This window comes from Perca flavescens, chromosome 23 (assembly GCF_004354835.1).
Source record: "Perca flavescens isolate YP-PL-M2 chromosome 23, PFLA_1.0, whole genome shotgun sequence".
NCBI classification, from domain to species: domain Eukaryota; kingdom Metazoa; phylum Chordata; class Actinopteri; order Perciformes; family Percidae; genus Perca; species Perca flavescens.
In genome coordinates this window covers 4,288,037-4,432,215 of record NC_041353.1, presented here as the reverse complement: position 1 = coordinate 4,432,215, position 144,179 = coordinate 4,288,037, and the positions used below count along the sequence as shown (strand labels likewise).

Genomic DNA, 144,179 nt, shown 5'->3' with positions numbered 1-144,179 from the left:
GTTAATGTACGTAGCTCTATATGCCATTAATCACTAAAGTGGACTGTGTGGGTGGGCCTCTGGATGACTGACAGCTCGCTGAGACAAACTGTGTGTGTGCGTGCGTGAGTGAGTGCGTGCGTGTGTGTCATGAACTCTCTCATGTTGAACTTAATGTGAATTGACATGTGAAAATACCCACAATCCTCTTGGAAGGGTCTCTGAGCTCAGTGCAGAGCCAATTATGTGCTGCTGCGCTGACACACACACACACACACACACACACACACACACACACACACACACACACACACACACCCTGTACCTGAACTCCTCTTGTTTAAAAAAGAAAGTGGATTTCTAGTTTGTCTATCGTTCCATCTAACTTCACCTTATTTTCATTAATTGTTGTACTAATGTGCATTTACAGACCATCTTTAATGAAGAAAAACATTATAAAGAGGTACTTTCTGCGTGTCTATAAAAAGAATTTGGTGACATTTATTTTACCAAAGGTTCTTCATATTTACCAAAAGTTATTTGGTTTCCAGAGATCAAATCTCACTCTCCGGTAAAACCGTTTGAGTGATGAAGTTTTGTTAATAAACTGTAGCGATGGCTTTTATCATGTTCCGCTACACCACATGTGGGCACAAGAGGGTACTTCTGTAGTTGCTTTAAAAAGAAAAAAGATTGTGATATGAATATATAGCTCCCCATACTGTATTTGTGTTTGGGTCAAACAACTGCAGGACCTTCACCCAGGAGATCGCTGTTCGTGTCTCTTGTAAAACCAAAAGTCAAAGTTTTATATTAATTAAATATTTAATTATTTGAACTTGTGATACGTAACTTACATACTTAAAGGTGCTGTAGGTAGGATTGCAAAGATCCAGGACAACTTCACAGTCCCTTCACAGTATTAGGGGACCACTAAGGTCTATATAAAAGAGACTTCAGATACAGTATTAGGGGACCACTAAGGTCTATATAAAAGAGACTTCAGATACAGTATTAGGGGACCACTGAAAAAGCATCCAAAGAGCACCATGTCATGGAACCTTTAACACAAAGAAAACACCTCATCCTTCGGTTTATCTCAAACATTCAACACCAACACATCTGGAGATACAGGGTTTTTACTTGACAAAAAGGGGAAGAAATAGGTTAGGTATGTAGTATGGTATTGGGACACAGCAGACTTTTAGCCATATCCGATCCTGAATCAGACCCTGAAAGTTTCTGAATATCATCAGTTTTTCCAACTGTGACTTCCCACTGAGGAGTTCAGCTTCTTTGAATAATGCATTTTCATCATGTCAAGAAGTTGGTGAAGCAGTGAGGAGCGCAAGGATTCATGCTTCAACAGCACTAAAATTCCTCCCAGTTGAGACAATTCCTGTTTTCCATAATTTTTAATTACAAGAAAGTATTTAAGAAAACCCATAGCAGAGCTTCAGCGTTCTTTACCATGTCTCCATCCTTCTTCTCCTCCTCCTCCTCCTCTTACAGGTTCTGTTTCACAAAGACTAATGGATGCATGATGGGTTATTGATAGAGGGACGGAGGGATCGATAGGAGGAGGAGAGAGGCTGAAACTAGGCCACCCATCTGTTCAGACCCATCCATTCATCAGCTGGAAGTCAGATTTTTAATCTGGACAGAAAGTGAGGAGCAAAGAAGGAGAGTCTGAGAAATGATCTCAGATCTGGTCCTGTGTCATAAAGAAGAGGAAGAGGGAGGGATGGAAAGAAAGGAAGGGAGAAAAGGTTGAAGTAATGAAGGAAACGAGAAGGTTAAAAAGGAAGTGAGAAAGTAGAAGTGAAGGAAATGGAGAAGTAGGTATGGAAAGGAGGAAAAGTATAGAGGAATATTGAGCCAAGAGAAGGTGGAGAAGTAAATGATGAGATATGGATGGAAATGAGAAGGTAGGAAATGAAAAAAAAGTGAGGAGAAGATACATGTTGAAATGAGAAAGTATGGAAGGGCATACAGAAATGGAAATAACAAGGAGTTAGGGGGTAAGGAAAGGAAGACATACGTAAGGAGATGAGGACATGGCGAAAAAAGGAGGAAAAGGGGAATCAAGAGAGATTATGAGGATAAGTGGCAATGCAAAGGGAAATGAGGAAGTAGAAAATAGAACGTAGAAAGAGGTAGATAGGGAAAGGAGGAAAAGACAAGGTAAGGAAATCATAAGCCAGGAGGAGATGCAAAAGGAAATAAAGTAGGGGAGGAAACAAGGAAAGGAGGAGGGGATAATGAAGAAAACCCAAAGGGGTATAAGGAAAGCAGGAAAGGAAAAGAGGAAGCAAAAAAGGACATAGTGACATAGATAATCAAGAAAGGAAGTAGATAAGGAAACAAGAGAAAGAAAGGAGGAGGAAAGAAGGAAATAGGATGTAGAGTATTGGTGGGGGAAAGAAATCAGGCAGAGAAGAGAAAGAAAGAAGACAAGGAGGGAGGCCAGGAAGTAGGAAACACTTTTGTCTAAGCTGATGGATAAGAATCTGAACAGGAAGCCGTTTGTGTTGATGGACAGGCGCACAGCGTCCCCCAGTGGCTGCTGGGAGATTTCCATACGTGTTACTCAGACAGACTTTGCTGTCACACTCACGCACACACTCAAACACACACACACAGCCTTTTTATTATAAACTTTCTATAAAAGCTCCACATCATTACACCGATGGAGTTAATACACAATATCCTGTTTCTCTCTCGCTCTCTTGATGAGAATAAATGAGTCTCTCGCCTCAAATGAGAAGGTAATGAAATATTGAATAAATGTTTCCTCTCCACAGCCTCTAACATGTGTGTGTGTGTGTGGGCGTGTGTGTGGGCGTGGGCGTGTGCGTGCATTGTCCTGATAGTTTTATGTGTGACATATGAACTGAAGCTGCAGTGGAAGCTCAAAAGAAAAGCGACCAATCACATCCGTGAAATGACACACACCCACTTTCACAAACACACAACCAGTAGTGTTCATTACAGTGATGGATCTGCTCTGTGATTGGTGGCAACGTTCTAATGTGAGAAGGGACTGAGTCAGCCGGAGAATCCGATTGGCTGAGAGAACTAAAAACTTTGATGGATCTTCTCGTTACATTCTGACCTCCCTTAATTGGACTGATGTTAACGACTTCTTGCTGAACCAATCACACGACCCAGATGACAAGAGGGGCGTGGCTAATTGATTTTTAATTACTGGACAAATAGGACGACCTGCTAATGAAGCAGAAAACTTTATTCTCTCGCCCACACGATTAGACATTAATCAGAGGAAGAGTCTGTCTGTCTGTCTTCGTAACGATCCGCGTTAGTGGGAAATAAAACGTGCTGATTGGTCGGTTATTCAGAGATTCCTGCCAAGTTGTGAATTTTGCAGAAAATCGACCCAAGTGTTGAATTCCTGCAGGAGCCAATTATGTTCAATCACGCGCGCACGCACACACACACACACACACACACACACACACACTCACACATTTGTTTATAGGAAAGACAAGTTGAGAGAGAGAGTGAATTTACTTTAACAGTCTTGTAAGTAAATTTAGTGAATATATGCTGCCATGTGAGGGACTGAACACAAACAATATATTTTAAAAGGGGCACATTATGCACCTTTAAAACCTATAGAAATATGCAAAATTCTCATAAGTTTTGACACATTTTAATAGATATTACCATGAAACTTCCCCAGTTAATTAAATTGTATTGCAATATACAGTATATTGTATTATTTTATGAATAAATATATAAATAAAGCATTATCTTATTAAATATGCGCTAATGTGCATACATTCTCAGAACAGATATGTGAACATTGGAAAGCCTTCTTTCATTTTGTTGAAATATTAGAGTCAAAGGTTTTTACAGAAGGGATTTTGGATATGTTTTTTTTATCAATCCATAAATCAGAAAACACTGTCAACAGCCATGAAAAAAACAATTTTCTCCATGTTTTTTAGGTTTAAAACGTTACAGTACATAAACCAGGCAATGAAGGATAGCTGAACAAAGCCCTGTGTAGAAAACTTCAGAATATAGATAGGATTGAAAGTGGAAAGTTTGGTGTGTGTGTGTGTGTGTGTGTGTGTGTGTGTGTGTGTGTGTGTGTGTGCTGCTACTAAAAGATAGATTTCTGACTCAGAGTCTGAGAACAAAATCTTTAAAGATATGGATTGTAAAATGTATACATTTTTAAGAGACTACAGGTGAATAGATTAAAACATAACTCACAGATATCACCGTGAAACTTCCCCAGTTGATTACTTACATACACTTAAAGAGAATTTTTTTTTTCACTACATTACTGATATTTTATGTTTCAATATGTAAATGAAGCATTATTTAATGCTAACTTTTGGTGAATTCAGAAGAAATTTACAGACACAAATAGACAAAGTGTAGTCAAAATAACATTTTCTTATGTGTATTTTGGATGTGTTCTTTCCCCTCAAAGAAGACATGTCATGGAAGTAAAATACACCAAAATCTCAAAATTGACCAGTGCATGAAAAAAAAGATCTTTTTTGTTTTCGGCATCTCAGTTGAATATGTATTTGAAGCGTTAATAGTTAACTTAACACATATTTTACCTGAATATTCACTTCTGAAACATTGACCAACCCGTTCTCACTCTGAACTCGTAAAATACGGACGTTTGGACAGTTGCTGTCAGCGTCTGAAGCGACGAAAAAAAGTGCCCTTCAGCGTGTTTTGTAGAACGTACCGTGGGAGAGCAGCAGCTACACGGGGTTTGAAGATGACGTAACACTAATAGCCGGGACACACCAACCAGAAAAGCCAGTCGAGATGATCAGTTGGGTCCCTGAGGTCCAAAAAACCGCCCCGGGACACACTGAGGCGACACCGACTTGAGAAACGTAATACGTCTCCATAGCAGCAGGCGGCGCTACTCTGTATTGTTGCCCAAGAAATGAAAACCGGCAGCTTATTGGACGAACGCGCCACGTGGGTTTGTTTTCTCCGGAAATTCAAAGCCAGACTCTTATGGCGGCTCGTTCAAAAATCTCATATTGGATTAAAATAGTTCACTGAAACATGTTTCTGAAAACATTTTAAGCGAGAAATAGGCCGTGATGCAGTTGCTGAATCTGTCTTCATTTCAGCTCAACAAAGATTTTCGTCAGATTTTGAGAGACTCTAGTCACGCTCATTCCGCTCGCCATTTCCGGGTGAGTCCTGACTGCCCTGCCTCCGACTGAACGTGTCAGGTCGGCCAAAATGAACGCCGACAGCCCCCCAGACTGACGACGGCACGGGACACACCGAACAGACTCGAGTCACCGACCTCGCCACACTGTCCAACGGCCGATTATCAGCTTGGTGTGTCTCAGGCTTAAGAGCGACTACGGTAGCGAGTAGTATGTAAGGCCGAAATTCCGCGTAGGGAGGTTGGTTGGGGGGGTTGGATGGGTCAAACACAGGACTTTCACCCAGGAGACCGGGGATCATGTCCAGGGATGTAGAAGGGTCGGCTGGTCTTCCTGGCTACCAACCGCCTCGCTGGTGCTCGGTTGGGACATTTTTGAGAATTTTTAATAAAACCTTGTCTGTTGCTACTCGACAGAATTCATCATCGATTTAATTGCTGTTTTCCACAAAAGCAAATATGAATATTAATGATCTGTCGCAAACTGATGAACACACTCAGCGTAATGGGACAACAGTCAGTTTACAGCGTGTTCATGTTTCAGCCGTAGTGTACAACAACAGATCGTGTTGAAGAATAAACTCGTAAAAAAATATTTTTGTTTTTTTTGTTTCCTCCAGTGGTGGAATGTAATATATATTTGTAATATATTTTACATTTTAACTCTGCTACATTTATCTGACAGCTTTACTCACTTTACAAATTAAGATTTTTTGCACAATGTATGAAAATGTAAAAGTACAGCTGAAAAGTTTAGTCGATCCATCAATTGAAAATAAATAAATAAATATATATATATATATATATATATATATATATATATATATATATAAAATAAATGTGCAACTATTTTATTCAAAAAAAAATTTAAGCAAAAATGTCAAATATTTTCTGGTTCCAGCTTCACAGATATGAAGAAATTGCTGCTTTTCCTTTTTAATAATCTTAATAATGTTAATGTGTTAGTAATAACGTTGAGGTCTGGACGTTGTTGGTTGGACAAAACAAACATTGTGAAGGTGTCACTTTGGATTCTGGATAATTGTGATTATCACTATTTTAACTATTTTTACAAACCAAACAGTCAATCAATCGATTAACAGAGAAAATAATCAGCGGATGAATCTATGATGAAAACAATCACACGTTAACTGAACCAACTCCAACAGTAAAATCCTGCTTTGACAGGAATGCATGAGAAATAATAATCTAATAATAGTAGAATAAAATAGAATACGTTACAATACATTTTATTGTCATTGGATAGCAACTGCCCAACAAAATTTTTCCGCATCTCACCCTCAGTGGTACACAAATAAAATGACAGTACCCTTATAAAGGCAAAAGACACTGATAATATGAAAATATTGCACATTTGTATTTGCAGAAAGACTGCTATTGCACCATTATTTGTTAGTGTTCAGTTCTTTTATGGCACATGGGTAAAAACTGTGCATAAGTCTGGATGTGCGGGCCTTCGTGGCCCTGTATCGCGTCCCAGAGGGCAGCAGGGAAGCGATACAGGTCCATGAAGGCCAGTCTCAGGGGACATTTTACTGATTCTTCCTCCACCACTGGTATCCTCACCTCCACCCTTTTTTGTATCTTTTTCAGCAACATTTGGCAGTTTAATTTAATCTCGAAAGTGCTGCTGGAGATGGAGAGAGGCTGTCACCGCTTCCTGCCTCACCATCATCAGAGCTGACACTCTCCACAGACAAGTAAAGGACACAATAGAATATGGTTTTGCATCCTGTCTCTGCCTGTCTATCTGTCTCTCTCTCTCTCTCTCTCTCTCTCTCTCTCTCTCTCTCTCTCTCTCTCTCTCTCTCTCACACCATTTTGTACCTTTTTCAGTTTTCTCTGTTCGGTGAAGCGATTTATTTTATTCTCTCCTCGACAGACGAGTGTCTGCTGCTTCAACATTTCCCTGCTCTGATTCACATCCTCCCGTGTGTGTGTGTGTGTGTGTGTGTGTGTGTGTGTGTGTGTGTGTGTGTGTGAGTGTGGATAACAGTGCGCCTATGATAATCAGCCACAATTACGTCCCAACAGAAAGGGAAAGAGAAGACGTGGAAGGAAGCTATCAGCAGGAAGCCATTGATATGGTAATATCTGTCACACGCGTATACACACACAGATATACACACACACATATGCGGAGGCTGACTGCAGCGTGACAGCAGGAGAATAGCACGTTTGCATAGTGTGTCTCACAAACCTTTTTGACAAGACTGAAACTACTCATTAGAGACAGAGAGAGCATCTGTGATTACATTTCCTTTCTCTTGGTCTCTTCATTTTTTTTTTTTCATTTTGTACTTTTGGGGCTTTTATGGTGTTATGGTTTAAGTTTGATGTTTCTGTCAGTTTTAGTCTTTAATTTGATATTTATGTCAGTGTTAGGGTCTGCTTTTACATACTTGGTCGGTTTTACTTTTTCTTTTGATATTTTAGCAGTTTTATTATGCAGCATTCATGCTTTGTCATTTCTAAAGCTGTGTACTCTTTCTTAGACTCTTTTGCTCATAGGCACAGAGGCAGCCAGTTTCCAACCTGCAGCCGTGGTGGCAGAGAAATGCCTGTTACCATGGCACCCCAGAGAGAGAGAGAGTCTGCCATTCATTCCTCTCACTCTTGTTCGTGTCAGTTCAGGTTTTCTGAGCCTGACAGGATTATAAGCTGACATGAAACCCTGAACACACACTGCATGCACGCACGCACACACACACACACACACACACACACACACACACACACACACACACACACACACAGTGTGTGACATTGAGAGAAAATAGAATTGAAGGCAGCAGTGTCACAGTACAAATTAGATGCTATTTACCCTAGAGCTCACACACACACACACACACACCCTAACACACAGACACACACTGATAGACACAGGTAATAAGACAGACACACACCAGTAGCTCTCTGTAGTTTGGATTACTAGCGCTGTGTGTGTGTGTGTGTGTGTGTGTGTGTGTGTGTGTGTGTGTGTGTGTGTGTGTGTGTGTGTGTGTGTGTGTGTGTGTGTGTGTGTGTGTGTGTGTGGCAGCTGTGGCTTCAGCAGCAAAGTAAATGTGCATGAGGCTTTCACACATTTAATAAAGCCTTTTTAAACCCGGTAAAGGTTTACACGCACAAATAATCAGGTCTCCCAGCTGAAATCGAGCTGTATTACCCAGGCCTCCAGAACTAGAATTATGGAAGCCCCCCTTCATCCCCCCTTTTAGGGCTTAACCCAACCACAAAGAGCGGCTGAGTTTCAAAATCGTCATCACTTTGGTCCATAAGATACATCCGTATTGAACAAGAAGCAAAATTTCACCACATAAATCAACACATTTTATCTCAAAAGTCACAAGTTGAGCTGCAAACGTCAGTTTATTATAATTGTATTTGTTTAAAAAAATATATTAATAAAAACAGCAAGCATATTGGTCGATGCAGAGCGGAGTGGACATACTATTCTTCATCAGCAGATGGATTTCTCTCAGTTGCAAGCTCTGTAGCTGTTAGGATTTCATCCATGACATATTTAAGAACTTTTCATCCTTGTTGGCTTAACCGCTAACACTTGTTAAGTTCATTGTTGACATCGGAAACAGTAATTCATTTAAAAGTCAACTCAATGTCCACTGATAAGCTTTATCTGGAGCTTTTAAACGTATCACGCGGCCTTCATCGCTGTAAGTGGATTTGTTGACATCAGTATTTTTATAGATTTTTTTAACAAATACATTGTTGATGTGCAAATATCATTAATTTCTTTCATTTATTTATTTTGAGTAATGTTTAACTAATGCATTGCATGATACCATGTTGGGTTTTAGACACCATCAGGATCATAGTACGGTCTGTTGTATGGTATTGTACAGTATCTGCTGTTTGTACATGCTGTCTGTGTTTGTTTGTTGGCTGTAGCAAAGGTTAAGTACCTAAGACAAATTTCCCACGATGTGGGACAATAAAGTTAATCTTGAATCTTAATCTTGACTATTGTATGACACATAAGAGGGCTTGCCCATAAGAACCAGGCTACAATTTATTTTCTGGTTTGGACAGGTTTTCCATCATACCTGAAACCAAGTCTACCGAAATAGTTTCTGTAGTGCATTGAAAATCGTTGTTTTTCAATGTTTGTGATCCTGTACACAGTGAGTGAGTGACTGTCTTCACTCAACAGCAGGAGGCGCTGTCTTCCACCTCGCATAAGGACACTGAGGAGCCAAAGCTTCCAAATCCATTCCCAAAGCCAAAACCAAACGCAGGGTAAAGAGGTTCAGTGAATGTGGAGTGGAAGGTGTGGAGGGGGATCAGTGTGTCAGAGGTCACTTTGGAGAAGGTCAGAGTGCCAGCACGATAGTCCAGAAACACTGCAACTCTGTTTGACGCCAAAGACGGCGGGGGACGAATAGGTGTAGATCTGTCTTCATGCCGGACAGAGTAACTTCCATCATCGTCACAGAGCAGCATCCATGATTGATCATTGGCTCCAAGACAGCCATCAGCTCCCTCACCTTTCCGCCTGATTCCTTCATATGTCACTGCTATATAAACCTTGCCTTCCCACTCGACCTCCCAGTAACAGCGACCAGTCAGACCAGTGCCACACATCACCTGGAGCCAGCAGTCAAATCTATGTGGGTGGTGACACCGCCGCTGCTCCTCTTCAATGGTCGTCGCCTTTGTGGAGTTGTCGGACAGTTGGAGGTTTCTGTGTGCTGTGTTTTGATCCAGTGTGAGTTCACAGAAGTCTGATGGACAAAACAAAACATCAACAACTTATTATTTAACACAGAGTAAGTTGCCATTTGAATGGAATTGTTGTTGAGCTTTCTGGCTTTTAGTATTTTAAGTTATGAAATGTAAAATTACAAATGAATGTGTGGTGTTATGTTCTAATACTCGAAATCGATTGCAAACTTACATTTCTTCAGACCAGGTTTCAGTCTTTGCTCTCCACCATGGTCGAGGCTAGAGGAAGGAACATAGTCAGAATTAACCATCATTACCTTTTTTAATGAGGTAGTTTCCATACACTTCACTTACATTCTTATTTAACATGATCCAATGCTCCATATAAGGCCTAGTCCACATGTACACGGATATTTATAAAAAACATAGGTTTTCCCTCCTTCGCGTTTAAAAAATATCTTATCTCCAAAATCTCCTTCAAAATGAAAATGCAAAACCACATTGAAGCGCAGAGCATTTCAAACCAATAGGCAGTGATATTACCCTAAAGCCATGTTGGCCAATCAGAAGCCTGAAAAAAAGCAATTACCGGATGCTACCCTGCTGCAATGGTCGATCGCTCCTTAGCTGGCTGCAATGGTGCATCGATCACTCCTTAGCGCATACAGACGTCTGTTCCTAAATATAGTGTGTGTAACTGACATTTATGTGTAAATATGTAAAAAGGCCTTATTTGTGACAACTCACAAAAGAGATAACTCCTGCAACATTTCAAGACAAAAAGTCAGTTTTCACATATTCACCCTGGAAGGAGTTTTGGAGGCATGAGTATGACAGAGAATATTTTTTGTCCTTGTTAGTTCATACTTGAGAGTTTCCAGTCTCCAATCTGGATTCTTTAGTCCAGCAGTCAGCAGCTTCCCTCCCGATTTTCCTGGATGATTGTAGCTCAGGTCCAGCTCTCTCAGGTGGGAGGGGTTGGACTTCAGAGCTGAGGCAAGAGAAGCACAGCCTTCCTTTGTGATCATACAGCCTGACAGTCTAGAAACACACACACACATATATATATATATAGTTATCAGAGTGTACTGTATGTTCCGTCGGAGGAGAAAGGTCCTGCAAGCACCCACATTGTGTGACCAAGTTGCATAAGATTGGTATCACAAATTCTTTGTATAGGCAATTTAATTCCCACAGACTTAGTTTATGTTAAAAATCATGCAAAGCAGCATTGTAAGGGTCATAAGATAAACAAATGATTGCATCCTTACTTGAGAGTTTGCAGGACACAACGTGGACTCTCCAGTCCGGCAGAGAGAAGCTTCACTCCTGAATCATGCAGGTCATTGTCACTCAGGTCCAACTCTGTCAGTTTAGATGATTGAGAGCTAAGGACGGAGGCCAGAGCTTCACAGCTGTTCTCTGACAATTTACAGCCACTTAGCCTGAGAAATAATTAGTCAGACAAAAACATTAATTAACAGATGAACCAATATTTGATACAGTAACGGCATGTGGTTTTCTGTGCACATACAGCGACTTCTTGGAGGCCTTGACCACTGGCAGCAGCCGCAGTAGACCCTCCTCTGATGCAGAGTATTTCTTCAGGTCAAACACCTCCAGCGCTTCTTCAGAGGAAAGCAAGATAAAGACCAGAGCTGACCAGAGAGCAGGAGAGAGATTCTTTGTTGAAAGCCTTCCTGAACTCAGGTACTGTTGGATCTCCTCCTCTAGAGAGTCATCTCTCAGCTCATTCAGACAGTAGAACAGATTGATGCTCCTCTCTGGAGATTTATTCTGCCTGATCCTTTCCTTGATGGACTGGATTGTTTTGTGGCTGGTCTGAGAGAACCCTTTTGTCATCTTTAACAGGCGCTTGAGGAGATCCTGATTGGTCTGCAGGGAGAGGCCCAGGAGGAAGCGTAGGAACAAGTCCAGGTGCCCATTTGAACTCTTCAAGGCTTTGTCAATTGCAATCTCGTGGACTTCTGTGATGCATTTCCTCTTGCAAATCATCCAAAGACTGTCCAGTGTTAGATCTGGCTCAGACAGTACATTCTTGTTGTTGTTAATGAGCGACATGACCACATAAAGAGCAGCCAGATACTCCTGAATGCTCAGATGGACAAAGCTGAACATCCTACCCTTGTCGTTGTCCCTCCACTTATGCTCTTCTTTGAAGACTTCTGTGAAAACTCCAGAGTACTGTGCGGCTTTACGGATATTAATGCCACTGTCTTTCAGGTCTTTCTCATAGAAGATGAGGTTGCCTTTCTCCAGCTGGCGAAAAGCTAGTTTTGCCAATGAATGGATGTACTGAATGCTCTTTTTTGTGCCACATCTGTCTCCTGTCTGTTTGATCTGATACACCAGGAATTCTGTGTACATCTCAGTCAGGGTTTTAGGCAGCTCTGCCTGTGTTCTGGTCTTCAAAACACCCTTGAGAACTGTAGCAGTGATCCAGCAGAAGACTGGGATGTGGCACATAATGAAGATGCTTCGTGATGCCTTAATGTGGGAGATGATTCTGCTGGCTTGCTCTTCATCTGGGAATCTCTTCCTGAAGTACTCCACCTTCTGTGGATCAGTGAATCCTCTCACCACTGTCATGCAGTCAACAAAGTCTCGAGGGATCTGATTGGCTGCTGCAGGCCGTGTAGTTATCCAGACGCGAGCTGAGGGAAGCAGTCTCCCCTCAATGAGGGCAGTCAGCAGCCCATCCACTGAGGTTGACTGTGTCACATCAAAGTCAGTTGGCAGCTGTTCACTGCAGGTAAAATCCAGCTGAAGGCGGCTTTCATCCAGTCCATCAAACACAAACAGAAGTTTGAATTCACTCTCATTAAAATCACAGTTTCCTGATGCCTGTAGTTTTGTAAAGATGACATCAAGTTCCTGCTTCGGGATGTCTTTGGTTTCCCTGATATATTGGTGGATTAACTCTGCCAAACGAAACTTTTCTCCCTTCAGCAAATTCAGTTTACGGAAGGTGAAGTGGAATATAAGGTGCACATCTTGATTCGTCCTTCCCTTGGCCCAGTCCAACACAAACTTTCGCACAAGGAATGTTTTGCCAATTCCTGCAACTCCAGTCGTCAGCACCATTCTTATGGGCTTGTGGTTTCCGGTAGCACTTATGAATATCTTACTTGGTTCAATTGGTGTCTCTGTCCCTGCTACCCTCCCTTTTATTTCGATCTGCATGACCTCATGCTGTTCATTGATGTGTAGTTCCCCCCCAGCTGTGATAAACATCTCTGTGAAGATGTCATCCAGACACTGCTGATCCATCTTGTCGGTCATGCCCTCTTGAGCACATGTAAACTCGTTCTGGAGGTAAGATTGGATTTTCCGTTGGTATTGTATGATCTGTTGATGAGGCTTCAGCACTGGAATATCCACAACTGTGAGAAAAAAAATGACAGCCATTGTAAAGTGGAAAATCCCATAAACATGGACACATGGGAGATTCGAAGGTCATTTGTATGTAAAAATAGATGTTTCATATTCCAAAACAAGATTTCCGCTGCCTTGTTCATGAAATGAATGGATTTACCTGGTAAAATGAACTTTTATCTGATACATGTTTTGAGATTGTATAACATGCACTATCATACTTTAGTGTTTCAAACATTATTCTACTTCTAAATTGGGTTGATGAATGTATAAAACTGTCCTGTTTTCCTATTATTATTTTAGATTTCTAGAAGACTGGATGCCTTGCAGCACATTACTGCCTTTCACAGTTCAGTGTTGCCTTTTAAAGAACATCTAGTTAATCTGTGTAAATAGTTTGCATAAATTAACTTAATTACTTATATATATTAATAACTTCCATCCATCCATCCATCCATCCATCCATCCATCCATCTTCGTCCGCTTATCCGGTGTCGGGTCGCGGGGGGGAGCAGCTCCAGCAGGGGACCCCAAACTTCCCTTTCCCGAGCAACATTAACCAGCTCCGACTGGGGGATCCCGAGGCGTTCCCAGGCCAGGTTGGAGATATAATCCCTCCACCTAGTCCTGGGTCTTCCCCGAGGCCTCCTCCCAGCTGGACGTGCCTGGAACACCTCCCTAGGGAGGCGCCCAAGGGGCATCCTTACCAGATGCCCGAACCACCTCAACTGGCTCCTTTCGACGCAAAGGAGCAGCGGCTCTACTCCGAGCTCCTCACGGATGACTGAGCTTCTCACCCTATCTCTAAGGGAGACGCCAGCCACCCTCCTGAGGAAACCCATTTCAGCCGCTTGTACCCTGGATCTCGTTCTTTCGGTCATGACCCAGCCTTCATGACCATAGGTGAGGGTAGGAACGAAAACTGACCGGTAGATCGAGAGCTTTGCCTTCTGGCTAAGCTCTCTTTTCGTCACAACGGTGCGATAGATTGAATGCAATACCGCACCCGCTGCGCCGATTCTCCGACCAATCTCCCGCTCCATTGTCCCCTCACTCGCGAACACAACCCCAAGGTACTTGAACTCCTTCACTTGGGGTAAGGACTCATTCCCTACCTGGAGAAGGCATTCCATCGGTTTCCTGCTGAGAACCATGGCCTCAGATTTAGAGGTGCTGATCCTCATCCCAACCGCTTCAATATTAATAACTTAACAAAATTAAATGTAGAACGTGTACTATATTTTTTCACATTGTCTTTCCATAGCTTACCTTTTACTTCTAAGCTTCTCCTTGACAAATGCTGTGCCAGATCATTCCTGCCAATCTTCCCTAAAATCTTCTTGGCCACCTCCACAGCCTGTTGGTTGTATTTATGCACCATCACATTCACTGTGTCATGCCTGTCTTTGTCCTCTAGGAGGGACCTTTTGATAGGGGAGAAACCCTCCTCGACAACAATCAGGTGCCACTTGAAAGATTTGAAGTCTTCATTGGTCAAATCTTCCAGTGTTTCCAAAAGTAGTTGAATGGGGGACGATCTTTTGTTTTCTGTAGTCTCCACAACATCCCCAAAAACATGGACACATGGGAGATTTGAAGGTCATTTGTATGTAAAAATAGACGTTTCATATTCCAAAACAAGATATCCGCTGCCTTATTCATGAAATGAATGGATTTACCTGGTAAATTGAACTTTTATCTGATACATGTTTTGAGATTGTATAACATGCACGATCATACTTTAGTGTTTCAAACATTATTCTACTTCTAAATTGGGTTGATGAATGTATAAAACTGTCCTGTTTTCCTATTATTATTTTAGATTTCTAGAAGACTGGATGCCTTGCAGCACATTACTGCCTTTCACAGTTCAGTGTTGCATTTTAAAGAACCTCTAGTTAATCTGTGTAAATAGTTTGCATAAATTAACCAAATTACTTACTATATTAATAACAACAAAATTAAATGTAAAACGTGTACTGTATTTTTTCACATTGTCTTTCCATAGCTTACCTTTTACTTCTAAGCTTCTCCTTGACAAATGCTGTACCAGATCATTCCTGCCAATCTTCCCTAAAATCTTCTCGGCCACCTCCACAGCCTGTTGGTTGTATTTATGCACCATCACATTCACTGTGTCATGCCTGTCTTTGTCCTCTAGGAGGGACCTTTTGATAGGGGAGAAACCATCCTTGACAACAGTCAGGTGCCACTTGAAAGATTTGAAGTCTTCATTGGTCAAATCTTCCAGTGTTTCCAAAAGCAGCTCTTTAAGCCTCGCCATCTCTGTTCCCTGATTGGATCAGACGAAATTGCAGATTAATCTTAATGTGTTCAAATACATGAATTAATTAGTTTTGGTTATACATTGCACCCAACCAGTCCTCCAAACCATATGTCGTTTCGTTTGTTCCTACAATCTAATACGACCCACAGGAGCGCTCCATAAATTATCGCCCCTAGCCGTAGTGGAAATACAACCTCATGTCTAAATCACAGAACGTTGGTCGAGGGTTTGAACATAAAGGTAGCGATTTTAAACATGTCTTTAACGTGGTCGCAGTTTGGTTATGTTTAGGCATCAAAACTACTTAGTTAAGTTTTGAAAAAGATCGTAGTTTGGGTTAAAACCAGACGTTACTTTACCCAAACCATGATCTTTTCCTAAACCTAACCCAGGAGTTTTGTTTCAACTCAAAACAGTATCCTCGCCGCTGGTATTTAGGAAGTTTCCCTCGAAATGTAATTGAGAAAGATGATGATATACCAGGAACCTTTGTTGTGTGATGCTAAGCAATTGCAATGCAGGATAAATAAAGAAATAATAAGTCATGATGTATATAGAGTACAATAAAAGCATGTGGGTTTTTTGTTGCGTAGTCTAGATGTAATTTCCCTGCAGTGTCATAAAGCCAACAGAGTAGTGGACTTTTTTGCAGGAGGTTAAAGGTACAAGGTTCACCTGTGGTGCTGATAATGTTTGGTTAATATTTTATGCTGTCAATTTCCCTGACATTACACTGATTACCTGTGGGATGTGGGCTGTGTGGGAGGTGGTGCATCACCAGGTGTGTTAAGGTGTGATGGTCTGACTCAAATGTCCATGGACGACGGCCTTTTTTTTTTGTTCATCCTAGCAGAAACTTTAGCTTGGAAAAATGTCACACAGAAAAAAATTAAAAGTTGTCCTTGAGGGAAAATGTAGTCTTGCTGCCAGATTAAACACACACATACCTGAACATAAAATAAACAAAGAAAAGTTTGTAGTAACAAATATTCTAAAAACCTACCACATAATGTAGAATACAATGTGTGTGAAGTACAGCATATCATAAAACCAGTAACCGGGGGTTACAACAAGATAACCGTCTACACCCATCGGTTGTTAGATATAAAAGACACATCAGTATTTCACGGTTTCATGACATGACTCAGCATTTACAGTAATTACAGTAATTGAAGAATAATTACATTGTGAAACAGAAAAGCTCCTGCGAAGAAGTTAATTACTGCTCACTACTGGCAGTGATGTCACACTTAGTGACAGAATTGTTGCTATGGTTACTTACATTTGAGTTCCACATCTCCACATTTTGAGTAGAGACGAATACAATATAATACAGTACATAATAGACAATATACATGCATATTTGTATGTAGCGAATGGTACAGTTTTTAACAGTGGGCTATATTTACGCCAGAAGTTTTGGGGTCACTGTTATAAAAAATATTGGATAATATTGGCTTATTGGGGCCATTGTGGGTAAATAAAAAGAAATACTGAGCCAAAAAGGGGGTAATATTGTAAGACTTATTAAATTTACGAGAAAAATGGGAGGAAAATGATATAGAATTTTTATGTGAAGGAGAAACTTCGCTTCACTTGCAAAGTTGGATCAACCTCATCACGAAAAAGAAATTCTCGTAAATTTGTGATTTTATATTCTCAGAGAATGCTCAGATTTGTTTCTCGTAAATTTAACTTTAACCTCGGAAATTCAGAGTTTTTTTCTAAGAATGTTACCCCCTTCCCCTGGCTCTGTATTTTTTCTTTTTTTAACCTTCAATGGCCCTAATACCCCATCGTAGTTAAAAGACTCAAACACAGAAAAAAACCATTCACTTACTCAAGTTATTCCCAAGAATGTCTTTCATCGTATGTCCTGGCAATAGAATATTCAAAAGAAGGAATTGCTCTGTTTAAAATTAAGCTAAGATTCTTGATCCAGTAAGCGAGACAAACATTCTCTCTCCTTCTTCTTCCTCTTACTTCAAATAACTAAGAGAGTCTCAGCAGAATTTTACTGTACGTCCATAAAGTTGTAAAACAAGTCAAAGTCCTCATCACTCTAACAACACTGACAGTAATTCGTCAGAGGAAAGTCCTCAGAGCTGAACCGAAAAAAAACATGACGTCAACGTCCTGATGGGAAATTACAGAAGGCCAGAGAGACCAAGGACAAGGGTCAACTATCAATATGCATTTCAATCAGGAGAGACGTCGTTTGCAGATATGCAAAGATATTTATTGTACAACTGTATGATATTGAATGTAAAAAGTCTTTTGGAGATTGGACTCCATCAAAATAATCTTCTTAAAGGGGTAGGGAATAGGAAAATAACCCCCGATGGAGCCCAGACACTGGTGGCGGTGGTGAAGAAACCAGAGACCGGACCGAAGAGGTAACGGAGCGGTCAGCCGAAGAAACACAACTACCGGAGGAGGAGGGTTGAGCGCTTTGCCCGAAACGACAGCTGACAGCACAAGAAGAGAACAGATTTAAAGCAGAGTTGTAAGGCTGTGATTGGTCCTTGAATCTTGTGGCCAAGTCTGATTGGTTTAACTGACACGTCACTTCTTGAACAGCTGATTTGATTTAAGAATGAGTAGTGATTGGGGTAATGACGTCTTCCTGACAGAATTTGCGCCGAGCTTCATTAGATATAAGAATAGAATAGAATAGTATTTATTGTCATTGTACATGTACAACGAAATTGAATGCAGTCCTTTCAGTGCAAAACATCACTAAAAGTGCAAAGCAGGTAAATCAATAAATATATGTATATACATAAAAGAGTCTAGAATCACTATAAAAAATATTTAAAGAGGTAGGTTATCTGTTTCAGCAGAGGGTGGTAAAAACTGCCCAACGCATCATCAGTTCCTCACTCCCCTCCATCGAGGCCATCCAGGGCAAGCGGTGCTTGCATAAGGCGCGCAACATCATCAAAGACTGTTCTCACCCCAACCACAGTCTGTTCACGCCACTCCCCCACGGGAGCCATCTCAGGTCTCTCAGCAAACCGTACCAGCAGGTTCAGAGGAAGCTTCTATCCTGCGGCTGTCGCCCTACTTAACTCTTGCTCTGCATCCCGGTGACAATTAACCTACTAGCACTTTTCTGCTTCTTTTGCACTTCTGGTTAGACTCAAACTGCATTCGGTGACAATAAACAGACAATAAAGTTGAATCTAATCTTTAAAAATGAAAGTTAAAAGACAAAACACAGGCATACCACACAACTGAGACGTTCCCTGCACGATTCCTCCTTAAATTCAAGTGGCATTAAGTTCAATTATGGCTCTTGGATAGAAACTGTTTATAGACTGTTTAAGACATAGGTTGTAAAGAACACTCATTATCCCCCCTTTCTCACATGTAACTAAAATGTACTCAAATACTGTACTTGTACTTTGAGTCTTTTCTTTTCTTACTTTACGACCTTTCAGAGGGAAATATTGTACTTTTTACTCATTTATCTGACAATTTAACTTTTCAGATCAGTATTTTTGTACACAAAAGATATGAGGAGTTTATAAAATAGGATGTTTTGTTATAAACTAAGCAAGTACAGCTGAAACAATTACAGTCGATTCATCAACTAGCCAACTGACAGAAAATGAATTGGAAACTATTTTAATGGCTTAAGTTATGTTTCATGTAAAAAAAAAACATTTCAAGGATCCAGAATTGCACATTTTTTTAAACCGATTTGAAAAAACAGAAGCCTGGACACAGCAGAAAAAGATCCGAGCAGCAAAGACAGCCTGAAGCTGCTGGCAGCTGCAAAAACGCCACTCGCCATCAGAGGAGGGAAGATTGTGTAAATCTGCTGTTTAAACAGACTTTGGCTTCATGCAACATTAATGTGGAGAGCTGCTGACAATACAGAGAGCCGTCGAGCTGTCTGTCTGACTGACAGGCTGCTTGTGTGGTGGACTCACTCATGTGGCTAACTTACTGCTGTCATATCTGCAGAGGTGGGCATTAAATTCATAAGCATTATGTTGGTATTAAAGGGTAATTTCAGTTTTTCTTTTTTAATCTGCTATTTCCCCATGCATTGGTAGCCAAGTGACTAACGTGAACAAAAATCTTTGAAATTGGTGTGACCGGTAACCACTAAACCGGGCTGCAATGTAATCCTACAGGCCAAACACGTATTTTCAATATTCATCCATTAAGGCTATGTTCAAACTTAGTGTCTTTTTGTAAGCTGCCAGCATCTGTTTTACATTATAATCCTGCGGAGTAAACCGTGATTTCAAAAAAGTCCTGAGCGCTTTTTTAAACGCCACCGACAACGTTTTTTCTGCAGCTCAGGGCGTCTTTTTGAAGTTCAAAAAAAGTTCAACTTTTCTGTAAGCAAACGCCCTATGTCAAGCGCTTTCTTGACAGCCAACCAATGACAAGCGGAGTTGCGAGACCTGTCATTTTCATAACAAGAAAAAATGGAGTCCGGGCACAGCGAGTTAAACAGTATGAGCGGGTGCTCCCTGTTCAGGGAATGACAGTTGGGGGAACTCTCTTTTGTTTTATCTAACGTTAGTAGCACCGCTCCCTCTCTCTGTTCTTTCTCTAGCTCGCTCCACCACTTTGTTTTATCTAACGTTAGTAGCACCGCTCCCTCTCTCTGTTCTTTTTCTAGCTCGCTCCACCACTTTGTTTTATCTAACGTTAGTAGCACAGCTCCCTCTTTCTGTTCTTTCTCTAGCTCGCTCCACCACTTTTTTTAATCTAATGTTAGCTGCACCGCTCCCTCTCTCTGTTCTTTCTCTAGCTCGCTCCACCACTTTGTTTAATCTAATGTTAGTAGCACAGCTCCCTCTCTCTGTTCTTTCTCTAGCTCGCTCCACCACTTTGTTTTATCTAATGTTAGTAGCACAGCTCCCTCTCTCTGTTCTTTCTCTAGCTCGCTCCACCACTTTGTTTTATCTAATGTTAGTAGCACAGCTCCCTCTCTCTGTTCTTTCTCTAGCTCGCTCCACCACTTTGTTTTATCTAATGTTAGTAGCACAGCTCCCTCTCTCTGTTCTTTACCTAGCTCGCTCCACCGCTTTGTTTTATCTAACATTAGCATTAGCACCACTCCACATAGCGCTCTTGTTTACCGTAGCAGTAGCTGTTGTTATAGCAACAAAAAACGCTCTCAGCTGCTTTTTGGAACCATAACACTGCCAGCATTTTATTTATTACAAATACAGTCAACTTTTTCTTGTCAAAAAGACACCAAGTGTGAACATAGTCCTGCAGTGGCGCGGGTTCGAATCCCCAATCTCTTTCCCCCTTTTATGCCTATCCACTGTCTCTATGTAATAAAGGGAAAAACGCCAAAAAATAATCTTGAAGAAAGAGTAAGATCCTTTTTGTTTAACCAAAAAACAGCCCCTAAATTGCAATCGCCTAACCCACCAGGCTCCATTTAAATAAACAATACTTTAGCATGTATAAAGCCAGCATATTTCCCCATTCAAATGGGTAATTTAGGGTTTTATTTTAAAATCAAGTTTATTAATTTTTGGAATGAAGAAAAAAAATCTTCAAATTCTTTTTTTTAAATGGAGTCTGGATTTTTTATTTTTATTTTTGCATTCTACCCACTGCAGCTTTAAGTGATGCATTATTATAGATTAAACCAGCCAGCAATAATTAAAAACTAGCTCCACCTTTACCAGCTGCAACATTAACACATCAATGCATCAATAATTATAATGAAATTAGCCTTTCTTTTTGGTGACTACTTTTCCTTTTGGTACTTTAAGTATATTTTGATGCAAATACTTTGATTATTACACTGTGGTATTACTACTTTTACCCTAACTACAGTTTTTTACAATAACTCTGCTACTAATTTCAGAACCTTGATGTGATTTTTCAAAACTCTAGACACAAAACTCACAACAGTCATCACTTGTAACACAGGCTATCCAATTTTCAAAACATTGGATTGTGCATTCATATCTCTAAAGAAGTCTTGCACTTGCACAATCACTGTTTCAAAAAACAAATATATTGTGAAATACCATTGAAGCATTACTTTAGATCACCCATACACAAGCTACCCATAGTTTCACTGGGTCATCGTTCGTACAATCATTAAATATTGTAGTACAAAATAGGTGATACATGTTTCATTATGGTACTACAAGTAAATACATCCCTGTAAAAGTACTGCAGTAGTAGAGAGAATACTATATATATATATATATATATATATATATATATCTCATATTGGCATGGTTTGATTTCAGTTAGTCTAATAGATGGTTTCATTTGCATATAGAGATGATTTTATGGAAAGTACCCCATGCCAATCTCTAGGTATGGTGAAGGGTATGTGATGATGTGGGGGTATGGTGAAGGGTATGTGATGATGTGGGGGTATGGTGAAGGGTATGTGATGATGTGGGGGTATTTTAATGCCAAAGGTCAAGGGAACTTCATCAGGATGCATAGTATCCTGGATCCATGAAATAACTGGCCTTTAAAAATAAAAATCTGCCGGCCTTTATGGGAATTTAGCATAGGGGTGTACTTATTTATGCCCCCTGTATTTTAAGGAAGAACATTTATTTATTTACGATACATTATTCATTCACAAAGAAAATTGGTGTCCTTAAAGATTGGATTTTTCCTCATTTTTTTAATTAAGGCATTAAGATCAATTTGCAAAAGATGATTTTTTTATTCCTCTTTTTAGTCAACTTTAGCATGGGTGTCCTAATTTTTTCACGACTGTAAATTATATATGTGAATCATCAGTAGCGAGTTGGAAGAATTGGACAATAAATTCCAAGGGCCTTAATCCATACAGTGCAATACTGTCAATACTGTAAATAGTCTGAAAAGTTGGTACATGGGACCATAGAAACAGTCTGGTAAACAGTAGTACATTACAGTGAAGGTAGTACATGGGACCATAGAAACAGTGTCTGGTAATCAGTAGTACAGTACAGTAAAGGTAGTACATGGGACCATAGAAACAGTGTCTGATAAACAGTAGTACAGTACAGTGAAGGTAGTACATGGGACCATAGAAACAGTGTCTGGTAAACAGTAGTACAGTAAAGGTAGTACATGGGACCATAGAAACAGTGTCTGATAAACAGTAGTACAGTGAAGGTAGTACATGGGACCATAGAAACATTGTCTGGTAAACAGTAGTACATTACAGTAAAGAATGATGATGTATCCTGTATTCTAATTGGTTCATGCTCCACGCTAACTGGTGACAATGAATCTCGTTATCTTGAAACTTTCATGATCTTAACATGGAATATTGTTTGTCTGTTTCCATACAACTATGCATTAAGAATAATGCAACAGTTACTTATCATTTTGAGCAGTTGTATGGATTGATAGTTAGATGATTGTAATGAAATTAATAGACAATTATCTGAAATGTAATGTGTGAATTGCTTTTTGAAATAGTAGTACTTTGATGTTAAGTTGTGTCATATTGAACAAGTGATCTTTGTTAAATGAACAAATTATCTTTTGTTTGTGTATTGTATCCAAGCAATTGAAAAAGTGTTAGAGTTTTGAAAAATGTGTATTTTGATCATTGGTTGTGAGTTTTGTGTCTAGAGTTTTGAAAAATGACGTCAAGGTTCTGAAATTAGTAGCAAAGTGATGGTAAAAAAACTGTAATGCCTTAATTAAAAAAATGAGGGAAATCCAATATTTAAGGACACCAATTTTCTTTGTGAATGAATAATGTATCGTAAATAAATAAATGTTCTTCCTTAAAATACATGGGGCATAAGTAAGTACACCCCTATGTTAAATCATAGAGGCAGGCAGATTTTTATTTTTACTGTAAAGGCCAGTTATTTCATGGATCAGGATACAATGGATCCTGATCCCTTGGCGTTTGGAATTAAAATAGCCCCCCCCATCATCACACCCTGAGCAGTATTCGCTCTACTACTACAGTACTTTAACAGGGATGTATTTACTTGTAGTACCATAATGAAACATGTATCACCTATTTTGTACTACAATATTTAATGATTGTACAAACGATGACCAAGTGAAACTATGGGTAGCTTATATGTAGGTGATCTAAAGTAACGTTTCAATGGTATTCACAATATATTTGTTTTTTGAACCAGTGATTGTGCAAGTGCAAGATTTCTTTAAAGATATGAATGCCCAATGCAATGTTTTGAACATTGGACAGCCTGTGTTACAAGTGATAACTGTTTTGAGTTCTGTGTCTAGAGTTTTGAAAAATGACATCAAGGTTCTGAAATTAGTAGCAAAGTGATTGTAAAAAACTGTATTATCAATACCCTGTAAAGCGACTTTGAGTTCATGAAAAGCGCTATATAAATTCCATTTATTTTTATTATTATTATTATTATTAGTTCTTCATCCATGAAGATAATACTTCTCCAAAGTGCCAGATGCCATTGGAGGTAAGCATTTACCCCAGTCAAGTCAGTTACAACGAAGGACTGCAGTCATGTCAAGACACTGCTGAGAGCAATGTGCACACAGACGAGCTTCCCAGAGACAGCTTCTGACAGTTTGTACAAGAATTCTTATATTGCGCAAACTGTTGCAAAAGCTGTCGGGTGGCTGTTCTTTTGAGACCGGTTGGATGTGGCCTAGTGCAGGATTCTCGTAAATCCAAATTGCGGACAGCTTACGGTTCAATTCCTGGGCAACCGCTCTGGTAGACATCCGTGCCCTCAGCATTGCAATGGCACACTCCCTCAGAACAACATCTGTGGGGTTGTGTTGTCTGATTAAACTGTTCATTTTAGAGGGGACTTTTATTCTAACCAGCCCAATGCGTAAGCATACATGTGTAATAATCATTTTGTTACATTAGAATCTTAATGTGCCATATGTGGTGGATTATCTTGACAATGAGGAAGTGCTCACCAGGTAAAAGCCTTTCGTGTGAATAGAAAAAAAGTCTTTTAAAAGTCTTTTATTTCAACGTGAAAAATGGGAGCGGAAAGTATATATGAAAGCATATGAAATGTTACTCATCCCATGGGCCCACCACCTGTGGGAGGAACCGTTGGGGTCGGGTGCGATGCCACATGGGTGGCAGTGAAGGTCAGGGGCCTCGACGGACCAGACCTGGGCGGCAGACGCTGGCTCTGGGGACGTGGAACGTCACCTCTCTGTGGGGGAAGGAGCCGGAACTGGTGCGGGAGGTGGAGCGCTACCGGTTAGATCTGGTGGGGCTTACCTCTACGCACAGTCTTGGCTCTGGAACCATACTCCTGGATAGGGGTTGGACTCTTTTCTTCTCGGAGTTGCCCAGGGTGTGAGGCGCCGGGCGGGTGTGGGGATACTCACAAGCCCCGGCTGAGCGCCGCTGTGTTGGAGTTTACCCGGTGGACGAGAGGGTCGCCTCCCCACGCCTGCGGGTTGTGGGGGAAAACTCTGACTGTTGTTTGTGCATATGCACCAAACAGGGAGTTCGAGTATTCGGCCTTCTTGGAGACCTTGACTGGAGTCCTGCATGGGGCTCCAGTGGGGACTCCATTGTTCTGCTGGGGACTTCAACGCACACGTGGGCAATGATGGAGACACCTGGAGGCGTGATAGGGAGGAACGGCCTCCCTGATCTAAACCAGAGTGGTTGTTTGTTGTTGGACTTCTGTGCTAGTCATGGATTGTCTATAACGAACACCATGTTCGAACATAGGGATGCTCATAAGTGTAACTGGTACCAGAGCACCCTAGGCCGAAGGTCAATGATCGATTTTATAATTGTTTCATCTGATCTGAGGCCGTATGTTTTGGACACTCGGGTGAAGAGAGGGGCAGAGCTGTCAACCGATCACCATCTGGTGATGAGTTGGGTCAGAGGGTGGGGAAGACTCTGGACAGACCTGGTAGGCCCAAACGTGTAGTGCGGGTTAAATTGGGAACGTCTGGAGGAGGCCCCTGTTCAACAGACTTTCAACTCACACCTCCGGCGGAGCTTTTCGTGCATCCCTGTGGAGGCTGGGGGCATTGAACCCGAGTGGACAATGTTCAAAGTTTCCATTGCTGAAGCTGCGGCGAGGAGCTGTGGTCTTAGGGTCTTAGGTGCCTCAAGGGGCGGTAACCCACGAACACCGTGGTGGACACCGGTGGTCAGGGAAGCCGTCCGACTGAAGAAGGAGTCTTTCCGGGATATGTTATCCCGGAGGACTCCGGAGGCAGTTGCAGGGTACCGAAGGGCCCGAAGGGCCCGAAGGGCTGCAGCCTCTGCCGTGAAAGAGGCAAAGCAGCGGGTGTGGGAGAAGTTTGGAGAAGACATGGTGAAGGACTTTCGGTCGGCACCAAAGTGCTTCTGGAAAACTGTTCGCCACCTCAGGAGGGGGAAGCGGGGAACCATCCAAGCTGTGTACAGTAAGGAGGGGACACTGTTGACCTCAACTGAGGAGGTAATAGGGCGGTGGAAGGAGTACTTTGAGGAACTCCTGAATCCGACTAAAACGCCCTCTATGTTAGAGGCAGAGCTGGAGGATGATGGGGGATTGTCGTCGATTTCCCAGGCGGAAGTCACTGATGTAGTCAAACAACTACACAGTGGCAAAGCCCCGGGGATTGATGAGATCCGTCCAGAAATGCTCAAGGCTCTGGGTGTGGAGGGGCTGTCCTGGTTGACACGCCTCTTCAACATTGCGTGGAAGTCTGGGACGGTGCCAAAGGAGTGGCAGACTGGGGTGGTGGTTCCCCTTTTTAAAAAGGGGGACCAGAGGGTGTGTGCCAATTATAGGGGTATCACACTTCTCAGCCTCCCTGGTAAAGTCTACTCCAAGGTGCTGGAAAGGAGGGTTCGAACCTCGGGTTGAGGAGGAACAATGCGGATTCCGTCCTGGTCGTGGAACAACGGACCAGCTCTTCACTCTCGCAAGGATCCTGGAGGGAGCCTGGGAGTATGCACAACCGGTCTACATGTGTTTTGTGGATTTGGAGAAGGCGTATGACCGGGTCCCCCGGGAGATACTGTGGGAGGTGCTGCGGGAGTATGGGGTGAGGGGGTCTCTACTCAGAGCCATCCAATCTCTGTATGACCAAAGTGAGAGCTCCGGGGTTCTCGGTAGTAAGTCGGACTCGTTTCAGGTGAGGGTTGGCCTCCGCCAGGGCTGCGCTTTGTCACCAATCCTGTTTGTAATATTTATGGACAGGATATCGAGGCGTAGTCGGGGTGGGGAGGGGTTGCAGTTTGGTGGGCTGGGGATCACATCGCTGCTCTTTGCAGATGATGTGGTCCTGATGGCCTCATCGGCCTGCGACCTTCAGCACTCACTGGATCGGTTCGCAACCGAGTGTGAAGCGGTTGGGATGAGGATCAGCACCTCTAAATCTGAGGCCATGGTTCTCAGCAGGAAACCGATGGAATGCCTTCTCCGGGTAGGGAATGAGTCCTTACCCCAAGTGAAGGAGTTCAAGTACCTTGGGGTTGTTTTCGCGAGTGAGGGGACAACGGAGCGGGAGATTGGTCGGAGAATTGGCGCAGCGGGTGCGGTATTGCATTCAATCTATCGCACCGTTGTGACGAAAAGAGAGCTTAGCCAGAAGGCAAAGCTCTCGATCTACCGGTCAGTTTTTGTTCCTACCCTCACCTATGGTCATGAAGGCTGGGTCATGACCGAAAGAACGAGATCCAGGGTACAAGCGGCCAAAATGGGTTTCCTCAGGAGGGTGGCTGGCGTCTCCCTTAGAGATAGGGTGAGAAGCTCAGTCATCCTGAGGAGCTCGGGAGAGAGCCGCTGCTCCTTTGCGTCGAAAGGAGCCAGTTGAGGTGGTTCGGGCATCTGGTAAGGATGCCCCCTGGGCGCCTCCCTAGGGAGGTGTTCCAGGCACGTCCAGCTGGGAGGAGGCCTCGGGGAAGACCCAGGACTAGGTGGAGGGATTATATCTCCAACCTGGCCTGGGAACGCCTCGGGATCCCCCAGTCGGAGCTGGTTAATGTTGCTCGGGAAAGGGAAGTTTGGGGTCCTCTGCTGGAGCTGCTCCCCCCGCGACCCGACACCGGATAAGCGGACGAAGATGGATGGATGGATGGATGAAATGTTACTAGCTTAAAATAAATAAACTTTTTTTTTTTCTTCTTTTCTCAACAGAAACATAGAAGGTAATGCTGCCTCTCTCTCATTGAGGACACAATCGTCTTGTCTTTTCCTCTCATGTAGGGTCATACAGTATATTCAGAGAAAGGGAGAATACCTGCTTTAAGTTAAGAGAAGAAGTTTCTAAATGTTCAGACTGATCTCATGAAATGGCATATGTATGACAGGCTTGGCTTAAGAAAGTGGACGTGTATGTTTACGCGAAGCCATCGTGTCATGTTGAAATGATTTTGTAAATCTTTTTTACAAAAATTGTATTTGTTTGATATAGTGTAACGTAACAAATGTTCCTTCTCCTTTTTGAGTTATCTGCTATACCATGAGTTTGCTAGTTTGACTGATGTAACTAATGATTTATGTGTGTGTGTATTTAAACAGTCAATTTGACATATAAAATGATAGATGCCAACATAATCGGAGGGTTCATTTATTGCATTTGCATCTATAAATTCTACTATGTTGTCATTCAAGCCGCCCACTTAGTGCCAACAGAAAGAATTCCAGTTGTTGACTAAGCATTACAATTGTGTGTTTACGCCTCTAGAAAATAACTGGCAGAGACCTGTTCCTCAGTTGGAGTTTCACTTTCCTCTCCGGAGAGCAGTGCGGCAGTCAGACTGACGGCAGAGCTGCAGGCCGGATCACTCTCTGGCTTTAGCATACACAGGTAAGTACAGTTATTTATGTGTTGATGTGTGTTAAGTGATACTAAAATGTATACATAGTTGTTGCTTTAGCTTTCTAAAACTGTTTTACTTGTCCCGCGATCTTGTTTTAGTTTTAGTCTTTTGCTGAAAATGTATAATTTGTACATTTTAGTCATTTGAATTTTGTCCGTTAAACATATTTCAATCCTAAGAGACATTTTTGTCTAATTTCTGTCATCAGGGTGGCTGGTGGCATAGGCAGTATAGGCAAATGCTAGGGGCGCTCCAAGGCCCACACAACATTTGTTCACAGAGGACCATCCTTGTGCGAACTCAGTACAGCTACATTGTGCATATTGCATTGCAACATAGGAGTGTACTTACTTATGCCCCCTGTATTTTAAGGAAGAACATTTATTTATTTACGATACATTATTCATTCACAAACAAAATTGGTGTCCATAAAGGTTGGAATGTTCCTGTTTTTTTTAATTAAGGCATTAAGATCAATTTCCAAAGATGATTTTTTTATTTTTTCATCTTTTTAGTCAACTTTAGCATGGGTGTCCTAATGTTTTCTCATGACTGTATATATACTTTATTTATAGAGTACTGTATGTCTGTTGTCGTTGCAAATGAGAATTTGTTCTCAATCGACTTACCTGGATAAATAAAGGTTAATTATATTAATATATATATATATATATATATATATATATATATATATATATATATATATATATATATATATATATATATATATATATATATATATATATAAACCTTTAATTATCCAGGTAAGTTCAAAACATTGCATTGGGCATTCATATCTTTAAAGAAATCTTGCACTTGCACAATCACTGGTTCAAAAAACAAACATATTGTGAAATATCATTGAAACGTTACTTTAGATCACCCACACATAAGCTACCCATAGTTTCACTGGGTCATCGTTCGTACAATCATTAAATATTGTAGTACAAAATAGGTGATACATGTTTCATTATGGTACTACAAGTAAATACATCCCTGTTAAAGTACTGCAGTAGTAGAGCGAATACTGCATACCAATGTGGTAGAAGTAAATATATATATATATATATATATATATATACACATATGTATATATATATATATATATATATATATATATGTGTGTATATATATGTATATATGTATATATATATATATATATATATATATGTATATGTATATATATATGTATGTATATATATGTATATATGTATATATATATATATATATGTATATGTATATATATATGTATATGTGTATATATATATATATATCTATGTATTTATGTATGTATACAGTATTCGCTCTACTACTGCAGTACTTTAACAGGGATGTATTTACTTGTAGTACCATAATGAAACATGTATCACCTATTTTGTACTACAATATTTAATGATTGTACAAACGATGACCCAGTGAAACTATGGGTAGCTTATATGTAGGTGATCTAAAGTAACGTTTCAATGGTATTCACAATATATTTGTTTTTTGAACCAGTGATTGTGCAAGTGCAAGATTTCTTTAAAGATATGAATGCCCAATGCAATGTTTTGAACATTGGACAGCCTGTGTTACAAGTGATAACTGTTTTGAGTTCTGTGTCTAGAGTTTTGAAAAATGACATCAAGGTTCTGAAATTAGTAGCAAAGTGATTGTAAAAAACTGTATTATCAATACCCTGTAAAGCGACTTTGAGTTCATGAAAAGCGCTATATAAATTCCATTTATTTTTATTATTATTATTATTATTAGTTCTTCATCCATGAAGATAATACTTCTCCAAAGTGCCAGATGCCATTGGAGGTAAGCATTTACCCCAGTCAAGTCAGTTACAACGAAGGACTGCAGTCATGTCAAGACACTGCTGAGAGCAATGAGCACACAGACGAGCTTCCCAGAGACAGCTTCTGACAGTTTGTACAAGAATTCTTATATTGCGCAAACTGTTGCAAAAGCTGTCGGGTGGCTGTTCTTTTGAGACCGGTTGGATGTGGCCTAGTGCAGGATTCTCGTAAATCCACATTGCAGACAGCTTACGGTTCAATTCCTGGGCAACTGCTCTGGTAGACATCCGAGCCCTCAGCATTGCAATGGCACACTCCCTCAGAACAACATCTGTGGGGTTGTGTTGTCTGATTAAACTGTTCATTTTAGAGGGGACTTTTATTCTAACCAGCCCAATGCGTAAGCATATATGTGTAATAATCATTTTGTTACATTAGAATCTTAATGTGCCATATGTGGTGGATTATCTTGACAATGAGGAAGTGCTCACCAGGTAAAAGCCTTTCGTGTGAATAGAAAAAAAGTCTTTTAAAAGTCTTTTATTTCAACGTGAAAAATGGGAGCGGAAAGTATATATGAAAGCATATGAAATGTTATTAGCTTAAAATAAATAAACTTTTTTTTTTTTCTTCTTTTCTCAACAGAAACATAGAAGGTAATGCTGCCTCTCTCTCATTGAGGACACAATCGTCTTGTCTGAATTCAACTGATTACTTAACTTTTTATGGCCAAACAGTGACCTGGTTGCATCTCTCGGCTGATGTTTTATTTTCATGTAGATGTAACAATCCTCAAAGTAAAGCTTAAGCACTTGGATTTGAAATTAAACAATCATTACAAAACCTCATAATGATTGCTTAGTGTTAAATCCAATGTGCTGGATTACAGTACAATATTTACACTTGTTTTATGGCAGTTCATTTGATGCATTTCCGCTTTAAAGTTATCTAAAATACTGGTTACTCTTTCTTTTCCTCTCATGTAGGGTCATACAGTATATTCAGAGAAAGGGAGAATACCTGCTTTAAGTTAAGAGAAGAATTTTCTAAATGTTCAGACTGATCTCATGAAATGGCATATGTATGACAGGCTTGGCTTAAGAAAGTGGACGTGTATGTTTACGCGAAGCCATCGTGTCATGTTGAAATGTTTTTGTAAATCTTTTTTACAAAAATTGTATTTGTTTGATATAGTGTAACGTAACAAATGTTCCTTCTCCTTTTTGAGTTATCTGATATACCATGAGTTTGCTAGTTTGACTGATGTAACTAATGATTTATGTGTGTGTGTATTTAAACCGTCAATTTGACATATAACATGATAGATGCCAACATAACCGGAGGGTTCATTTATTGCATTTGCATTTATAAATTCTACTATGTTGTCATTCGCCCACTTAGTGCCAACAGAAAGCGTTATAGTTGTTGACTAAGCATTACAATTGTGTGTTTACGCCTCTAGAAAATAACTGGCTGAGACCTGTTCCTCAGTTGGAGTTTCACTTTCCTCTCCGGAGAGCAGTGCGGCAGTCAGACTGACGGCAGAGCTGCAGGCCGGATCACTCTCTGGCTTTAGCATACACAGGTAAGTACAGTTATTTATGTGTTGATGTGTGTTAAGTGGTACTAAAATGTATATATAGTAGGGATGCACCGAACCCAGATTTTTGGGGTTCTGCCTAATACCGAACCCACTGATTAAGATTCTGCCGAACCCCGAACCGAACTCTAATCCCATTCTTAACACAGTAAACACATTAATGAAGTAAACAATGTCCACAGTAGTGCATTTTTCATTGTATTTTAACTGTAAAAAAGAATAGGCAACATTATGCCTGGCACACAAGTGGGAAAACCAGTTAAACCGGTTTAACTGGTTTTGTTTTGACTACATTTGAGGTGCAGTAGGCCAACACATTATGTGTGGGATAAATAAAAGTCAAACTGAGAAAATAAGCTTCATATGTTCTTCACTTCAAATCACTTGACTTTTGCTGCAACTCACTTCATAACTTAACCGAGAAATAACAATAAGTCGCCCGAGAGAAAACGAGGATCAGCACTTTGCTACAAAACATTCAATGGCCATATGGTCATAACAATAGTGTATAGGCTACCATTAGACAAAAAGCGCGATTCTGGGTCGACACAGACATAAATTAAACACAACTATAATCAGTTGACGCATGACTGACGTTTCATTTTTACCCCCAAAACGGAATAAAGCGTTAAGTGGGGTCATGCCAGTTTGTTGTACATCAGTTAGTTTTCGGTATGTGAGGCAAAGATGAACCTACTTTACAGTTTCTAGGTTTGCATTTGCCCATGTGAAATTGTAATATCACCAGTTGACATGGGCGTATATTTCTGTCATATGTAATTTAGACTAAATATCCAATATATAGATAGAAATCACAAACACATACAGTGGTGTGTAGTGTAGTGGTATAGATGGTGTATGTTAGTCCGTCAATTTTTTCATATTATTTATTTTTTCCCTTCATACAGTATGTGTCGTATTTGTGTGGATAATGCTTAACGGACACATGTAAGTGCTACTGCAGTTGAGTTTTCTGACTCTACTAGTATGAGAAAACAGCCTTTAAAGATTACAAATTTCCACACATTTTGCATGACATTATGTGATAGGGTCAAAATAAATAACAGATTAACATGAAACTTCCCCAGCTAATTACTTACATTAAGACATATATTTTTCCTACAATCATATGGGATATATCATATCCCAGTTTGCTAACATTTTAGATACAGTGTTGTTTTAATGAAGTGTTTACTAATGTAAATTCACAAGACGATGGATGATATTTCGCAACGACAACGGCTAGTGTTTGCATGAATGTCTGTCGGGACCAGAATTAATGCTTAGCAACTCGTTTCTATCGTCAAGTTTCACAAGACACTGACAAATGAATGTAAAATAGAGGCGAAGCTATACGAATGTTTATTTCCTGGTTAGTCGGGAATGGGTCCTGAAAGGCCACGCCTACACCAAATCTGACTCTATCACCAGTTAATTCAAAAACCAGTTAAACCGAAACACCGTTCGGTCGCTCCGCTCCCGCTGTAGGAAGACTTATTTCCAGAAAGAACGCTGACAGCCTGGGAGAGGCTCGGTCTGGTTAACACAAGTTTTTAGCTGTTACTGTCCTTCCTTTGCCGTACCTGAAGTTGCTGCATTTTGGCTGCTGTCTGGAGATTCCTTCATGCACAACTCGTATTCTTTCGGATGTTTCATACGCAAATGTCTTAACAGCTTATGTATTGTTTGTGTATTGTTTAGGGTCCTCGTCACCACGAGACCATGTAGCTGATTGAACATGAAGCTGGACTTGAACATGTAGCTGGACTTGAATCGCCTTCTTTTGACTGAAAGTGCTGCCAAACAACACTTTTTCTGCTCACAAGTTCCATTTTCACTTTCTCACAGCCTACTGCCGTTGCTAGGTTGCTACTGCATTGTGTCTAGCTCCAACTACGTCATTACTTTGACCACGTAACTCTACAAAGAGTAGTGAAGTAACAAGATAGTTCAGTCCAAGATGGCGGAGCTGCAGCTCTGTCATGGGTGCGTTTGTTTGCAATGGAACGTTCTATTGAGTTTCGCCTCTTGTTACTTCTATACTCTTTGGCAAGAGCAGAAACTCAACACAACGTTCGCCTCTTTTTCTCGAGTTTCGCCTCTCGTTACTTCTCTTCGGTTCGGTTCGGTCGAAAGAAATTCTAACGTTCGGCAGTATCCGAACTCCGTCAAAAAGCCCAAAGTTCTGCCGAACCGAACTCTGGGTTCAGTGCATCCCTAATATATAGAGACTAAAATGCTCACCATTGTAGGTTTGAAAGCTGGCAGGTGGCCAAAATGTGTCTTAAACTTTTGTTTAGTGAAGATAGTAGGCTATCTGAGGTTTGTCCACTGCCTTCAGTATTTCATGCTTTTTATTTCCACTTGGTTAAATGTTTTGCAGACTAGTGGCACAAATTAAAGCCTGTGATAGTCTCTTTCGATACAACCATTTTGAGTCACCAAAATCACGGATTTTCAAATTGACACATTCAATGTTAGCTGTAAGATACAAAAACATTATTTTGAGACGTTATAATAATGCAAAAACACATTTTTGTAATGACCCCTGTTGTGTCACACTTTCAGCTGCAGGGTATCCACATGTTGGCTCTGACTGAGGAGCAGCTTCTCTGCTGCATCTGCCTGGATGTCTTCATTGATCCAGTCACGTTACCATGTGGACACAACTTCTGCAAAATCTGCATCACGGAGCACTTAAATTTTAATTCCCAGCGCCAGTGTCCCATGTGTAAAACGTGTGTTAATAGAAAATGTAAGCTTGGGGTCAATACTTTCATATCTGAGATGGCTGCTCAGTTCAGAAAGTCAGCTGGAAGGACAGCCAGCAACAGCTCAGAGCAACAAGTTGACGTTTCCTGTGAAGTTCCTACTGAAACTAAACGGACAGCCCTGAAGTACTGCTTGTTGTTAGCATCAGGCCTTGCATGTGTCATCATTATCTACTTTACAATGAACCTAAAGCTTCATCAAACAGTGTCCAGCCTGAAAAATCATCTGCGGTTTGGGAATGTAGCAAGCAGCATGTGTCATGACATTGTTCCTCTAAAAGAAAACTATGAAACAAAGAAGATGGAGCTTTTGAAAATAGAGGCTGACATTGAGCAGAAGATCCTGGAGAGACAACTGAAAAATCAGGAGATTAAACACTGGGCATGGGTTAGCAATGAAGCCGCCAACAGAGAGATGGCTGTTGGTGTTCAGCTCTTCACTTCTTTGATACGGTCTTTGGAAAGATCCCAGGCAGAGCTCATCGGGATGATTGACGCAAAGCAGAAAACGACTAAGACACAGGCCAAAGGTTTCACCCAAGAGCTGGAGCAGGAAATCTCTGCACTAATGAGGAGGTGGGCCAAGGTGGAGCAGCTCTTACACCCAAAAGACCAGCTCCATTTCCTCTACAACTTCCCATCCATGGATGCTGCTCCACTCACCAGAGACTTGCCAGAGGTTTATCCAGCTTTGAATGATGGAATCCTGAGGACAGCTCTGGTAACAGCTGTAGATCAGCTGACAGAGATAATCCGAAAGGAGATGGAGAAGCTGCATGAAGCTGAGCTGAAAGGCCTCCAGCTGAATGCGCTAGATGTGACTCTGGATCCTGATACAGCACATCCATATCTTATCTTGTCTGATGATGGGAAACAAGTACACTATGATGATGCGAGGGAGGAGCTCCCAGACAACTCAAAACTATTTGAATTTGAACCTTTTGTCTTGGGAAAGCAGAGTATCTCTTATGGAAGATTCTACTATGATGTTCAAGTTAAAGGGACGACGGATTGGATTTTAGGAGTGGTCAAAGAATCCCTCAACAGGAAAGAAGTTCAACTAGACCCTGAAAATGGCATCTGGGTTCTATTTCATAGACATGGAGATCAGTACTTTGCACTTGTTGAAGGGTCTGACCCTCTCTCTTTGAATGGTCAGCCTGAGAAGGTGAGAGTGTTTGTAGATTATGAGGAGGGTCTGGTCTCCTTTTATGACTTAGATGATGCAGCGCTTATCTACTCCTTTACGGGCTGCTCCTTCACCGAGAGACTTTACCCATTCTTCAGTCCTTTTCCTAGTACAGATGGCAGAAACTCATCCCCTCTGATTATCTCTCCTGTCCATTAATTACATATTAAGTCAGATTAATCATTGCCTTTGCAACAACTTGCTATGTTTTACACTTACATCTGTTGTTAGGTGGTTACAGTAGTCTCATTGGGTTGTTGTAGATAGAAGGCAACTACATAAAAGTCTATTATGTGGTGTTAGTTGTTGAGATGTGTTTGCTAGGGTGTTTTCAATGGTTGTTAAGGTGTCACTAATTGATTGCTACATGTAGCTGTTGCTAGATTGCTCCTGATGCTAGAATGTTGCTGAGTTTTTGAAAGTGTTTTTTCATTGTATTTTAACTGTAAAAAAGAATAGGCGACATTATGTCTTAAGTCTTACAAAAGTGCATTGTATTTACTGAAGTAAAAAAAAAGCATGTTTAACATTGTGTATTCAAATAAAACTACGTGGCAACAGAATCTCTTAATTAGGGTTTAAATAAGTACATATACGTAAACAAGTCTAAGGTTTGTAGCTAAAGTGACCCACAGGACACAAACAGAACACAAACCACTGTCTACTGGGTAAAGTCCTGTGTTGTTTGACACATCCACCACCCCAACCTACTACATGGCCACCGGAAAAGTGTTTCTAATATACTTCAGTGGTCTCCGTCCAGAGCAACAGGATCTGTTGGTCCATTTCATGGCAAACAGTTCAATTGTCGTGGAAGTTTCCTTTGCAGCAGGGGGGATGGAGTTTTCAGAGTTTAGTAAATTGAAACAAATAAGACAGACTGAGAATAAAACCAAGTTGGGTTTTTGTATTTTATTAAAAACATATATATATTTGCAAATATAGGAGCAACATGATTTCACAAAAGGCCGCAGCCCAGTGTGGAGTCAGTTTCTCAAATGAGTGAACAGAACACTAGGCTTTTATGCATCTTCAGAGTGACAGCACACACGCACTTGGATTATTATGACGCTACAATTTTGACAGGCAATCTGATACACATGAAGACAATCAGAGAAATGCAAGAGACATCTTGGAGTCATCTCACCTCCTCCTCTCTGTGCGACTTTCACCCCCCAGTTACATCTTAACTGGCATGGGAAAACACGAGATAGTTTTAGGGTGACCTTGTACCTTTATCGGTTCAGGAAAACTCACATTTCACACAATGCTCACATTATGTTCCAGACTGGATGTCTCACAAAGTTAGAATCAAAATCTACATGTGGAAAACGAGATAGACTCTTTCAGCATTTGTGAGAGAATTAAAGTAGAACTAAAACATTAAAAAACAGGAATTATGCTTAAATGTAATTTTTCCCATTACACAGTGACCCTTCTATTTATTTTATTTCTATGGTTTCAGTGTTTTGGTTGTTTGCTAGACAGTAACTATTATAATAATGCAATAATGTGTTTTAAGATGGGTGTCCCGAGTCCCGATAAATATCTTAGAATATATACACTATATAAAAATATAATATGTATAAATACAATATAAGACAAAAATGCTCTGGTTTTTAACATTCACTACCAAAATGTCCCAGTTTCAACACAATTGAAATATTAATCGTAATTTTATACTTGTTTTTAGCATTTACGTAGACGTGTTTTATGTTCTGTCCCACTCAATATTACCTAACCCGATATAAAAACTTAAAGAATGCACTAAATGCAGGAATTCAACCCTGACTTGTGTCGTTGGTAAGCTGTTGTTAGCCTATGAGTAGGCAAGCGTCATACTCTTTCTGACAGGACCTGTCATTATGCTCATGGGACCGTTCGGTATTTATGGAATGGACCACCGGAGGGTCATGTCTTTTTATTCTTTGCTGAGGGGAGGGTCATCCAATTTTTTTTTATTCTACAGGGGAGGGTCATCCAACTTTTGTATTCATGAGAACAAACATTTCAAAGTGGCTTCTTTGGTGCATACTTTTGCATGTAGCTCCATGTAGCTCTCTCAGCCTCGGTCCCCCATCGCTAGCAGATGGGACTGACCCAACAAAAATTGCCCCATCCCCCACCCCCATTATGCACCACAACTGACCCTTCACCCACAATCACAGGTAGGAATGATGAGCTATAGCCGAAAAAGAAAGTACATTTTCTCTAAAGAGATGCAACAAAAATGCTGCATTCATGATGTTGACGCTCAGTAGGTGTGCTAAGCGTTAAAATAATTGTCCCTCATCCTGATGAAAACGCCTATTTTGCATGTGGGTGTGCATTAACACTAAGGGAAATATGGTCACCCTAGAGTGGTATCCATCCTCTCATTTAACTCTCTGCAAAAAGGCAAATAAGCATATTTCCCAAAATGGCCTAAAATGCCTAAAATCCCTTTAATGGTCATAAAACCTCCTTAAGGACCGCTGGACCCTCTCAAAGTCCAACTGAGACAGATAATCTCCATGTATTTCACTTGTCTCTCTCTCGCTCTCATTTAGTTTTTTAGGTAAATTAAAGTTTTGTTCTATAATCTTTTGTTTCAGAGACAGATAATAGAAGATAACAGATAAATCACCATCATCGTGTTTTACTAAATGAGGTTTCAATTACCCCGAGAGAGACGAGCGTATCAGTGATGTTGTACATGTCGCTCATCCCTCCTGCTCCATTAACTTCCTGTTTCTGAACCTTGTCTCTCATCTCCTTGACCGTGTCTGTTTAAATGAGCTGTCTATCAACCAGCGGGGCCCCCCGAGCCACAATTACTCTGACATTATTACCAAGAAGGAGGATTAAAAACTGTTTCAGTTCTGTCGGTGCACTTTCATGCAAGCATAAGCAGAAAAGCAGAAAACTACACCCGACACTCAGAGGAAATGCCAGAAAATTAATTTCATCTTTGATATGAATGAAAGAGAAGAATAAGCTAATGAGCTGCTTGTATATACTGTTCCTTCTTACTTATATCCCAATTTGTTTTCAATGATATAGAGCGTGCACTGTTTTGACAGTAAATTAATATAATACAAAAAGAAGATCAAGCAAGATTTGCAACAACAGACATCAAACTGTGACTTTGTGACTGTGAATACTTTGGCCAATTTCAATTTTGAAGTTTTCGTTTTTGAAACGTCTCCTGAACCTTCTCACGAATGCCATTTGTTTGGTTTTTCAAAATGTTCCAGCTCCAGGTGACTGTGGGGCAAAAATAAACCTGAGGACAAATAAAACCACAAGGATTACAACCTCCTCAAGGACCCCTACAATTTATCCAAGGCCCCTTAATTTTTGACGAAAATGCCCTCAAGGACTGCTACAATCTCAAATATTTCTACAACCATCTCAACACTACAATATTCACAATCACCCCCAAAACCTTCTCAAGGACTCCCACAACTTCTTACAACCTCTTCAAGGACTCCTGTCGCCTACTTAAGGACCACTACAACCCCTTTAATGATGCCTACAAGCTCCTCAAGGGCCCCTAACAACATCCTATAGGACGACTGGACCCTCTTAGGGACCATAGAATCTTTTTTAGTATCCATACATTGTACTCAAAGACCACCGGAACCTCTTCAAGGACCACTACTTGTTTATTTGTCTAAAAATGTATACTTGTTGCTTGTTCGGCTTTCATTTTTATTTTTATTGGGTTTTCTTTCCTTTTATTTTATGAATCCATGTGTATGTGTGTATAATATATATATATATATATATATATATATATATATATATATATATATATATATATATATATATATATATATATATACACACACACACACACAATATTTCTGTTTATCTAATATCAAGGGTTTCTATTTGTGTCTCAATTTGTTTCTACTTTCTCAATTGTGTTGTATTTCCACTATACTTATGTACATACTGTATGTGCGTTTTATGCGTGTTGCGTGTTTTTGTCTTTGTGAAGCACTTTGGTGCAAACTTGTTAGCTATATAAATGAAATAAACGTAGACTTTTGTTATGAACCTGTGATGAATAAGATCATTCTGGCATATAAAGTAGGCCTTTCCATCGATAAAAAATGATAAAATTAAAGTTGTACTTGTAGTTAGAAACTGCCGGCAGCAGATGGCACCAAATCACCATAAAACAAACCTGGTGTCCCAGATGCCTCCTGTCTGAATCCAGCTGGTTTTTCTTCTTCTAAATGATCCTGCTGTCAGAGTAAGACCGCTTCCCTCCATCACAGACTCTTTAGTCCTGTTTAGTCTCGCTAAAGAATCTCTGTCTGTTAAAACTTTGGATCCCTGCAGGGTTAACACCAGAGGATCTGGAGCTAGAACCATAATGATTTGTTTGTGTTTAAAGCCCAAAAAAATAATGCAAAAAGACATACCTTGTAATGTTATATTTGGATATTTTGCCTTTTATCAGTCTTCTTAACCTTATTTTATTCTTCTTAAAATAGCATGTATGTATGCACTTTGATTTCTATTACCTGTGTCTTTTTTTTAAATACACTGTGTAAATGAATGCAATGGAATAAATAAGCGCAATAATATAAATACTTTCAAACTATTCTGATGAAGTTTTTGCCACAGTGTCTTTTTCATGCTGCCACTTGGCAATTCAGTACAATTATTTTTTTTAATTCCTTTTACTGGTTTTAAAGGTACAATTTGTAACATTTCTGCTTTAAAATGTCTAAAAACAACCATTCCTATGTTATATATTTTTATGAGTTGTGTTCTTACACTATCCCAAATGTTTCCACCAAATGTCAAACCCAGAGAAATCTATTATTTTATTTTCAGACACGGCACGTTTCCTTTAGTCGCCCGTCAGTGGCGTCATATAACCTTTCACCCTCCAGTTACTCTAACTTCCGTACGAACACTGGCACCAAGATGATACGTTCAGGAGTAATTGTAAATCATACAATGTCACAGAAAAAAAATACTTGTAACTGTAATACTGCTTTTTTTTTTTGCCATACAGCATCATTTTGTGATTAATTACATCCCACTTTTTATCACAGTAATACAACAGAGACCTTATCTATTTTGTAAGTTCAATATCGATACCAGCTTAACGTTACTACAATGTGCTAACGTTGATGCTAAAGCTTTGTGGGTAACTATTAGAAATTCTTTGGTAACATTATGAGGTTACAACATCGTTCAACACGCTAATAGTTATTTTTAGTATGACTGTTTCGACCACAGCTAACAGGACTGAGCTAACCCACGAATAACTTCACTAGTAACGTTAACGTTAGTTGTATAGATAGACAATTAATCTAATGCTAATTTAGCCAGCTAGCACACCCCAGTCTGTCTGCCTCACTCCCCCGGCGCAGAGAGACTCAGTCGGGATGACAGCTGACAACAGCCCCGGGACATATAGCTAGCTAGTTACCGTTAGCCCCCAGTCAGCTTGGTGCTTACGACGCTAACGGCAGTTTAATTAAACGTCGGGAAACAGACCATATCAAACCCAGCACCGAGACACAACAGCGGTCATCCATAGCGGTAGCTACATCTCCGTAGCGCTACCGGTGTATGTGCCGAAAATCTCCTCCCTGCCGAATTTCTCCCCCCTTCGCGTTTAGCTGTCTTTACGCCGTTAGCTAAATTAACCCGACAAAAGGTGGGGGTTAAGCACCAAAACGAAGAATTAAGATTACTGAAAAGTGAAGGGGAGATCATTCCGGGCAGCTGGGAGATGTTCTGCTGCTGCACAACAGGCATCGACCGTCCTGGCTCGCTATCGCGGAGATTTCCCTGAGAATCCCCACCCACACCTGTCTCTCAGCCTCGTTTAGTAGCTAGCTAGCGTTACAACAAACCCCGTCCGCCCCGGTGTTGAAACCATCCAAAAGGTGACATTGATATGTGAAATATTTTGTGTTTTAGCTGCTGGCTACTGTTAGCTTGCTGGCTCATTAGTTAAATGGTCAGCTACAAATAAAAATCTAATCAAGAAAAACGTAATTATGTTTGGGAAACTGCAGCTATTGTATTACAATAACATGAATAAACGTAACGTGAATAAACTTGAATGGGTAAACTCGTCTGTGAACTGATGCATTCTAACCGGCAGCAGAGAATGTCTAATAAGGGGAGAACTTCCACTCTCGGGAAAATTCAGGGTTGGTACAATGGGGCTAATAGGGAGTGAGATAGGGAGTGAACAGGCTCTCCATAGACAGGCTCTGCCGGCAGCGAAGGTGCTTAACACTAAAAACTCCCATAATTCCACGCAACTTCCCAACGTCATCAAAAGTCCAGTTTTACCGTCCATTGTTTTGGTTGAGAGACCCCTAGCGGCAGAAAATTACATATTGTACGTTTAACTCAGACTGTTAATATCTATGTTTTAATTGTAAGCGCTACTAAAAATTAAACTTTATTGAAACGTACTCATAGACTGTTAATATTTACAGTCCATGTTTTAATTGTAAGCGCTATACAAACATTAAACTTTATTTATTAAAACGTGCTGAATGGGTCACTTGTAGGAGTCTCAAACTTCAAGATGAGGGACTTTAAATATTTGATTTCTAATAAAAGTCAGATCCATTAGCAGGTTAGGTTAATGGTCACAACACCCCAAAGGTTTTTCTAAATAAATAAGATTATTATTGAATGACACAGACGGTATATTAGTTATATAAGCTTAGACGTCATAAATAACTCCCATAACCACCTCAAGGACTCTTTGTCATGGCGCCTAACAATCTCTTTAGTGACCTCTACAACTTTTTGAAGGCCCCAACACCTCCCCAAGAACCTCTTCAAGAAGTGGTACAATCTTCTGGGCCCTTACAACCTCTTCAAGAAGTGCTACAATATCCTTAAGGACCCCTACAACTTCGACAAGTTCCCCTAAACCCTCTTCTTTCTCGTTAAGTAAAGAAAGTAATGCTAGCATGCACCCTAACTAAAGTGGTAACGTTTAGCTAGCTAGGCTAGTTAACATTATTGGCATGTTAGCATTGTCAGTGTGAGCACGTTAGCAATCTTCCGTTAGCATTTAGCTAGCTCAACGCACCGGTGTCTATTTTCTACACTCTATGGTCATGTTCTACACCCTCGCAGAGCTTTTAGTATTGAAACTGTGTGTCCAAAAGTACTTTATATACTGTCCGCCGTCAAAGTGGGTAGGCCAACATTTATTATTATTTTTTATTTATTTATTGAATTGTCGCAGTGGAACGATAAAGGGTAACATTAGCTAGGTCTATTTTGTTTTTAACTAACGTTAGTGCCCACCATGGATGTATTAGCTAAGAGAGCGGTGAGTACAAAATATGTTAAAATGCAAAGTAAAAAATAAACAAAGTTGAATGTTTGCGTCACTTTATAGTAAATGAACTTAAACTTAAGGGAAAACACACATTCGTTACGAAAATGTGAATGAATAACCACTCTGTTTCATTTACAGACTTGTTGAATCTGTTTGCGCCCAACAAAAAAAACACACACACACACACACACACACACACACACACACACACACACACTTCTAAGCTCCGCCTCTCCCCGAGAGAGACAGACAGACCCGCCGGTGAATAAGTAACATTCATTCAAAGAAGAGGACAGACATACAGGCCCGTGTTTAAACTGTCTCACCTCTGCAGGAGCAGCAGCCCCGTCACTGTGGTCGGTGTTGGTCGGTGTTCGAGTCGCATATACGGACCGGCGAAGCGGCAGACAGGTAAGACCTCTGACCGTCGGTACGGATAGAACTGTCTCCCAGTGCCTGATTATCGATCAGCAATAGGCGCTCCACTGCTTCAGGAACACCCACATAGTGTTCCTAAAATATATCCTTGTACGTTTACTCAAGTACTGTACTTGACTACAAATTCAAGCTACTTTTACTTGAGTATTTCCATTTTAAGCTTCTTTATATTCTACTGTCAAAGGGAAATATTGTTCTTTTATTACACTACATTTATCTGACAGCTTTAGTTACTTTACAGACTAATGCGTTATGCACAAGTTAACAATTCATCATGTTTTTTTAATATATGTTGTACATAGCCTTATTATACATTAAACTTCCTCACAGTGTATAAATGGTTCAAATCAGTTCCACCTTGAACAACTACAACAGTGAAATGCTAATTAGACATGAATGCATCAGTAATAAAAATCCAGCAATACAATATAACGAGAGTAAAACACTCACATGTGTGTTTAGTCATTATGAGTATGTTTATTTTTGATAGGCTACTTCAATTAAGTGCATTTGCTAATAGATTTGCATACTTTCACATGAAAGACAGCAATCGTATTGCTACTTTTACTTAAGTAAAGGATCCGAATGCTCCTTCCATCGCTGCCTTTATTTACGTTCTGATCAAAAAATACAATATCATATATTATTTTGGATAAAGATAACTTGGTGACATTCAAAGGCTCATAGGTCTAGTTGTTTTTAGGCATTTTTATGCAGAAAAGTTACATCATATCTTTAAGTAAAATACACCCAAACATAACAAAATCAAGAAAAACCAATAGAGGATACAAAAGTAAAGCCCCGGCTGAGTGAAGAGTTATTAGGCAGATCAGGAGTACAAAAAGCATGTAGAGTACAAAGGTTAAGTTACTGTTTAATGAAACATTGAAATGGACAAAAAAAAAACGGTGTGAATACAAACAGATAAAAACCCATTTTAGATCTAAATTTGCTTCACTTTCTCATGTAACACACAAACAAAACAGTCATATCTAAGTTCATCAGTTTCTTCCTGCTGACAGGTTCAATTCAAAAGTCACTCATAACTTCCTGAGTTTCTGAATGAATGCTTCTGTTTCTGTACACATGCTCTGATCTCATCTTCCGTCACAGGTGGCTACGTCCACTTCTTTTCCTTTCTGTTATCCAATCTACGGTAGAGGCCAAAAACAGAGTTAAAAGAGACAGAATGTTGGACACAAACACATGAATGAATCGTTGCTTTACAAGTAAAATACACCCAGAAGCACAATAGATTTGTATCCCATATACAATGCACATGCACATGCCCCAGCAGGCACCCAATGTGACACACATTCCTGCCAAATGGTTTCACATCTTTCCAATGAGTTACAGAAGAAAAAGACTGCAAGCCAATATAAGGCCTTTTCGTTCAAATCTAGAAAGAGGCTGGTTGGTCAGTGTAACGCTTATCAGTTCAATTTTCTAAGCACAAACGGACATTTGGAAAAACAGAAAAATGGGTTCAAATATCCAATTTTAAATTTTTTTTCCACCTTGACAAATTAAAAAATTGGATCTTTAACCTGTTTTTCCAATTTTCTGTTTTTTATTCAGAGGATCAGAAATTGAGAAAATTACAAAATTGCGTCTGAGCTCCAATTATTCAATACTGCAATGGTATTCTCTTCCTCTACTTTGCGGAATATGCAGGTCACTAACTGCATATGGACCAAATAAATAAAAATAAAATACTGATAGACTTTGGGGTCAGAGGTGCTTGCAACTGATGGTTTCGAGTGTGTGTGTGTGTTTACATGCATTGGACACTGTGTACCATGGATCTCTGAGGTTCATCCCTGGTTTTAAAGCCCTCGCTCACCATTGTGAACTGTATGAACGTGTTGGATGGTCTTCTCTATCAACACAGAGACTTAAACATTGGCATATCTTCATATCCAAGGCTATTTTAGGTCTACTTCCATCCTACCTTCTGACCTATATCAGTGTACATAGTACCGGGACTTAGGGCTGGGCGATATAGCTGAAAACTGTATCGCGATATAAGTGTTTCATATTGGTCGATATCGATAATTATTGATATTTTTTATGACCTATTTAAAATAACGACCAGGATTAAAAATATATTAAATTTAAACATTTTTATTTTAAACTTAACCTTCCTCTGATTATAATCCCCTCAGTTATAAAAGCAGAAATGTCAACAAAACCATGGAAATCACTCAAATAATTAAAATGTAAACATAGGTCTAAAATCACAATGAACACTTAACAATTGTCTCTTAACATTAAGGTGCAAACTTAAAGAATAAGTAAGAAATGCTTAATAAAGTGTAATAAAATGTTAAATATAAGAAACCTGAGAAAAACTATTTTCTGCAGGTTTAGTGCTAGGTTGGTAACCTGGCTTCTGGACAGTGCCCAGCATGTCTGCCTCCGTTATTTCTTTGTAGCGTTTAGTAAGGCGCTGATGCAGAGTACCTCTCCATGGCGGTCTGCTGCTTGTAGTGTTTAGTAAGGCGCTGATGCAGAGTACCTCTCCATGGTGGTCTGCTGCTTGTAGTGTTTAGTAAGGTGCTGATGCAGAGTACCTCTCCATGGTGGTCTGCTGCTTGTAGTGTTTAGTAAGGTGCTGATGCAGAGTACCTCTCCATGGTGGTCTGCTGCTTGTAGTGTTTAGTAAGGTGCTGATGCAGAGTACCTCTCCATGGCGGTCTGATGCTTGTAGCGTTTAGTAAGGCGCTGATGCAGAGTACCTCTCCATGGTGGTCTGCTGCTTGTAGTGTTTAGTAAGGTGCTGATGCAGAGTACCTCTCCATGGTGGTCTGCTGCTTGTAGTGTTTAGTAAGGTGCTGATGCAGAGTACCTCTCCATGGTGGTCTGCTGCTTGTAGTGTTTAGTAAGGTGCTGATGCAGAGTACCTCTCCATGGCGGTCTGATGCTTGTAGCGTTTAGTAAGGCGCTGATGCAGAGTACCTCTCCATGGTGGTCTGCTGCTTGTAGTGTTTAGTAAGGCGCTGATGCAGAGTACCTCTCCATGGTGGTCTGCTGCTTGTAGTGTTTAGTAAGGCGCTGATGCAGAGTACCTCTCCATGGTGGTCTGCTGCTTGTAGTGTTTAGTAAGGCGCTGATGCAGAGTACCTCTCCATGGTGGTCTGCTGCTTGTGCGGTGTAGCAGCTGCAGATGTTGTTGGACGTTGCTGGCGAATACGGCTGTGAGCGCGGCTAAAGTGGTAAAACAAGTTTGTGGTATTACCAGTGTTGGTGGGGACGACGGTCTGACAACTTTGGTCTGACTACGGTCAGACTTATAAAATCCCCAAAAACTGCCATGACTGACTTTGTTTTATCAACGATTTCCTCGCGCGCTGCGGCACTCACTTTCCACTTATCACCCACGCCGGTTCTGTTATTGAAGAACACGAGACAGCGATGTGGCACAACCAAACTTGATACTGTTACATAATTGGCTGTTAGAGTGTCACTCCCTACGTTGCTAGGTTACCAGAGAGCGAGTGCCTTTGTTCATGCAACCAAACTTGCTTCACAACCTCTGGTTTCTTCTGATGAAGAAAAACAAATTATCGAACATTTTATCGACCGCATTTTCTATTGATATTGATTACGTGTCTATCGCGAGACATATCGTTATCGTTTTATCGCCCAGCCCTACCGGGACTTACAATCTTTGTTCCCAGGATCATATCCTTCTCTCTGTTCCAAAGGTTAGAACTGAGCTGGGGAAAAAGGCGTTAAAGTTTGCTGCTCCCTCTACATCAGGGGTGTCAAACTCAACTTAAACAAAAGGGCCACACTGGGAAATGAGAATCGCATCATGGGCCAGACATCTTTGACACAAATCCACTTTTGCGGAAAAGAAGGTCAGTGTGCCGGGCGCATGGTTCAAATGGGTTGTACTTAGTGTCTTCATTAATTCATAGGTGTGTTTTCGGCGTAACATGCAATAAACCAATCAGAGATCATCTCCCATTCCCTTTAACAGCCAGGCACGTTTGTACCTTGCTATTATGATGGCGGATTTGTTAAAGCAGAAAGGAGAGATTTTTCAGGAGAAGAAACTGATCTGCTCATATATGGCACGAGCATTATGCCACCAAAACTATTTCACATTGTAATATTGTTGTTTTTAATCTTCTGCATGTGCTGCTGTGCATTCCTGTGTGTGTAACAAGCAGTTTGCGCGCACGTTGTGCACGAGCCTAAAATATTTGCGCTGTTAAAATAACCATGAAATGCTGCGTTATAGACTTTAGACCAGGTTTTTGTTGGTCAATGGCGCAATCGCTTCCTGCTGCCTCAAGATAGCAATACGCCCAGAATGCACATGAACACACCTCCCTGTAAGACCAGCACGCACAGATGGGGCGCAGGTGCATTCAATATATAAACGACGCGGGCGCTGGATGGGAAATTAACAACTGCGTCGGTCTTAAACTAGCAAAGACACTTGGGTCGGCCTTTGCACTGCGCCGCGCCGGGTGCGAGATAGGGCCCAAAGTCAGCAAAAAAGTTCCTTAGCCATCATAGGGTTTAGCAAATCAAGCAAAAACAATGATTCATTTTTTTTGTTTCACAGGTCTGAATATGCAAAACTCACTGGTTGTGTGAGTCTCAAAGTCAGCAAATCTGCCAAATTCTGTTTTGAGTGTCACATAATTACAGTTTTAGTTTCCTGTCTTTTTGGTTTGGCGCACATCTAGACGGACCAAAATCTATTGTGAACCCAAATTGATTGCGGGCTAGTTTAAAATTTGTGAGGGGGCCGGATTTGGCCCGCAGGCCTTGAGTTTGACACATGTGCTCTACATGGAACAAGTTACAGAAATCCATGAAACTTACTGAGCTGGCAAAGGCAAATTCCTTGGAATTGTTACTTACTTGGCAATAAATCCTTTTCTGAGTCTGATTCTGAACATTGATATTCAACATTCAACACGTTTGGTAGGGAGGCAGATAGTGTGTTTTAATGAGTAACACTGAATGTAAACAGAACCTTTGTTTAGTTCCAGGACTTTTGACCTTTGTACCTGATAATAGATGTTTCATAAGCAGCCATATTTCTGACAATCTGCTGCCTGAGGTTTTTCCTCATAAGCTTTTAATGAATTGGACCCACAACGAACAATACATTTTTCGTTTTAAATAAGGTGAAATGTAGGTCAATGTATGACTCCCATAGAAATACACTTGAGTTCTTCCCACGTTAAACCTATCGGCCATCTCCTCCTACAGGTCACACTGCAGTGATGTCATCAGGCCTCCTCTTCCTCCTCCCCTGCCTCATCCTCACCCCGGCCGCAACGTTGGAGTTTCGTTACCACAACAACCCTGAGATCGAGCAGTACCTCCTCCAGGTCAATGCCTCCAACCCCGCCATCACACACCTGTACAGCATTGGCCAGTCTGTCAGAGGTAACAGCACACCTGTCTGTCTATCTGTCTGTCTGTCTGTGACTGTGTGTCTTTCGTCTGGCCGGTCGCTGTCTGACTTTTTGTCTGTCCGTCTGTCCGAAAATATCTCATAATTATATACTTTTGGATTTCGAAATGCTTTGCAGCACAAGTTCTTTTCCACTTGCCTCTGAAGTTTATAAATCTAAATTTTACATAGAGAAAATAGACCGATTACACACACACACACACACACACACACACACACACACACACACAAACACACACACACAGTGGATGATGGTTGACTGATAAAGTGTCTGGTGTCAGTCACTATGGCAACCGTGAGACTGCCTTCAGTGTGTGTCTGGGTGGTGTTTGTGTGATCACATAACGGGACTGTAACGTCTTAATGTGGCTAATCACTCACACACACACACACACTCACACCCACACACACACAAAGATAATCTGAGCTAATCTAAAACAGACCAGCTGGCCTGCGTCCAACGTGTGTGTGTGTGTGTGTGTGTGTGTGTGTGTGTGTGTGTGTGTGTGTGTGTGTGTGTGTGTGTGTGTGTGTGTGTGTGTGTGTGTGTGTGTGTGTGCGCGCGTGTTTTTGTTACCTCGTCTGTCTGCAGCTCGCCAGTTTTTCCCTCGTGTTGCTGTGATAAATCGTTCCCACCACTATGGTTAACAACCGTGTGTGTGTGTGTGTGTGTGTGTGTGTGTGTGTGTGTGTCACAGACTTGCTGTGGCTTGCAGAGCTTCATTCATTCATCTGTATTAGTTACAGTAGTTATGTTTACAATGAAACTAATTTCTATTTTTCTATTTGCTCACTAAAAAAATATCAGATGAGCCTTTTAACTTTCATAATCTGATTAAAAGAATAAAAAAGTAATGTATATATTATTTCAGATGACCTTTTTACTGAATACCTTACAGACTAACACATACACTTTTAGTTGTTTTATGTGCTACATGTTTTTTAAGTTTTGATTTGAAAAAAAAATTAAAAGTCTACACATCGGTATCGTCTGAGAAATTTGTAATCGATGCATCTGTAACGATGATCCCTTTTCAAAAGATGGTTAATGATCCCTTGTTTTCTGCTGAAAACATGCATTAATCTCACATAGGTGGGTAAATATTAGCTCCAGATTGAGTTCAAGTTAAAGAGTTAAGCTTCTGTCTTATTTGGAAAAGAAATAGCTGGCAACCTTTAAAAAATCAAGAGGACCATTTGACAACACTTACCTCTTTGTTTAAAGATGTTTCAAAACCCTGAAAGACTCTTTCAACTATCTGCATGAAGAAGTATTCAGTCTACTGAATGAAAATGTTTTAAAATTCAAACAAGGGCGCCCGGATAGCTCAGTTGGTAGAGTGGGTCCCCATATATAGACGTTTAGTCATCGATGTAGCAGGCCCGGGTTCGACTCCGACCTGCGGCCCTTTGCTGGGTGTCATTCCCCCTCTCTCTCCCCCCTTTCATGTCTTCTGCTGTCCTGTCAAAATAAAGGCTGAAAATGCCCAATAAAATATTTCAAACAAAGATGTTAGTTGGAAAGTACATACATAGTATAGTATCCTTCCTATATTTGAATGAGATGAGCCAAAAAAAAAAAAAAAAAAAAAACATTCAGGGCTCTATCTTGCACAAAGCCCGACGCAGTTGTCAATTTCCCATCCAGCGCCCAAATAGCAAATGCACCTGCACCCATCTGTGCGCCCATGGGCGTGCTGGTCTTACAGGGAGGTGTGTTCAGGTGCATTCTGGGCGTATTGCTATCTTGAGGCAGCGGGAAGTGATCGCGCCATTGACCAACAAAAACCTGGTCTAAAGTCAATAACGCAGCATTTCATTGTTATTTTAACAGCAAATTAGTAAAATGAGCCTACATACACACAGGGATGCAGCAGCAGACAAAACATGCAAAAGATTATAAATAAAAATATTACTGTGCAAATCCGCCATCATAATAGCAATAGGAGATGACCCTCTGATTGGTGTATTGCATGTTACGCCCAAAAAACACCTAGTGGATTTGTACAAGCCCTAAACGCACCTGCGCCAGGCGCTTCACGCAGTGCGCTTAGATCGTTAAAATAGGGCTCTATGCCTCCTAAACACCAGTATGTTAGCATTATCATTGGGATCATGTTAGCATGCTGATGTTAGCATTTAGCTATGTGTTAAAGTACAGCCAACTGTAGCATGGCTGCAGACGTCTTTGTGTGTGATTATTTTTTACTGTCCAGTTCGTCAGGTCTCAGTGCCTCTCCACATAACTGTCTGTCTGCATGGTTTTACAGTCCTCCTTTCTCAACCCACCGTCTCATCCAAACAACATTTTCCCCTGAAAATCTTTGCTATTTCTGCACATATTGTAAGAAAAATTAACAAGACTAACTGGTCTTGACATACACTTGGATTTGTATATTTTTTATTATCTGAAAGCGGGACGGAGCAGGGACCCCCTACTAGATATTTTATTTAAAAAAAATTTGCATATTGAACTGGGCCTACAATAAAAGCCTAAAGCCTTTATACTTTACATACCTTTTTACTGCATAGAAAACTAAGCTATAAAAATAATTGTTGGTACGATTTTATAAATCATGTTTTAGTGTTAAACATACATGTGAATCTTCAGGATTAACTGTATCTCTGGATGGCTACATTAGTGACTATCTTCTTACCTATAGGCCAGTAAGCCTATCATCAATATGTTTTTTTCACATATAGGCTCATTTCTATTTGCTAATAATATGTTGTCATATTAACACATTTTAATTTTTGAAAAAACTCCATTCATTTTGCCAGATGATGGTCTAGTACCGAAAACATTGCCTACTATTACGTTTATTTTGTGCAAGTCATTGTGTGGGACTGAGTTTCTTTGCAACTTTTAACTTACTTATCCACATCTGACGAACACGTCTCATGTTAGTATTTTTCTGTACAGACAATGAAAACAATTAACAATAATTTCGTGACCCCCTGCAGTAACTCTGAGGACCCCCTAGGGGCCCCGGGAGATCTCTGCTTTAGGTGGTTCAAGCAGATGGTCCCCAGCAAAAAGGGGAATAATTTATGTAAGTAACACAATGACAGAATACAGTATATAACTATTTTGGTCATGGGTTTCATCAATTTCTGTAATAAAACCTCTAAAAACAAAAATCCTATTGAAATCTTAACCAAATTGGAGTTTGTGGTCTAATTTGTATCAGTTTAGGGGTCCTTGACATGAAAAAGTTTGAGAATCAGTGGTCTAGTCTTAGTAGATAAGTGATAATTTTCTGTGGCTTCATCACTACACCTTTAACATTACACATGTCTTTCACATGTTTCTCCTGACTGTTTAGTATTTACTGGAGGCAACACAAGAGCCACGGAGGAGCAGTGGAATCCCAAGCCAGTGTCAAGACTCGGTTTAGAGCTAAACTAAATCCACCTCCAGTCTTGTATTCACTATAAAAAAATATATTTTCCTCAGAAACACACAAAAGTGTAACTTAAATGTACAAAATCTCTCGTTTGCTCTCTTTCTCTCTCAGGGCAGCAGTTGTGGGTTTTGGCTCTGGGTCTCAGTCCTCGCCGTCACACCGTCGGCATCCCCGAGTTCAAATATGTGGCTAACATGCATGGAAACGAGGTGAGTGAACACGCGCACACACACACACACACACACACACACACACACACACACACACACACACACACACACACACACACACACATCAGGACCCCTCCCTGTTGACAGGAAGCTGGACTAAAAGGAGACTAAAGAGATCAACAAAAGCTATTCAAGTCAAACACACTCCACACACACTTTGTATTCAGACGACAGACTGACACACTGTGTGTGTGTGTGTGTGTGTGTGTGTGTGTGTGTTTTTGTGTGTATGTACGCTGAATCAACATTAAAGCATTAGACTACATTATAAAACAAATCTATGGATTAATGATTCCAACAGAAGCAACCGACAGGAACTTTATTGACTGCAGTACAAGCATTACTGCCAGTTCATTTAAATGCTCACAGTGCAGTGAGACAGTGGTGGATAAGCATTCGGATCTTTTACCTTTGTATGTTGCATTTATCTGCTGTAGATGTTTAAGGTTGTGTTTATTTGAACTCCTTCATATACTGTCGGGTAGTTTAATCTGCAGCAATGCATCATATTCTATAAGATCATTATGTTTGTGGCGTCGCTTTTCTGTGAGAACCATGTATCTCTAAACATTCAACTTTTCACGGTGTCAGAAAGACAGCCCTGTTTTCAGCTTTATAACGATTTATTTTCCAGCTGATCCAAGAGGCTTTTTAAAGACTTTATTTAGATTAGAAGTAGGAGAATTTTCTCAACACACAAAAGAAGACACTTCATCCTTCAGTTAGTTAGTTAGTTGGGTACAAATGTAAACGGTACACATTTAAAGTTTTAAAGAAATAAGACAAAATAAATATGGGTTAGGAGGAATAAGCAAATGAAGAAGCAAAAAATGGTGTAAAGGAAATTCCTAGCAACCTCTGACCAGCATCTGGTTACCGTGGTGACGGCCGACTACTGATCAGACTGCGCGTGTGTGTGTGTGTGTGTGTGTGTGTGTGTGTGTGTGTGTGTGTGTGTGTGTGTGTGTGTGTGTGTGAGAGAGTGAAAGTCAATGGAAATGTCCTTAAATAGACAAGTCACGCCTCGACACACACGCACACACACACTTGCACAGTGTGTTACACAGTCAGCAAACAGAGTCAGTGGAGTGTGTCGGTTTGGAGGAAACGTCCAGAAAAAGGCCTTTTCACTGAGTCCACTCACACACACACACACACACACTCACACACATTATAACAGCAGGAATGTAGCCTCTATGGAAAAGTTGAAAAGGTGTCGTGGGGAGATCATTGTGTGTGATAATGTTAGCAGTTCCCAGAAAACATCTCTCTGTGTCACAGGAGTTTTTTTTTCCCCTGTGAGCATGACAAACACGTTACGCCCTCTTTACACTGCGAAGATGAAGAAACTGTCATTTTGTGTCCGGGGTTGATGAAGAGGAGTGAGCTTGATTTCAATATCTTATATCTTATTCCTGATTAGGGTTGGGTACCGAAACACGGTGCCAATAGGGCACCGGTTCCGACGTAAACTGTAGTAACGAAAATTTCGGTGCCGTATTTCGGTGCCTGACTTCTTTTTTTTTTCAGAAGCATCGCTGCATGGGGAAGCTAAGTTACCATTAGCTAGTAGCTGGATTGAACCCAATGGTTAAAATGCTGACAGCTTACGTTAAGCGGTGTAAAGTGTGACTGTATTTAACTGTAGAGGATTCCAACACCGGGACGTAACAGTCTGACTGCAGCTGCCGTTGTCGGAAAAACAACACAGACGGTGCGTTCACTTGAAACTCGCCAGCCTTGTAGTGCATTCAAAGTTATTGTAAAATTCCCTTTTCCCATCTGGTGCTTGTTTTTGTCGTTTACCAGCAATTTACTGGTGAAATAAAGTAACTGTTATAAGTTATTATTACATTATTAATCAATCATTTAATTTGACCATATGGTCTTAGCAATAAACAAGCCGTTCGTTAATGTCGCCAACTGTCATTTTGTGCTCCTTTTTTAAAAGTATCGTTTTAGCACCGATATCGGAAAAAAACCAAAGGATACCCAACCCTACTCCTGATTCAGTGTTTATCACACGCTGTAATACAAAAGTGTTGCAAAAGAAAATGTATCAACCAAGTACCAACACAGAAGCTAAGCAGTGTCCTGCTGTGGACGGGGGCAGCAGCTAAACACATTTTAGACACCTAAAAAAAAATCAGTTTAAGGGGACGCTATATTTAGAATATTTTCAGCGCTTTACCTTGCTGTCAGACAGCCCTTTACGACGGGGAACTGAAGCCGTTATCTCTGCCCTCTTGAAAGCCACCAGACTCCTTTGACAAAAACAGTAATTTTATCTTGCAGAACACGGGAGTTGCTGCTCTACCGCTGCCTCCATCGGTTAGTTAGGTTGTGTTATTGTGTGACTCTGGTATAATAAAATAGTTTGTTCGGATTCGCTAAAATACGTTTAACTGCTGCCCCCGTCTGCCTGCTTCTCCAAACCTACTGTATAGGGCTGCATGATATATCGACTTAATATTGTTATCGCAATATCACATTGCGCAATATTATATCGACAGTGTCACAATAAGTACGCAATATTTAGTTTATTTTGTGGAGAGCTGCGTCCCGTCCGTTGCCTGTGTAACTTAGTTGTGTTTGATTTAGAGCCCGCTTGAAACGCTGTAATGATCATGTTTGATTGGCCAGTTAACTTGCCACCTGCACATGTTAGTGCATGTCAGCGCACGGGTCCACTACGTGACAAACCCTATGGAGCGTACCACGTGATGTGTGTGCATATTTCGACAGAGTGACAGGGTAAGTGAAGAAATAGATAGAGACAACAAAACGGAACGAATCAGGAGTGCATGATACTATCCCAAAAAAAATTATTAATACGCCAGAGCTAGGCAAACAAGCCTCGCTAACGAGTGTTTTTGCTAGTGGCACAAAGTACGACAAGAACTCGAAGAGACGTACCGAAATCACCAAGGCTATAACGTATTATTTGGCCAAAGATATGATGCCCATCCACACAGTGGATAAAAAAGGCTTCAAGAAGCTTCTGAATGAACTATACAAACGGTGCCGAATCCCATCCCGCACCTACTTCTCACAGGTAGCTATCCCGCAACTTTATAAAAGGCAGTGCAGGCAGAGTTTGGAGTTGGAGAGATTGAATATTTTACATTCACAACCGACCTGTGGTCCAGCCACACCACGGAGGCGTATATAAGTTAGGGATGCACCATCTGACTTTTTAAGTCCCGATACCGATGCCTGGGCTTTGTGTATCTGTCGATACCCGATACCGTTGTTGAATTCATAATAAAGTGTATACCTTCCACCATGTGAGAGACTAACGGCACCAGACTTTTCCTAACTAAACATTACTTTCCTAACTAAGACGAAATAACATAGATGTAATGTATTGAATGCTTATTTATTTGTACACTCAACTCTTCCAGCATGCGACACACAGGGAAAAAAAACTAACAAAACGAAAAAATGAACAGATCCACGGGCCGATCCAGCTATTTCATCAATATCGGCACTGACATCCGATCTTAATATTGGATCGGTGCACCCCTAATATAAGTCTCACTTTGCACTATATTGTTATGAATCTATGAATATTGTTAAGATGTAGTTTCCCGTAACCTTTGTAAATTTTACATATGTTTAAAAATATTGAAATTAATATCGATATCGTAATATTCATAATCGATATCGCAATATCACATTTTGTCAATATCGTGCAACCTTACTAATTTATGAGTAATACACTGACTATAAATAAGTACCTCATACAACCATCTTGAAAAGATCCAAACTGTCCCTTTAATGTCGTTGGTATTGCCACCGATCAATGGTGTCAGATGTTGTGCTATCACATATGGGTGTAATGTACGAGTGACCACATATTTCTGGCCATTTGCCGTATTATGCGTGAGGTGCACACATTCTTGTCACACATTCTGTTTGGTATAAATCCCCCTGTTTGTGTAGGAAAAGGCGTATGCGTGTTTTTTGTACCCACTCATCTAGCCCCTGGTGGGAAACTGTGTTGTTTGGCAAAACATCCAAAAACACAGGAAGCAAACAACGTCCGCGATACGACAGAAAATCAAACCCTGGGACAGAAAGAGGTCCGATGAGTGAGGATGTATCTGTCGTCAATGTTCAGTTGAGCAGAAATGAAAAAAAAAAAAAAAAACTGTCTCATTCCGACAGAAGCAGGAATGCAGCCTGCCTTGTTGGATAATAATCACTTCTGTGTGTTAGTTTGTTTACTCATATCTTTGATCCTGAGAACTGGTATGTTCAGAAATGTCAAATCACACAGATGTCTTTCGACAGCTTTAATCTGCTCACATCACACTTAACACCTCCAACGTGCTAAACTTCTCTTGGGAGCCTGTCAGTGATCATATCTGTACTGTCGCTCTGTATGAATGTCAACAAACATCTGTTATTGAATATTTCAACTCCTGGATGGATTGCCATGACATTTTGTGCAAACATTTTTGTTCCCCAGAGATTGAATCCTCATGACTTTGAGGATCCTAACTTTTCCTTTAGCAGGCATTTTAGGCCTTTATTTGATAGGGATAACATTCCCATCAGCCTCAGCCCTTCAGAGAGTGCCTACTTTTGTATGTCTTGCTGTGTCTCAATTCTAAACTTCTGTGTACACATGTTCTTACTTGCATAGTGCGTGGATTTCGACAGGTTAGTGTTGTCTCAAATCACACATGGCCGTTATGCACTTACCGGAAATGATGATCGCGACATTTGACCACTTCTTCTTCTTCTTTTTAATGGTGAATTGCAACCTGGCGGAGCGTTACATCATATCTTTTTTTTTTTTTCACTTAAAGTTTATTAAAAATGAACGTTCTTTTTGACTGTTTCTTGCTTGTGTGCCCACTGTTTCACGTAAGGTGAAGATTACGCCACAGACGTATAGTTCGGTGTTCCCCGGAGGTGATATTTATTTTCCCAGGATGGCAAAGGCCAGGCCCGTCCTACTCCTGTCTCTGATTGGCTTACCCTGGTATTCTTACTCTAACCCTTACCAGTCTCACTCCTTATGCCTAAACCTTACCAATCCAACCAACAAAGGAAACGCATACTAGCCAATCAGAGGCGTAGCAAAAATAATCATTAGCAAAGATCCTCTGGTCTAAAGATTTCAGGCAGCAACCAATGGTATAAAACATTACACATTTCCTGTCTCTTAAATGGCTTTGTATGAAAATGTAGCGAACGTTGTGTGGATGGATGAAAAGTTATATTTGTATGATTTAGTAATAGTTTCTTTTGCTAACATTAGATATTTACACAGCTGAAAGACATATTTAGCATCACAGAGACTAGTTATGCCCTGCAGTGACCTGCTACGCCATGAACTACTACAACTACTATTTCTAGTCATTGTTCCATTATCTTTATTGTGACTATTATTGCCAGTGTTCATCACACCCCCAACCGACACCGTCAGACACCCGCCTACCAAGAGCCTGGGTTTGTCTGAGGTTTCTTTCTAAAAGGGAGTTTTTCCTCGCCACTGTCGCACTAAATGAATTACTGAAATTATTGGGTCTATGTAAATTATAGATTATATCTGTAAAATGAGATAACTCTTATGATTTGATACTATAAATAAAATTGAATTGAATAGTTTTGTTAGGGCGTTCACGAACGTTTGCTGACGTTAGCTTCTCTGTGTTGCCAGATCTCGCAAGAGTTTGGTCCTGAGACAGAAACAGGTCTTAAAAGAAGTTTCTCCTGATGTGTCCGTCTGAAAAATTACATTTTAGTGTCAGAATGTTCTGGAGATACATGGCTTGTGAAGGATGGCTCCAATGTTTCCTTTGGTGACTACGGGGCGAAATAATCGCTCATAATCTGCGTTCACGTTCACTTCTCCCGTTGGAATCAATACACCCAGGACCTGCCGCTAGTCTCCTAAAGAGGCGTGGCGGCGGGAAAACCAACAGGACACAGATACAGGAAACTACTCTGAGTGGGGGCGTCTCGGTTCTAAACCGTCTCTGTCATTAGTTACACCCTAGACGACACTTAATTAGATTCCAAGCAACTGTGGAGTCAGCCAGACGAAGCCAACTGAGTTCACAGATGAAGAATTGAAGTGAATAAAAGAGCAGCAGGCAGCCACCGCCTTTCAACTCTCATCTGCTCACAGTATCCGTTTTGTTTTCTTACATTGATTGTGTAGGTTTAAAAAAAGAACATTGTGTGTTTGTGTACGTGTGGGCGAGAGAGGGACTGAGATTTCCTGTGTTTTCTAACTCAGCGGCAAACTCCTACACAGGCCCTGCTGTCTTTGACTCTGGAACTGTTATTGTTTCCGAGGACATTTTAACTGAAGTGAGGCACGCTGAGCGTTAGCTTACATCTGCTAATGCACAGCAACATAAACAACACTGGACTGTTGTGATCTTGTCTAATCTAAACTTCTTTGAATTTAGAAAGGAAAACTGCCCTTTCACAAGCCCTTTCACTGCTAATCAGTCTTTTTCAAATGGAAATCAGAATGGAGCCAGAATTAAAGATACTTTTTATCATTTAAAGTATCTGATATAATATCATGTAGGGGAGAGAAATGTGGCATGATTTATTAATCATTTTAAATTGCCGCCCAATAAGACATTCAAGGTGTTTTAAGGGATAGTTTGGATGTTTTAAAGAGTGGTTGTATGAGATACTTCGCCATAGTCATTGTCTTAGCTACAGTAGATGGCGATCGGCACTGTAGCATGCACTGCTGTTGACGGGGGGGCAGCAGTTAAACGTATTTTAGTGAATCCGAAAAAAATATATATATTTTTGTGTTTCACAGCAGCATGAAAAAAAAATATTTCAATGTCAGAAATAATTTAAATACACAAGGCTTAAAGGTATAGTTTGGATGTTTTTCTTCTTCATTTTGCTGTTTTAAAGGCTTAGTTTGAATTCACAAAAGTCACACAAACTAACTAACCGATGGAGGCAGCGGTAGAGCAGCAACTCCCGTGTTCTGAGAGGTAAAATGACTGTTTTTGTCAGAGGAGTCTGGTGGCTTTGAAGAGAGCAGAGATAACGGCTTCAGTTCCCTGTTGGAAAAGGCTGTCTGACAGCAAGGTGAAGCACTAAAAATATTCTAAATATAGCGTACATTTAAACTGACATAGATTTTTTTAGGTGTCTTAAATACGTTTAGCTCCTGCCTGCTTCTCCAGTGGGGGCGTGCCGACCGCCATCTAATGTAGCTAACACACTGACTATGGAGAAGTAGCTCATACAACCACACTTCAAAAGATCCGAACTATCCCTTTAATTGCTTGATCACATACATGATAAAGCATGAAAACCTAAGCAGCTGGAAAGCAGAGAGTGCAGCAAGAGTGCTCATATGCCTAGAACTTAATCTAACATGAAAAAGATCAATTTTTCTATATTAACGCTGGTAGCAAAACTCGAGGAACGTTACCCAGTGCAAAAGTGTGGCTCATTGCTGTGTTTTTATGATATAGCAGGCTGCGATACACACACAATACTGGTTGGTGGATACATAAATTGTTGGTTTGACTCACACACATTGGATTGTACTGACGGCAGTAGAGAGAGAAAAGAGGGAGACGGTTTAGACTGGTGTTTGAGCAAAACAAAATGATGGCCCGAGGCAGCGCTAGTCCTGACAAGTATGTGCTTTTTACACACGCGCACACACACAGACACGTACACACCCCCCTTTCACCTTTCCCACCCTTCTCTCTTTCTGCCTCTTGAGGCTCTCATTCATTCACAAAGTTTTTTTTAAACTCTCTGTCTCATAAAAACAGCCTCTGACTCGTCTCTGGATCGCATTTCGATTCCTCGCAGACTCACAACATCACTTCCTCCCCTTGTTTCCAGCAGGAAAGAACATGCATCCTGCTGAAATGTCATGTCATGTAAAACAAAAAAAAACGTTGGAATGTTTGGATAGAGGAATGAATGAATAAAAGTATGAAACTGAGCAGCAGTGACAAGAGGAAGTTTAACAATAGTTGTAGCTTGTGTTCATTCTAAAGCACCAGACTTCATTCAACTTGTAATCCAATTTAAAGCCAGAAGTTACTCAGTATCTATACTGCTCTTTTTCATATTTAATTATTTAAATGATACTTTTGGTCAATTTTAACTTACATAAAATTGGTGTCCATGTGTGTGCAGGTTCTTGGCCGGGTGGTGCTGCTACAGCTAATCGACGACTTGGTGCGTGGTTACCGTAACAACGAAACGTGGTCATTGCAGTTACTCAACAGCACCCGCATCCACATCCTGCCGACGATGAACCCAGACGGCTTCGATGAATCGGACACAGACTGCCAGTACAGCCAGGGCAGGTACTCATGTGTGTGCGCACGCTCGGACACACACACACACACACACACACACACACACACACACACACACACACACACACACACACACACAGGGTACACAATTTTAAATACAGCAGCTTAAAGGAGAAAACAGCTGCTGCTTCTGGTCTGCTGCAAACAAGCAGTTTTCTTTAGGATTTTTTTTAGCAGTGGGGGCAAGTCTGTCTGAACAGCCCCCCCCCAATAACCTCCTACACTATATTATAAAAGTTAACTTTAACATATAAACACACAGTGTGATATAAACCGGCGTTATCACATATTAACGGCGACGATTAGCTAAATAGACTCTTAACGAGTGTGCCCTGGCAAAAGGAAAATAAGGCTTTTATGACAACTCCTGCCATAACTTCAATCTAAATAGTTAAACTATACAGATATATTTGTCCTGTATGGTGTCACACAACAAACTCCACATGTACAGTACTCACATTTTCCTCACGAACACACAAATCAACATAGAGGAAACACTGAACACGTCAACCATCGGCTTCATACAGGGTTAAAGCGTATGCGTTGGGTGCCTGGGTAACTCACCTGGTAGAGCGGGCGCCCATATATAGAGGTTTACTCCCTGCGACCCTTTGCTGCATGTCATTCCCCCTCTCTTTCCCCTTTCATGTCTTCAGCTGTCCTATATAAAGGCCTAAAAATGCCCAAAAAAGTATCTTGTGCATGCGTGCATGTCAGACCAAATGTCAAAACAAGACCTAAAGTCTTGAGACGACACGCACACTTTAATGTGTATAGACTACACTATGGAACCCTCCAACGCCCAACACTGATAAGCAGGAAACCAGACACACACTGTAGATCTGTATCTCTCACACACACACACAGATAACAGTCACAGTAAAAGCCTCTAAGTATCTAATTATAAGTGTTTTGACTTATTCTAATGAACTGTATATCGGAGCCTCTTGTGTGTGTCTATTTGATTGTATTATAAGTGCGTGCGCGTGCGTGCACGGTCAGTTTGAGGTTACCACTTTTCGGAACCGTACAAGGAAACGTTCTAAATCACATTATCCCATTTGTGTGTGCGTGCGTGCGTGCGTGCGTGCGTGCGTGCGTGCGTGCGTGCGTGCGTGCGTGCGTGCGTGCGTGCGTGTGTGGTCAGTTTGAGGTCACCACTTTTCCAAAACGTACAAGGAAACGTTTCACTGGAGTAACTTAAAGTGGAAAGAATCAGCCAATGAGATTATTTCACTTTCAGTCAGGAACAAAAACAAACTTATTTAAAGAATGTTATTAAATCAAATGTAAGTTTTATTGATTCTCGTGAAGTGATGTCTCCTTTTTGAGGTAATGACACATTAGCTCACCCCATTGGCTAAATAGTTAGTTTTTTTAGGTATGGACTAAAAAAGAGACATTTACACTGAACTAAAGTGGAAGAAGTACTCCGATTCGTTACTTAAGTAAAAGTACCAGTACAGTGGTGTATAAAACGCTCAATAACAAGTAAAATTGCAAAAAAATGATCACTGTATAAAGCGACACTCACTCCCTTGTGGCAGCAAGACCGTGGGAAACTGAAGTGCCTTGCCCATGGGAGCCTCGGCAGCAACTGCTGTATCTCTTGGACTAACTACATTGATGAGTGAAATATCTTAACAACTATGGGATGGATTGTAATAACTTTCATCACTTAACTTTACATCTAGCTTGGGTGAAATATTAATTTAAAACCATAATCAAATTCTTTATGTGTTCACATACTTGGCTAATAAAGCTGATTCTGAAACCTGTCAGCATGGCTGTAGACTCTTTGTCTTGTTTGCTTGACAGATGACTAAAATTATTAATTTCATTTATTTATTTATTAGGACAACGCACATTAAACAACAAAATGTGCTAGTGTTGGCCATATGCTTATTGACAACTTTAGTCCTTTGGTGAGACGTTTTGAGACCAGAGCAACAGGTACATTAGTAAAGTAATATATCAACAATACCCACATTCAGACAGTACATGTAGCCAAGCAAGCAGGCAATGCGAAACAACAAAATACAGCCAAGCAACTCAGAGTTTAGCCATTTTTTGACACATGCAAACATGCGGAGCAGCAATAAGCATAGAGACATACATAAAATACAGTAAATTAAATAAATTATAAAGTCAAAAAAGTTGGATAAAGCTGGAATCAACTAGTCATTTTAGCATTAAAAGAAAAATATGTCTGATATTGACCACGATGTCTCAGATTAGGGGTTGAGCTAAAGACAAAAATGAAACCTGGGCGACCAGTGCTGCTGACCTCCAATCCTGAAAACGTGCTGTTGTGTTAAAGGTGATGTGACGCGTTTTTTAGGCTACAACATTTTTCGTCCCATACAGCAAACATCTCCTCACTATCTGCTAGCTGCCTGTCCCCTGAACACACTGTAAAAAAACATCTCCTCACTATCCGCTAGCTGCCTGTCCCCTGAACACACTGTAAAAAACATCTCCTCACTATCCGCTAGCTGCCTGTCCCCTGAACACACTGTAAAAAACATCTCCTCACTATCCGCTAGCTGCCTGTCCCCTGAACACACTGTAAAAAACATCTCCTCACTATCTGCTAGCTGCCTGTCCCCTGAACACATTGTAAAAAAACATCTCCTCACTATCTGCTAGCTGTCTGTCCCCTGAACACACTGTAGAAATATGCGGTCTCTGTATACAGCCCAGGCTCCACAAACGGCAACAAAAATCCATTTGTGGAGCCTGGGCTGTCTTTTTTTTTTTTTTTTACAGTGTGTTCAGGGACAGGCAGCTAGCGGATAGTGAGGAGATGTTTTTACAGTGTGTCAGGGACAGGCAGCTAGCGGATAGTGAGAAGATGTTTTTTACAGTGTGTTCAGGGGACAGGCAGCTAGCAGATAGTGAGGAGATGTTTTTACAGTGTGTTCAGGGGACAGGCAGCTAGCAGATAGTGAGGAGATGTTTTTTACAGTGTGTTCAGGGGACAGGCAGCTAGCAGATAGTGAGGAGATGTTTTTTACAGTGTGTTCAGGGGACAGGCAGCTAGCAGATAGTGAGGAGATGTTTGCTGTATGTGACCAAAAATGTTGTAGCCTAAAAAACGCGTCACATCACTTAGACCACCTTTAAATGAGCCCCTGAAGATAGTCAGTCCCCAGGAATACAGTAAACAGCCCATGTCTCTGTCAATTTCAGGACCAACTATAACGGCGTTGATCTGAACAGGAACTTCCCCGATGCTTTCGCCGGTCTCCGGAGGCAGCCGCAGCTTGCCGAGCAGAGTTGTGAGGCAGAGGTCGGTGTCCGTGTGTTCAGATGCAGAAACAGATTATCGTAGTATTGCGTGTGTTTTCACAGCCTGATATATAAAAAAAAAAAACACATCACTGAGCCACTCTGCTGCACTGGGTGACATGTTCTTTCATCACCATGAACACACACACTGTAGTTTATTCTGACTCAAACCCCCCATATAAACCGTCCTGCTGCCACAAGTACTCACTAAAGCACTAAATGGGGATAAATCCACCGCTGAATATAGTCCCCAACAAATGCACTATTTCCTCCTCTTTGTTTAAGACAAAAATATACCAGCTTTATCCTTTGAACAATATTTAAAATATGATGTGTTTTAAGTCCCCTCTGGGATTGGCCGGTGACTGTGCGATGTGTTTCAGGTCAGAGCTGTGATTGGCTGGTTGAGGACTGAGAGTTTTGTTCTCTCTGCCAACCTTCATGGAGGTGCTTTGGTGGCCAGTTATCCTTACGACAACAGCAACGGAGGTAAACACACACACACACACACACAAACAAAGTAACCGTAGTTTCATAGTACTGTCAAACAGCAGTATTACTTCACGTTTGTTGGTTTAGAAGTGTCCACAACCGAGGAAGAAAGTTAAACAACAATAAGACCATAACTCAATAAAGGCAAAAGTAGGTGGTCCACAACAATCCAATGACAATATTTTGGTTTATTTATTTTTAGCAGAAAGAGAGACAGGAAACAACAAACTTAGACTCATGATATTGTTGAGCAGCGTCAGATAACTATTCAAGTTCACATGAGCAACTTTCCCACACACTGCGATCAGAACCAAATGCAGATCTACTTTTTTGGGGTCGAAAACCCACCATGGAGAGCAAACCAGCAGCCTCTACTATAAATCAGTTTTACTGAATTTTCTGGACAATTTTGCTTGTTATATTTCATTTTGAAAAATGTTTTCTTTAATTCATGCTTTGATATTTTATTTTGATGACTTAGCTTTTCCTTTTAGTTGTCATAGCCTCAATGTCTTTAGTGAATCTCTTTTAATTACCCTGTGTCTTACTTAAACATAATTTTCATGTCTACAGTATTATATTTTATACTTGGGGATAAAGTTGCAAAGAAACTCCTGCAGACTGTCTAACTTGCAAAAATAAATGTAATAGCTGGCAACGTTTTGGTACTAGTTTTCGGTACCGAAACATTGCCAGCTATTACATTTATTTTTGCAAGTTAGACCAAGTTTTGACCTGCCCGCCCCCCTCCGACGCACATGTCTCACGTAATAGAACGTATTTTTCTGTTCAGATTTTTGGGGCTTAAAAAAATAAACAATATACAACTCACGTCTGTTTCCCCAGGCAGCGAGCTGGTGGGCGGGGCCAGCGTCACCCCTGATGACGATGTGTTCGTCCACCTAGCCAAGGTTTACTCATACAACCACGCTTCTATGTACAAGGGTGACATCTGCGGTGACAGCAGGCCGTTCCTGGAGGGTGTCACCAACGGATACCAGTGGTACCCTTTGGCAGGTCAGCACGTCGCCTTAATTAAAGTCATGTTTTTTTTCAGACATCGACCCTGAAGCGCTTACTTTGTAGCTTCATAAAGGACACACTACTTTCTGCAACTGCACTGAGTGTTGACATTTTAGCACAGCAGAGTTGTTCGGTGTGAATTCCTAGAAGGACTTCAGTTGAAACCTGCAGAGGATGAGACAGATACTAAACACTGATCGGCCTCCTCTGGTTTCCTGCTGCAGAAACCTGATCACTGCAACCCGATCACCTCACTGACAGCAACTTTACCTGAGGGAACTGTACACTGCAGCTGTACACAGGGACGCTGCTGGATATTATGGTCATCCACGATCCAAATAATGTAATGATACTTCTGGTTTGTGTCATGTCATAAACAAAGTCTAGTTTGCCAGTTAGTCCGTGTACAAGCACACTGGTGTACCTTTGAAAGGTAATTTTGGTATTTCAACCTGGACCCTATTTTCAATGCAATGGTGTCTAAGTGACTAACGGGGCTGCAATGCTATTCTATAGTGCAAATGTGTACCCTCAATTTCGTCCACTAAAAGTGACGGTCTCTCAGAATAATAATTTGAGCATGTCAGAGGCAAAACGAGCACTTTAAATGGACGGAAACTGAAGGTGCGTAATAGCCCTTTAACGTTACATTGCAGCTTGTTTCGCTGCTGCCAACTGCAGCGGTGTTGCTTAAGACTGGACCAATGTCAAAGATTGTTCCCATCAGTCACTTAGACACAAAAACATGGGAAAATAAGTTGAAAAATACAGAAGTTACCCTTTTAATAAGTCCAACTCTTGTTATACTCATAAAAACCTGGTTATTCTGAAGTTCTGTGCAGACAGTCACAGAGTGTCTTTGTTTTATTATCCAATATTTATTTAAATGCTATTGACATTACACAGTTTACAGTACAAACAAAGCCAAAATAGTCCTGATTAAGTGCTGAGTTGAGGGCACACCTGCACACATATGTGCAGCATCCTGGCAACAAGGTGGCGCGAGGTTACAAAGGGCCGTAGATTTGGTTTGAAATTTGGTTGGGAAATTTCTTTCTCTTGGACAGCCGGTGTGTGCATTTGAATAGATAGATAGAGAGATAGAGAGAGAGAGATGGACAGGCGGACAGACAGTGACAGAAATTCTCCTTCAACAAGGCTCATTGGAAACTCCCACCTTTAAAACATACATTTATAACATACGAAACAGCAGCTGTACAGTGTCTCTAGGTATGTTATTCAGAGTGGTTATTGCAGAGGGAAGGAAAAAGACTTCTTGCAACAGTTATTCCGGGCCAGTGGAACTTTGTTCCGCTTGCCTGATGGTTGTAACTGGAAAGAGCGGTAGAGGGGGTCAGAGGGGTCCTCTGTGATCAGGGTGGCTTTCCTGATCACAGAGCGGTTGTACATACTATGTGTGCACATGCTCTAAAAAACATTCTCTTCCATATGGACCTTTTTTCACAGCAGACATGTTGACATGTCATAGTAGGAAAAGCACAGGTGTATTCAAAACCATTACTGATGGCTGCATTCCACTTAGGAAACTTCTAAACCAACAAACATGAATACGTTGTTTGACAGTACTGTGTGTGTGTGTGTGTGTGTGTGTGTGTGTGTGTGTGTGTGTGTGTGTGTGTGTGTGTGTGTGTGTAGGTGGGATGCAGGACTATAACTATGTGTGGGCGCAGTGTTTGGAGCTGACTCTGGAGATTTCCTGCTGCAAGTTTCCTCCAGTCCAACAACTTCCCGCTTTGTGGACGGATAACAGGAAGTCGCTGCTGGCCTTCATCCAACAGGTCCACCTGGGTCAGTACCCGTCTGACTACCTGCCTTACTGTCTGTTTTTCTGTATCTATACCTTTCTTTCTTTTTAACTGTCTGTGTTAACCTGTGTGTTTACCTGTCTGTACTGTACATGTCTGACCACTTGTTTACCTGTCTGCGTATCTGCCTGTCTGTATCTTTACCTGTCTGTCTGTATCTTTATCTGTCACTTGTGTGTTTAACAGTCTGTGTCCTTGTGTCCACCTGCCTTTCTCCTTACCTGCCTTTCTGTCCACTTGTTTACCTGTCTGTCTGTATCTTTACCTGTCTTTGTGTCCAACTGGGTCATTACCTGTCTGTGTACCTGTCTACCGGTTTCTGTACCCGTCTGTCTCTGTGTCTACCTGTCTGTCTGTCTACCTCTATTTGTTTACCTGACTGTCTCTATCTGCGAGTCTACCTTTGTGTCTCGTTACACATCTGTGCACTTTTCTGTCTACCTGTCTGTGTCTTTTGTGTCCACCTGTCTTTCTCTTTCCCTGCCTGTCTGTCCACTTGTTTACCTGTCTGCGGTAGAGACCGGACCGTGTATCTGTTTGACTGTGTCTCCCCGCTTTTCCCTTTATCTTTCTGTCTCTTCCTTGCTATTAAACTGAAACTGACCCCAGATCAATAATTAACAATCACCTGTTACCGTCTGTGTGTGTGTGTGTGTGTGTGTGTGTGTGTGTGTGTGTGTGTGTGTGTGTGTGTGTGTGTGTGTGTGTGTGTGTGTGTGTGTGTGTGTGTGTGTGTTTGTTCGTCTGTTAAGGGGTCAAAGGTCGTGTGTTCGATGGCTCAGGAGTGCCGGTCCAGAACGCGGTGGTGGAGGTCAAAGGTCGCACCAATATGTGTCCATTCAGAACCGACCGACACGGAGAATACTACCGACTGCTGCTGCCTGGAAACTACAGCTTCACAGTAAACACACACAGTGATGACGCCTCAACAGCATGGGCATTAGAAGCATTTGATAGTGACACTAACTTTCTTCTGGTCTCTTTGATCGACAGGTGACGTACCCGGGTCACGAGGTTTTGACGGAGACTCTTAACGTCCCGCACGGTCCCGATCGCTACTCGGCCATGAAACACGACTTCATGTTACGCCGCATCACCACCTCGGCTAACCCCACCCAGGCTGACCCCACCCAGGCTAGCCTCACCCCTAGCTGCGACTACAATTTACGGCTGGAGGCGGGCGGAGTCGTCCCCAGGCCCACGTGGACAGGGCTGGGTGCGGTGCTCGGCCTGGCCGCAGCGCTCCAATCCCTGGTCGGCTGAAGCCGCCTGGCGCTCGGCGCGACGCTCGCAGGTTTGAACCCTCAACCTGCAAGAAAACAAACAACAAGAGGTCCTCCAGAGGTTTCTGGAGGTTCACCATTCGCCACCAGCCTCGTCACGGCAGAAGTATTCAAACTCAAGGGCGAGGGAGGGAGGGGGGGGGGGGAGGACCAGGGTGGAGTTAAAAGCCTTAATCACGGCAGAAAGTTCACATCTCCTCACATAATAGGTGGTGCTGGAAGCTTTGGGACGTGGTGACTACTCGCCAAGTCGTTTTCACAAAAGACATTACATTACACAACATACACAAATTATTTTTCACTTTTGTTAACATTGCGAGATAAGGCACGGCCTTGAGTGCCCTGCTAGTTAATGCAGCAATGATTTCAGAAATCCCTTCTAAGAAGTGAAATGAACTACTGAAGAGCTGACCATGTGAGAAAAATATGTATTTACTTTGTATTTCTAGAAAGAAATAGTTCAATTTTTTTTCAATACCAATTCAGGAGCGCTCCTAAGACGAGGAAGAACTATTTAAAAAAAAAAAAAAGAGCCACACTGCCACTTTCCTGCATAACAGAGAGACGTTCTGCACATGAAGAAACAGGTTTTTCGCTGAGAGATTATTGTATTTAAATGGATCACAGGAGAAAAAACTGCTGCCTGGGGATTCAGTCTTCCCTGCTGAAATGTTCCAGCGTGTGAAGGGACAAAGGTAGTGATGAGGCTCATTAAGTGTGGTGGAGCTAGACCATTATATGTGAGCAGAAGCACTTTAAAATAAAAAAATGAGCACTTGCAGGCACCGGTTTTAGTGAGGGTAGTATTTAAACCAGAGAAAAGGGAAATTGCATTAGTCGAGAGTCGAAATGAAGCCACCCTGATGACGCCAAACGTTAAACATCTGTCTGAACTCATTGAGGTGCGTTGGAATTTCAACTCCAGATGATTCAGACAGTCATCACACATGTTCGTACAGGCATTCATCCTTTCAGGTGGTTCCCAACCTGAGGCGTGAGACCCCCCGATAGGGTGGCAAAATAATCTGAGGGGTCACAAGATGGATAACAAGATAGGAAATGAGAGAAAAATCAAATTTCTGCCACACAAATGACCTCTTTTGTTTAAGTTTGCTGGGGGGAAATATGGCGTGTTCATAATGTGGAAACAACATGGACGCTACAAAGAGGATGTGTTGTATTTTATTGCTCAGAGCGTTTAAACATGTTGATGGCTCTTTCCCGTATTTACCTGACCTGTTAATAGGTTAACGTTAATAAATAACTTTTCTAACTAATCAAGGTCAATCTTAGCCTAACAAGCCAGACCCACATCCAGATGTTGGGTCTGGTACCTCACCATTGGCAGGGCTCAATCCGAGGGGCGGGGTAAACGGTTCAAATTCCTTCTGCACTCATAGCCAACCAGAGCAACGCTAGTTGATAGATTCAACTTTTGCCGTATCCAGTCGGCAAAACTCCGAACGCATCTTCCCGTTCTTTGTTCTTTTCTCAAAGAAAAGCTGAACTCCAAGTCTTCCAGAGTCGCGGCCAAAGCCGATTCCAAAGACCGCTGTCCGCCAGCAGCAGCAGCCATCTTCTTTGTTTTCAAGTAGCAGGGAATTCACGCGGAACCTATGTTAAGCCCCGCCCACAGACTCTATACACTATGTGATTGGCCTGACCAGAGTTTGGTTTTTCCAGCTCGCAAGCCAACGGAGAGTTGCTAGACTGACCCTGGCTGTAAATTACATTTGCTGCCGCTAGGGTGCGTCTAGATTTCTAGGCTAGGTCAATCTACGTGGACAGCAACTAACAGTTACAAGCTGATACCATATTACATGTGGGCAAAAAATGTGTATGTAATACATGAATTAATACGTTTTTACCATAAACCCAACATTTACTTTTGTCTATGTTTCTGCGTAACGTGATGTCAACTCGGCACGTCGTGTAGCAAAATATTCGCCCACTTAGTCTGGATCAACGGAAGTACATTTCCAGGATAAGTGCCTGAAATCACACGCCGCATGTCCCTCACCTTCCACTCTCTGTGTGTGTGTGTGTGCTGCCATTTTCAATCTCCATTCACTTTGGGAAACAACATCAAACTTCAAGCTAGCGAGCTACACGCTGAAAATGGCAAGTTTTGAAGAACATTTGAAGGCAGGCCTGCTTGGTTCCTCTCAAACTGGGACGTTTTTGGACCGATTGGTGGGGTTGCTTCGGACGAAGTACACACGGCGATGCACTTAAGTATCTCACGTTACTGTATTGTGTGAACAGTAACCTTCATTTCATATTGTATGTGATGTTTTCTTTTGCGGGGGGCAAATGTTCCACCAAAACAAGTTCCTTCCCGAGACTATTTTGCAGAGGCACCGTCGCTGCGTCTGGAGCTTAGCGCCACCCAAGACGATTGTGATTGGTTTAAAGGTCCCATGGCATGAAAATTCCACTTTGAGGTTTTTTTTAACATTAATGTGAGTTCCCCCATCCTGCCTATGGTCCCCCAGTGGCTAGAAATGGCCATAGGTGTAAACAGAGCCCTGGGTATCCTGGGTATCCTGCTCTGCCTTTGAAAGCTCAGATGGGCCGATCTGGAATCTTCTCCTTATGAGGTCATAAGGAGCAAGGTTACCTCCCCTTTCTCTGCTTTGCCCGCCCAGAGAATTTGGCCCACCCATGAGAGAGAGCGAGACATCATGGTTTTCAAACAAGCCAAGTGGCAGTTGGTCACCCCACCCTCCACCTTGCCCCCCCCCCCGCCCCCCTCTCTCTTCCTCAATAGCATTTAAAGCTACAGACACAGAAATGGCACATCCTAAGGAAAGCTCATTGTGGGACTGGCTCTAGTGGCTGTAATTCTGTACCAAGGCTGAATTTTGGGGAAAGAGACTTCAGATACAGTATTAGGGGACCACTAAGATCTATATAAAAGCATCCAAAAAGCAGCATGTCATGGGACCTTTAAAAGAAATGCTAACAACCCAGAGCGTTTTTTTTTCTCCAATCCCAAAATGCATCTGTGGTGTACCCAGACCTTACTCCACAGCGCTGTGGAGATAGAGTTGGCAATGCGAGACTAGTCCACTTACCGAGTTGTTTTTCCAAATTGAGGAGGGCATTCACATGAATTTTACGAATACGGGAACTAATTTTACAATTATTCCAACAGCACATGAATGCAGCATTAGATCATGATTATCCCCCAAATAGAAGACTGAGACATATTAAATCCATTAATATAAGCGTGTTTCATGTTGTATCAATATTTTTTGGCCATTATTAATCTCAGAATGTCTCTTCGACATTATGCTTATATGTAGCCGAAAAGGTTAGGAAACCACCAGTTTAAACAACCTGACGACTGGGAATCAAACCTGTGACCGCCATCTGTGAGGTGAGACAGCTGAACCCTCAGCTCCTGCTGTATCTGTACACAGTATGTATTTATATCCAGTATATGTACACAGATGTGTATCAGGTTCAGAGCAGCTCCGATGACTAAACAGCAGGTGCGATGCTAGTTTTAACACTGAGGTCGGTGAACTCGTCCTACGGCCTTCTGCACATTTTTCTCCTCATTCAAACTTCATTTTTTTTGCCAAATATCTTCTACTCTTTTTCTACTTTTGTACCGTTTGATATTAAATGTCGCTTCATAACAAAATCTTCTGTGCCATGTTGTAACTGTCGTGAATGCAGGCTTCAGTCACACCTGAAACACCAGACCTCATACAGTACTGTTTTTTTTTTTTTTATTCTTTTACATGTTTTATTACACTGTAAACCACCACAGTGTCAGTGATGCACTTCCTGAATCCTACTGGACCTGAAGTAAACTGTCGGTAAACTGGTTCTCAAAGGAAATGTTACATTAAAAGTACAAAAATAAAAAACTGAAAGATTGCAATGCATCGGTTGTGTTGATGATCCGCTCTTAACTTAAATTTGATCATTTTTAAATCCTGGTTTGGCTGTTGTGTGCTTGGTCTCTGGTCTGTATGAGAAGTTATGTATGATAACAATAAAAAAAAAATACTTGATAAGTACGGTTGCATTATGAGATATTTAATTGTTAAATAAGTCAAACACTAAATGGAAATTATGCTTTTTCTTTAAATGTATAAGTATGAGACACTGGGTCAGATTGTCATAATAAGGAGATAATAAAGATTGTAACAGACTTTTTTGACATAGTAATTAAACATCATGGTGAAAAGTAATTTATACTTTATTAATCCCACAAGGGGAAATTACAATATTTTTCACTCTGTTTTACACACAGGCCGGAATTACACACACATGCTCAATACCTGTACATGCCCTAATGGAGAGATGTCAGAGTGAGGGGGCTGCCCATTGAAAGGCATCCCGAGCAGTTGGGGGTTCGGCTCGGTGCCTTGCTCAAGAGCACCTTGGCAGTGCACAGGAGGTGAACTGGCACCTCTCCAGCTACCAGTCCACCACCATACTTTGGTCCGTATGGGGGACTTGAACCAACGAGTTCAGATACAGTACTAGGGGACCACTAAGGTCTATATAAAAGACACTTCAGATACAGTATTAGGGGACCACTAAGGTCTATATAAAAGAGACTTCAGATACAGTATTAGGGGACCACTAAGGTCTATATAAAAGAGACTTCAGATACGGTATTAGGGGACCACTAAGGTCTATATAAAAGAGACTTCAGATACGGTATTAGGGGACCACTAAGGTCTATATAAAAGAGACTTCAGATACGGTATTAGGGGACCACTAAGGTCTATATAAAAGAGACTTCGGATACGGTATTAGAGGACCACTAAGGTCTATATAAAAGAGACTTCAGATACAGTATTAGGGGACCACTAAGGTCTATATAAAAGAGACTTCAGATACAGTATTAGGGGACCACTAAGGTCTATATAAAAGCATCCAAAGAGCACCATGTTATGGGACCTTTAAGAAATGTAATCTGTAAAGTAACGAAAGCTGTCAGATAAATGCAGTGGAGTTAAAACTAGAATATTTCCCTCTGAGATGTAGTTGATAAGAAGTAGAAAGTGGTACAACATAAATATAGAAGTAGCTCAGAATTGCACTTAAGAACAGTACAATATACCACAGAGATAGTGCTCATAGGATCACAATGCAACAGCTTTATATCTTCATTAGCAGCCTCATTGTCCTCTGAAATAAAAACTACAAACTTTTAAACATCTACACGTAGAGTAGAAATTAGTGTTTATGTGAATGACAGCTGTGTTGCTGCCCAGTCCCACTGAGAGACCAAAGAGCTCCAGTGGATTCATCAGGTGTCCCTTTTTATTATCCGTGCATTAGAAGAAGTGGCGTCTGGATGTTCCACAGCAGGAAGCTGTGTTTAACCGCCAAACGGCAGTGATGTGTCAGGCAGCCCGAGGCGAGGACACCCAGCATCCACAGAGTGGGATTCCCAGAGGAGCCTCCTGTTTATCATTCAGAGGAGATGTGATGCTCACACAGCAAACTGCTGACAGCTTCAGCTCAACACTGGAGTCCAGCTCCCAGCTGGACCTAATGGCTGCTGGGAATGATTTCAGCTGATAAAACACACAACTAACACTGATCTAGTTTCTTTTTCTACAGAATCTTCATCCTGACGTGGACAAACATGAAGACATTTCACCAAAAACCTCTTTGTGCAGTTTGGTAAGTATTACATTTATTTCTGTTTTTATTTTTACTGCATGCTTTGACTTTAAGTTATGCGTATTAAACGCACAGCACAAACTGCTATTTACAATTAACTGTATTTAAATGTGATAAGCATTAGTTTTTACTCCAGTAAATCATGACAATGACCATACTTTTTAAATCTGATATCACATTCTGTAGAGGTAAATATATGACAACACTGCCTCTCTGTGGTCTTCATGAAGAACTGCATCAAAGTCAACATAACAGAAAGTGTTCTGGATCGATAAAGTGGCCGTTAAGACAAATATCAGAGAAGCCGATCAAATTAAAAATTAACAAGATGGAGGAATGTGTATTTTGAAAGGGACAGGTGCTCTAAGAACAACCGGAAGTCAGTTGGTGTAGTTTGACCGCTGATTTGGCCGCTCAATCAACACGGCCCCGGCAGCTACTGGTCGGCTTCTGCACTGGATGGAGACAATTATGGTATTTATCGGACTCATAATTCAGTCTACATACACGATACACATATTTTTAGATTCAGTGTGACTATCACTTCGCCAGGATATAATTAGTTTTGATATCCATCGCGAATAAACTATAAAATTTAAATAATAAAAAGGCGATTCAGAACTTGCTTGAGAATCATCGCAGTTTAACGTCTTTTCAGTGTTAAAGTAACCCAGTGGTAGTTGTCTGTACAGTTATGGCTACATTGTAAACAGAAAGTATTAATAGCTAATTCGGCATATGTTTAGTGGTGTCAATTAGCCAAGATGGTAACAAATACAGGCCAAAACATGATGGGGAAACAGTCTGTTATCAACAGTTTTATATATATATATACACACACACACATATATATATATATATATATATATATACACACATATATATATATATATATACATATATATATATATATATATATATATACACATATACATATATATATATACACACATATATATATATATATATATATATATACACATACATATATATATATACATATATATATACATATATATATATATATATATATATATATATATATATACACACACACATATATATATATATATATATATATATATATACACACACACATATATATATATATATATATATATATATATATATATATATATATATATATATATATATATATATATATATATGTTGATAGCTCTTTCCCGTATTTACCTGACTTGTTAACAGGTTAACGTTAATAAATAACTAATCAAGGTCAATCTTAGCCTAACAAGCCAGACCTCACCATTGGCAGGGCTCAATCCGAGGGGCGGGATAAACGGTTGTCTTTCAAATTCCCTCAAGGATAGCACTACAACCAATCAGAGCAACGAAGAAGGTAGAGAAGCTAGTTGATAGATTAAACTTTTTCTGTATCCGGTCGGCAAAACTCCGAACACATCTTCCTTTTTTAAGAATGACTTCAGTGCCGTTCTTTGTTCTTTTCTGAAAGAAAAGCTGAACTTCAAGTCTTCCAGAAGACCACCGTCTCTGGGGGACGCCAACAACGGACAGTTGGGTTAAGAAAAACAACAACGGAAAAGCAAACTTCACACGCGGGAAAAGATCTCCGGTCAGCTTGAAAGTCCTGTGTTTTCCCCTCAGACCAATTGCCAGAGTGATAGAGAAATGGCTGTGCCAATTGCTATTTGGCAAGTGGGCGGAGTCAAACGTTTAGCTCCACCCACATTGAGCCACTCCTCGATCTGAGTACTGCAGTCAGGGCTTACTCGCATCAGCAGCCATAAGCCCCACCCACCGACTCTATACACGATGTGATTGGCCTGACTAGAGTTTGGTTTTTCCAGCCCGCTAGCCAACGGAGAGTTGCTAGACGACCCTGGCTGCAAATTACATTTGCTGCCGCTAGGGTGCGTCTAGATTTCTAGGCTAGCTGTCCTGTCTATTAAAGGCTAAAATGCCCAAAAACTCTTTTAAAGAAAAAAAGAAATCCTCCATACCACCACACAACCTCATCGTCATTTAAATGAAAGTGGAAAAAAAACAACAAATTGAAATAGTTTATTTTCATAACCACATGAGTTCTCGTCATGTTATTTTTAAATTATATACACATATAAACATGTAGTTTATTAAAGTTCATAGTCCCATCCTTCACTGACTTCAGAGTCTCTTTGGCACTGCAGGGCTGTCGGTCGGGGGCCTTCACATTTCAGTATGAGGCCTAAACACGTTCAACTTTCATTTACAACACTGTACAAGTCTACTTTAGACGTGTTCACAGTCCAACACACTCAGCAGACAGGCGCGGCCTTTTTTTTTCCTTTTTCTTTTCGTCCTGTGCAGCAGCTTCACCAGGGTCAAGAGACAGGAAGCAGTCTCCTCCTGTCGTCCGTCTTTTAAGAGCCGCCCGCCATGACGGACGTCCAGCTTAGTCGGAGCCTTCCTGGTTCTCCAGGATCGGATCTGAGGACGTGGACAGAGGACGACGTGAAGTCGGCAGATTTGCATTGTGATTTGTCTTTCTGATTTATGTAGGAAATATGCACGGTAGGGCCGGGTGTCAATGAATATTAGGGATTAAAGACTCTTTAAGAAAATTAGCTAAACATATATTCCCCAAACTAAGGTATTGAAAAAAAGTATTGTTTTGGTGTGTGTGTGTGTGTGTGTGTGTGTGTGTGTGTGTGTGTGTGTGTGTGTGTACCTGTCAGTGTGCTGCTGATGTTGGGAGGAGACACAATCAGCACGGTGCTGCCAGATGTTATCCCAGAATGCACCACTGGACCCTCAATAGACGGTGAACTCAGCTCCTGACACACAGTTATTAGTCATTATAAACTCACTGTCCACTTTATTAGGTACACCTGCACAACGTGAATTCTACTTTTACAAAGCGTGCGCTTTCTCAGTTTCTGTTGACACTTCGTCAGAAAGGTGATCATTCTACTTTATGTTTATTACTGAGGTTGTTTTGTTTTGAGTTTTTTTGTGATTGTTGCGGGCAAAAATCCTTGATTATGCGGCACGTTTTCTTAAACAATGCGATGGAATATGCAGGATATTTATGCAATTTTATGCGATGAAATTGCGGGAACTTGCTTTTTTTTTAACTTAATTTCCAAAAATTGTTTACAGATATTCAGTCATTGCAATAAGTAAACAAATAAGATACAAAAATATATACAAATAATATAATATTAAAGTAAGAATAAAAGTATAGTCTAAACAGAGGGAAATAAAAGATACAAAAGAGACAGACTTTCAAAAATCGTTAACAATATAGACAGCAGGAGCACTTAAACAAAGAGATTTGAGTAGACATCAGATATTAAGATAGCTTTCTTATTGGATACCAACTTAAGAGACTCCAAGTACATGTCAAATTCAACCTCCAACACCCTGCTTTTTGACGATGTTCACGTTGCGTAATTACGTCACTTCATAATGTTCCCATGGCAACAGTTGGAAAATGGCTGCTCTTGTGTGAAGTAAACGCAACATTTTTTCAGCTTTCTGCTAAGATACATTATGTGACTTTTTTGCAACGAAAATGCGGGGATCATGAAATCATGCAAGCACCGCATATTTTGCGCGGAAATCGGCAATTTATGTGGCAAAAGTGCGGCATATGAATATGCGGACTTTGGCTGATTATGCATTGAATTATGCGATCGCATAATCGCGTTTTTCTGGAGGGACTGATTTACATACATTTAATTCAATTTTCAGAAGTTATCTCCGGACACTTTACCGATAGAGTAGGTCTAGATTCCCTGTAAATCTAGAGGTATCAACACAAACTGAAAATGTTTTTATTTAACTATTAGTCATCTGAGGTAAATCTGTATGTTATCATTATGCTTTTAATTTGAAAAGCGTGTATAGTGCAGCTATATTATGATGTAACATGTAAATAAATACTCCATACGACGTTATTCTAAAAACAAAAACCTTGTCAGTGAAGTCGTCTGTGATTGGCTCCTGAGTTTCCGTGCCAACGCTCTCGGACTCCTCCAGGAGACTCGTGGCTTCCAGGCGGTCGTCCAGGCTCCGCCCCTCTGTCTCCACAACCAGCTGTGATTGGCTAAGAGGGTCTGAGGAGGCGGGGTCAGAGGTGACCGTCTGGATGATGACGCCGTCGCCGGTGCAGAGGCCGTCCGTCTGAGGAGGAAAACACACACACACACACACACACACACACACACACACACACACACACACACACACACACACACACACACACACACACACACACACACGCACACACAAATTAAGTGTGTCGTACCAATCAAACAGACTGAAAACATCCCACAAACACTTTATCACGATCTGTGTGAAACCGACCGACAGGCTGTGAAGGATGATGTGCTCATGTGATGACGGTGAGGAGCCTGTCGTCAGGGTAACCGTGCTGTTATTGGCTAAGCTGAGCGGAAGGCCCTGACTGGTGGAGAGGCTGAGCGGCAGGCCCTGACTGGACGTTGTCTGGAGGTAGTAGGTCCCAGGGGTGCCAGTGGGCTGCAGGTGGAAGGACTGCAAAAAAGAAAACAGAGCAGTGAAGAAGAGGAGGCTTCAGAAACTTCTAGAAATGCAACTACAGTCAGGTTTTCATCCAAATGTGGAACAAATTAGGGCTGTGCTCGATTGAATAAATTCTTAGTCGACTAACACTCATTCAATTGTATCAACTAATCGATTAGTTGATTTAATCGACAGATCTGTAAATCCGAGTTTCTCCGCAAAGAGTCATGCAAAAGCACCACTTTAATTCTTGTGTTTACCAGAGATGTGCTCGTACGTTTCTTGGAAATAAGTCATTCAGCATGAAAAAAGCATCAAACATGACTAATCGACTAAAGAAATCTAAGTTGCTTAAGACCGAAACCACCGATTAGTCGACTAATCGACTAAGACGGAGCAGTCCTAGAACAAATTTTAACCACATTTTCAGAAAATCTGCAAAGGCAATGCGCATTTCCATCCACTACTGTGATCTGAATATTAAGAGTTGGTTCGTCGCGTTAAGCAGTAGGTGGTGCTGCATAGCTCAGGCGAACAGCAGATTTAAACATATATTCATACACTGTTATTGTATTGGCAATGAACAGCTCCTATGTTGTGCTTACAGGAAGGATCTCGAAGGTCTGCAGGGCTCCCGTGTTCAGAGTGATGGTTTCACTCTCGCTGGCTGCTGCTGAAGAGTCCGAAGCTTCCAGAGAAACGCAACGAGTCAGTCAAATATACAAGTCTGTATCATCAGCGTAGAATGATTCACTCGACACAGTAATACACTCCGTCTCACCCAGGTGTGTGATCTGCAGTGGGATCTGTAAGGGAATCTGCAGCGCCGCCACGGAGCTGGGGGCCGGGCTGCCGCCGCTCTCCTCCAATCGGGCGAGTCGGATCTGAAGTGCAGAGGAGGAGGGACTCCCTGGTCCAGATGCGGTCTGCGAGGACGCCATGAGCTCCTGGAGACCCTTCAGGAGGACTGAGGACCCACACACAGGTTTGAGTGTCAATAGCTTTTTGTGATTAATAATAATAATAATTATAATAATTCCACTGCAGTGAGACAGCATAAAAAGACAAGCACACTCCTAAGAAATAATAAGCATAAAAGACTGTAAAAAATATATAAAATCATCCATAAAATAAATTAATCCATTCAAATAATTATAAAACATAAAATCCGCTGTAACACAGAGCTGTAAGATTATTAGTTTCACATTTAAATACTTATTTTATTTTTTTATTTTTTAACGTGTGTACCGTTGAAAGGGATCTCCTTGTGATTGGTCACTTGTCTCTTGATGCTCCACCACTTAGAGCGCAGCCACTGCGGCGACCGGACGCTGCTCCACCCGCCTGCAAGATCCTCCCACTTGATTTCATTCTCATCCTCCACCTCCATCTCCGATATCCTGAAACACATCAGTCAACTTTTTTATTTATGTTCTTTATAATAATTATAATATCTTACTCCTGGCTCGTTGCCTCTCCTTGTTCCCTCTCGTTTCAACTTGTTTTCCTCTCTCCTCTCATTGTTTCCTTTCTTCTTGTCTCCACTCTTGCTTTCTCTCGTTTCAATTCCTTGTTTCCTCCTCTCCTCACTTGCTTCCTCTCCTCTTCGCTCGTTTGAACTCCTTGTTTTCTCTCCTTTCTTGTTTCCTTTCCTTCTTTCCTCTTTTCTTGCCTCTTCTCCTCTCGTTTCCTCTCATTGTTTCATCTTGGGTTCCTCTCCTCACTTGTTTCCTCACTTTTCTCTCATTTCCTCTTCTTGTTTCAAGTCCTTATTTCCTCCTCTGTTTCCTCTCCTCTCTTGTTTCCTCTAGTGTTAATTTCGTCAGACGAGACTAGGGCTGGGCGATAAAACGATAACAATATGTCTCGCGATAGATACGTAATCAATATCAATAGAAAATGCGGTCGATAAAATGTTCGATAATTTGTTTTTCTTCATCAGAAGAAACCAGAGATTGTGAAGCAAGTTTGGTTGCATGAACAACGGCACTCGCTCTCTGGTAACCTAGCAACGTAGGGAGTGACACTCTAACAGCCAATCATGTAACAGTAACAAGTTTGGTTGCGCCACATCACTGTCTCGTGTTCTTCAATAACAGAACCGGCGTGGGTGATAAGTGGAAAGTGAGTGCCGCAGCGAGCGAGGAAATTGTTGATAAAACAAAAGTCAGTATGGCAGTTTTTGGGGATTTTATAAGTCTGACCGTAGACAGACCAATGTCGTCAGACCGTCGTCCCCACCAACACTGGTAATACCACAAACTTGTTTTACCACTTTAGCACAGCCGTATTCGGCAGCAACGTCCAACAACATCTGCAGCTGCTACACCGCACAAGCAGCAGACCACCATGGAGAGGTACTCTGCATCAGCGCCTTACTAAACACTACAAGCAGCAGACCACCATGGAGAGGTACTCTGCATCAGCGCCTTACTAAACACTACAAGCAGCAGACCACCATGGAGAGGTACTCTGCATCAGCACCTTACTAAACACTACAAAGAAATAACGGAGGCAGACATGTCTGTTCAGAAGCCACGTTACCAACTTAGCACTAAACCTGCAGAAAATAGTTTCTCAGGTTTCTTATATTTAACATTTTTCACTATTTTATTACACTTTATGACGCATTTCTTACTTATTCTTTAAGTTTGCACCTTAATGTTAAGAGATAATTGTTAAGTGTTCATTGTGATTTTAGACCTATGTTTACATTTTAATTATTTGAGTGTTTTCCATGGTTGTCTTGACATTCCTGCTTTATAACTGAGGGGATTATAATCAGAGGAAGGTTAAGTTTAAAATAAAAATGTTTAAATTTAATATATATTTTTCTCCTGGTCCTTATTTTAAATAGGTCATAAAAAATATCAATAATTATCGATATCGACCGATATGAAACACTTATATCGCAATACAGTTTTCAGCTATATCCCCAGCCCTAGACGAGACTAAATATGTTCGTCAACGACCTTTATTTCCATGACTAAAGACGAGACGATGACGAGACTGCACCAATGTCCAAAAACGCTGACTAACGCCGCCTTCACACTGGCAGTTGAATTCAGCTCCGTAATACGCAATACGCCCCCAGCGGACGTCGTACTACACCGTTGAAAAACTTCGGAAGCGACTCACAAAAATGGCAGAGAGACTAGAACGAGTGGTAAGTGTCTGAATGTGCGATTCTCTCTGACCTCTCTTATACAGATAGAAACAGAAAGGCTGATGCGTGGAGAGAAGTTGCCCAGGACGTTGACATGTCAGGTCTGTTAAATGTGATATAGCGGTAGAATGTCAATAGTTCGGTATCTGTTGCTAGCTAACCAGTTAGCATTAGCAGGTTTGTTTATCAGTACCATAGCAACTCTAACTTCCGTCATATAGGAACCGTCCGTAGCTTTTCGCAAGAGTTTTTTGAAAATAATTTTTTGAACGCATCCGGATGACCAACTGACACGATTTTTTTCGCACTCGTTTGGACCCGGTTCGGACCCATTCGCATGCGGTCTGCGAATCTCCATAGGAAATGAATGACTTCCGGCCGTTTCAAAGCCGTATCGGAGCTGATTTCAACTGCCAGTGTGAAGGCGGCATAAGACTAAATTAACATGCATTATTGTTGACGAAAAAAGACAAGACTAAAATGTTTTGCATAAAATAAAATCTCTCTTTCATTTTTGCAACGCGTATTTCGGTGCCACTTAAATGCATACGCTTCTCTCTGATGCTCCTAAACAGATGTTAGAGGCAACCGAAACATCGCTGCATGTCACGGTAGTTAACACTACACCTGTCAGCAGGTAACGTTAGCCTACCGTTAGCTAGCAGCTGGAGTAAACACGGTTAAAATGCTGAAGGTTAAACGGTGTAAAAGTTTGTCTGTATTTCACTGGAGAGGGACGTACGACAGCCTGCAGCTGCCCGTTGTCTGAAAAACAACACAGATGGTGCGTTCACTTGAACCTGCATTCAAAGTTATTGTAAAATACCCTTTTCCTATCCAGTGGTTGTTTTTGTCGGTTAACAGGAATTTACTGGTGAAATAAGGAAGAGGCTCGATATTTGGTCGCATTTTACGTACAATGATATTGACAAAAAAATCTGAATGTGTCATAACTATTTGACTAAAATGGTTATCAGAAATAATCTCAGAATTTATTTGTTAGACTAAAACTTGACTAAGATATATTGAGTTCTCTTTTGACTAAAACTAGACTAAAATGAGGAGACTTTTAGTCAACTAAAACTTGACTAACAAAAGATATGTGAATGACTAAATATGACTGATATGATAAACTAACAAGGACATTTGGCACAAGACTAAATAAAAAATAGGTGACAAAATGAACACTAGTTTCCTCTCTTGTTTCCTCTCCTCTCTTGTTTCCTCGCACACACACTCCGTACCTGCGAATGAGGTTGATGTCGTCCTCCTTCATCCACTCTGTCCCTCCGCTGTGTTTCCAGTTCAGGTAGTTCAACCATTTGGACCGACACTGTTTCTCTGAGCGCGTGCGAACCTGATCGGCGACCGTCGCCCAGGAGACGCCGCCTGTGACCGCCGACCCCGGCGACGCACCCGCCATCTCGTACACGACCTCAGCGAGACGTCGCTCCTCCTCCTCGCTCCATTTACCTTAAAAAAAAAAAAAAAGACGACAAATATTTTATATGAAAAGTTAGAATAAAAGTTATAGACAAACCAAACACCGTGAAGGAAGCATTCAGATCCTTTTTAACCCTCGTGTTGTCTTCCCATCGACCTGCAACTTTTAGTTTTTCTGGGTCAAAATTTAAAACTAAAATTGGTCGACACTTTTCCCGACGTTTTTTCAATGTTCTTATTCTTGTTCTATAAAATTTAATAAAACGCCCAAATTCGATGAAGGAAGTGAACTGATCATTTATTTTACAGAACCATCCACGTTATTTTTTTATTTTTTTGACAATGCGGTTGAAAGAAACCCAAATTTTCTGATATAGAAACTTCAAATTTGACCCGAGGACAACAGGAGGGTTAAGGATACTAATACTAATATATACTAATAAAACGCTGTAAAAACACAAGTGTACAGAAGTGTGTACTTAAGTACACACGGCTCTGTACCTGTGTTGCAGGTGTCCTTCATCAGTCGGCAGCGGTCTTTGACAGAAGAGGCGCTGCGACCCAGAGCTGCCCCGATAGTCGACCAGTCGTTCCCGTGTTTCTCCCTCAACCTGAACCAACACGCCAGATATAAACAATATATAAACAATATTTTTGTGTATGGTAATAAAAAAAACGTACATGAAGTTGAAGACACAAAGGTTTTACTCACGCTTTTAGCTTATCTATCTCATCAGGAGTATACCTTAGAGAGATCAAAAACAAATTAATATTCAAACTGAGAAAAAACAAAGTTTCGGCATGTTTTCCGCTATCTTTTCCCTCGCAAACTCACTTCCCGACGTGGTTGCGGTTGTCGTACATTCGTAGAACTCGTCTGTAGACGGCGAACAGCGGCCTGTTTAAGCCCAACGCGACGGAGCGGTAGAAATCCTTCCTCTCCTCTTTGGACATCTCAAAGATGATCTCTGCTGGGTCCTCGATGCCTCGGCCCTGAAAAACACACACACACACACAAAAGATATAATGCTGCATTTGTGTCGGAATAATTGGTAATCGGTTCACAAAATGACGCAAAATGACCCTAGGGGTTAATGACATGTGTACCGAGTCGACCGTTCTCTGGGATATGTTTTCATGCTAATCAAATGTGACCAGTTTTAGGGCAAACTGCTAATTAGCTTGTAACGCTAGTCGTCGGGGCACTGGTAAAAATGACGAATGCCGTGCAACCAGTAACCAGTAACATAGCTCAAGCACGTTGTTCATTGTTCAACTGGTCATGACTGTTTTACAAGATGGCGCCCGCCTGTATAAGTGAACAGTACAGTCTTTATAAAACTATGTTTTTAATAAACTGTCTGTACACTTACAAAGTTCTCAATGCTTGGGTTTACATGTAGGGACCCTCATTATACTACTGTGGAAGTGGGGTGCTATTTTGAGCCTTGTTAGTGGTGTAGAAATAGAGATTTCTTTTTACTTTTTACCATGTGCCCCGACGACTAGCGTTACAAGCTAATTAGCGGTTTGCGCTAAAACTGGTCACATTCGATTAGCATGAAAACAAATCCCAGAGAACGGTCGACTCGGTACACATGTGGTATTAACCCCGAGGTTCATTTTGCGCCGGATTTCTCCTTTAAAGCTCATGAACACACCAAAGTTGGAAGAACGACTTCCCAGCTCAGGAAATGGGACCATCAAGGAGTAATGAATGCACCACCATAGAGACAGAAATAAAGTCCTCATCCTCACCCACAAAGACCTCCATAACCAGGCTCGTTCCTACCTCACAGACCTGCTCCACCACCACAATTCCCCCTCCCGTAACCACTGCTCCTCTGACGCAAACCTTCTCTCCCCACCACTCGTGACCGAGCGCCGTACCTGGGGTGACAGAGCTTTCACCACCGCAGCCCCTTCCCTCTGGAACTCCCTACCCATACACATCCGTGACTGTACTGACCTGGACACGTTGAAAACACTCATCAAAACACACCTCTTCAGATTAGCTTTCCACATACAGCAGTCTTACATTTCTCACCTGATAGTTACTGGTTTTATTGTTTTTAACTGCTTCTAATATGCTTGTTTTATGTGTTTGTTTTATTATTTATCTGTTTTTAATGTGCTATATGTGCTGGTTTTACTGTAAAGTGTCTTTGAGTACCATATACTGTAAAGCGCTATTATTAAATAAAGACAGAAAGTAACATACTTTTACATATTGATCGATGTTGCTCATCAGAAGGTCGATCTCCTCTTTAGACCACATGCCCTGTTTCCACTTGTGACCTAAAGTGGAAGAAATGTTGAATAGAACACTCTACAGGGATGCATTTAAATCAGTTTAGAAAATAAGAAATCATGATGAAACTGGTGACTGTGTTTTTCCATAATAAAACATAACGAGCATAGTTCAAAAACCATCATAAGAAACCACGTTTGGCTTCCCTGAGGAGACTGATGTTTGCATCTTTACTGCAACGAACTTTACGGCCTTATTTTTGACTGGTGTTATGTTTTACTGTCCGCAGGCCTTCCCTTCAGTCTCCACGAGGCCCCGACAACCTCCATCGTGAGGCGGAGCGGGCTGTAGGTATGGGAGTAAGTGAGAAATGATGCCCGGCGTGTGTGTGTGTGTGTGTGTGTGTGTGTGTGTGTGTGTGTGTGTGTGTGTGTGTGTGTGTGTGTGTGTGTGTGTGTGTGTGTGTGTGTGAACCAGGCCTGACTGACAGGAGACACCTCTGTCTTCTGATCTGGCGAGAGAGAGTCCTCATCCTCCTGCAGAATCTATACACACACACACACACACACACACACACACACACACACACACACACACACACACACACACACACACACACACACACACACACACACACACACAGGTCAGTTTATACGTTTTGTGTATAATTTTAAGAGCTTTCTAAAATGTATTTTGGCATTCCGTTGATGACGTCATCGGTGTGCGCAGCGCGATCTTACCTTAGTCTGTGCGGAGAGTGCAAGAGTTGGAAAATTGTAATGGCATTGTTAAAAATGTGGTTGGTTAACAGTTAAAATTTGTTTAGTGCTGTTGAAACGCTATTGTTATTAAAAGGACTGTCGATAGGAATATTTTGTAATGTGGACGAGTATTTTAGTAGGCTAGCTAAACCTTGAACTACAGTACAGGCCAAAAGTTTGGACACACCTCATTCAATGCGTTTCCTTTTTATTTTCATGACTATTTACATTGTAGATTCTCACTGAAGGCATCAAAACTATGAATGAACACATATGGAATTATGTACTTAACAAAAAAGTGTGAAATAACTGAAAATGTCTTATATTTTAGATTCTTCAAAGTAGCCACCCTTTGCTTTTTAATTAATAAGGGAAAAACGTCCACTAATTAACCCTGACAAAGCACACCTGTGAAGATAAAACCATTTCAGGTGACTACCTCATGAAGCTCATTGAGAGAACACCAAGGGTTTGCAGAGTTATTAAAAAAAGCAAAGGGTGGCTACTTTGAAGAATCTAAAATATAAGACATGATTTCAGTTATTTCACACTTTTTTGTTAAGTACATAATTCCATATGTGTTCATTCATAGTTTTGATGCCTTCAGTGAGAATCAACAATGTAAAAAGTCATGAAAATAAAGAAACACATTGAATGAGAAGGTGTGTCCAAACTTTTGGCCTGTACTGTAGCTTGACTGTGTGGAGCTCCTGTGTAGGGTTGGGTACCGAAACCCGGGTCCAGTACGGGAATCAAACCGGATTAGAACGCAAATTTCGGTTCCTCATTTCGGTTCCACTTAATGTGTCGACTGAAATATTTTCCCCTCTGTCGCTGAGTTCAGGAAACGTGACACACGGGACACGATCCCCGGTCTCCTGGGTGAAAGTCCAGCGTTTTACCCGAGCACCACCACGCCCAACCTCCCTACGCGGGTTTTCGGCCTTTCATACCACTCACTACGGCGTAAATTCACACGCAATCGCAAAGTCATGTAAGTCAATGGAGGCCAAACGGCGTTGATAAACACGCTAAAAAGCGAGTATGCGTCTTGATAACACGCCAAAAGTGGCGTACGAATTGGCGTGTCATACATACGCCACTTACTGAGATCAGTCTGGCCTGGAAGTGTCCGTTGGACAGACTGGCTACAAATGCATGAAAAAGGTAATTAGCTAAACAAATTGGCAAATTAGGTCTTGTTCATATAGGATGCAAAAAAAAAAAAAAAAAAAAAAAGAAGCGGTGGAAGCAGAAGTAGAAGCAGAATGAAGAAGAGTTTTATCAGCACCTGAATCTGAGCGACCCCTTCCTCAGAGAGATCCCCGTCGGCCGTGGCCGTCATCGTCACCTCGAAGCCTTCATCGCTCTCCGACACTGCAGAGAAAGAGAGAAAACGATACAAGGTAGAATATCAACAAAAGGCCCTATTCTGTTGTTTGTATGTGTTCCTTATCATTTTGAAGAAACTTATAGGTGGCTTCATCCCTACAGGGTTTATGGTTTATGGATTTGACTGGTCCTTACTTCTCCAAATCTGAAGTTTAAGGGCTTGTTTTAATCAGAACCAACTTATTCTCATTGTTATTATAACAAAATGAAAAGTGCTACTCTACAGTATAGTGCAAACATAAAAACACACATTAACTAAGACCTTTTACTTTTTATTTCTTGCACTTAAGCTACAGTATGTTACTTTATACACTTATTTACTAGTTTTTTTTTTTACTCTTAAATTTGACAGTGAGCAACTGCAACCTAACCGTATTGTGATTCTGATAATCAAAGAGCAAAGAGCGCGAAGATGGTAAAAACTAAGTAAATAATCAACATGGCATCATGACTTTGCGTAAACATACTGTACACGCCACTTGGCTTTAGGAAAGTTATCTGCGCGCATTTTGAGCTATCCGCGTGTATGTCTACGCCATATACAGCGGATGTAAACATACACACCATGTGGCGTCGCCACGTGGCGCGTTATCGCGAGAACGCGCCATGCTATCGCGAGAACAACGTCTCACGCGTGTTAAAAAAAATAAAAAAGTTAGGTTTAGGATAGAAACATTGGGGAAGGCTTTAAAAATAAAAAATAAAAAATACTCTCCCCACGGACTTTCATCCTTTCATACTACTTGCTACGGCGATAAATCACACGTAATGTAGCAATTAACTAAAAAGCGATTATGCGTCTTGATAACATGCCAAAATGGCTTAAATAATAGATAATTTACTCCTACTGCATATTGTCATGTTATGTGGGGGTGTGTAGCAGCTTAAGTGGATGTCAGTGCTTAGTTTTTTTTTTTTTCTTATTTAATGTGCAAATTGCTTATGGGATAAAACTGTCCCTGAATCTGAAGGTGTGTGCGCTTTGGCCGACCTATGCTGCCTCCCAGAGGGCAACAGTTCAAAGAGGTGACGGCCGGGGTGGGTGGAGTCGAGAGTTAATCGAGGTTAGGGGAAATGTCGGGGGTTCGACATCACGTCAGCGATACAAAGCGTGCGACTCACTCGGTAAGGTGACCACAGAGAACCGAGGCGCGTCCGAGTCCTCCTGTTCTTCTGTAGAGAGGCGCAGTTTCTTCTGAAGGGGCTCCGAGTCATCATCTACACACACATACACACACACACACACACACACACACACACACACACACACACACACACACACACACACACACACACACACACACACACACACACACACACACACACACACACACACACACACACACACACCATATGTTCTTTACACACATGCAGATGCTTCTTTACATAAAGCTAGGCAGAGTATTTCATTATTGATTCATCTGTCAATTATTTTTCCCAATTAATTGATTGTTTAGTTTATAAAACGTCAGAGAAGAATGAAAACGTAAAGAGTCCAACCTGACGTATATAATGTCTTGTTCTGTCCGACCAACCAAAACCAAAAAAGATATTAGGGCTGAGACGATATGCTTGTCCCGATTTGATTCTTTCACGATACGCAGGTTTTCATTTATTGCGATTCGACAGTATTGAGTATTGCGATTTTCTTTTCCTTCTTTAACAAAAAAAAGAGTTGAATAATACACTTCTAGAGACAATATATAATGAGACTAGGGCTGTGCTCGATTAAAGAAATTCTTAGTCGACTAACACTCATTCAATTGTATCGACTAATCGATTAGTTGATTTAATCGACAGATTTGTAAATCTGAGTTTCTCCGCAAAGAGTCGTGCAAGATGTGCTCGTACGTTTCTTGGAAATAAGTCATTCAGCATGAAAAAAGCATAGAACATGACTAATCGACTAAAGAAATCAAAGTTGACTAAGACCAAAACGACCAATTAGTCGACTAATCAACTAAGAGAGAGCAGCCCTAAATGAGACATTTCTAAAAAATTAAGTGTTTTCTGGACAGAATGCACATCACATGTCAATCTGACATTCATTTCATTTGTAAAACACAGAAAAAAACATGGATTTTCTGCATTTTTCGCTATGTTTGGTTGGAAACGGATATGATGTAGTCGGTACCGTGTAAACAGAAAATATTTAGGTGAATCATTGGTTTACATTTTTCTCTTTTTTGATTTAAGAGAAAAGAATCGATTTTTTTTAGATAGCTGCAAAAAAAATTGCAATACATATGATTTTCGATTTCTTTTTTTTCCCTACCCCTAAAAGAAAGTTTATTATCAGATAATTTTAAAATTGAGAAGTTGGTCGCTTTTTTTTACTTGAAAAATGACTTCAAACAATTAATCAATGATGAAAATAGTTGCAGATTAATTTTCTAATCGCCACAGCTCTACATAAAACACCTCAACAATGTTTAATCAGTATCTGATTTAGATTAATGAAGGTTGGATGCTAGATGGACTTTGCTTTGTTAAAGTGCTCATATTATGCTCATTTTCAGGTTCATAATTGTATTTAGAGGTTGTACCAGAATAGGTTTACATGGTTTAATTTTCAAAAAACACCATATTTTTGTCGTACTGCACATTGCTGCAGCTCCTCTTTTCACCCTGTGTGTTGAGCCTCTGTTTTAGCTACAGAGTGAGACATCTCACTTCTGTTCCATCTTTGTTGGGAGTCGCACATGCTCAGTAGCTAGGTAAGGACTACTAGCCAGTCAGAAGCAGAGTATGAGGGCGTGCCCTGACAGTACCTAGGTAAGGACTACTAGCCAGTCAGAAGCAGAGTATGAGGGCGTACCATGCTAGCAGCTAGGCGAGCATTATAACGTGTGTTACAAAGTGACCACGTTGGTCTCTGAAGTAAAGGCTGGACTACAATAGAGCTGTTTGGAGCAGTTTGTGAACAGGGTTTTCTGTTGGAGATGGTAAGTCCCTTTGGGGGGGACTTTGGGCTTTTTCACTTTGGAAGCCTATTACATGCACAAAAAAGATATATAACACAATAAAGGAAAGGGAAAATGCCAAAAAGAATAATATGAGCACTTTGTTAAGACCAAAAAGGAAATGTGTGTTCACCCACCGTTGGGAGGACAGTGCAGTATGATGCTTCCATCGCTGTCTTGAGTGAGCGTGACCGACTTGACGGTTTCCAACGCCGCAGCCTCCCCGTCCTCTGCTGCTGAACTCATGGTGCACCTGGAGATGGATAAAAACACACTGACTGCTGTTTCACGGCCACAGGTGGGTCTCCTAAAGACCAGGAAGGGAAACACGTTTAGTTCTCTACACTCATTCACTAAAACACTGACAGGAAGAAAGAAAAAGCAGAACTGGCAAAGATTGTAGAGATAAACCGGACTTACAGTATTCATAACACTGGGAAAATCATAAGTTTTTATAACCCGTTTTATCCCGTTCTTAATTACGGCTGCAACTAACAGTTGTTTTCATAATCAATTATTATTAATTTGATCAATAACTGATAATTTATAAGCTTTGTAAAAGGTTTTTACCAGGTCAAAATATTTACTTATGAACTGTACATTGAACAAATTGCACATTAGTTTGCTATACCAGCTAGTTACAGAAATGGCCAAGACAGTTCTATTGTAAGGCATTTTATGCAAGTGCTGTGTGCTTTAATTCCATTTTAGGAATACATATTAAGATTTTATTAATCTGAATTGTTTAAGCAAAAATAAATGTGTAAAATGTTTGTATATATGCATGCTGAGAGAAGATATTAGATTATTTTAGTGTACTTGTAGGTAGCAGTACTTTGGATACTTGGATAATTGCTTTATTTAGAACAGCAGTATGAGACACCTAAAAGGAGTAAAGTTTTATCTAAAGGTCACTCTATAATGTCATGACAGTAATTCCAAAACAATAAAAACAAAAATTCCTTCATTGTTCATTCCTTTTGCTTAAATATACACCAAACTCCCTTCCCAAATGTACAAATTTAAGGCATATCAGCAAAGGCATTCACCTCCCACATCAACACTTGTGACATATTACTCATCATAGATGGGATCGGTTAACTGCAGATGAAAAGTGATCCATAAATAGGGAAGTTATTTCATTAAAACTATATATTTATCATACGCAGCACTGCCAGTAGATTTGGGCCATATATTTGTCAAAATGTGTTGTGCTTGTTGGACAGTTTGTACGCCAAATTGTAGACAGCATCGCTGTTAAAAGCTCTTCCATCAAATTAAAATCAGTAGGGTGTGTATTGTTTGTCAATCAGCCAGTCTGTGTAGAATTTGCCTATTTTTAAATGGAGTTTGGCGTGGGGTCCCATGCATCGCTATTTAGAACACGGACGTAAACACAGGGATTTAGCGCAGATGGATGCGTGACTTTACGTGATGTAAGCTCCAAAACTCCCAACATTTTTCATGCACACAATCATTCTAGTTGAGTACACAATAGCAGTAGCTGTAGTTTGTTAAATGATGTTCCCAGGAGACAGGCAGTATCGGTGAAGCTCTGATGCTAACCGTTATCATCCACCAAGCTACCCAGCTAAATGAAAGACGAAAAATCTCCGGCGCCATGTTCGTTGACAAGGTAAAAGCTTATGGCGTCTGTACGGTTTGACCACGTCCTGGCGCTTTATTCTCGTTTTTCTCCCACTTTCAGTGTCTCTGCACTGCCCCCCCGGCTCCGACTACCAAACAGAAAGTGAATTTTACTTTTGATTTGGCTACTTACTTCCTGTTTTTGGTCCGGGGACTTGTGAGTTACCAGGATGAAGGTAAATGCCAGGATGGAGGATCGCCCGTTCGAGGGCCAACGAGGTTGCCAAATATGAAGATTATCCGTAAACTGGAGGGTTGTACGTATTCTGTGTGTAAAAAAAAAATAAAATAAAATAAATAAATAAATAAATAAATAACAAAATGGAAAGAATTTATAAATCTTAACTTTTTAATTCAATAAGTAGTTTTACTTCCCTTGTGTACATTTTTACATTATGAACTAAAATAATTCGTGCTGTAAAGAAACAATTGATTAGTCTGTCAACAGAAAATGAATTGGCAACTATTTTAATAATGGATTATTAAGTCTTTGTCTTCTAGCAAAAAAGACAAATAATTGGTTGCAGCTTTTTCTGTGTTTTATGCTATATCATTGTAAACTGAATATATTTGGGTTTGCTTTTGGACTGTTAGTTGATCAAAACAAAGACATTTGAAGAAGTCACCTTGGGTTTTAGGACATTTTCAAACAGGTAATAGACCAAACCATTAATCGATACAATAATTGGCAGATTGATCAATAATGAAAATAATCGATAGTTGCAGTCCTAAAGAAAATGGATCACATTTTTACAATTGATTATTACAATAAACGGTGCCTGCTTTATAGACAAATAAACTGAATAAAAGCATTACAATCATTTCCCGTGAGAACAGAAACGGAACTGTGTGTAAAAAAATAAAAATAAAACTACAAAATGTATAATTTTTATCCTGAAAAAAGATAATGTAGTAGTAAGCAGGCATTGGGGTTGCGATTGTGCGGTTAAGGTATGTAATTATTTGCGATTACATTTGCGTGCAAGAATCAAACCTGGCAACCACCTTCTCCGCTGTAAAATGTGTCCGGGTAACAACTTGAATTTTATTTATATTTTAGATTGACCGAAGTAATGTGAAATAGCTATCAACCAATCTACTTTGACATTAAATAAACATGACCGTTTTTTTATGTTTATGGTGCAATTACATTTTGTAGGTAAACGACCGTGATTTGTTAAGACGGAAATGGTTCCGCCGTTATTACGATCGGACCATTATTAGCGACGAACCAAACGTTCAAGTTGCAGAAATCCAAATCGCATATTTTAAACATTTGCTGCTAATATTTGGCCAAGACATGGGTGAACAACCAGTACGAGTGTAAGTTAAACTTTATTAATACTTAAAATGTGACTTTAATGGCGTTTCATCTCATGAAATGTTTAATAGGTGATGTTTTTTTCTAATTGTTTTTCATCTTAACCATGATGTGACATGCTGTCTATTTTCAATGTGTAGTAAAACGTGTTATATAATACTTATATCATCATAATAATGCTTTTCTAAGTCTGCTGGACTGTTGAGGGTTTCTTATGTCTAATATTAAGCAGGTAAAATTGCGCCATGTTCTACCAGAATCCGATTATTTCGGTACAAAACGCGACGACCCCGGCCGAACCTCATTCAAAGTTTAGATCATTTAAGATCGCGTTACTCATCGGCACATTCATATACACCATAAGATGAGATAAAGACGCATAATCGTTATCAACAGTGGGAACTGGAAAGGTCGGCATACATACACTTCACCAAAATACCTGAATTATAAGAGATTTATTTCATCTGACACCAACATAATGGGAGAGTTTCCTCCAGATCCGTTACAATCTTTTTTAAATGTGTAAAACTGGTGTAAAGGGCACGTATTATTCATGTTGTGTCTGCCGAATTAAAATGTTGTCTTTAATATCTACCTGTACATTTTTACCAACAAACAATACATACTAATAAATAAATAAAATAAATAATAAAAAAAAGTCTTATTTAGGGGGACATTCTAAAACGCTTAACTTGAAAAATCTTAACGTGGTTTAATGTATCTAAACAAGATCAATCATCACCAAATTTATCATGGTCATATCTTGTCACGAACACTTGAGCCTGTCAAAAAAGCTAAATCGAAATCCAACGATTATAGAAGTTATCTCACGTTAATGTTTTCTTCTTCATTGGCCCTATGGCGAGGAAAAAGCTTAAGGTGGTTTAATGTACCTAAACAATGATCAATGGTTACCAAATTTATCTCTCATATTGCTCCGCATAACCACTGACAACTGTCAAAAACTCAAACCCAAAGTCCAATTATTATGGACAATATCTGACATTAAGCGTTTATGCTTCATTAGAGCCTATTGTAAGGAAAAAGCTTAACGTGGTTGAATGTACCTAAACAATGATCAATCATCACCAAATTTCTCTCTCATATTATCCCTCATAACCACGGAAAACTGTCAAATAATCTAACCCAAAGTCCAGTTTGGTAATCATTGATCATGACAAGATATGACCATGAGAAATTTGGTGATGATTGATCGTTGTTTAGATACATTAAACCACGTTAAGCTTTTTCACGTTAAGCGTTTTAGAATGTCCCTTATTTAGGGTGTAAAGAAAACGCCCTAAGTAACCAAAGTGTTTTGGGAGAAAATATAACTGAGTTCGGGGATGGATTTCTGACGACTCGAGTTGATACTCTAAAATTCTTCTCTAAAGGAATATTCAGTTTTTTTGGACAAATAGAGTCACTATATGTTTATTTAGGGTCCTTAATGTTTATGTTCAATGGTGTTGGTGTGCTGTTGATATAAAGACAGATCAAAGTATTAAAAGTGAGTCTGTTTGCAGCTTGGCATGTGGAGATGTTGAAGGGAGGCTGACCGCGCTGTTCAATCGAGTCCAGACCATCCAGAAGAAGGCCGGACAGTTTGATGTGAGTCGGTGAAATACATTTTTTTTAAAGCTGCAGACATTTATAATCTAATTTCTGATGTTTGGTGCTGTTTTTCTTGCAGCTGCTGTTGTGTGTTGGAGAGTTTTTTGGGACGACGCCGGAGGCCGAAGCAGAGTGGCAGCAGTACAAAACTGGAGCCAAGAAAGGTACGAACATCTGGGCAACCGGCTGTTACACCCGTTTTCAAAATGCATGAACTTTTTCCAGGAAACATTTTAGGAACTTACAACTTAAAGCTGACTTTACAACTAAGACACTGTGCATTTGTATGAATCTTGTACATCGTTTTAACTCGCACTACACATTTGAATTCTGTCAGGCCAGAACCTGCAACTTTTCTGTACAACAAGATAAGATCAAATACAACTTTTTACCTGAGGGAAATTGTTGTGCAGCAGTTGCAAAACAAAGTAGGGGAAAATTGCAAATATACACAAAAATTTTATCTTTGCACAAGGTTTAATATCCTCGTATCACCTGTCAGATATTTGTACATTTTTTGAGTTTATCCAAGAGACAGTGAAAAACAGGCTGATAAATTCTGGATTCCACACTTTGATCGGCTGATAAGAAAATCAGTTTTCTGTTTCTTTGTTCAACTAAAGTCTCTTTCGTGCCTTCTCAGCTCCCATCCACACTTACATCCTCGGAGCGGCGAGCCAGGAGACGGTGAAGAGTTTCCCCAGCGCCGATGGCTGCGAGCTGGCTGACAACATCACATATCTGGGTAAGGCTCTGACCGATGGGGACTCTACTCTCTCCTCCCGGACTTTGGCTTCATCAAACTTTCCATCATTAAAGGAACACATCGACTTATTGGGACTTTGTCTTATTCAACATATCCCCCAGAGTTAGATAAGTCCATGCATACCCCTTCTCATCTCCATGCGTGTCGTAACTCTGTCTGACGCACCCACTGCTAGCCTAGCTTAGCACAGATCCTGGAGGTAACCGGCTCCATCTAGCCTATTGCTCCCAATAAGTGACAAAATAACGCCAACAAGTTCCTATTTACATGTTGTGATTTGTATAGTCACAGGTTGTACAAATAACAAGGTCACATGACACACAGCCATCTTTTAACCATATACAAACTGGGAACTATATTCTCAGAAGGCGAAGCACCGCTACTTCTGCTACTTGGGCGGAGTGATTTGCTCTTAGCACCTGAGAAGCCCCGTGGTGAGGAGCGGAGAGTAACAACGGTGCTTCTCAGGTGCTGCGAGCAAATCACTCCGCCCAAGTAGCAGTGCTTTGCCTTCTGAGAATATAGCTCCCAGCATGTATACGGTTAGAAGATGGCTGTGTGTCATGTGACCTTGTTATTTGTACACCCTGTGACTATACAAATCACAACTTATTATTACGGATAATATTCATCACAACAAAATGTTGCCGTTATTTTGTCACTGATTGGGAGCAGTAGACTAGATGGAGCCGGTTACCTCCAGGATCTGTGCTAAGCTAGGCTAGATGGAGCCGGTTACCTCCAGGATTTGTGTTAAGCTAGGCTAGCGGTGGGGGCGTCGGACAGAGTTAGGACACGCACGGAGATGAGAAGGCTATGTATGGACTCTCTAACTCTGGGGGACACGGTGAATAAGACAAAGTCCCAATAAGTCGCCATGTTCCTTTTAAACATGTTGATCCCTGTGTGGTCTAGGTCGGCGCGGCGTGTTCACGGGCGTGTCGGGATTACAGATAGCCTACGTCAGCGGTCGGGAGGCCCTGCAGGAACCGGCCCCGGCTCACTGCTATACATCCAAAGATCTGTCGGCCCTCGTGGCCCCGCTGACCAGCAGCTCCAAGTTCAGAGGAGTGGACATCCTGCTGACGTCCCAGTGGCCCCGAGGAGTGTGGCACTACGGAACCAACCCGGTAACAAGTCCTAAATATATAAATATTGTTACTGACAGTGTTTTCCCTGGCTTTGTGGTAGACTTAGGTGCGCGTATCTGGCTAGGGATTTAGGTGTCCTTCCTCAAGAAAATGTTGCATTAAAAAAAAAAAAAACATTTTGTGTCTCTTTGTAGCTGTGTTGTGTCTCTTTTTGGTCATTTTTGTTTTCTGCATTTTTCTGGAAGGACTGGTAGATGCACAAATGTCCACTTTTAGAATTTCTTGTCTCAAAAAGTTGGGCCTTAAAATAAATAAATAAAAACAGCCATTGATTGACCAATCTCACCTCAAAGGTCCATTTTTAAACCCACATGGACGAGAAGTTCTGACTAAAAATACATTCAGCTATGCAAATGTCATGCTCTGAGGAAGACTGTGTGATATACTCGAAAGCTCCAGAACAATAGACCTTGTGGTGAGATTTATTTAAAGGTCCCATGGCATGAAAATTTCACTTTATGAGGTTTTTTAACATTAATATGAGTTCCCCCAGCCTGTCTATGGTTCCCCAGTGGCTTGAAATGGCGATAGTTGTAAACCGAGCCCTGGGTATCCTGCTCTGCCTTTTGAGAAAATGAAAGCTCAGATGGACCAATCAGGAATCTTCTCCTTATGAGGTCATAAGGAGCAAGGTTACCTCCCCTTTCTCTGCTTTGCCCACCCAGAGAATTTGGCCCACCCATGGGAGAGAGAGACATCATGGCTTTCAAACGAGAAAAGTGGCAGTTGGTCAAGGCCACACCCCCACCCTCCACCTTGCCCCCCCCTCTCTCCTCCTCAATAGCTACAGACACAGAAATGGCACATCCTAAGGAAAGCTCATTGTGTGACTGGCTCTAGTGGCTGTAGTTCTGCACCAAAGCTGAATTTCGGGAAAGAGACTTCAGATACAGTATTAGGAGACCACTAAGGTCTATATAAAAGAGACTTCAGATACAGTATTAGAGGACCACTAAGGTCTATATAAAAGAGACTTCAGATACAATATTAGGGGACCACTAAGATCTATATAAAAGAGACTTCAGATACAGTATTAGGGGACCACTAAGGCCTATATAAAAGAGACTTCAGATACAGTATTAGAGGACCACTAAGGTCTATATAAAAGAGACTTCAGATACAGTATTAGGGGACCACTAAGGTCTATATAAAAGAGACTTCAGATACAGTATTAGGGGACCACTAAGGTCTATATAAAAGAGACTTCAGATACAGTATTAGGGGACCACTAAGGCCTATATAAAAGCATCCAAAGAGCACCATGTCATGGGACCTTTTAAAAAATAAATAAATAAATCAATAATTAACTTTAGGGCTCTGCTGTTGTTTTAATGTGTCTCGTGTGCCGCAGGAAGTGAACACAAAGTTCTGTGGGAGCAGCTCCGTCGCCACCCTGGCCGACAAACTGAAACCACGCTACCACTTCGCTGCACTAGAGGGCGCTCACTATGAAAGACTCCCATACAGGTGCTGGATGGATACTTTTACTTATTTGCTGAGAGAATTTTTACAATGTTTTATACTTTTACTTAAAGTGCTCATAATATGCTCATTTTCAGGTTCATAATTGTATTGAGAGGTTATATCAGAATAGGTTAACATGGTTTAATTTAAAAAAAAAAAAAATATTATTTAATATTATTGTTGTACTGCACATTGCTGCAGCTCCTCTTTTCACCCTGTGTGTTGAGCTCTCTGTTTTAGCTACAGAGTGAGACATCGCACTTCTGTTCCATCTTTGTTGCGCAGTACCTAGGTAAGCCTACTAGCCAGTCATAAGCAGAGTATGAGGGTGTGGCCTGACAGTAGCTAGGTAAGGACTACTAGCCAGTCAGGAGCAGAGTATGAGGGCGTGCCCTGACAGTACCTAGATAAGGACTACTAGCCAGTCAGAAGCAGAGTATGAGGGTGTGCCCTGACTGTACCTAGGTAAGGACTACTAGCCAGTCAGAAGCAGAGTATGAGGGTGTACCATGCTAGCAGCTAGGCGAGCATTATAACGTGTGTTACAAAGTGACCACGTTGGTCTCTGAAGTAAAGGCTGGACTACAATAGAGCTGTTTGGAGCAGTTGGTGAACAGTGTTTTCTGTTGGAGATGGTAAGTCCCTTTGGGGGGACTTTGGGCTTCTTAATTTGTAAACCTATAACGTGCACCAAAAAGACAAGTAACACAATAAAGCAAAGGGAAAAGGCCAAAAAGCATAATATGAGCATTTTAAGTAAAGACTCTTAAAACGTCTTCCACCGCTTTTGAATGTCTATCCAATTTTTTATTCTTCCCTGTGTGTGTGTGTGTGTGTGTGTGTGTGTGTGTGTGTGTGTGTGTGTGTGTGTGTGTGTGTGTGTGTGTGTGTGTGTGTGTGTGTGTGTGTGTGTGTGTGTGTGTGTGTGTGTGTGTGTGTGTGTGTGTGTGTGTGTGTGTGTGTGTGTGTGTGTGTGTGTTTTAACAGTATTGTACATGTGTTTTCAGGAACCATGTTATTCTCCAGGAAAATGCTCAGCACGTCAGCCGCTTCATAGCCCTAGCAACCGTCAACAACCCCGCCAAGAAGAAGGTGTGTGTGTGTGTGTGTCCGTCCTGTACCACAAAGAGCGTTGATTTTTAACTCCGTCAAATCTGAACACACAGACGTAATATACACACATTTTCAGACTCAGGGTGATTTACACTTCCCGAGGATATCAGTATCTGCGACGTCCAGTGGGAATAAATGTCCATAAATCTGCATAGAAATCATAGGAAAGAAAGACGCTTCTTATAACTGCAAAAGATGCCTGAGAATCATCCTGTTTTTAAGTTTCCTCTAGTATCGAACTAGTCCAGTGATAGTTGTCTGTACATCCATGGGTGCACTGCAAAGAGGAGCAGCTAATAGATAATTTTTTTTTTTTTTTTTTTTTTACTGGTGCCAGTTTGCTGAAATATAAAAAAATACAGGAAACGCTTAAAGATGCAGTAGGTAAGACTTATAAAACTAACGTTTTGTCATATTTGCTGAAACTGACCCTATGTTCCGGTAGAACTACATGAAAAAGGTAATTTAGAAATATTGGTACTACCTACAGTCTGTAGTACGATTTGCAAAATTCCACCTCTTCCTGTTCAGATGCACCAATCAGGGCCCGAGGGCGGGGGGGGGTGTCTAACTGCAAGTCAGTCACTGCTCATGCACACACATTCATTCTCCCTTGTGGGGGGAGGGGCTTAGGAGACCGTTTGGGCTTTAGCAGAAAAGGGGGGAGGAACTAAGAAGTTGTCAATGTTCAAATTCTTGTGCTGGATCTTCACAATCCTACCTACAGCACCTTTAATGGCCCTGACACACCAACCCGACAGCCAGCTGTCGGCAGAAAAGGCAGGCGGGCTGACCCCCTCCACGAGTTGGTCAAAAAAGTGCCTCAGAACACACCGAAGCAATGCCGACTCCAGCGTACGTTCTGCGCGTGCACGAGGCCTAATACGTCTCCATAATAACAGGCGGCGCTACTCTGTATTGTCGCCCAAGAAATGAAAACCGGCAGCTGATTGGACGAACGTGTCCCGTGGGTCTGGTTTCTCCCAAATTTCAAAGCCAGACCTTTAATGGCGGCTCGGTCAGAATACGATCTCATATTGTATTAAAATAGTTCACCGAAACGTGTTTCTGAAAACATTTTAAGCGAGAACTAGGCTGAATCTGTCTTTATTTCAGATTGACAAAGGTCAGTTTGAAAGATTTTCGTCCGATTTTGAGAGCCGTTCATCACGCTCATCCTGCTCGTCATTTCCAGGTTAGCACTCCACCAATCAGATTGGTGATTGAGTTTGACTGCCCGCCTTTTGATTCAACGTGTCAAATCGGCCCAAATTAAAGCCGACGTCTCCTCCGACTGACGACGGCACAGAACACACCGAACAGACTCGAGTCAACGGCCGATAATCGGGTCGGTGTGTCAGCGCCTTTAGGGGGACCCTCGGTGTTAGACTTTGAAATCCTCTGCCATCCAGTGATCACCATGGCACCCTGAGCTGTCTGTCTGCTTCTGTCTGTCTGTGTGACGGCTGCAGTATTTGTACGCCTTCAACATAATCCCCATGAAGACCATGGATCCATCAGAGCTGGTGAAGCAGCCGCAGGACGTGACCGAAAACCCCTACCGATGCCCCACAAAAGACAAGACGGACAAACTAAAGACTGGCTTCAGCACCACCGAGGAGGAGGTGTGTGTGTGTGTGTGTGTGTGTGTGTGTGTGTGTGTGTGTGTGTGTGTGTGTGTGTGTGTGTGTGTGTGTGTGTGTGTGTGTGTGTGTGTGTGTGTGTGTGTGTGTGTGTGTGTGTGTGTGTGTGTGTGTGTGTGTGTGTGTGTGTGTGTGTGTGTGTGTGTGTGTTTGTGTGTGTGTTTGTGTGTGTGTTTGTGTTAACACGCTAAACATTGGCTAAATGTTTCCCTTGTTAAATTTAGGCCAACTTATAACTGCACAATAACTGTTTTTCTCATCGTTTTTTGTCATTTGTAATTGATTTTATCAGAATTTTTGTCTGATGTGATTCTATTTGATTTGATCTAACAGCCCTTTTTTATTGTGTTTTAAAAATGTTGTTTTAATAAATTTCTTCACCTTATGTAAATCACTTTGAATTTCCTTTTGAAAGGAGCTATACAAATGGACTTGCCTTTCCTTTCCCAGGCTGAAGGAGATAAGGAAAGGAAGCACTACGTCTCGGTTTTTATTTTTAGCACTTAAAGATTACGACCAGCTCTTGTGATGGCTGACACTTAAATACTTTTATTTAAAACAAATTTAAGTTGACCTACTTATTTAAAAAGAGTTTCAAACTACACTCCAGGTGCCAAATGTTACCATCTGATGCATTTTTACGTAGAAAAAGTCAACCGTCTCCCTGTGTCCTCTCTGTGGTCTGTTCAGGAGCCAGGCCAGCAGTTCTTCTTCGACCTGAGCAAGAAGCAGGGCGGTGGTTTTCGGGGCCGCGGCAGGAAGAGACATTCAGATGGAGACGGACGAGGACGAGACCAGCAGCGTGACGGAGGAGACGAGCATCATCAGGGACAGCCCAAACAGCCCCGCAGGCCCCGTAAGTCCGACCAATTAGTTTTGTCGTTTGTTAGAAGGAGATGGTTAAGTATGTTGATTTCCTGTGTGCTAAAAGCAAAGATACTATACTATACTATACTATACTATACTATACTATACTGTATTATACTATTAAGCAGTGGTTGTCAAATTTTTTGGTAGAAAAAAAAAAAGGCTTTTTAAAGAGGTACATACACAGCGCTGCACCATCAGTGTCTGATTTACTAAACAACAACTTTGTAACCTAAAAACCCTTAAATGCTACTTCAAAGGTTTAGAATCCATAAATAAATTCACTTATTAATATAGTATAATTATTTCAGGGAATTATGTATGAATGTATATATTTTTTAATTAGCAATTTCAAAAGAAATCTCACATACTCCAAAGTACCCCTAGGGGTACACGCACCCCCATTTGAGAAACACCGCTTTTTTTGCCTTGCTATTTGTTTTATTCTAGATTCTAAAGAACCTTGGGTAGGGGTGCATGATATATCGAGTCAATATCACGTTGCGCTATATTATATCAAAAGTTTCACGATAAGTGTGCAATATTTAGTTTATTTTGTACATGTTAGTGCACGTCAGTGCACGGGTCCACTACGTGACAAACCATATGGAGTGTACCACGTGTGTGCATATTTGGACAGTTACAGTGTTAGGGAAGAAATAGAGAGACAACAAAACGGAACCAATCAGAGAAGAGAAAGAAAAGCTGTGTGCTGTTCTCTTTATTTATATATTATATACTGTCCAACCAGTAAAACATGTCCTGTTCTCTTTATTTATTTATTTATTTATTCATTCATGTTGGACCAGTCCAATATGACTGTCAGTTGAAATAAACATTGTGTTTAAAAAAAAAAAAAAAAACTTATTTAATTTGTTATGAATCTATTTTGATGCGTTTTCCCATCAATTTTACATATGTTTAAAAATAGCAAAATTAATATCCTATTGCAATATTCATAATCAATATCGCAATATCACATTTTGTCAATATCGTGCAACCCTAACCTTGGGTGGTAAAGGGTTAAAATGGTACCAATAAACTAACAGAATGACTTTAATATTTTGTCTTCTTATCGTGTGTAGCTCAGGCCTCCGGTCCCTGCTGGTTCTGTCTGGCCAGTCCTCAGGTGGAGAAGCACCTTGTCATCAGCATAGGAACACACGTGAGTTCATACCAAGAGGGCTGGGTAGCCGCCAAACATTTTACCAATACCGTGACTTCGATACCGGTTACTAAACTATTCTTTTTTTCGATACCAATTTTATAAAACAAAACGAAATTACAGCATTACACATTAGGGCGCAAACCTTTTTATTTATGTATCAGCTCCTGCTACGTGGGCCTTCTCTGTGTAACGTAGAGTTTTTCCTGCCTGCCTCTACGACAACAGCCAATCAGCAGCATTTTTAGATCTCGGTAGACGCGTGCTGATTGGCTTACTGACACTGACGAGATTTACTCACTTGCATTTTTCGATGCTCGATACTTAAGAGGCAGTTGGGTCGGTGCCTAAAAAGTATTGAATTCAGTAGCCTAGATACCAACGGTAATTATGATTATACATCAAATACAGACTCAAATCTTTTATTCTTCTTCTTTTTTTTTTCAAACAAAAAATAACAATAAAATAAAATATAAAAACGCACCAAAAGGAGAAAAAAATACCTATAAAGCGTTACAAACAATATGTTCAATCTGTCCGAAAAAGAAGCAGGACGAAGCCGAAGCTTGTTATTCCCACCACTCGTTCATATATTCTATAATATATACAGGACCTATGTCCTGTATATATTATAGAATTTTTATGTGTATTCCTATATTTTTTATATTATATATTCATAGCAAGATAACACAATTATTTTAAAGACCTACCAATTTATTTTGTTTTAACATTTTGCACCAAACAACCCCTTACCCTGTTCACCCACTCCATCACGATCAGTATAAAGACCCACCCTCGCAATCATCTCTCTTTATCCTCATGTCCTTTTAAACCTCGTGTTGTCTTCCTGTCGACCTGCAACTTTTAGGTTTTTTGAGTTAAAATTTTAAGAGAAAAACCTTCAACATTTTGGTTGTCTTTTTTCGACACTTGTCAATTTTTTTAACATTTGTGTCACTTTTTTCTGACATTTTTCTCACTTTTTTCAAAGTTCTTTTATCAATTTGTTTTTTCTTCAAATGCTATAAAATTGACTAAAACACCCAAATTCAGTGAAAGTAGTGAACTGATTATTTATTGTGTTAAGAGCGTTGTAGCGAACCATCCACGTTATTTTTCTTTGGACAATTTGTTTGAAAACCCAAATTTCTGATATAGAAACATTTTGAAAATGGGTCAAATTTGAACCGAGGACAACAGGAGGGTTAATAAAGAAAGTTTATATACAACTTTTCAAACTTTAGAAGCATCTAGCACTGGAAAGGTACTGACAGTGACAGCCCCATTGAACCCACTTACCAGAGTGACTTTTGTTTGGCAGTGCTACCTGGCTCTGGCTAAAGGCAGCCTGACTCCTCACCACATGCTGATCCTCCCCATCGGCCACTACCAGTCCGTGGTGGAGCTGAGCTCCGAGGTGCTGCTGGAGATGGACAAGTACAAGTCGGCCCTGAAGAGCTTCTACAAGAGCAAAGGGGATCGCTGCGTGCTGTTTGAGAGGAATTACAAGAGCCAACACCTGCAACTGCAGGTAGACACACACACACACACACACACAAACACACACTCACTCTAGGGCTGTGCAATTAATCATATTGTAATTGCGATTTTGATTTTGGCTTCTAATGATTACAATAAAAATGTTATGGAGAGGGGCGGCCTCTAGCTCACCTAGTAAGAGCGTTCGCCCCATGTTGGCTGAGTCCCTTTGCTGCGTGTCGTCCCCCATCTCTCCCCCTTTCCAGTCTATCCACTGTCACTGTATATTAAAGGGAAAAAAGCCCCCAAATAATAATCTAATAAAAATAAATGTAATCGAGAAAACGATTATTTTGCACATTATGTTTTGCAAGTCTTATTTTAAACTCTTGTGTTCTGAATGAAAAGAAAAGAAAAGTAGTAAGGGTAGTTTACAGTTCACGGTGTTTTCACTTTGATTTGTTTCACTGTTTTTAAAATAACCAAAAAATGCAACATCTTTCCAAAAGTCAAATAATGTAATCGTGTTAAATAATCGTGATTCCAATATTGACCAAAATATCGTGATTATGATTTTTCCCATAATCGAGCAGCCCTAAAACACACACACACACACACACACACACACACACACACACACACACACACACACACACACACACACACACACACACAAAATGACTCTGACATGATTAAATATTAAATAAAAAGTTTTTTAAAGGCAGGATGAAATATTCAATAATTTTAGCAGTGTTTGGACTTTGCTTAATGAGTGGTGTTAAACGAATATTCTTGTGCAACTTTATCTTGTTATATAGAGAATACACTCTGTTGAAAGTTGACTTTTTTGGGGCTGTAACTTGTATTTTTCCAAAATTTTCAACTAACTTGCTAATTACTTTTGCGGTTAATCATTTGGCCAGAAAATTGGGAAATCACAATTTGTAACATATTCAAATTGACTGTTTGGACCGATCAACAGTCCAAAAGTCCTACAAATATTCACATTTAAGACACAGGAAGCAACGTCTGTTATGACATTTTTACTTAATAATTAATAAAGGTGAATTACTGTAATCGATTAATTGATTATCAAAAGAAGCTGATTAGTTGATTGAGATATGTTGGGTAGATGTTAATTGAATATACACTCAGTTGCCAGTTAATTAGGTACACCTCTTGTAGTTTGAATTGATGCATTCTAATCTCCCACAACAGCCCTGCAATCAATCTTACTGTACATTCAGTATAGTTGTGATAATAATACATTGGATTTGAAGCGACTTCACGTAACCCAGGGACACTTCATTAGTAAAAAGATGACAAATGGACTCATTTTGGAGGATGTAGTTTGTTGAATTGGCAGGTGTTGCTATTATTTTGTCCACCCCATGTATATCACTGATTACTCATCGGAGGGTTGGGATGTCCCACGTGTTGACGTTGTCGACATTCAGGTCGTCCCGGTGCCGCTGGACCGCTGCACCACGGAGGACATCAAGGAGGCGTTCATGGTCCAGGCTCAGGAGCAACAGATGGAGCTGATGGAGATTCCTGAACACACCGACCTCAAACAGGTACACACACACACACACCTGGATCACTAACACACACACACACACACATCTGGAACACACCTGGAACACACACGTACACACCCACACCTGGATCACACGCACACACACGCGCACACACACACACCTGGATCACACACACACACACACACACACACAACTGGATCACACACACACACACACACACACACACACACACACACACACACACACACACACACACACACACACCTGGATCTCACACACACACACACACACACACACACACACACGTGGATCTACCACACAAACAACACACACACACATCTGGATCTCACACACACACACCTGGATCTCTCACACACACACACACACACACACACACACACACACACACACACACTCTTACCTGGATCACACACACGCATACTGTGTTTTTCATCTCAGTTTTTTGTCATATTCAGCTTCACAGGATATAGTAAATACAAAAGCTGCATTTGGCAAGAATTGTAAAAATAGTATTAATTAGGGCTGTACAATTAATAAAATGTTGATGCAATTTTGATTTTGGCTCTCAACGATCACCAAAACAATATAACCAAGAAGAACTATTATTTTGCACATTACGTTTGTAAGTAAACTCTCATTTTTGTCTTGTGTTCTGAATGACACAAATCTGTTTTGATCTAATTTATTTTAGTTTTTCTTTTATTTGGATTTTAATTACTTGTTTTCAAAAGATTGGGAAAGTGTACTACAACAGTTGATCTCATTTTGTGTTTATTATTTAGTACTATTGAAACGTTTGAATATATTTTTATAGTATTTTAAGGGGAATTAAAAAAATTCAAACAGGAAAAGTATGAAGGGAAATTTCACAGTTCAAGGTGTTTTCACTGTTTTCATTTGTTTAACTGTTACACTGTTTTTTTAACTCTAACGTGTGCCGTTCAGATTGCTCCTCCAGGGACTCCGTACTTTTATGTGGAGTTGGACTCGGGGGAGAAACTCTACTACCGCATCCAGAAACATTTTCCTCTGCAGTTTGGAAGGTAAATCTGTCGGCATTTAACTGTTAACATGAATCTTTACTAACTAACTAATAATTTGAAGAGTTCCAATAAGCTGTAATCTTCAGTCTACGATCATAAGAAGAAAAAAAAATACAGATTTAAGGAAATACTTTTGCTCACACCACCAAAAATCTTGGGGCACTGATAAAATGTATTTACGGTAACTTAGAGCCTAACATGAATCCATATTACAAAAAAGCAGTCCTTAATTTAAAATAGTGTAAAATGGCACAGGGATATGAATACATTTGATAATAAATGATTTAATTGTGTCTTGAGCTCCATTCGGACGGGATTAACATTACAGGGGAAGGTTAGAAATAATCGGGGGGGGGGGAATACTTCAGAACATGCCTGAGAATAATCACATTTTCAAGTTTTCTTTAGTATCAGAGTAATCCAGTGACAGTGGTCTGTATATCCATGGGTACGCTGCAAACAGGAGCGGCTAATAGATAATTCAGCATACTTTATAATGGTGCAAATTTGCCAAAATGTAATCAAATATAGCTTAAAAAACAACAGGGCTCAATAGAGAATACCAGACCTACCTGAAGCTGAAATTCCATAAACAGCCTATTTGATGATAAACTCATGAGCATTGCTCCTGTATCATCAGACTCTTCAGCGTGTGTGTGTGTGTGTGTGTGTGTGTGTGTGTGTGTGTGTGTGTGTGTGTGTGTGTGTGTGTGTGTAGGGAGGTTCTGGCCAGCGAGGCGCTGCTGAACATGCCGACTCGAGCCGACTGGAGGGAGTGTAAACAGAGCAGAGAGGAGGAGGAGGAGAGCTGCAAACAGCTAAGGGACAGCTTCCAGCCGTTTGACTTCGCCTGGGAAGACTAATGCAACCACACACACACACTCTACAAAATCTCCTCCCTTAAACTGGAATAGTTCACTAATTTGCTTTCTGGCGGTGGATGGAGAATGGAGTTAGATGAGAAGATTGTCACCACTCACACTAGACATGAGAGCGGTATCCATCTTCTTACCTAACTCTCGGCAAACTATGTTTTTATGTTATCTTTTTAATAATGTTTTGAAGTGATGGAGGGAACTGAGATTTTCGCAGCAAAGTACTTTTATAAGTAAGCCTCATGAAAGCCCCTCTTGTTTAAGGTTTATTAAAGTGTCTAAATCTTTCCGAATTTTTTCTTTCAAAACATGAAACCGAAAATTCAGTTCAAATTTTCAAAATGTGTAGAAAGGTTTGCAATTCCAAAACCAAAAGCGGGAAGACGTGCTCCTAATCAGTACCGGTGTTTTAAAATGTCAACCGTGAGTGGTTTGTATTGCTGTATGTTGGTTTGTGAAGATATCTGTCTTTTAGTTATTCCTGATACATGAAAAAAAAAAGACAAAGGAAAATCCTTGTTCCAGTTCGTACAACTCCTTCACAATAAAAGCTGAAATCCACACAGAGGCTCAAAAAAACTTTTATAAATTGAACATCGTAAAAACTGCTCAGCAACATTTTCTAAAGTTTCTATGGGGGCTCTTTTGTTTTAGCCTCAACTCCGGGGGGGTAATTGTTTTTAAATGTATTTTGTAAATGAACTACAATTAAAACTCTTATTTTGGGTTTCTGGTGCCATGTTGTTCATTATTACCACGTAGTTCAGACTTATGATTTTCACACATTTTGGCAGATGTTTCACTGGTAGTAAATAATAGAGAGACGATGAGAGACCGGAACAACCAAACGGCTCGTTCAAAATCCCGTTGGTATTTGGTAACAGTTCTAATAAGTAAGGCCGGCTACACGCTGCCTGCGTGGATTTTACTATGTTTTCACACCAGAAACATGTCTGATGCAGTGCTTCTGCATTGACAGGTGCAATATTTGAAAATCGATAATTATTTATTTTTTTAAATTACATTTATATCTGCATTTATATCAAAACCTAGAGAATTTCAAACAACATGTCATTTATTAATATGTATTCGTGTCAAAATGACATATAAACATCTTGTTGAATTCTATTTTGCCTGGAAACGCTTCGAACACGCTTGCGTGTCATGTGAAAAATAGGCGTGGGTTCTATTTCTAGCTTGCACGCATTTTCGGCGCATGCTAGACATGCGTATCACACAGGCGGTGTGTAAGCTCTGACTTGTTAACGTGGGAGCCGAAATAAAAACAGACGCGCAGTATGTTGTGTGGCTCACTTCATATGTTTAGATAAGAAAAATTACATCTGAATGAGAGGCAGGTTTTAGTTTTACTGTAGTCTGGGTCAACCGAAGTTGACCCAGTCTTTCCGCTCTCTTGTGTGTTGCCATTCTCAGACTCCGTTGGCTTCAGGGAAATAACAACAAACTTTGAACTAGCAGCAAGCTTCACGCTGAAAATGTCCAGTTTTGAAGAATATTTGGATCCTGCAACAAGTCAGGCCTGCTTGGTTCTTTCTGGGAATGATTTAAAATATTTAAAAGAATATGTTTACATCATTTCCTCTAACTGGGACGTTTTGGGACCGATTGGTGGGATTGCTGTGGACGAAGTACACACGGCGATACACTGGTATGAGCTAATGATGTTTAACCATGTATCAGCTAATTTTAAATAGCTCACGTTACTGTATTGTGTCAACAGTTAACTTCATTTCATATTGTATGTGGCATTTTCTTTTGCAGGGTGCAAATGTTCCACCAAAACAAGTTCCTTCCAGAGACTATTTAGCAGAGCCACCGTCACTGCATCCAGAGCTTAGCGCCGCCCAGGATTGTGATTGGTTTAAAGAAATGCAAACAATCGCAGCGTTTTTCCCCCCTCCTATACCAGAATGCATCTGTGGTGTAGCCAGACCATAGGCTAATGGACAGCGCATGTGTGACGTCACCCATTGGTTTGTGGAGATCTGCTATGAGTCGTCGAGTTTGCCGTTACGGGCGCAGCCATCCTGGTTGGGGATGTGAGGGAGGAGCCACGTTACGTTACACACTTTCACTGGCAATCACATCATAGCCACGCCCTAACACGGATGCTTTGTCCATTAATATGATACAGTCTATGAGCCAGACCTTATTCCACAGCGTTGTGGAGAGATAGGTCTGGTAATGTGAGACTAGTGGTACTGTCACTTAGAAATAGACAATGCTGGAAGAAGTATTCAAGTAAAAGTAGCAAAACCACAGTGTACAAATACACTGTTACAACTAGAAGTCCTGCATTTAAAATCTTCTTTTTTATAAAAGTACAAAAGTATCTCAAAATTATACTTAAGTACAGTAGGCTACTTAAGTAAATAAGCATAGTTATTAATATAATTTTGGATTAATAAATGAAATCAAGAATGCTCAGCTGCTGTTATTTATATTTTATTAGTGGCTGATAGTTTGAGATACTAGATAATCTTTGGTCAAGTGCATAGGTCAAGTGCCCTAAGTGTGGGAAAACAACAATACGAATGCTCAAAGCTGATTGGCTGTTGCACCGCTGCAATTTGATTGGTTCTTTGCCAAAGCACTGATGTCCTCATTGGCTAGTTGCTGGCAGCCACGTACGTTTGTATTTGTTTTACAGAAGATCATATCTGTGCGGTCACCATCAAGGATATGGATTAGAAGACATTTAAAAGTCTGTCTTTAGAGGAAAAACTTGAGAATAAACTCCTCGGTGCCCACCAGTGGCGGAATATTGTTATAAACCAAACCTCTAAAAACGTGTAGGGTTATCCAGGAGCAAAAAGGGCTAATTGCTAACTTTAGCTTGTCGGAGAAGACGGTTTTATGTTGTTCCCGTGTGTTTTCTTCGGATTCGGGTTGGTACAGAACCATAGAGTGTTAATATAAATATACAGTATATGTACAGAACAGGCTTTCAGGATCTCCGGCATCATTCTGAGAGGATTACCCAACACGAAAGCAGCCGGACGACGCGGTAAAATTGGGCAAACATGGCTAACTTTACCCAAACTGACAGAGCGTACACAGCAACCTAAGGAGAACAGGTATGCGCCCATTCACGTTATCACCTGTGTTTAGCTGTAGAAAATGTCAATATGTAATAACCATGAACACGTCTATGCTAATAACGCATATGTGTAATTATCGAGTTTTGCTAGTAACGTTAACGTTAGATGTTGTCCCACCATTTTTATTCCACTTAAATCCGCCACTTTGAATTTTTTTTTATTAACTTTATTTCCAAAGACAGTTAACAGGAATTCAATCATCGCAGTACGTAAACAAATAGGATACAAAAATATATAAAAATAATATATGAGAGTAAAAAAAGAAAGTAATATTCTAAACAGAGGAAAATAAAGGAAACCGAAAGGGACAGACTTTCAAGAATGTTAAAGACAGCAGGAGCACTTAAACAAAGAGATTCGAGTAGATATCAGATATTAATATAGCTTTCTTATTGGATACCAACTTAAGAGACTCAAAGTACATGTCAAATTCAACTGGGAATAGTTTGAAGCACGGTGTTGAACTGGAAAATGTTGCCTTGTGGATATGGAACTTACCTAATAAAATAAAGAGATTTACAATATTACACAACTTTCTATCTATCTTTCACTTTGAATTTTCAAGTGACGCTACAAACATATGCTGATGTTATAGAATATGATGCATTGTTGTAGTTGAATCTACCCAACAGTATATAAAGGAGTTCAAATGAGCACAGCCTCATCATCACATCTACAGCAGTCAAATGCGACATACACATTAATGCAGCAGAATATACAGAAACATCAGAATAGAATAGGAAAACTGACAGGACAAAATGTACTGCACAGTGAGTACATACTGATACTTTAAGTACATTTGAAATACTTTAATTTACAGGAAGTACCAGTTGCTGTATGTATGTATTTTTCTTTGTGTAGAAGCATAATTATACAGCTACATGTGGCCCACAGTGTGGTCATTTAGCGCTGCAATTACCTCAGTTAACCACTAGAGGGCGCCGTTGTACTTTATTCTTAACTGCGTTTTGCACTCTGTGGTGGCCCCCCCTGTGGTGCTCACTGCTCAAAGGCTTGAACAATAATAACAGCAGACTTCACTGTGAGCACATTTATAACCTTTGGCAGAAAATAGTTCCAAATAAAAACTTGCCACAATTGAAGTCTTTGGATTACTTCTAGAAAAAAAAACTTTTAAATGCAAACTTTAATGACTGCCAGCACCACAGATGAAATAACACAACTGTACTGGGAGAGAGGCAAAAGTCAGTTGGATATCTCAAAACATCTAAAACCAATATGTCTACTTACTATTTTAACTTTTAATACCCAATTCTCCTTATCTCTAGGAATGGCTGTAAGTGTGTGTGTGTGTGTGTGTGTGTGTGTGTGTGTGTGTGTGTGTGTGTGTGTGTGTGTGTGTGTGTGTGTGTGTGTGTGTGTGTGTGTGTGTGTGTGTGTGTGTGTGTGTGTGTGTGTGTGTGTGTGTGTGTGTGTGTGTGTGAGATGTCTTTAAGCTACTGGGACCTTGAATTCCCATGTAGCCTTTGGGGTTTAATGATACAATGATACTTGTTATTGTATTTTTGTAGCATCACTCCCAGGTGAACCTGTATTGCTTTTTTTATATTGGTTTTATATCTTTTGCTTTTAAAGTACCTGTCATTGTATTGCACTTTATTTGTGCTTTTTGCTCATAAATTTAGATGGTATTATTGTGATTTATGTTTTGAACACGTAACGTTTAAAGTCTTTTCTGCACAGAACATGGCTTCAGCTGTAAATTTCAGGGGAAGGGTCTGGTACTCTTAAAACACCAACTTCTATCCGTGTGGTTGTGTGTAGTGTTGTAAAAAAAAAAAAAAAAAAAAAAATCAGTCTCACTCTCTTTTCTTTCTGTTAGCAGGAGTCACAGGCCGAACACTGTCCATAGCTCTTATGGAAAACCCATTACGATGATTAAGTATCGCTCCATGAGCCACAATGCACCTGCACATTTTTATGTAGTTATTTCTGTGTATGACCTGCCTATTAAGTTAACTCCTCTAAAAAGTTCAACATTACATAAAGTCCATATACTGCCCGGATTTCATGAAGGGAACATGCTATGGTGATTTGTGTGGTGAGGGAGTAGAGGAAGGAGGGGTAGACAGTACCTCAGACAGGTCAAACGTGTTTATTTAATGATTATTATAGCTCTTAGGTTCCTTTTTGTTATTCAAAAACTGTCTTAAACGTCTCATATTTCATAATCCTCCCTAATACATTCATAGGCTTGCATACATTTGTCAGGTAATATAAAGACATCTTCAAATAAAGCAAAATATTTGATTAAAATCTGTGTGATGTTTATGCCATTTTCCGAGAGTTTATATAAAAGAACTCTGATGAATACTGGACGGTTCTTTAACAAAAATTAATGCAGCCGAGAAGTGATTTCTCTATCTACACCAGTGACTTCCAACCTTTTATGGCTGAATGAAGCCCCACAACCCTGTCAGATTAACCCAAACCCTTCGTCTCTTAAACCTACACTAGGGATGCACCGATCTCACTTTTTCAGTCCCGATACAGTTGCCTGCGCTTTGTGATACCCGATACCGATCCGATACCATTGTTGAATTAATAATAAACCTTATACCTTCCTTCCACCAGGTGGAAGAGACTAAAGGCACCAGACTTTCCTAACTAAACATTACTTTCCTAACTAAGACAAAATAACATAGATGTAATGTATTGAATTCTTATTTATTTGTACACTCAACTCTTCCAGCATACAACACACGTGCGACAGAGGGGGAAAAAAACTAACAAAACTGGATCCCCAATCCAGCTACTTTGTCAATATCGTGACCGATATCCGATCTTAATATCGGATCGGTGCACCCCTACCCTACACCACAAACTCTCCATGTATTGCAGAAGAGTTCATGGGTAAGGCTGTGCAATTAATCAAAATTGAAATTGTGTTTACGATTTTGTCTCGTAATGATTTTGCAAGTAAACTCTTATTTTGTGTTGTGTTCTGAATAAAAAAAAAAAAAAAAGAAAAGTGAAAAGTATTGACAGGGTTTTTCCTGGCTCCGAATGGGGGGTAAGCACAGTAAGCATGATTGGTCCGCGTACAGTAAAGGCAATGAGCTTGTGTTACCTTATTTGACCGAAATCCATGCATTTACCTGTCATTTCTTGCAATTTGATAATTAAAAATGTATTATGCTTGAGTAAATAAAATCCCAATCAACAAAACTGGTTAATAAAATATTAATATTTAAATAAATCACAGGGAGAGTCAACTGCTGTTTGGTACATTGCTCTTAAACACATTTTAGAGAGGAATTTTTTTTACTCAATTCTTGTAATTTTGGTGCTGGTGATTTTCCTTTGGGGTTGGCTAAAACCTCTTAGGGGGGGGGCGCCAAAAATTCCTCTTTGCAGGAAAACCCCTGTATTAAGGGATATTTCACAGTTCAAGGTGTTTTCACTGTTGATTTGTTTCACTGTTGTTGTTTTTTTTAACTTCAATGAATGCGCATCTTTCCAAAGATGGTGAGTAATCTTGTTAAATAATCGTGATGTCAATATTGACCAAAATAGTCGTGATTATTTTTTTTTTTTTTCTTCCCATAATTAAGGCAGCCCTATTCATTGGACACGTGTTGTGAGTCACTGATCTGCACCATTTAAGTTTAAACCTTGAGTGAATTACTGAAGCCGATGATGGAGAGCCTAAATTAAGCCCTTTTTGCGCCCACACAGGATGCAGCCGACTCGGCTCACCGTGGTCTGATCGGATTATGTGAGCATCTTTCCAGTGGACAGTTTATAGTTCCTGTCAGATAAGGTTCAGTTTGCAGGTTGTCATAAATGCGAATCTGATTGCTATTTATTGGCTTATCTGGACTGGATTTCCCACCGACTGACAGACTGATACATGAGGCTGACATTTGTTGCTCATTAAACATCGCGTGTGGTTCTGTCCGTCTTTCCCCTTTGATGATTTGTATTGACCTTTTATACATCGGACATTTTGTTGTATCGTAGCAGCTAAAGTACAGGCGATAAGTATTCTGGCTGAATTACATCTGAATGGAACACAGACATTATTATTTTAGTTACTGAGTAGACCTGTGCTCTTCCTGCTTCTTCAATTTGCAGTAGTATGGTGTAGCCTTGTCTGTAGACCTTCCTCCGCAGCGCTGCAGAGGAGGGTCTGGCTAGTCCACATAGCCTTGTGGGATGGGAGAAAAACTTGCTCTGGTTTATTGGCATTTCTTTAAACCAATCACAATTGTCTTTGGCGGTGCTAAGCGCCGGATGGAGCCACGGTGCCTCTGCAAAAATAGTCTCTGGAAGGAACTTGTTTTGGTGGAACGTGTACGTTCAAAAGTTGTTTTAGTAGCGCAACAGAAAACTCAGATTGGAAAGATAGTCTAGCTAGCTGTCTGGATTTACCCTGCAGAGATCTGAGGAGCAGTTAACCATAGTCCTCAGAAATACACCGGAGGTTAGAACGCCAACACAAAGAAAGAGGAAGGATCCTTTGAAGCAGGCCTCCACACTAACTTTTTGCCTTGGTTGCACTGGTGCGCCTAACTTTTTTATTTAGGTGCACCAGCACAAAATGTAGGTGCACCCAAATTTTTCCTCGCATCGCCGTAACGCTGAATGGCGATACACGATATATAGCTCTGTAATTTTTTACAAAGTGGGCTAAATGTTTTAAGTTTTAAGTCAAAGCCACTTTTCACAAGCTCTTTTATTAAAACAGATTGTGATTAAAATAAAATGCAAAGACAGGGTTTCCTTTACCAGTTTGAAAATATACAGCTGCAACACATGTAAATGAAAGTTATCTGAAATAAATAGCCTAGGATATATATAAAAAAAGAAATATATATATATATATGATCGCGTTTAACTTTACATAACTATCAAGATGACATTACGTGTATTTGTACGTGATATAGGCCTAATACTTTCCCCTTGGTAATGTAGCATATGAGTTGCACGGTTACATTAGACTCGAGCGGGCCGGCCGGTTACCCGGTTACATTAGACTCGAGCGGGCCGGCCGGTTACACGGTTACATTAGACTCGAGCGGCCGGACGGTTGCACGGTTACATTAGACTCGAGCGGGCCGGCCGGTTACACGGTTACATTAGACTCGAGCGGCCGGACGGTTGCACGGTTACATTAGACTCGAGCGGCCGGCCGGTTACACGGTTACATTCGGTCTCGTTCGGCATAGGGTCTAGGCATTAGTAGCTCATTTCCTGATTGATTCTACCACGACCACTCCAGTCCAGTGGAGGCGCTAATGAGCTAGATTACAACACACACAGTAGCAGAAGAATACCAGCAACACAACGGCCAACCATTGACATATATATAATGCCAACGGCACGAATGAAGTAAAAGAAAAAAACAGGAGTGAGTCGGTTCATTGACGTATGGCACTCGATTCTCCCGGCTCAGTGACACGAGTCGGGTTAATTAACCGGCTCTTCGTCAACGCTACTAGGTAGTCGTAGCGGCATAGCGTAAGTCAAAATTGAGTTGTTGCGTAGTTAAATGTACAAACAGAGCCAGTGATGGGTGCCTGATGTTTAACACACCTAGGGGGAAGCATGCTTTTGCCAAAAACCGGCGGAGGTTATGGCTTCAAGCCATAAGAGGGGCAGATTGGGGTCATATGCAAGAGTCAGGCTCCCATTGGATCAATCAGAAAAGTTGCAGCTTGATGTGTTCAGCTCAGTGATATCTACCTGTCAGGGCTGTGGTACTCCAGTCCGGACCATAGACCGTTAAAGATCCGGACTCAAGACAAGTTTAGACAGCTAGCTAAAGCTACGCCGATGTTTTGCTAACGTTAGCGCAACAGCGTTAGCCTAGCCTACTAGGTACATATTACGACTACCTTCGGAGTTTACTATATCTGCGTCCACGTTGCCAACATAAGACCTGTGGCGTTAGTGCTCCTTTTGTACATAACTTTATTGAATGAAATATTAAGCTTCGCTCCTCTGAGATGGGTGGGTTTTTGTTACGTTACATACAAAGCTAACTAGTTATAGTTAGCCTACATTAGCTACCGGACATTAGCTAACGTTGCCGAGACAGTGGCAGTAGAGCTTCGGCGAGCTAACCAAGACAGTGTTGTCGCCCTCTCGCCCACAATCAACCTCTGCTGCTAAAAACAATCAAACTGCAGTGATGTTTTGAAACAAACATATCGTACCTTTTCCCAGAAATCCTGGCCATTATTTTAAGGCATAAACCAACCATAAGGGTACACTCAGGAGTAACCCTGCTGCTAACACGGGCTATTACATTAGCCTAAAATGATAAATATAGCCATACATATATATCACATTAACACTGCAAAATTAAAGACCGACAAACCGATGCTACTAAAATCATGTTTTATTTGAGTCAGCAGTTATATACAAACAAAAGGAATACGCCACTGGAATGCATGTCGACATTCTAGCAGCGATGTTTCCCCATTGGATGAATGGCAAACAGAGCTATAGCTAGCTTCCTCGTAACGAGACCTCTCCAGCTCACAAAAATTGATTAAATTGTAATCGGTCAAAAACGTTAGCTTTGTAAGACTATAAAGTATGTGTTATATAAATGCCATGACGAAATTCAAAGTGTAAATACATGCAATGTATGTCGAAAGTCTAGCCGCGATGTTTCCCCATTGAAATGAATGGCAAACAGAGCTACAGCTAGCATCTCATAACGAGACCTCTCCAGCTCACAAACAATTATTAAATTGTAATCGGTCAAAAACGTTAGCTTTGTAAGAGCATAGAGTAAGTGTTATATAAATGCCATGTCGAAATGAAGTGATTAAGACATTATGTGCACTGAGACAAAAATGCGTTTGCATTATCGGACCAGCTTACCGTCTATAGACTAGAGCTGTGTTCGAAACCGTTCCCTCATTCACTCACTGACTATTCCCTATTTTATTAAATAGTGAACTATATAGGGAATGACCAAACAAGATTTTGGACACTCACTGAAAATATGTAGTATACAGCAGTGATTTATGTGTGGAATTTACACTGTATTGTAAAAGGTGAACTACATTATTTAATTCATCACTTTAAATAATGGTAAAAATATTGCAAGTGTTTGTGGTTTATGTAGTTTTTGAAGTTAATGCCCATTTCAATGTGAAATAAAGGTCTTTCTAAAGCTACATTTGTTGTTTTTCTGAAGTAACTATAGGAACATACAGTATTGTAGTCATACAAGACATTGGTAATTTGATAGAATTTATAATTGATTAAAAGTGTCTATTTGGGCTTTAATCAACATAAATGATTTCTTAAATGTTACCATACTTACTTGAATGTTGACAAAGGATCAGCAAAATGTAGTTTGTGCTTTTGTCTGTCTTTATGTACTTGTCAATTTTTAATCACCATGAAAACACTTCACCAAAATCCTTTTAGATTAATTTATATATTTGAATATATTTTAAATACGTAGTCAAGTGTTTAGTAGGTAATCGAAAATGCACTAGGTGCTGTTTAATCTGTGTAGGGTTATTGTAAATTCATTATAACAAAAGTATGATCACAAATTGCAAAGAAAAAATAAACAACTTATTCAATGTAATAATTAAATGAATGTACCTTATATTTACTGCAATGACATTTTTAAAGTAAGAAAACTAAAAACCATACAAGGACATGCAATGTCAATATCTAATTATAACAGTTTAATCCTATACATAAAATATCTCAATTATATGCCTTATACATATTTCTAAAGTGCTAACTTTTAGGTTTGAATCGTGAACCGAACGCAGAGCCAGGAGTGTGAATTAACAGGTTTTATTTAAAGTATCGAGTCCAGGTTTCTGAGGGGGGAAAAGCACGTCAAAGTTTCCAGGATGGAGAACGGGTCGGTGGTTTCTGGGAAGGAGCGGGTCCGTCAGAGGAAGATAGCAGGCCGGCTAGTGGTGGGGGGTCCAGTGGTGGTGGCTGCTCCGGTGGATGGCAGGAGTGAAGCGGTAGCAGGAGTCAGGTTCCAATGGCAGCTGAGGCACAAGAGAAAGGATAAGGACAGGCAAATGTTTGTAATAGACAAACATGTAGTTAAGGCATGGTAGATCACAATTAATTATATTAATATATGCGCTTGTACATGAATCTATGCTTCAGTTGAGGACATGCAGTATTAAGGAAACATGCTCCTACATGTCAAATTTATCTTAGACAATGTGTATTGTACGCAACACTTTTTTAATATGTACATTTTGGTAATAAACAGCACTTGTAAATATAGATTGTAACATGTATGTGACTCATCTTAAAACAGACTAATGTGCTAACAGAAGGTCTTCAAATAGATTAGCAGACACAGCTACAGTAAGTGGAAGAAAGACATCAGTGTAACAGCATCAACGCATATTCTGGCCCACTGCCCCGCCCAGAGACCTCCGTCTCCGAGTCTACGCGTTCCCCCCGTGGCTTTGTCCGAGGGTGAGGGTGACGGTGATGCGCTGTGGGTGCCGCCGCGGCGGGGATGATATTATGTGCCTGTCCTTCAGGCACCTCCATGTAACGTTGCCCAACTCTCGGGCAGGAACATAGATTTCAGTATATTCAAGTAAAAGCAGTCTCTGCTTGTCCTGTGCGAATCCGCCACACGAAACTCAGATGTGAGGGGGTAATTTCTAAATCACACGCAGTCCCAAAATTATTCTAATCCCGTGCGAATATAGGGTTTAATATGACTTTGCACCATAGCATTAACTATATCAGGCTTTGATTTTAAGCTAACATTAGCTACCATTACATGTAATGGTAGTGATAGCTTGCGGGTTAGGGAGGCATGCGCATCGATTAGCAATAACACCAGATATGGTTAAAAATAGATCACCGGCGAGAGCGTTGTGCATACCTACTGTATATGACTGTAACGTTAAATATATATTTGATTCCGTTTATACTCTGCATAATGTTAGCCCGCTAGCTTGGTAAGCAAGGTGCAATCTAGTTAGCAAACTGATATTAATTGGGATGCTAATTTTCGCTAACGAAAAACAGTATTTAAAAAAATGTAACGTTACTTACCAGAAAAACGGAACTGCCGAGTCCTTTGAGTGTCTTGTCGTCCAACCGAACGCTGAACAAGACATTAGGCAACCAAAGTGTCACAGTCACTACGAAGAAAGCTGGTCAAACTCCAAAATGAAGTTGACGTGCCTTGAATAAGCTTTGCTAAACCTCTTGTCATGATTGACAGGCCGCGAACTGTCAATCACATCATAGCCACGCCCTAAAACACCCTCTGCTTTATCGCCGATTTTAAAATCAACGAGACCATAATTCAAAAAATGAACATTATTCTGTTCAGAAGTTCATTGTTTTGCAGAAGACTTAAAACTAGCGATTGAGGCCATAAACTCATTATGAAGAGGTTTACTGAGGTAATAAATCAAGTGAGAAGTGGGTCACTTTCTCATAGACTTCTACAGAAACCGACCTCCTTTTGCAACTGCACGTGTCGCCCCCTGCTGGAATTCCGATATAATGCAGGTTTAAGGCAATTCCGCATTTGCAGCACTTTGCAAAACCGGATGGCCTGTCCACTAATAATATACAGTCTATGGTCAGTACCCTCTGTTCCAACTGCACAATCTGTTCTGCGCATGCGCAAGATGTTTGCGCATGCGCTGTGGTACGATGATTTGAGTTTGACACTACCCGATCTGTTCCAACACTAGCCTCCACCGGGAAGCTAACGTTAGTTTAGCTAATAGCTAATTCACGTTAGTTTGAGCTAATAGCTAATTCGGGCAGACCGCTAGGTGATTATAGCGGTCTGCCGTTAGCCTCCACTGGGAAGCTAACGTTACTTTAGCGAACAGTTCATTTGGCTAACCGCTAGCTGATTGTAGCGGTCTGCCGTCCGTCAGCCTCCACAGTTAAGCTAACGTTAGTTTAGCTAACAGCTAATTCGGCTAACCGCTAGCTGAGACCGCATGCAAACTTTTAAAAGACCCTCAAAATAAAACTTCAAAACAAACGTTAACATATATAACAGCTGTTACGTCAGTTCTGCTTTACTTGTGCTCATTTAAAATACAATCACTCAATACTTGTCTTTATTGTTACTGTAAAGTCTTAATTTTGCTGTAGCCTGCTTTTCCATTATGTTTGACTTAACGTTATTTTAGACTGAATCTAGCTGTCCGTTCTGCCTGCACGATCCGTTCTGCGCATGCGTTATTTGTCGGCCAGTGGTTAGTCGAATTAGCTGTTAGCTAAACTAACGTTAGCTTATTCAAGAAAATTGGAGGATTAGAATTTCTTCTCAGGGACTTTAATGTTAACAAACTACCTATTTCATTGTCAGAGTTTCACAAACAAATACTCTTGTATTGGAAAATGTTATACGTACATAACTTCTCACCCCACACATCTGTACTCTGGAACAATAGATATATTTTGCACCGCAACAAATCTCTATTCTTTGAGGATTGGTATGTGAGAAGCATATGGTCCATGGTCGACTTAATGGATACCAACAGACAATTTTTAAATTATGAACAGTTTTGCATCAAACATAATTTCAAACCCTTAAAATCAGACTTTACTAAATTACATAAAGCACTACCCCAAGGATTTGTCCTTCTAACAAGAAATATTTTGGCATACTATCCGATACAACCACAATTGACCCCACTATCAATTCAAGGGTTCTCTATTCTGGATAAAAAATGCACTAACCACTTTATTAGAAATTGTTTTATTGATTATCTTTACCCTAAAATGCATAATAAAAATAATATACTACAAAAATTTGATAAAGTTTCAATCACTAAACTAAGAACAATGTATCTAACACTCCCGATTTCTCCTAAAGTGAAAGAAACACATTTCAAAGTAATGAACAACATTTACCCCTGTAAAGAATTACTGAGACTTCGCTTTGGTATAGATGATAATAAATGTACATTCTGTGAAAATGATGTTGAAACTACGGACCATATGTTTTTCTTATGTAATGTGATACAGACATTTTGGTGTGATATACATACATGGGTTAAGCAACAGATGTCTTCATTCCCAACCTCTTTCTCCTGTGACGATATAACATTTGGATTGATATTGCAAAGCAAGGGTGTTGAGCTCTGTACTAATTCAATTGTATGTCTAGCTAAATTCTTTATTTACAAATGTAGAATTATGAAATCCTCTCCCAAATTTGTTTTTTTTTTAAATGAATTTAAAATGTACTTAATCCTTAAAAACTCTGAAAAGTCCTAAAGCACAAAACATATATGATACCCTAAAACACTTCCCAACTGAGATTAATAGCTGAACAATGACTGGAATCCCTTATTTTATTTTTTATTTTTTTCCACTCTATGTTTGAATGTCTCTTCTCCCTTAATAACCATCCTTACTTTTGTTACTAAAACTACTTGTATATTTCCTGTTTGTATTAAGTGCTGCTCCATCTGGCTATATTTTCCTTGTATCCCACTTTGGTTATAACGAGTTTTATGCAGCCATGTTTGTTTGTAAATCTTAATATTTCAATAAAAAAAAAAAAAAAAAAAAAAACTAAAACTAACGTTAGCTTGGGTGGAAGGCTAGTGTCGGTACACGATCCGTTCTGCCTGCACGATCCGTTCTGCACATGCGTGATCCGTTCTGCACATGCGCAAAATGTTCGCGCATGCGCTGTTGTACGAGGATTTACGACGCTGCACGATCTGTTCCACGCTTCCGGTCAACAGCCAAGCTAACGTTAGTTACGCTTCCGGTCGACAGCCAAGCTAACGTTAGTTACGCTTCCGGTCAACAGCCAAGCTAACGTTAGTTACGCTTCCGGTCGACAGCCAAGCTAACGTTAGTTACGCTTCCGGTCAACAGCCAAGCTAACGTTAGTTACGCTTCCGGTCAACAGCCAAGCTAACGTTAATTACTCTTCCGGTCGACAGCCAAGCTAACGTTAGTTTAGCTAACCGCTAATTCGGCTAACCGCTAGCTGAGACAGCATGTAATAACTTTAAAAGACCCTCAAAATAAAACGTAAAAATAAACGTTAATATATATAACCGCTGTTACGTCAGTTCTACTTTACTTGTGCTCATTTAAAATCCAATCACTCAACACTTGTCTTTATTGTTATTGCTGTAAAGTCTTAATGTAGCTGTAGCCTGCTTTTCCCATTAAGTTTGACTTAACGTCATTTTAGACTGAATCTAGCTGTCAGCTAGTGGTTAGCCAAATTAGCTGTTAGCTAAACTAACGTTAGCTTCCTGTTGGAGGCTAGCGTGGAACATATCGTGCAGGTCGCAAACAGTAATATCTTGCGCATGTGCAGAACGGATCGTGCAGGCAGAACGGATCGTGTACCGACAGCTAGCGTGGAACCAGATCGGGCAGGTCGTAAAACAGTATTATCATCTGCGCATGCGTGAACATCTTGCGCATGCGCAGAACGGATTGTGCAGGTGGAACGGATCGGGTACTGACAGTATGTACACTCAAATAAGCTGTGCATTGTGGTTATTTTATAGTGGACTAGATAGTGAATGAAATTGACCGCGGAGAATTTGAACACCACTACTAAATGGCGAACACACTATACAGTGCACTATTCCCGTGACAGGGAACGGTTTCCAACACAGCTCAGGTGTAGCCAGACCTTTCTCCACAGCACTGTTTCAGCGCTAGAGAAAGGTCTGGAAGCACCCATTCAGTTCAATTACAAACCCATTCAGTTCAAATAGAAAAATGTATTTATAGTGTCATATATAGATAGATAGATATAGTGAAGTATTAAATCTTTCATATTCTCCCCGGGTTCAGTGCTGGGCTACGACCCCTGCTGCCCCCGTGCTGCTGGTTCTGATTAGCCTCCTGCCAGTCATGTTTTACGAGAATCTTGTCATAAACTCACAGTGACACTCAGTTTACACCGCCACCCTCTACAAACCCATTCATCAGGATGGCTCCCAGATGTGAGAACATCAGCTCCGTGTTGCAGAGTCAAGAGCCCAAAGAAACCCTCCTTGTTACACAAGCCTTCTTTAACTCTTCTTGGCACTTTAATGTTCTAAATATATAACTCTTATTGCATTCTTTTAAAGGAACACCTCTCATATATCTTACTTTATTGAACTGTGGGGCACCTCCCTGTGGCATGTTTTTAGATGAAGATTTACATCTTTACTCATGTGCACAACATATAAGGATGCAGGCAGGGTTGATGGTTTAAAGATGGTGCTACTTGCTTTCTAGCAAATATTGAAAGTGTACTTCACTTAAGTGTTGTCTTTTCATTTAAAGCTACTTTATGCTGCTAGTCCAATACATTTCAGAGGAAGACTTTTTACTGCACAACAGTTTTTTGACATAAATGTAATGTATTTTAATGTCCTAAAAATGTTTTACGTAAAAAAACAAGGGCCTAAAAATGTACGTACAGTGAAGGGAGGCCAATACGGGGGGGGAAGTGTGCTCTCGACTGCAAGCGTGAGAGGGAGGCCTGGTTCAGGGCGCAGTCCCATCAGCAAAAGGGGATCCGGCCATCGCTGCAGGGTGGTGCGGCGTTGTGTCACTTCAACCACCCGTTTGTGTGATGTCCTGTTGCGTTATTTAACCCGCCAATGTAGCACAATTACTGTTCTCCGTCAGATCGTTTATGGATCTCAACGTTTTTCACACTTGAAGGCAGAGAGAAAGAAAAGAGACTGAGCGACTGAGGAAACAGTCAGCTGTTCCACAAACAGTTCCAGGGCAGTTCGGTGCTTGTGTTTGGTGTTGTAAAACAGTTCGGTGCTTGTGTTTGGTGTTGTAAAACTTTCTTGTGGCAGCGATAGAGGCAGTGATGTTAACTGTTTCCTGTACGGGACTCTCACACCGCCTCAAAACACGCTGACAAGTCTGATCGCCGGTTACGTGTACGTGACGTCGGGTTGCGTTTTGCCAAAAGGTGAAGTCGGTCTCAACTTTTCGCCACTGGCCGCTGCGTTTTTTTCCGGCGCCCGCCGCCACAGCCTAAACACACTACCGACGTTCAAAATGAATGGAAAGACCTGCATTTCCGTGGCACCGTCTGGCGGCTGATTCAGGAAGTGTGAATGCAGGCTTACGCCAACATCAAGGGCATTACAGTGGTCAAGTCGGGTCGAGACAAAAGCATGCATAGCCCTTTCTATATTGCTAAAAGATACAAAGAGCTTGACATTAGATAAGAAAAAGCTTGATTTGATTACAGAGCAGAGCAATTTGTGGCGGGTGGGGTGTTGCCCCCCGTGTCACCGGGGGCTTTTATCCAAAGCAACTTACAATTGCTATATATGTCAGAGGTCGCACGCCTCTGGAGCAACTAGGGGTTAAGTGTCTTGCTCAGGGACACATTGGTTGATGTATCGCAGTGGGAATCGAACCCGGATCTCCCGCACCAAAGACGTGTCATATTCACTGCGCCATCACCACCCCTACTCTCCTACTTCAACCCCTGGGCGAGACCCCCTTTGAGCTAAATTGGGCACCTGATGGCTTTGACCTTTTCCTGTCCATCTCTGTTCATTTGGCACTCGACAATCAACAGATTTCCCCCCTGACTGACTTTAGCCCACTAATTCCATTAGAGTATTGCTCTATACCGGGAAAAAATGTTAAAATCTTTTGCAACACAAAAGGGTTAAGTATCAAAAGTAAGTGAGTGCTCTTTCAAAGTGATTATTATAAGTGCATTAACATGTAAAATGCATCATATTTTATACATTTATCTTGTGTTTTATCTGTAAAAGTATTGTAAAAACATCAATATTTTCATCTTAAATGTATTGGAGTAGAAGAATAAAGTAAAATGGAAATACGCATGTAGAGAACATGCATCTACCCATGTAAAAGTACTTTCTGCCGCAGCAGCACGTAGGAACATGGTACATTGTTGTAGAACCACAGATTTACATTAAACATAAGATAAATTTAGCCGTCCCCGGGGCCTGAGGTCTGCGATAGGGAAACCACTTCCTGAACACACAGACACATGGCACGTAAACACATAAACAGTGGAAGTGCTCGATTTGCACACATTTGACTTTTGAAGTGTTTGTCTTCTACTTTTTTTCAAGAGACATGCTTTTGCACTATTTTCTCGAATAAAATAAGAAATCTGGCATGTGTCTTTTCATGTAAATTTGGATAACGATGCGGATTAAATATTAAAAATAAAACCCTTTATTTCATAGGTCAATAATCTCCTAGGAGATTTGCTAAAAAGGTCAAGAACTATGTAATCTGGTACTAACAGTAGGGAAGAAAGTTCGGTTACACTTGAAGGTATCCACATAAGAGTGACATGACACTGTCATGAACGTGTCATAAACATTATAAACAAGTCATAAACGTTGATGACATAACGCTTCTTTTAGGAAGTGTCATTTGGTTTTTGTCATGACAAGTTATGGTTAGAGTTATGGTTAGGGTTCGTGTGTCATGACAGTGTCATGTCACTCTTATGTAGATACCTTCAAGTAAAGTGTTACCGAAAGTTCTGAGATGGTTATTTTAGTGTAGTTGTGACTTTCGGAGTCTTACTCAAATAGCCTTGAGTAAATAAAAAATAATTGAAAGTCAACCACTTGTGCTATCGAAACTTCTGATTCTTTTATTTCTGACATTTTATTGGACCAAAAATGTTATTTATTCAAAGATTATAAGTGTCCAACCTCAATGAAGCTCAAAGTGGGCGGCTCCTGGTGGCTCCTTGACACCATCTTGGCAGTGCCTGATTTCGCCTAACTCCCACGTAATCCAAATATGGGCAAATAGGTGGAGCGTGGATGGAGCTGAGGCGGGCTGAATGAAGCCTGCAGTCTACTCTCGCCTCATGTGACTGCAGCCACCTGTCAGTCAAAGCGGTCATGGTGTTAATTATGCATAACTTTAAGCCTTAATATAATTTAAACGGGAGGGTTCCAGTTGTCATGGAAGGGGAAATTAGCCTATAGCTATAGAGATCAAAACCGATTTTGTACCAGGCTGTAAACAGGTTTAATTTTGCTGTAAAGTTGGGCAATTTAACATGGGCATCCATGGGGATCTTCTCCCTTTTGGTGCCAGCCTCAAGTGGCCATTCGAAGAACTGCAGTTTTTGTCACTACACATTGGCATTTCCTTTTATAAGTTAATAATAAGTATGTTAAAAATGTACTTGGTTTCATTCCACCACTGTATCAGAACTAACATTCAGTGTGATCACTTGATCAATGATGCGAAAGGCGTTTGTGTCGGCCGAAGCTTCTTCATTACTCGTGTGGAACAGGTGTAAACAAACCTCCAAAATGTATCGCAGGAAGAAGAAGCAATGCTTGGGTTTAGAGATGGGCCAACAGAAGGAAAAGGACTCGGGGTGATGATTAGAAAGATAGAGGCCACTTAAATCCGTGGCACAGGATGGGGCTCCACCCGAGGTCATTTAATGATAAAAACTGCTCCATTTTACAGCCACATTCATCTGCGCTTCCTGTCTTTAACAATGCACTTCCTTTTCACAATTTCCTGCATTCAGCTCTTTGATAAAAATGTATCCTTGTGGACATTGTGATCTATTCTAAAGCAGACCGGAGGCTGGAGTTTGTTAAAGCCTAAACAGTCACACTCTGCGGGTAAAAAGGGTAGCTATAGTAACCATGTGGATAAACCTTTTCATTTACTCACAGTAGTTTGGATTTAAAGTACTTTTAGATTGATTTCTTAGCTCTGTAGCTGTCTGTTTCTATGACGGCGTACTTTGTAGATAATTTATTTTTCCATAGACTGGGAAGGAGGGGGTAAAATTCAGAGAAAATACTCGGAATTTCCGAAATTAAAGTCGTACATTTACGAGAGAAAAACTTGGAGATCCTCAGAGATTAAAGTGGTAAATTTACAAATCAGGTATCACGATATTCTTGACAAAATACCTCAATATCGATATTGTCACTTTACTGTAATGCAGCCTTTAAAAACAGGAAAAGACAACACTTATGTCATATCATGATATTACGATATCCAAAATCTAAGACAATATCTAGTCTCATATCACGATATCGATATATTGCCCAGCCCTAGAATCTTTTTTTTTTTTTTTTATTAAGTTCAGCATTGCCATTTCTTTAATGAACTTTGGGAACTCTGGAAGGCTTCATCCTCCAGTCCAGTTGGCCACTGAATTATAGGATAGACTTATGTTTCGGGGGTTAAATTACATTAAAGATTTGTATGTTTCTGTGCCCCTCACTCAGCTGTTGAACGTCAACTCCTGAGTTACCTGAGTCTGCCTGGGTTACTCCCAAGGTCCACCTTCCTGCACCATCTGCTGTGTGTCTACGTGAGTCTTGTGTTTTTCTTGTTACATTATACACCAAAGAAATCGCACAAAACTGAAAAAAACACATGTCCGTCTTGTGATGAGACCTGGAGTAAGAGGGGTAAACAAGGACGGGGGGAGGCTGCAGATCCCCCAAAGCTTTCAAGTATCAGGTTTTTACGTAGTTTTTTAGTATTGGTCCATTATTCTGTTCCTTGCAATCCGACTCGCTGCAGGTTGGAGTTTTTCCATCAAACACATCAAAGTGTTTTTAAAGTAACTAAAGGCAAGGGAAATGTATTGATGTGGCTGTAGGGAGGGTACATGATTTAAGTGTAAATGCTGCCCCCGTGTAGTGATTCTTACATTTCATTTGTACTGTAGGTGGTACAAACTAATCAAGGTACCTCAAAAAAGGAAAATGTTATTCTTTTCATCAGCGCCTCTCAGGTTCAGCGGGAGGTTATATTAAGCCTTCAGACTCTGTTTTCCCAGTTTGCTCAACTCAATCAAGATGCGATGTGCGATTGCAGCACTGATGGCTTTTTATTTCCCCTTTTTCATTTCTGTCAAATCAAAGCCAAACAGTCAAAGCCGTCAGCTTGTCAGAGAGAGAGAGAGAGAGAGAGAGAGAGAGAGAGAGAGAGAGAGAGAGAGAGAGAGAGAGAGAGAGAGAGAGAGAGAGAGAGAGAGAGAGAGAGAGAGAGAGAGAGAGAGAGAGAGAGAGAGAGAGAGAGAGAGAGAGAGAGAGAGTCTGTATCTCGCTACCATTCTGCAGCCCCATGTTCTCAAACGTTCCTGTTTTCCACTGTAAGTAAAAAGGGAAAATTCCTGTGAACATCTTTATTCTAGTAAAAGGTTATGACATGGTTAATAGGGGTGTAACGATTGTATAACACTGATCTGGATCGATTAAATGATCAACGATTCCAATATCATCGATGGAAGAAAGAAGGAATATTGGACTGAAATTCATCAGGTGGAAATAAAAAACAAAGATAAGATAAGCAACTGTTTGCGAACCAGTACATCAACTGCATAGGTGGGGGAGTAAGGGAATACATGTACCGGCGTTATGTATTCAGAATACAAATTATGAGTATCCTTATTCTGTTACAATTACAATTTAAGTAGTTGGTATTTAGAATACCAAGAAAGAGAGAGAGAGTTGTTAAAATCAATGGATTACACGACGATACTGATCTGTTTCACAAATTTATTCACTCTCTAAATAAATTAAGGCAACTCCATGCATTTCCCAGAAGCCCCAATATGAAAATGAAAATTTGCATGATCGGTCACAGTGGAGTCGGAAGAGGAGGAGGAGCAGCAGCAGCAGCAACAGAGCCAGGGCAGGAATGAGTTTCTATCTTGGAAATTCAAACCGCATTTCTCATTAAAAATCCAAAAACTCCACCTCCAACCTGAAGAAGCATCTTAAAGCTAGTTAGATTTTTTTAATTAGCCAGAGGTAGTCGTCTGCTGTAGTTTTACTGGTCACCTTCCTATTTTATAGTTGTATCAGGTAGCTACCTGCTTAGTTGACATGGGACTTTACATTCTCCTATGGGCTGAATTACTAGCCCCAGAGCCGTTGAAAGACTGACTAGCCCTGTTTGACCTGCTAGCTAACGTTAGCTAAAATTAGCTCGTGGTAGCTTAGACTGGTTAGATTTTTGTAGTATGCAGTTCGGGACTACTTTCAGGGAGACTTGGGCCTAACACATTCAGCCAGTTGGAGCAGAAGAACACACCAGAATAGGCCAGTTTAGTAAGCAGGATTTGATGGCTGCATTCCTACACTTATCAAATGCATTTCAATGTGGAAGTAATCCAAGTATTCAGAAAACGTTACTCAGATTGAGTAATGTAACGGCATACGTTACAAATTACATTTTTGGGCATGTATTCTGTAACGGGATACGTTTTGAAAGTATCCTTCCCAACACTGTTGATAAATGAGATTTTCATTCAAAACTACAAAGTTCCACCTCATGGTGGCCCTTAAGGAAAGTCAGGAGGATTACCAAGGTCAGTGGTGTTCCTCCTCTGGGAAACATGAATGTCTGTACACAATGTAATGAAAATCCAATTAATAATGGTTGAGATATTTTAGTTTAGACCAAAGCGGTGGACCGACCAACTGACCAACTGACATTGCTATGAAGTCACGCCACTACCTTGGCTAAAAAAGAAATAAATGTAAACGTTTTTTTAATTGTTTTATTTTACTTGAACTCTTTACCCCTCTGCACTAAGAGCTGTCGTTGTTTTCTTCTCCCCTTAGCAAGAAAGGCGGAGAGCAGCTGTGTCACGCCAGCAGAAAGGCCCCCGTTACATAAGCCGTGTCTTTGTATGTGCAGACAGAAAACAGCCACACATCATATGACGATACAAGGAATAATATTTATCTTTCTTTGCATGTGCAATATATTACAATATATAGATGACAGGAAACATTACACTGACGAAACATCTTTACAACAACACAACTGGGAAAATCTATAAAGAGAGCAGACCCCCATTAATGCAAAGCTGTGTGTATGCGTGTGCATGTGCGTGTGTCTAGACATCATTAGTCAAATCAACCATGTTTCAAAAGAAGTGTATTCACAGGGTTAATGTTATTTTTTTGTGCGCTAAACAAAATGCAATGTGATTATCTTTATCACTCTTCCATTTAATAGCCAAAGTGATAATAATTATGCACGAAGGAAATAAGTGAGGAAATTAGGGAGTGCACCTTTTAGAGCTGATAAACTTAGAAATGAATCAGCAACAAATTTGAGATAAATTGCTAGTCTATTTTATTTAAGAAAATGACCCCAAATTCCAGCTCTTCAAACATAAATATTTGCTGTTTTCTGACCGTAAACTTTGACATTTCAACTGATAGTTCTACAAAACAAAGGATTTGAATATGTAAACTAAAAGTTTTTTTTTTTTTGGAAAATACTGAAGGGCATTTTTCTAACTATTTGCGGACATTTTCTAGACCAAATGATTAACCAAAAATCAATAAAATAACTGTCAGATGAATTGATAATGAAAATAGTCATTAGTTGCTGCAGCACTAGTACCTTTTTTTTTTTTAAGTGTTGAGACTGCGCTGTGACACATTACTGACCCAGGCTGGGACAGACCCGGACCGGTCCAACTTGGTCCCAGCAGTCGCAAATAGCTCAACAGTTGTTATGTGCAAGTAGTTAGCTTTGTTATACCAAGTTCCCTCACTGACTATAATCTCACAGATCTACAGAAAATAGTGTATAGAGACATGCATGTTGACATACGAAAGCTATAGTTTACTACTACTACTTACTCTCTTTTTCTAGCAGCCGTGTGAAGCTAAAAGAAACGAGCACCGAACGTTTGCCACAGAGTAAACACTTCCACTCCGGATTGGACCAAAGTAAGCGAGCTGTAGATTTGACCGCGCCCTCAAATGAGATCATACCTTCCTTCGCCGCTACAAGCCAGCAGATTGAGACCAGTTCATGTTTTACGGACACAACAGGCAGTGTTTCCAGTGTTCAGGATGCAGATGGGAGCTGCGGGCAGGTTTCAGGGGGTGGGTTGAGGTCTCTGAACGGCTCCGAGAGGCGCGGACCCTGCAGGCGGGACAGCAGCGTGGTCCGGCGGCTGCTGCTGACGGAATCCTGTTGGTTTAACTTGGCCTTCAGCGGGCGGCAGCACTGCATGCTGCCCGCAAAGTCCGAGAGGAGGTGGCCGCTGAAGATCATGTAGATCCAGGGGTTGCAGCAGCTGTTGAGGCTGGCCAGCAGGGCGGTGAGCGTCACCGTGGTGTTCTCGGAGTCTGCAGGGAAACAAAAGATTTATGAGGCACGCACTCAGATGTTAACAACTAATCAGAGGTGTTTACTCGTTCTCTGGAGTCGCTGGCATGCCTGCCAAATGTTTATTCTCCCCTCCAGCCCCAGTTTGAGCCTGTAATCGCTGGATTTACAGTTTGGGACTTTTGCATTTTGGATTTTATCCAGTACAACGGACCTGTGTCCAGTGCTCCGACACTTTTTGGCTGTTTGTATAGAAATATATATGATCTTGTAATGTTTTCAGTTCATTTAATGTTGTAAAACGAATGTGTAACTTCTTACCTTTCTAAGAGAAAATCATTTTAACCATTTACATTAGCTTTGTCTTTACAATAGTCAGCAAAAGGAAGCTAATACCGGTGAATTAGCCGCGCCATGCTACCCTTGGCTATGCTGGGACAGCCCTATCTCCCCGCTGTAAAAACTCACTGGGCACTGGTGGTTTTTCCGGGGGGCCGTACTTGTTCTTCACAATAAAATGACATGCATCAACAACTCCAAATTAAGCAGTTAAAAGTGCCTTAATTTCCATTAAAGTTATACCAACTACCTGAGTTTCGCCCAAGTGTTCTTACTGCTTTTTCTTATCATAGTCACTTTCCTTTACTAATTAGACATGTAAATGTCCATGTACATACACGAAAATTCACACTTAGATTCCTAGATGTGTATTAATTACTTCTATTCGCACTACGGGGACGATTGCACAGGAAAAGCACATGTCTGGATATGGCCAATCACAGCGAACGGTGGCCCTCATTTATCAACCTAACGTAGAAACCAGCGCAGATATGAGCGCAGAAATCATCTTACGACAGGCTTCACGTGTGATTTATGAAACGTTCGTATCACACCAATCAGAGCGTAAGAATGGTCGTACATTGATAAATGCAGCGGCTGGAAACGATCGTAATTTGAATATCACGCCCCAATATATTCTGGGTTTTGAGGCCTCGCCCCTACAATTTACAACATGGCGAGACGTAATCCGGCTGAGAAGCGGCACTCAGAGGTGGAGATTGAAACCCTGATATCTCCGGTTCATTTGCACTAACGTGTGGACTATTGGCAGCCTGAAAACTGGTATTAAAGGCTGTAGAAAGAATGGAAAGAGATCACTGATGCGGTCAACAGTGTTGCCGTAGTAAATCGGACTCCAGCTGAAGTTTAGCCTATTTAATTTATACATCCTTGACGCATTTTCTATAGTCCTAATAGTAATATACAGGCTTATATTGCAATCTCTTAGGCCTACATGGTGTACCTATATTTAAATAAACACACGGTAGCGGAGTTTATGCAGTGTCTTTTATTTTGTTTTTTTTCATGAGTCAGAACGAGACAACAGCTGAGGAGAGCGCGTGTCTTCGCCCCCCCGTGCTGGACCACCACCTCGACCCCGGTCTCCTGACAGCAGAGGGGCTGGGAAAACAAGCCGAAATAACTCGGTCAATGGCAGAAATAAATCGTTCACGACATAGAAATGAAAACCTGAATTATAAATAAAAATGTTGTGCATCGTCATGTTTCCTGTAGTCTATGAATATCATTGCCAAACATAACACTATAGGCTACCTTTTAAAAGCGAGGAATAATAATATCCTGTCTCCTTCAGTTGGGGCTGTTCTGGACACTGCTCTCTGGGCATCGGGTCATCTGACTCCATCGCTACATTTATGGCACCCAGTTTCCCTGCGAGATGTTGTGCCGAACCCCACAGGCTAAAACAATGTTGCAGACGTTTTCTGCCATGTATAGGGTCCCCCCACTGATGCGAGCCATCTGCAGTCGTACGCCTGTTTTAGGTCGTATGCACGTTTCATAAATGAGGGCCGGTGTGTCCAAACATGGACACAGTTGCATTACCTTGCTATACACTGTGTAGGTCTGCAATTGCCAATTATTTCCATTACAGAATCATTTTACAATTCCTGTACTGGATACTGTCAGACTTTAGGCTAACGTTAGCAGCTCCGTGCTGCTTCTTTATTGGATTTGGGGAAGTTTACGCTCCAGTTACCCCCAAAGTCATTATCAAAGGTAGCTTTACGTTTACCAAACACATCAGTTAGTCCTCATCCCAAAAGCCTTCTCTGTTGTAATGATTAAATTAATAACATACTGTTTATAGATACCAACAATTAGTAAGCTGAGGAGCATTTTTTTCTTATGCTCATAACTCGCTCTGCACTGCAACACAAGCACAAAGCATGTCTCTTACATGGATCATATGGTGAGGATGCTGACTTTTTGCCTTGGGACATGTTAGCGTTAGCCTCAGTATCAATATCATGTGTGTAGACATGAAATGTTAAATTCAATTCAATTTTATTTATAGTATCAAATCATAACAAGAGTTATCTCGAGACACTTTACAGATAGAGTAGGTCTAGACCACACTCTATGAATTCCAAAACCCCAACAATTACCGTAATTCCCTTGAGCAAGCATTAGCAGTGGCTGTAGCGACAGTCGCGAGGAAAAACTCCCTTTTAGGAAGAAACCTCGGCAGACCCAGACTCTCAAAGACTACTTTTACAAGGTTCTCATTATAAAACAAGTCAGCTGGAAGAAACATTAAAAGTTAGCCAGAAACGGTTTTCAACCAACTTATGGAGATCTTTTTTTTTTTTTTATTGGAAAAACAGCTGATAAAATCTGCCTGTGCCACTTATGACTTCAGGTTAGAAAAGAAAAGCTTGCTTTTGTCTATATCTGTCTGAAATAAAAACCCATTGTTACAAAAACTACCAAAGATTATCTAAATCTAAAAGAATTTAAAAACCTTTTATTATGAACGCTGTTGTATCGAGTGTTGTGGAACTGAAGTGTTATGAGTAGGGATGATCGAGACACTGGGATAAGCTCACTCTTTTGTGTATTTAGAGAGAAAATAAAACGTATATGGTTAAGTCAAATGAACTAGGGACTAACAGTGGGGATCAGTGATTGGTCGTTAGGTACGCACGTACACTGCTCATTCGTGTTTCTGTCTGGCTGCTGATTGGGCGACACCCCCTCTCACTGAACACAGTCCAGAGAGCCAGAACATGTTGTTGTTGTTGTGGCTTGATTACATTTTGATCAATACTTTTTGGGATTTAAGTTGCTTTTGAACATGTTCGGTTTCAACTGTCTTTATGCCGTGTTCCTCTGAAAATGAATTCCTGTCAGAGTCAAAAAGCCCCCTGAAGCAGCCCCTGTGGACTCTCATGAGTCAGTAAAACTCTCTTTAGAAGCCATAATGAAATTCCTTAGCTCGTTGAGCAGCAGCTCATGCAGGCAGGTTTTTACAGACTTTGAGGCAGCAAAGTAAAATTCATATCCTTACATCCATCATATGAAGATCACACCACACTGACTGCACAAATATTTCATTTGTTCTTTGGAACAGTTTGGCCTCATGCAAAGTTTCCAGTTGAAATATTTCCTCTTTTTCAGTGTGACATACTACACTTATATATATATTTTTTATACACTTTTAACTGATGTGAAGAGAATATTTTATATATATATATAATTAAAACTCAAACATGATCAGTCAGTGCGGTGACAGGTTATATATTTTTCAAACTTAAATATTTCCACTTTTCCATCGTGATCTTCCACACCTGCACACCTGCTTTTTGTTTGAAAAAGTGGAAACACTTCGGTGGTTGACATCTTTTGGTTTTAGGGAAATTTCTCCACAACAATGGACCTTTTTCACAGCAGACATTTTGACTTGTCTAAGACCAGAGGCCTGTACTACGAAGCAAGATCAACTTGTCCTGGATTTCTTTCAGTAATCCGGCTTCACTTAACCTAATAACCTGTACTACGACGCTGGTTATCAACTAGTTCAGTCAACTCAGGGTTTCCCAATCCAGCGGCGCGCGCGTTCACATAAAAGAGGCGGTGTTTGCGCACCACAACCAATCGCAAACATCTACGCATGTTATATAAGAAGAGCAAATTATAATTCTCCATAAATATGAAGAACACAGACACGGTTTTACAGGGAAAACGCAATACAGTCGCTGCTTCCTAAAACAGGAAAGAAAGCTGGCAAAAAAATAAATAAATAGGCGACGCTGTAGATGTTTAAATCACAACGCTTATTAATATCACTTCCTCATCAGTCAGGACCAAGATCTGACCATAATTACACTTGTGCTTTCCATAAACTGTCGCTGCTTTAGCCTATTATTTCAGTTGCAACCTTGGCAGTGGGAAGCGACCGTGAGAGCAAATAAAAAATATAAAAACATAATTCAAACCGATATGCGCATTGGCAACACATGGCTCAAGAAGCCGATATGTAATTCCCTCCCATTAAAATATATAGGCTATATTTCATAAAAATACCCATGTTAACGGGGTTTTTGGTCTCTCAATGTTTTAACTTTTATGAGCGCATATCTCTCTCTCTCTCTCTCTCTCTCTCCACCGAGCTCCGCCTGATCTTCTATAAGAATGGTGACGCCATTATCAATCGACCTATTGATTGGTCAGTAGGCGGTGCTTTAACACCGGTTGATCTCCAACTTAACCTGCTCCCGACCAGGTTAGGCGTTCAGCATGAGTTACCACGGCGATTGAACCCGATAACAACTGATCCACCTTCGTAGTACAGAAAATCCTGGGTTGAGCCTCAAGTTAGCTCGTTAACGCCAAATCCTGCTTCGTAGTACAGGCCTCCTGTTTACACGTACGTGGTTATTTTTTAACAAACAGAGACATTTCCCTTCGTTTGTACCCTTCATTTACACACAAAAGGAGAATTCGCCTCTGAAACCGAGTCTTTCCAAAAACTCCGGCCAGAGTGGAGATTATTGAAATCTTCTTTTGCACGTAAACTGAGACAAACGGAGGTTTAGGCAGCCGACAGAGAGAAAGAGGAAGTGATTCGTTGCTGTTGTTGCTTTTTTCGGGATTCTGATTGGCTAACGTGGGCTTGAGCTTCTCATTACACTGCCACCTACAGGTTTGGCATGCTCTTGACTGCATTGACGGCATATATACAAGGGTACATGTAAACGAACACTTTTCTGAAAACTGATAGCTGTGGACGATGTTATTTTTGAAAACAGAGGTTGAAATGTCCATTTATGAAAATAGCCGGCCACGTGGAAACGTAGCAATAGTAGGAAAAGCACAGCTGAAATTGATAACCTTAACGATGGCTCAATTCCATCAAGTGTCCCAGAAAGCTATTTCAGTGAGTCAGCATGCACAATACCAGGGTCTCTCCTAAGTGGAATGCAGCCATCAGTAATGGTTTAATACCAGGGTCTCTCCTAAGTGGAATGCAGCCATCAGTAATGGTTTAATACCAGGGTCTCTCCTAAGTGGAATGCAGCCATCAGTAATGGTTTAATACCAGGGTCTCTCCTAAGTGGAATGCAGCCATCAGTAATGGTTTAATACCAGGGTCTCTCCTAAGTGGAATGCAGCCATCAGTAATGGTTTAATACCAGGGCCTCTCCTAAGTGGAATGCAGCCATCAGTAATGGTTTAATACCAGGACCTCTCCTAAGTGGAATGCAGCCATCATTAATGGTTTAATACCAGGACCTCTCCTAAGTGGAATGCAGCCATCATTAATGGTTTAATACCAGGGCCTCTCCTAAGTGGAATGCAGCCATCATTAATGGTTTAATACCAGGGCCTCTCCAAAGTGGAATGCAGCCATCATTAATGGTTTAATACCAGGACCTCTCCTAAGTGGAATGCAGCCATCATTAATGGTTTAATACCAGGGCCTCTCCTAAGTGGAATGCAGCCATCATTAATGGTTTAATGCCAGGGCCTCTCCTAAGTGGAATGCAGCCATCATTAATGGTTTAATACCAGGGCCTCTCCTAAGTGGAATGCAGCCCTCAGTAATGGTTTTGAACACACCTGTGCTTTTCCTACTATGACATGCCAACATGTCTGCCGTGAAAAAGGTCTAGATTATGGTTTCACGCGTTCATGTTGTTGCTGATCTTCTGACTTTTCATGTAGCGTCATCATCAGGTCAAACTATTATAATGTGTCCAGCGCTATGGTTTATGAACTAACATTCATATCATCCTCAACTCTGTACTTTGTGTTCAGTGCCAATTAGCCAATGTTTGAATGCTAAGTCGTATTCCACTTCCGGGATTGCTCCGGTGCTGCAGGAAATTTGGAGGAGGGTCTGGCAGAGCGAGACTACTAAGACGCTAACCTAAGACGGTGAACATGGTAAACACTCGAGGGAAAGTGAGGGGATCACTGACGTAAACACAGTTCATCATCTATAGATGTCCTTTTATGACTCAATATTCCAGGTTTTCTGTTTGACGTACAACACGCACACACCTGCCTTTATTTTAAAAAATCCCTATGCAGGACTTACAGTAAAATAAGAGCAAATAAAAGCAATCCTAACGTCTTTCTTTTTTTTTTTTTTTTTAAGATTACTTTTTGGGGCTTTTCCACCTTTATTTTGACAGGACAACTAGGTGAGAAAGGAGAGAGAAAGAGAGGGGGAAGACGCACAGGAAATCGCCACAGGTCAGATTCAAACCCCTGACCTCTGCGTCGAGGCATAAACCTCTCAATGTACATGCGCCCGCTCTACCCACTGAACCAACCCGGGCACAATCCTAATGTCTTTCCGCTCAGATATGGATAAACTACAATCCCAAATACATTCCCTTTCGATTCAAACTATGATTGACTGGATGGAAAAAGAGAGGCTATGATTTTCAGTCTGTAATCTTTGCTCTTTTTCTGTGAAATACTGGATAAGTATTCCTCTTCAGGCCTCTAGAAATGTGTCAAATGAAACGAGGTGAGAAGCAAAAAAACCCAGTTTGATTGAACTGCTGTCAGCTCAGACGTTTAAAAAGGCATTCTATGTATTTTATTCAGTTTTATTAAAGTATGTGTGTGTTTCACTTGGCTGCAACACAAATTTCCCCTTATAGAGCTGGGATAATATGATTTTGTCCCGATTCGATTCTTTCACAATAAATACATGGGTGCCGATTTGATTTTTATTGCAATTATCATTTATTGCGATTTGATGTATTGAGTATTGCAATTTTCTTTTCTTTCTTTAACAAAAGCAAAAGTTGAATAATACACTTCTAGAGACAATATATCATGAGACATTTCTAAAAAAAAAAAACTAATTGTTAAGAAGAATGCGCAATTCTTCCACCCCTTTTGGCTACAATAAAGTGCTGCATTTTAGGAGGGCATAAAAATAGGAATTATGTGTTGATAGGAGGTTTAATATATCACTTGGTGTAACGTCAGTGGGGAGATGGCGTGACTCACCGTCCCAGGAGAAGGTCTTGTCCCACACGGACCACATCTGCACGGTGAAGAAAGGCGCCCAGCACACCACGTACGCCAGCACGATCACGAAAGTCATCTTCACCGTGCGTAATTTGGCGCGGGAGATGGTGCTGACGCTGCTGACCGAGCTCCGGCTCAGGACCCCGGTTTTGGACTCCGCCGCGGAGCCCGCGGTCTTGTTCCTCCGGGTCTTATACTTGAGGTTCATCCAGATGGTGCGGCAGATGAGTCCGTAGCAGAGCACGAGCACGGCCACCGGCACGAGGAAGATCCCGACCGTCGTCCAGGTGATGTACGCGCGCAGCCCCCACGGCTCCACGAAGTGTCCCCAGCAGTCGTAGACTGCCGAGCCGGGATGCACCTCGCTCAGGGAGAAGATGAAGTACTGCGGGCTGCTGAGCACCAGGCTGCACGCCCACGTCGAGCCGATCATGATGTGCGCGCGCTGCGTCGGTTGCTGGAGCGTCTGCAGCGGGTGGCAGATGGCGATGTAGCGGTCCAGGGTCATCATCACCATCATGTAGGTGGAGGCGAACATGCCCAGCACCTGCAGGTGCTTGACGACGCGGCACAGGAAGTCCGGGCCGTGGAAGCGGTAGGTGACCTCCCAGCAGAGCTGCGGCAGCACCTGGAAGAATGCCACCACCAGGTCCGCCAGGCTCAGGTGCTTCATGAACAGGTGCATGCGCGACGGCTTCCGCCGCGTTTTGTACATGGCCAGCAGCACGCTCACGTTCCCCACCACCGCCGCGAGGAACGCGAGGCTCAGGACTGTGATCTCGAGCTTGGCCACGTCCTCGTTCCGTCCGAACGGGTCGGTGTCATTTCTCTTCCCGCCGATGTCTCCGGCGGCCGCACCGGACTCCAGCGGCTGCGTTGAGTTGGACCCGTCAGTGCAGTTTGTGCCCGTGGTGTTGCAGGAGCTCTCCCAGGGGAAGAGCATGGTGGCCGCTTGTCCTCCGTGCGCGCCGAGGTGGCTGCCCGCCTGCCTGCCTGTGCGCTACCGTCACCACCGGGTGACTGTGACTGAAACTCGCCGATTACTCCAACATGTATGGGATTATCACCGGGTTGCGCGCGAAGGGAAGTGCTCAAAAGTCATAAACCAAAATCCACAATTATGTTTCCACCCGTGGCGCACAGCAACTCCTGCTTTGAATCGGAGCAACGCTGTTGCTGCTCCAGCCTCTTTTAAAGGCTGCGGCTCCGACACTAGAGACCAGTCTATGGAGTTAGAATCATGCCAAAACCACACACACACACACACACACACACACACACACACACACACACACACACACAAAACGTGTTTTACTCACGCCCAACGATTCACAAACAAACTCAGTGGCGTTTGCAAATACAAAACCTCATTCACAAACTAATGCATTTTGTTCTTCAAATAAGAAACCTACCTATCAAACAAATACAGTATGTTTTACACATAAAAAAGAAACGTATTTCTTCAATGACAAAAAATATCCTGCAAGTACAAACTAAAATCTTTCAAGTACAAAAAAAAATCCTACAAGTACAAAACAAATTCTACAAGTACAAAAAACTGTCGCGTGACTTTTGGCACTAATTTTCCGCCTTGCTGATCCACACACAAATGCAGGTAAATTTACTAACAAATGTCCTGTAATTTGCACTCCACAACAGCAGGTGGCGCTGTTAAGTCAATTTAAGCCTACCAGGACCATACATACACGCAGATTTTTTTAAACGTTATTAAGGATTTTTTTTCTTCGTACTTGTAGAATTTGTTTTGTACTTGAAAGATTTTTTTTTTGTACTTGAAGGATTTTTTTTTTGTACTTGAAAGATTTTTTTTTGTACTTGAAAGATTTTAGTTTGTACTTGCAGGATATTTTTTGTCATTGAAGAAATACGTTTCTTTTTAAGTGTAAAACATACTGTATTTGTTTGATAGGTAGGTTTCTTATTTGAAGAACAAAATGCATTAGTTTGTGAATGATGTTTTGTATTTGCAAACCAGAGTTTGTTTGTTAATCGTTGGGTGTGAGTAAAACGCGTTGTGTGTGTGTGTGTGTGTGTGTGTGTGTGTGTGTGTGTGTGTGTGTGTGTGTGTGTGTGTGTGTGTGTGTATGTGTGTATGTGTGTATGTGTGTGTGTGTGTGTGTGTGTGTGTGTGTGTGTGTGTGTGTGTGTGTGTGAGGTTTTGGCATGATTCTAACTCCATACAAGTCCCCTGTACCCACACACTCAAAATCCGTAGCCACACACTCAAAGCACACACAACCCTACACACACACACACACACACCCTTTCTCTTCCCTCCCACTTAACAACACGCAAGTTAAAGTGGAGCCTGCAGGGAGGAATCTCTGCTGTAATAATTTGGAAAAGAAATGAAAACCCAAACCTTAGGCAATGTTTTTCGTTTTAAAGCTTTTGCTTTTAAGGATTTTCAGGATTTTCAATTCCACTCTTCCGTTTCAAATTGCCATTTTCAGGTGTATAATAATTATTTCTATTATAAATTCTTTAAATTTGTTAACTTCCAGTTTGCCCATATGTGCTGCAGCTTTCCTCTTCGCTCCCTTTCACAACAACTACAACCTGATCATTATTTTCAATGCCAGAAAACCCCGAGAAGACTTTTAAAAAAATGTCTGAGCGATTTATTAATTAAATTCCGCACAAGCTGTAACTACGCGGTAACAGAGGAACATCCATGGAACAGGTCTAATTAGCATCTTATTATCACCTAAATATTGATTTAACCTTTTCTTTATTCTGACCATGACATTTTTGTGTGTGTGTGTGTGTGTGTGTGTGTGTGTGTGTGTGTGTGTGTGTGTGTGTGTTATGGGGGGGTCTGTGCGAGATTGATGGGCTCTGTGGCAATTACCTCAGGCAGCGCTTGTTTCCTCAGCATTGAGCGAGAAACCAAACCGAGAGAGAGGTGGAAAAGGTCTGCAGGCAGAAACATAAAATATCACAGCTACAGCTTTCCTTCAAAAGTCCACACAAAGTTTCCCTACACATGATCCGCGGCGCTGCCCGCTCCATGGTTTTCCTCTGGGGAGAGCGGTGCTCGGAATTGCCCCCTCTGCGCTGCGCCCAAAGTTCAAATGATTTCAACCTTGGCCTTCTTGCTGCTGACCTTTCAAGGTGCACCCATGGGCGCAACCAATTCCAGAGTGTTCCTGCGCTTTGCGTCTTTTCTCTGTGCCCTACCTCGCGGTTTTGCCACGAATCATGTGTAGGCAGCTCAGCAACAATAATCTCCTGCAGTTCTCTCATGAAGCAGCAGTCTTCAATATATTCTTCTTTTGTCAATTACCTCAATGAATTCCTTAAAATCCAAACTTCACAACAAACCAATAATTTCACCGACATGTATAACAGAGAATAACACACTGAAGAGATTAGATATCTCCTACACACCATATACTGTAATTTCCCCGATAGTTCAAATGTCCTCCGGAACGATGAATTATATTACAGAGGAGGACCGAGAATATTTTCTTCCCCACCTTCCCCTGTAATGTTAATCCTGTCCAATGGAGCATAATTACTTAGCTGTTGAGAGAACTTTTAACAATAAGTGAAAACATTTTCAAATCAAAAGTCCCACATTTTGGGAACTAAGATTATTACCTTTCTGGTGGAAAGTTGGACAACAGGCTCGGAAGATTGATACCACTCTAATGTCTGTGTTAAATATGAAGCTAACCAGCCAGCAGCTGGTTAGCTTCATATTTATTTTATTTTAGCTTAGCATAAAGACTGGAAATGGGTAGAAACTGCTAGCCTGGCTCTGTCCAAAAGTAAGAAAATCCAACTAGCATCACCTGTAAAGTTTGCTAAACTAACAAGTGTTATCTCTGTTGTTTAATCTGTTAAAAAACTCAAGAGTTGAGTTGCCGTTTTACTGCGGGTCGTTCCTTGAGTCCGACTCCAATAAGTTAGTAGTTCCAGCCCTGAAACAGTCCAGCGCAACAAATTGTCTTTTTTATATTTATTTTACAGTGCGTTTCTGACATTTT

The 144,179-nt window shown here is 40.8% G+C and overlaps 6 protein-coding genes and 3 long non-coding RNA genes across 15 annotated transcripts; 5 read left to right on the top strand and 4 right to left on the bottom strand.

Moving 5' to 3' along the window:
- Positions 1 to 9,343: 9,343 nt before the first annotated feature.
- On the bottom strand, positions 9,344 to 15,542 carry LOC114550483 (NACHT, LRR and PYD domains-containing protein 3). The gene is made up of 7 exons (XM_028571281.1): positions 15,309 to 15,542; positions 14,528 to 14,615; positions 11,397 to 13,266; positions 11,134 to 11,307; positions 10,730 to 10,903; positions 10,095 to 10,141; positions 9,344 to 9,921 (listed from the first exon to the last, which is right to left on the bottom strand). Exons 1-7 carry the CDS (start codon positions 15,540 to 15,542, stop codon positions 9,344 to 9,346), a joined length of 3,165 nt encoding a protein of 1,054 aa, XP_028427082.1.
- A 16,067-nt stretch (positions 15,543 to 31,609) lies between these two features.
- On the top strand, positions 31,610 to 35,989 carry LOC114550429 (nuclear factor 7, brain-like). The gene is made up of 2 exons (XM_028571210.1): positions 31,610 to 31,677; positions 34,261 to 35,989. The coding sequence occupies exon 2, from the start codon at positions 34,276 to 34,278 to the stop codon at positions 35,809 to 35,811; it is 1,536 nt and encodes a 511-aa protein (XP_028427011.1). The 5' UTR covers positions 31,610 to 31,677; positions 34,261 to 34,275; the 3' UTR covers positions 35,812 to 35,989.
- Positions 35,990 to 42,372: 6,383 nt separating this feature from the next.
- On the top strand, positions 42,373 to 68,869 carry cpm (carboxypeptidase M). 4 transcript variants are annotated; one of them, XM_028570940.1, is made up of 11 exons: positions 42,373 to 42,577; positions 43,314 to 43,390; positions 48,653 to 48,832; positions 52,379 to 52,476; positions 60,655 to 60,827; positions 64,032 to 64,131; positions 64,514 to 64,619; positions 65,469 to 65,639; positions 67,302 to 67,454; positions 68,224 to 68,372; positions 68,465 to 68,869. In XM_028570940.1, the coding sequence occupies exons 3-11, from the start codon at positions 48,667 to 48,669 to the stop codon at positions 68,732 to 68,734; spliced, it is 1,386 nt and encodes a 461-aa protein (XP_028426741.1). In that variant the 5' UTR covers positions 42,373 to 42,577; positions 43,314 to 43,390; positions 48,653 to 48,666; the 3' UTR covers positions 68,735 to 68,869. The 4 variants fall into 4 exon arrangements, with proteins under 4 accessions (XP_028426741.1, XP_028426744.1, XP_028426743.1 ...); XM_028570943.1 differs by having other exon boundaries at positions 42,373 to 42,582; XM_028570942.1 differs by having other exon boundaries at positions 42,373 to 42,833.
- Positions 68,870 to 74,689: 5,820 nt separating this feature from the next.
- Positions 74,690 to 77,238, top strand: LOC114550073 (uncharacterized). Its single transcript, XR_003691648.1, has 3 exons — positions 74,690 to 74,886; positions 76,741 to 76,906; positions 77,109 to 77,238. It is a non-coding gene; the product is annotated as an uncharacterized LOC114550073 (long non-coding RNA).
- On the bottom strand, positions 76,796 to 92,758 carry dmtf1 (cyclin D binding myb-like transcription factor 1). Its single transcript, XM_028570546.1, has 17 exons — positions 92,675 to 92,758; positions 91,032 to 91,147; positions 89,054 to 89,149; positions 87,831 to 87,916; positions 86,211 to 86,323; positions 85,749 to 85,827; positions 84,363 to 84,520; positions 84,240 to 84,272; positions 84,029 to 84,138; positions 83,329 to 83,557; positions 80,167 to 80,318; positions 79,700 to 79,885; positions 79,524 to 79,606; positions 78,742 to 78,930; positions 78,349 to 78,558; positions 77,102 to 77,207; positions 76,796 to 76,860 (listed from the first exon to the last, which is right to left on the bottom strand). Exons 2-17 carry the CDS (start codon positions 91,138 to 91,140, stop codon positions 76,826 to 76,828), a joined length of 1,974 nt encoding a protein of 657 aa, XP_028426347.1. The 5' UTR covers positions 91,141 to 91,147; positions 92,675 to 92,758; the 3' UTR covers positions 76,796 to 76,825.
- On the top strand, positions 92,209 to 109,331 carry cwf19l1 (CWF19 like cell cycle control factor 1). Of its 4 annotated transcripts, XM_028570542.1 has the most exons (15): positions 92,210 to 92,330; positions 92,426 to 92,530; positions 95,389 to 95,473; positions 95,556 to 95,640; positions 96,120 to 96,221; positions 97,158 to 97,372; positions 98,745 to 98,860; positions 99,865 to 99,949; positions 101,443 to 101,596; positions 102,302 to 102,469; positions 103,566 to 103,645; positions 104,967 to 105,176; positions 106,582 to 106,701; positions 107,632 to 107,729; positions 108,448 to 109,331. In XM_028570542.1, the coding sequence occupies exons 2-15, from the start codon at positions 92,490 to 92,492 to the stop codon at positions 108,590 to 108,592; spliced, it is 1,704 nt and encodes a 567-aa protein (XP_028426343.1). In that variant the 5' UTR covers positions 92,210 to 92,330; positions 92,426 to 92,489; the 3' UTR covers positions 108,593 to 109,331. The 4 variants fall into 4 exon arrangements, with proteins under 4 accessions (XP_028426345.1, XP_028426343.1, XP_028426344.1 ...); XM_028570544.1 differs by having other exon boundaries at positions 92,209 to 92,530; positions 101,443 to 101,595; positions 102,307 to 102,469; XM_028570543.1 differs by having other exon boundaries at positions 92,212 to 92,530; positions 101,443 to 101,595; positions 102,304 to 102,469.
- Positions 109,332 to 111,263: 1,932 nt separating this feature from the next.
- LOC114550284 (uncharacterized) lies at positions 111,264 to 133,352 on the top strand. The gene is made up of 3 exons (XR_003691671.1): positions 111,264 to 111,702; positions 128,952 to 129,037; positions 132,355 to 133,352. It is a non-coding gene; the product is annotated as an uncharacterized LOC114550284 (long non-coding RNA).
- On the bottom strand, positions 119,508 to 120,891 carry LOC114550283 (uncharacterized). Its single transcript, XR_003691670.1, has 2 exons — positions 120,769 to 120,891; positions 119,508 to 119,729 (listed from the first exon to the last, which is right to left on the bottom strand). It is a non-coding gene; the product is annotated as an uncharacterized LOC114550283 (long non-coding RNA).
- Positions 131,564 to 141,336, bottom strand: LOC114550282 (arg8-vasotocin receptor). The gene is made up of 2 exons (XM_028570938.1): positions 140,146 to 141,336; positions 131,564 to 132,833 (listed from the first exon to the last, which is right to left on the bottom strand). The coding sequence occupies exons 1-2, from the start codon at positions 141,107 to 141,109 to the stop codon at positions 132,550 to 132,552; spliced, it is 1,248 nt and encodes a 415-aa protein (XP_028426739.1). The 5' UTR covers positions 141,110 to 141,336; the 3' UTR covers positions 131,564 to 132,549.
- Between the last annotated feature and the right edge of the window lie 2,843 nt (positions 141,337 to 144,179).

Bases quoted from the DNA above. Each gene is read 5' to 3' on its own strand.
- LOC114550429 (XM_028571210.1), top strand. From the start codon at position 34,276: ATGTTGGCTCTGACTGAGGAGCAGCTTCTCTGCTGCATCTGCCTGGAT.
- dmtf1 (XM_028570546.1), bottom strand. From the start codon at position 91,140: ATGAGTTCAGCAGCAGAGGACGGGGAGGCTGCGGCGTTGGAAACCGTC. The intron at 84,521-85,748 runs GTATGTTACTTT...TGTGTTTTTCAG, and splicing joins ACATCGATCAATATGTAAAA to GGCCGAGGCATCGAGGACCC. The intron at 84,273-84,362 runs GTGAGTTTGCGA...GATCTCTCTAAG, and splicing joins AACCGCAACCACGTCGGGAA to GTATACTCCTGATGAGATAG.
- cwf19l1 (XM_028570542.1), top strand. From the start codon at position 92,490: ATGAAAGACGAAAAATCTCCGGCGCCATGTTCGTTGACAAG. The intron at 97,373-98,744 runs GTAACAAGTCCT...CGTGTGCCGCAG, and splicing joins GGCACTACGGAACCAACCCG to GAAGTGAACACAAAGTTCTG. The intron at 102,470-103,565 runs GTAAGTCCGACC...TATCGTGTGTAG, and splicing joins CAAACAGCCCCGCAGGCCCC to CTCAGGCCTCCGGTCCCTGC.
- cpm (XM_028570940.1), top strand. From the start codon at position 48,667: ATGTCATCAGGCCTCCTCTTCCTCCTCCCCTGCCTCATCCTCACCCCG. The intron at 52,477-60,654 runs GTGAGTGAACAC...ATGTGTGTGCAG, and splicing joins CTAACATGCATGGAAACGAG to GTTCTTGGCCGGGTGGTGCT. The intron at 68,373-68,464 runs GTAAACACACAC...TTTGATCGACAG, and splicing joins CTGGAAACTACAGCTTCACA to GTGACGTACCCGGGTCACGA.
- LOC114550282 (XM_028570938.1), bottom strand. From the start codon at position 141,109: ATGCTCTTCCCCTGGGAGAGCTCCTGCAACACCACGGGCACAAACTGC. The intron at 132,834-140,145 runs GTGAGTCACGCC...GTTTCCCTGCAG, and splicing joins CAAGACCTTCTCCTGGGACG to ACTCCGAGAACACCACGGTG.
- LOC114550483 (XM_028571281.1), bottom strand. From the start codon at position 15,542: ATGGCGAGGCTTAAAGAGCTGCTTTTGGAAACACTGGAAGATTTGACC. The intron at 14,616-15,308 runs GTACAGCATTTG...TACAACCAACAG, and splicing joins AGATTGGCAGGAATGATCTG to GCTGTGGAGGTGGCCAAGAA. The intron at 11,308-11,396 runs GTATGTGCACAG...ATTATTTCTCAG, and splicing joins AAGGCCTCCAAGAAGTCGCT to GCTAAGTGGCTGTAAATTGT.